A 144179-nucleotide genomic window follows, 5' to 3' on the forward strand; every position below is an offset into this window, starting at 1 on the left:
TCCACTAGGGTTGAGTCGAGGGAGGCTGTCCCTGTAGTTCGGCCATGTTAGGCAGTCTGCGGTCCGTTGGCGAACGATATGGACTTAGCTGTATGGAGCTCCTCATGTCATGGTAAAAAGAAAGGTATTAGAATGTTTCATTTTCTCGCGCAGAACGCTAATAGCGTCTCTTTTGCAATCTGTTTAGGCAGAGTATCTTCCGATGCGGTTTTAATTTTATTATTTTGCAGAATTATGTGGTAAACGTACTGGGCTTAATCGAGAGGCCATGTGTAGTATGGCAGAGTAACATCGGTTGCTCTTTTAAGTACAGGGTGTACATAAAGTCTGGGAACACTTTCAATTACTTTTTGCACAAGAACTAAACATTTCACAGATGTCATATATATTGCATTTTGAAGAGAAACTCTGAAAGTTTTTTTACAAACATTCGATATGCGAACCATGAGTGACCCGGCAGACGTCAATACAGTAATCGAATTCTTGCCATACCCGTCCCAGCATGGCATTGTTGGCTGCGGCAGTCGCTTCCCATATTCTCTCCCGGAGTTCTGGTACATCACTTCATAGAGGCGGTACATACACCAGATCTTTAATGTGTCCCACAGAATAAAGTCACATGGGGCGATATCTGCTGATTGGAGAGGCCATTTCATGAAACAACTGTCCCCTTCTGTAGCACGGCTGATCCATAGATGAGGCAGCTGCGTGTTCAGGTACCCACGAACTTCATGATGGAAATGGGGTGGAGCCCCATCCCGCTGAAAGATGAACAGAGAGTCCGATTGCATTTGAGGCATTACATTTGAGGCATTAGCCATTGCTGCAACATGTCCAAGCAGCAATATCCAGTGAGCGAAGAAGAAAAGGCCATAAAGTTTTTGACGTGACAAGCCACAAAAAACATTTACCTTTGGGGAATCAGGCTCAAATTCAGTGCATTCGTGTGAATGCTTTGTACCCTAGATTCGACAGCTATGCCTGTTCACTATCCAATTAGTGTGAAAAGTGACTTCGTTGCTACAAATTAAGTGATAAAAAATACCATCCCCATCCTCACTTAGTTGTTGCAACTGCGAACAAAACTCAAAATGCTTTTCTTTGTTGTCGTCATTTAGCTTCTGTACTGGCTCCAATTTGAATGGTTTCACAGACAGCTTTTGTTGCAGGAATTGCCACACCAGATTTGGGGCCATTTCGAGTTCGCAGGATGCACGACAAACCGCTTTCTTTGGACTCCTTATGAATGTGTCTCGTACGCGCTCCACATTCACTTCACTCATACTGGAACGTCCGCCTCTTTTGCCAGGCACAAGCAACCCGTCGTAACGAGTTTGTTGTGCTAGTGGTAAATGGCCTTCCTTGTTGGTGGTTTCTTACCGTACTTGGTTATAAACATCCGTTGAACAACTGTAGCACACTTGTTTTTGTCGAACTCCAACACACAGAAAGCTCGCTCCGCACTTGAACACGCCGTGTTTGCGACTAGCGCTGACTATCGTCAAATTAACAAACTAGGCTGTGGCGGTAGACATGAAAAAAACTTTCGGGGTTTCTCTTCAAAATGTCATATGTATGATATCTGTACCATGTTTGGTTCTTGTGCAATAGATAATTGAAAGTGTTCCCGGACTTTATGTACACCCTGTATTGTTATTTTGCGCAATTAGGTGATAAACGTAGTGGACTTAATCGTGAGGCCATGTGTAGTATGAATCATCGTTTCGCGCTCTCATTTCAGTTGCAGAGCCGTTTCTCAATGTTTCAGTCAGTGTACAAACTCACTCTATTGCCGGAACGGTATAAATGTTCACTAATTCAAACTTTTCATTGTATCCACTACTCACGCCATTTTTCGCGAACCTGCTTGGTTATGCTCAGACCTCAATCTAGTGTGATTTTGATTATGTGAATACGATTCCAACCGTGGCAATTGTGTGGGGTAATTTTATCGGATTCTTGGTGTTTCTTTGTGACTTGTGTGTGAACACATGTTCGGGCCATGCATCTTGAGTCAGCTTAGGTTTGCAAATCATGTCATTACGGTAGAAGCTCATTCAGTTCGATATCTTTCAGGAAACAACCGATCTGTGCGGAACTTTTACATAAGATGTGCCATTTCCTTTGTAAATTGCAATCAGCCATGTGGTTACGCCAGTGGCTATCTGGTAGATTAAAACTGTGTAATTACTGTCCCCCCCTCCTCTCCATGTATTATGCAGTGCAAAATTAAGTAAAAGAATATGAGTAAATTCAGTGACATATTGTGTGCGGGTTTTATTTAATACCATTGTGTTTCATTAAGAATGGTGTCTGACCACGTGCTCATACTTTCAGTGATACCTTTGATTAACATCCCCCCCACCTCACCCCGCGCTATGGCATTTTGTTATGATCTGGTTCCTCTACAAGTATATTAACAAAGATGTGTTTGTACTGATTTAAGTGCTATGGGGAATTTTTTCGCTTTAACGACTTTTTTCTGTTTAGTGTCCACAGTGTGTGCATGTTGCAAAATTATAGGGTCCTACGGATCCAGTTTCATGATTTTGTTCAGCTCACGAGTTTAATCCAATGTTAACCATTCTTGTTGTATTATTTCGTATAGGAAGTTAAATAATTTTTGGTGTGATTTCATTGTGAGTTCAGTTGACCAAGCGTTCCTGCCACTAGCGTCCATCCTGTATTTAGCAGTGATCAAGGAACCATCATTAATACTGTTATAGTCTATCTATATTCCAGTAAGCTCAAAGCTTAAAGTGTATTGTAATCCCCATGACAAATTTTGTTTCTTGTTACGATTATAGCGCTCCCCCTCTTCGCTCTGTTATAGCAGTATCACATCTGCAGCCGTATGAATACACTTCATTGTGTGCCTTAGTGCCGCTATCAAATTTACTGAGAGAATATTACGCAGATTTACGGAAACTGACGAACGACATTTAACCAGTTCCAAATTGTCCCACCAGTACTTTCGTATAAGGCTATGACCAGCTAAGAATTAAATAATACGTGCTTTCTGGCCATGGATAGCTGAGTTCGAAACAATGCTTAAATTGCTCAGTACCGTGCATAGGATGTGGTACACACCCTATATTGCATTAACTGCATGTGTGTGAATGTGAAGTGGCGTGCTTGTTGTATTCATGAATGTAATGTTCATATTCCACCTCCTCCCGCACCAGTAAATCATTTGTGAAGAAAGAAAGGAACCAAATGTAAATATTGTTGCTTGCACTGCCACCTTCTGTGGACTCAAATGTTGAGACAAATTGTTAATTTAGTGTTTTCTTGATGGGGTTTAAAATAAATCTGAAGTACAACTTTTTCCATTCCTGCTTCCCCTCAGCCAATCTAGAGAAAATAATTTCACCCAATAATTACCATTATTGCCATTAAATTAGGTAATCAAAGTTAGCATCCGAGGAAATGCAGTCTACGACAAGTTTAAAATAAAATGTGTCTGGCTCCCATACTGTGCGTATTTTTCCGTGGTCACTCGCCACTCTAAGGGATATTTGTTGTGTTCTTAATTAATTTCTATGACAATTTTATAGAGGGTTTACATTGATCCATACATTAAACAGATTATCAGCCTATTCAACAAAATGATTAAGGCCGAGTTGTCAACCAAGGCACTTAACGTGGAATAATATCAGGAGCATGCCTGTCAAAGAGCAAACATTCAGTATTCTTAAAATGAAGGAACAGATAGTATTATTTCAGAGCAAAATACAATTTTGTGTGCTTTTTTAGTGTTTACCTTGATAAAAGCCAAATCTCAGCTTGGTCAAGCTCTTTTCAAACCAAAATCTTGGTCTGACACTCACCTGTCATAACACACTCAGCGGGAGGGGTATAAATACTCTCAGCTAAGATGGTAGCATTAATCCTTCGGCGTCGTGCGTTCGAGAGACGCAGTCTCAGCTGAATGTGTGGCTGAGCTACTCAAACCTCAAAGTGATACGTCACAAACTGCGTGAGGCCACTGAAATACTAGCTGTCAGCTAGTCTTGACGACTGCGGGATTCGAACTGGATCTGCTGAGGTGGATAAAGTTGTCTAAACGTAAGGTGACAGCTCAGGGTTGAAAAACAGGCACGAATTAATACACCAAAATAAACAGTTCGTCTGTAAGGCGAGCAGTCTCGTTTCACTTGTCATTCTTCGTGTTTTAAGGTGGAATCAAGGTACTGAAAATTACTACCAGTGTTGACTACTAAAACATTTTTTCAAATCTGAAATTTCATAGGCGTAAATGAATCTGTACTGTGTGTGTATGATCAGTCAGTTTGACAGACTGAATGAAAGAGCAGGTGGATCAATTTCAACTTAATATAGCATGACAACTTACATCTGGTTTTATTAGAAATTGTATTTCCAGGAGCTCCAAACGATATATCTCGTTTTAACTAAAGACTGTATTCCCATTTGACAGGTGATTCTGTATCAATTACGGTAACATACAAATACGGTTTGGAGTTCCTAGTTTACTCATGCCGTATCACAAACTATGTAAACAGCATCTCAGATTAATATTTGTAGCGTCTTCCTGAAGCTATATGGGATGTCGCCTAATAAACAGACCATTTACTCGTTGAAATCAATCGTCGATATTTTTAATCAGAAAACACCCTGACATGATGTTTATTTTGGGGGAGAAGTATTAATGAGGTGAGCTGCAAAAGTATTCTTATTCTACATTACTTTCCTTTAAGAATCCCTGTGGAAAATGTTGGTTATTTCGTTAAGTAAATAAGGATGTCACAAAATTTTTCCACTTCACATTTCCAGCCCTTTCATTCAACTAACTCTTCTTTCAAGCAGGAACTAGTGCACTTGAACGTTATTAAATATCGCATCCAAATTTAATCTGCTACCTATCAGAGACAGCAAAGGACTTGGAAGAGCAGTTGAGCAGAATGGACAGTGTCTTGAAAGGAGGATATAAGATGAACATCAACAAAAGCAAAACGAGGATAATGGAATATAGTCGAATGAAGTCGGATGATGCTGAGGGAATTAGATTAGGAAATGAGACACTTAAAGTAGTAAAGGAGTTTTGCTATTTGGGGAGCAAAATAACTGATGATGGTCGAAGTAGAGAGGATATAAAATGTAGACTGGCAATGGCAAGGAAAGCGTTTCTGAAGAAGAGAAATTTGTTAACATCAAGTATAGATTTAAGTGTCAGGAAGTCGTTTCTGAAAGTTTTTGTATGGAGTGTAGCCATGTGTGGAAGTGAAACATGGACGATAAATAGTTTAGACAAGAAGAGAATAGACGCTTTCGAAATGTGGTCCTACAGAAGAATTCTGAAGATTAGATGGGTGGATCACATAACTAATGAGGAGGTATTGAATAGAATTGGGGAGAAGAGGAGTTTGTGGCGCAGCTTGACAAGAAGAAGGGACCAGTTGGCAGGACATGTTCTGAGGTATCAAGGGATCACAAATTTAGTATTGGAGGGCAGCGTGGAGGGTAAAAATCGTAGAGGGAGACCAAGAGATGAATACACTAAGCAGATTCAGAAGGATGTAGGTTGCAGTAAGTACTGGGAGATGAAGAAGCTTGCACAGGATAGAGTAGCATGGAGAGCTGCATCAAACCAGTCTCGGGACTGAAGACCACAACAACAACAACCTGTAAGTCGTCATCCAAATCACCATAAAATGTTAAACCCAAGTATAAAAGGTTCAGAACATTTCCTGTAAAACTAACTCATGAGACAGATGTTTCCTTTAGATGAAAATTAGCCAACTAAGTCTGGAATGTAGAATTTAAGCTCCAATGAAGAAATGTGGGCGCCTGTGGGATGCAGGGCAAAAAATAAATCTACAGTACTGATGTAGGAACGTGATCGAATGTTTACAGTGTAAAAGATACCAAAGAAAACAAAAATTAAAAATGTTATGTAGTTAGAGCTGAATCTGCTTTTTCTTTTAGGGCAAAAACTGAATTCTGATGCACAGCAATTTCAAGTCTTGAAAGGTATTGACATTATAATTCAAAAGACAAGGAAAGAGAAGTGAACATATTATTAGGCACGTTCTTGTACACTTCATCTTATGCAATATTCTCGTTCACATAGTGAATAAAAACTACTTGTTGTGATAGCTCAACGATTGTCCGTTGCAGAACACAGAAACTTCGAAAATATTTAAGTTTTAAGCTTTACAAGTATTTCTAGAGATATTTAACTGCACACCGTTTCTCTGAGTTTTTCTTTTATTAAAGCTTACGAACACTACACCAACATCGACACCTATATGTTGCATTCAGACCTGAAATCTTGTTTAAGCTTTGCCTTAACTCGTTCAATGAATCTGACAACCAGTCTATCAGAAATTTATGAACTTGCAGTATTAACATACACTACCGTCTTTTGGGGTCTAATGGATATATAACCAACGCAAACTGATGTCATTCATGTTTTATGCAAATATTCTTACTTACATCCAGGTGAAAGTTAAATGATTTATGTCTGTTTCGTTGCAGGTACTCTATACTGCCATCATGTGAGATAGAAAGCAACAGCAGACCCCTGTGCCATGTCTGAGAAAATTTATCTCTTGGGAGACTTCTCATTCCTACAGACATGACGCTGCTGTTCTTTTGTCAAGTAGATTTAAAATTATTTCATCGCACTGTAGGGAAGCAGCCTACTCACACCATATAGCATTCATACGCTTTCCATTGTGTGCCAGCCTAGTCCGCTGTAACTAGCTATGATGTCACGAATGTTGTGCAATACCTTAAAAGTAAAGTAAATGATCCGAAAAGTTAATAGCACGTCAGGCGTGATGCTGAAATGATAATTTGTTAAGTTTCAGTTTAGTAACTTTAACAGTTTTCGAAATTTGGACATTTTACGTAAAAATCATCGGCGCAACGGGAAGGAGCTAGAAACTTCAAAATTTATATTCGGATTCCTTTTTCATTGCAACTCAATGGAAACAGCATGCTGGATCTCCCAAAGTAATATTTTGGTTGAAATTCATGATTTTCTGTTTTTGTGTCCTAAAAGTAAGGAAGCAAGATAGATTAAATAAGTGATTGCTTAAAGCTAGGATGTTTAGATTTAGGTAGAATGGAGATACACTATAATAACAAAGATGTGAGCGGTTTACAAAAGGTAGCTATAAAACTATAGCTGTAGCGTCTCTCCAAAGGGCAAGTTTAGAGCTCAACTATTGCGTGCAGTACAACTAAAACAATTATCTCGCCAAAAGTATTTAAGCTAGCCTCATCAGAATTTTATTACAGATACTTACCTGTGTGCTGATTGCAAAATTAAATTGAGAGCTTCATTAACCTTCAGCGAATGAAGCAATTAATTATTTAGTATTTTGAAGTGGTGCTTTACTAACCCAGTGGCTGGTCAGGAAGGCAAATTTTGTCGGCTACGCCTTCGGTGGTGCGAGCTAGAGCCAGGCCCCAGTTCTCTTCTAGATTCGTATCAGCGTGCACTCCGTGTCGGAAGCCACGTCGCGTTTGTGCAGTTTGCAAGGAGCAGCCTTAGATGCTGTATTACGTAACTCAGTATGGATGTAACAATGAGTTCACATTGGGGTAAAGTGTTAATTGTGGAACGACTCCAGTGATTTACTCTCAGTCTGCGTATATCGTATTTTCACGTGTCGCCACAGGACAAACCTTCTATCATTACTAGTGTGGCGTTTGATGGGTATTAACATCAAATTTTGGAGAACATTCACTTTGAACATTTACATCAATAGCGATTATTGAACAGTTTTGTTATCTAGGGATAATAGGATCCGCTCAATAGATTCTGAGCAGCTCTGATAGTACAATAGCTGATAGTAGCATTTTTTGGTTAAATATTTTTTGAAACTTTACGCTTTGTAAATAAGTTATACACAACTGCAACCAGTCACTTTTTTGAATAATAATGCTTTATTCCATAAACCGGTTTTCAAACCTTTTCAGGTTCATCTCCAGATGGTTTCGGGAGGATCCAGAAAGTTACATCATTATTGGTAGTAGCATAATGCTTTGTGCTGGTTCTATGGCAGAAGGATGGGTCACACTTTAATGTATCGCCATGACTATAGCTTATCTGTCGATATGGATGTAAATTTAGTTTTTACTTACTGTGACAGTATAGGCGGCTTTTTTCGGATCTGCCTGCCTCCATTTTGATGTCCAGAACACTTTCACACGAACTATATTAGTTTACACTTTACCAGCATCCAGCGTGCGCTTTACAACTGTTGCTTGCAGCAAAGATCTTGACAGAAAGATATGGCATAACCTACTTTGTACAGAGATGTAATTTGTTGTTCTTTACAGATGTTAAAGTCGATATAAGGGCAAGTATTTTAATGGCGATAACATGAGAGCACGAGATAAAATAAATAAATTACTACAAGAACAAATTTCAGGTGATCTGATTTCTTATTTCTGCTTGTATACTACAGGCAGGTTTTTTAAAAATTTTATATATATATAAAATAGCAATTATCATGTTTGGCATTAACATGAATCCCAAGGAATCAATCATACAGGGTTATTGTATCTGCAGTGAGATGCAGCTGTCTGTATGACTAGGGCCTGTGTATTTAAATTAATAATACATCTTCAGATGAACTGTTGGCTTATTTTTGTTGTTACGTTAACATGATCTGGGGTATTATCAAGAGCAGATTCTGTATATTTTAGCTGAAGGTACATGTATAAGAGTTATAGTGATTGTAATGGACTAAAGCTGTTTGTAATGCTGTATATTTAATATTTAAAAAATCACAAACAAAAATTCTTTAACTGTTGACTTATTTTTATTCTAACATTAGAGATATTTAATTCTAACATTGGGATATTGGTAGAGGCAGCTTCTGTTTGTTCCAACTAGAATTAATATGTATAAAGTACTGATTTAGGTTAGCAACGGAGAGCTTTAACATTTAGAGATATGGTACAGGTCTTATTTGTGGTAGTATGCTACATTGACAGCGGTGTGGTTAGGATGTAAGGAGAGGAAGGGAGTGGGTCATTGGGAGTGGGGGGGAGGGGTTGGGGAGCTGGTGTGGGGTTTGTTGGGTGGTTACTTGTTTTGAACTAGTAGATCTTCAAAGTTCTGAAGGAAAAATTTGTTTCTCAGTTCAGTTTGATCATTGAGTAGGTAGTCAGGTGCTGTATTTGTGTAGATAAATAGTTCAATTTCTTCAAGAAGGTCCAGTATAGTGCCTTTGTTGGCAAAATGTAGTATTCGGAGATTCTGTTCTATGTTGTTTGCAGAATGATTGTGTTGGGCAAGATGTGAAGCAAAGCTGAACTTGTTCAGGTTGTTGAGACGGAGTGCATCAATGTGTTCTTCAAATCTTGTTGTGAAGCTTCTACCAGTTTGTCCAATGTAGAAGCTTGGACATGAGTTGCAAGTGAGCTTGTACACACCTGACTTTTGATACTGTAGTATAGTGGTTTTGGTGTTGTGTATGATTTTATTTTGTAATTTGTTGGTGGTGAAGAAACTTATTTTTATGTTGTACGTCTCGAAGAGGTTGGCAATTTGGTGAGAAATCTTCCCTAGGAAATCAGGCTACGAATGTGGTTTTCTTGTTTGTTTGTGGTTGTTCAGCAGTTGGTTGATTTAGTTTTGCTGTATGGATTAGTTCATCTATTATTGCAGGGTTGTACCCATTGGTGGAGGCAATTGATTTAATAATTTCTGTTTCTTTTTGTCTTTCACTTGTGTCCATTGGGATTTTAGCATGCGATTAACCATTGTTCTAAAGAATGCTTTTTGTTTTGGTCTGGATGGCAAGAGGTTTTGTGTATGGTAACATTGGTGGTTGTTGGCTTTCTGAAAATTTGAAATTTATGCTTCTGATTTTTATTTGAGATTGTTAGATCAAGATAGTCAATGCCTTCTGGTGTTTCATGTTCTACTGTGAATTGGATTTTATTGTGTATTTTATTAAGTTCTTTGGCTAGATTATCTATTTCTTCTGTTGCTCCATTGAACAGAATGAGTGTGTCATCAACATAGCGTTTGTAATAAAGCAGCTTATCTTTTAGTTGGGTTTGGGACCTGAAAAAATTATTTTCAAGGTTATTGATATATATGCCTGCTAGCAAGCCTGCAAGACTACTACCCATTGCCAGTCCATCTTCTTGAATGTCTCACGACAAACATCCAGACGACAGTCAGACCAGTTCCACACTTTTGCGAACACTTCTGGAATTTCTGCACCCATGCTGTTGCTACATGGCGTCGCAGGTGATTCAGAGTTGCTGGATAGGGAGTCTCGCAGGTGGAGCCTTTCACAAAACTCCACAAAAAATCATATTACATGAGATCAAAGGACCTTGAAGGCCAATGATGCAGTGGAAGTTCCCTGTGGCCTTTGTGGTCGATACGTCGCTGGGGCAGATCATTGTTCAGAAAAGCTCTCACATGCTAGTGCTAGTGGTGATCCAAAGTCTTGAAAAATAAAATTTCTTGTGTTTCTGTAGATGTCGTCTTATCCACAAAACAGGACGGACGTAAGTCTTTGATTGGGATACGATGCAGAACACATGAAGCTTCGAAGAGTCTCTCCAGTGTTGGTTTGTGGCATGTAGCTGCTTTTTTCTACATATTCGTAATTTGTGGCGACATCTTTCCACTAAAAACTGAACGTGAATGGAAATTGTCGTCCTCCATCTCTACCCCCAGAATGAATTCGTCAAACTGTACACATTGTTATCACCATCATGAAGGGCTTGTGGTAATTGAATCCTGCGCGGTGTGAAACAGAAACATCATCGCAAAAAGAACTTCAGACAGACACAAGAGAAATGGAAAACTCTGTATTGGCATGATGTCATAGACTTCTGTGGACTATGTACAAAACTAGTCCACACCAATAGCTGGGTGATCAGTGTGATGGATTTGCCCTCCTATGGGCCTGGGTTCGATTCCCGGCTGGGTCGGGGATTTTCTCAGCTCAGGAACTGGGTGTTGTGCTGTCTTCATCATCATTTCATCCCCATCCGGCGTGCAGGTCGCCCAATGTGGCGTCGAATGTAATAAGACCTACTCCAAGGCGGCTAGACCTGCCCTGCAAGGGGCCTCCTGGCCAATGACGCCAAACTCTCATTTCCATTTTTTTTGTTGTTATTGAAAAGTCTGTTGAATGCCATCTGCATCTTGGACACTCACACACAGGTGTGATATGTGGATTTCCCCTTACATAAACAACCTGCACCTAACTTGGAATTGTTGGTGACGTTATTGACTACTTTGAACTCTAGGAGGTGCATTGCCATTGGGGTGAGTATTGTAGCTCCAAGCACTTTTCAGACTTCAGCCTCTAGCCAGTTGTCTAACAGAAATGTAATACATTTTCTTATTCCATTTGCAAATAATGGCATTCACAGGTATTCACTTTTTATGTGATGCACTCTTTTTCTTTAACTACAAAAATTACTTCAGAAAACTGAGGTTTTCCCAACTGTGAAAACATGTTCCAAAGTACAACATGGCCATGTAACCAGAAACCAATATTTTACTGACATTTAAAAGTGTTGCAGTGGAGAAAATCTTGTCAGTATTGTACTTAAGCACCTATCTAATACATTATTATTCTACTGTACACCAGTAATCAGCAGGTGCAATCACATTAAGCAGAAGTATTATCACAAATCAGTCACAAATAAAATATGCTTTGAAATAGAAACTATAAGAAACTAAAACAAATTTCTATTTTCAAGACAGGTTATATCATTAAGATATTAAATAAACACTGTTCGTTTATGAGCGTCACATGTTCCATGAGGTGAAGGTAAACCCCCACCTCCCAATGAACCATGGACCTTGACTTTGGTGGGGAGGCTTGCGTGCCTCAGTGATACAGATAGCCGTACCATATGTGCAACCACAATGGAGGGGTCTCTGTTGAGAGGCCAGACAAACGTGTGGCTCCTGAAGAGAGGCAGCAGCCTTTTCAGTAGTTGCAGGGGCAACAGTCTGGCTGATAAACTGACTGATCTTGCCTTGTAACATGATCCAAAATGGCCTTGCTGTGCTGGTACTTCGTATGGCTGAAAGCAAGGGGAAACTACAGCCGTAATTTTTCCCGAGGGCATGAAGTTTTACTGTATGGTTAAATGATGATGGCGTCCTCTTGGGTAAAATATTCTGGAGGTAAAACAGTACTGCATTCGGATCTCCGGGGACTACACAGGAAAACGTCGTTATCACGAGAAAGAAAACTGGTGTTCTACATATACAACTGTTGAATGTCAGATCACTTAATTGGGCAGGCAGGTTAGAAAATTTAAAAAGGGAAATGGATAGGTTGAAGTTAGATATAGTGGGAATTAGTGAACTTCGGTATCAGGAGGAACATGACTTCCGGTCAGGTGAATACACAGTTATAAATAAAAAATCAAATAGGGGTACTGCAGGAGTAGGTATAATAATATATAAAAAAATAGGAGCGTGGGTAAGCTACTACAAACAGCACAGTGAACGCTTTACTGTAGCAGATATAGACACGAAGCCAATGCCTATCGCAGATGACGAAGAGATTGATGAAATGTATGATGAGATAAAAGAAATTATTCAGATAGTGAAGGGAGACGAAAATTTAATAGTCATGGGTGACTGGAATTCGATAATAGGAAAAGGAAGAGAAGGAAAAGTAGTAGATGAATATGGAATGGGGGTAAGGACTGAAAGTGGAAGCTGCCTGGTAGAATTTTGCACAGAGTGTAACTTAATCATAGCTAACACTTGGTTCAAGAGTCATGAAAGAAGGTTGTATACATGGAAGAGGCCTGGAGACACTGGAAGGTTTCAGATAGATTATATAATGCTAAGACAGAGATTTAGGAATCAGTTTTTAAACTATAAGTCTAAGACATTTCCAGGGGCAGATGTGTACTCTGATCACAATCTATTTGTTATGAACTGTAGATTAAAACTGACGAAACTGCAAAAAGGTGGGAATTTAAGGAGATGGAACATGGATAAACTTAAAGAACCAGAGATTGTAGAGAGTTTCAGAGAGAGAATTAGGGAACGACTGACAAGAACGGGGGAAAGAAATACAATAGAAGAAGAATGGGTAGCTTTGAGAGATGAAATAGTGAAGGCAGTACAGGATCAAGTAGGTAAAAATATGAGGGCTAGTAGAAATCCTTGGGTAACAGAAGATATATTCAATTTAATTGGTGAAAGGAGAAAATATAAAAACTGTAAGGATGTAGAGGCATATCACACATGGGGTAAGATAGGTACTGCCTACAGGAAAAGTAAAAAGACCTTTGGAGGAAAGAGAACCACTTGTATGAATATCAAGAGCTCAGATGGAAACCCAGTTCTAAGCTAAGAAGGGAAAGCAGAAAGGTGGAAGGAGTATATAGAGGGTCCATAGAAGGGCGATGTTGTAGAAATGGAAGAGGACGTAGATAAAGATGAAATGAGAGATAATGATACTGAGTGAAGAGTTTGACACAGCACTGAAAGACCTAAGTCGAAACAAGGCCCTGGGAGTAGACAACATTTCACCAGAAATACTGATAGCCTTTGGAGAGCCAACCCTGACAAAACTCTATCATCTGGTGATTAAGATGTATGAAACAGGCGAAATACCCTCAGACTTCAAGAAGAATATCATTATTCCAATCCGAAAGAAAGCACCTGTTGACAGATATGAAAATTACCAAACTATCAGTTCAAAAAGTAATGGCTGCAAAATACTAACACGAATTCTTTGCAGACGAATGGAAAAACTGGTAGATGCCGACCTCGGGGAAGATCAGATTGGATTCCGTAGAAATGTTGGAACACGTTAGGCAATACTGACTCTACGACTTATCTTAGAAGGTAGATTAAGGAGAGGCAAACCCACGTTTCTAGCATTTGTAGACTTCGAGAAAGCTTTTGACAATGTTTACTGGAATACTCTCTTTCAAATTCTGAAGGTGGCAGGCGTAAAATACAGGGACCGAAAGGCTATTTACAATTTTTACAGAAACCAGATGACAGTTATAAGAGTCGAGGGGCATCAAAGGGAAGCAGTGGTTGGGAAGGGAGTGAGACAGGGTTGTATCCTATCCCCTATGTTATTCAATCTGTATATTGAGCAAGTAGTAAAGGAGACAAAAGAAAAATTTGGAGTAGGAATTAAAACGCACGGAGAAGAAATAAAAACTTTGAGGTTTGCCAGCAACACTGTAATTCTGTCAGAGACAGCAAAGGACCTGGAAGAGCAATTGAACAGAATGGACAGTGTCTTGAAAGGAGGATATAAGATGAACATCAACGAAAGCAAGACGAGGATAATGGAACGTAGTAGAATTAAATCAGGTGATACTGAGGGATTTAGATTAGGAAATGAGACACTTGAAGTAGTAGATGAGTTTTGATATTTGGGGAGCAAAATACACTCCTGGAAAAGGAAAAAAGAACACATTGACACCGGTGTGTCAGACCCACCATACTTGCTACGGACACTGCGAGAGGGCTGTACAAGCAATGATCACACGCACGGCACAGCGGACACACCAGGAACCGCGGTGTTGGCCGTCGAATGGCGCTAGCTGCGCAGCATTTGTGCACCGCCGCCGTCAGTGTCAGCCAGTTTGCCATGGCATACGGAGCTCCATCGCAGTCTTTAACACTGGTAGCATGCCGCGACAGCGTGGACGTGAACCGTATGTGCAGTTGACGGACTTTGAGCGAGGGCGTATAGTGGGCATGCGGGAGGCCGGGTGGACGTACCGCCGAATTGCTCAACACGTGGGGCGTGAGGTCTCCACAGGACATCGATGTTGTCGCCAGTGGTCGGCGGAAGGTGCACGTGCCCGTCGACCTGGGACCAGACCGCAGCGACGCACGGATGCACGCCAAGACCGTAGGATCCTATGCAGTGCCGTAGGGGACCGCACCGCCACTTCCCAGCAAATTAGGGACACTGTTGCTTCTGGGGTATCAGCGAGGACCATTCGCAACCGTCTCCATGAAGCTGGGCTACGGTCCCGCACACCGTTAGGCCGTATTCCGCTCACGCCCCAACATCGTGTAGGCCGCCTCCAGTGGTGTCGCGACAGGCGTGAATGGAGGGACGAATGGAGACGTGTCGTCTTCAGCGATGAGAGTCGCTTCTGCCTTGGAGCCAATGATGGTCGTATGCGTGTTTGGCGCCGTGCAGGTGAGCGCCACAATCAGGACTGCATACGACCGAGGCACACAGGGCCAACACCCGGCATCATGGTGTGGGGAGCGATCTCCTACACTGGCCGTACACCACTGGTGATCGTCGAGGGGACACTGAATAGTGCACGGTACATCCAAACCGTCATTGAACCCATCGTTCTACCATTCCTAGACCGGCAAGGGAACTTGCTGTTCCAACAGGACAATGCACGTCCGCATGTATCCCGTGCCACCCAACGTGCTCTAGAAGGTGTAAGTCAACTACCCTGGCCAGCAAGATCTCCGGATCTGTCCCCCATTGAGCATGTTTGGGACTGGATGAAGCGTCGTCTCACGCGGTCTGCACGTCCAGCACGAACGCTGGTCCAACTGAGGCGCCAGGTGGAAATGGCATGGCAAGCCGTTCCACAGGACTACATCCAGCATCTCTACGATCGTCTCCATGGGAGAATAGCAGCCTGCATTGCTGCGAAAGGTGGATATACACTGTACTAGTGCCGACATTGTGCATGCTCTGTTGCCTGTGTCTATGTGCCTGTGGATCTGTCAGTGTGATCATGTGATGTATCTTACCCCAGGAATGTGTCAATAAAGTTTCCCCTTCCTGGGACAATGAATTCACGGTGTTCTTATTTCAATTTCCAGGAGTGTAACTGATGATGGTCGGAGTAGAGAGGATATAAAATGTAGACTGGCAATTTCAAGGAAAGCGTTTCTGAGGAAGATCGAGTATTGATTTCAGTATCAGGGAGTCGTTTCTGAAAGTATTTGTGTGGATATAGCCATGAATGGAAGTGAAATGTGGACGATAAATAGTTTAGACACATAGAGAATAGTTGCTTTCGAACTGTGGTGTTACAGACAATGCTGAAGATTCGATGGGTAGATCACGTAACTAATGAGGAAGTATCGAATAGAATTGGGGAGAATAGAAATTTGTGGCACAACTTGGCTAGAAGAGGGGTTCGGTTGGTAGGACATGTTCTGAGGTAGCAAGGGATCGCCAATTTAGTATTGGAGGGCAGCGTGGAGGGTAAAAATCGTAGAGGGATACCAAGAGATGAATACACTAAGCAGATTCAGAAGGATGTAGGTTGCAGTGGGTACTGGGAGATGAAGCAGCTTGCACAGGATAGAGTAGCATGGAGAGCTGCATCAAACCAGTATCAGGACTGAAGACCAGTAGAACAACAATAGCAACAGCACTTAAATGTGTAGAATGCGAAATATTTACATGCTGCACAAAACAACAACAAAGATTGTAGAAATGGCGGGAACTGCTTAAAGCTGTTGGTGATTCGTTCATGTGATTCTATGACCAGTCACTAGACTTGAGTACCGACCAGAAAACATCGTGTGTTCCTATGTACACTATCCTCCTCTGGATAAAACACTGTCTCCTACCCTTCATGAGAATGACGTACAGTTGTAACTGAACTGAACCTTTTGTAATGGAGAACCCAAACCACCTTTAGTTGTTGAGTAGTCGCCGTCTCGAGCGGATGCAGACTGGGCGAGGAACAATGGAGCGAGCTAGCTGCTCCAGGGAGACATCTAACGGCCGTCAAACGAACTGGCAACTCACAACTCGTAATAGGTAGACTTTTAGTCAAAATTTAGTCTTTAGGCTTTTGTTGAAGTATCTGTCTGGAGTATAGACTTGCATAGAAGTGAAACATGGGCAATAAAGAGTTCACACAACTAGAGAATGGAAGCATTTGAAATGTGATGTCATAGAATAATGTTGAAGATTAGCTAAGTAGATTGAATGAGTAATGAAGACTTGTTGAAATGGACTGGAGAAAGAAGAAATATGTGGCAAAATTGGACTAAAAGAAGGAGTCGGTTGACAGGACATATCTTAAGGTATCAATTTTGTGTTACAGGGAAATGTGGGGAAAAGAAGGGCTCAATTAATAGGACGTATCCTAAGGTATCAAGTAATCCTTAATTTTTTGTTTGAGAGAAACTTGGGGGGTAAAAATTGTAGGAGGCCACCAAAGTTTTGGTACAGTAAAGAGGTTAAAATGGATGTTACTATGGAGAGGTGAAGATGCTTGCGCAGGATATACAATAATGGTGTCGAGAGGGGCATCAAATCATTTTTCAGACTACTGTTTATAACAGCTCTTATGATCTTGTAGTTAATGGAATATTAAAACCAGATCTTCCATCTTTCCTTTTGGCAGGCTGCTTTGACGTAAGTATAGAGTCAAGCAACGTGTGAAATTTCATCATGACCTGCTCTCTGTAGGACAACAGCCACCTCCTCCTAGTTGGCTAAACACAAAGTAAGACATAGTGTCGTCGTGCCGATAGGGGAAGCAATGGATGGCAGTCCTTACATAACAATGTAACTATACCACCTTGACTGACTGTTACAGTAAGCGATAGGTTTACAGGGGTGCGAGGCGTGTCCTTTCTATGACTTACCTGCACTTTAGCAGCATAGTCAGCCTCAGCACTCTCTCGAACTGTAACCTACCTGACATTACCTGCAGAGCAGGTACTGGTACGTTGTTCGCCACCCTGTGAATTCTGTGTCTCTATCAGTTCATAAGGCTAATGTGGAGAACTGAGGGTCTGCCCGTACTATAGAAAGTAACAAAGTTCTGCTAAAATCTACGTATATTCTTGAGAAGCATTGGTCTCTACAAAATCTTCTTACAATTTTTTTCAAACGGCGTGACTTCTGTTTTGTGCGACTCAGAATCCACTATGATGGCAGCCGTGTAGCTATGCCCATCCGTGTGGTCCTTACGCCATTGGTGCAAGCTTCCATCCGGTTCAAGGTTGTAATAAATCTTGTCACAACAAGACTAGTCCTTGTTGCGTTCTCATGAGTACGATGCTCTTTCTGCCACACATGCCTTCCATACACAATAACAGGATCTTTTCCATAGGAATGATATGGAGCTACACAGTCCTGCTCCGTTTAGGTCCCACAGTTCAAATTGGTAACGATCGCTACGACAGGTTATCATCAGATGTTGGTTGACCATGAAAGAGAAGTTCAGCATTAGGAGCATGCACAAAAAGCTGACTTCCCAGCTCCAGCGTGTAACCTCCCCCTCACTTATCGACCTTAATGACAGTAAAAATTAAACTGCGTGTACCTAATGGAAATTTGGGAAAAGCAATCGTCACTGAAGTTAATCTGTCGGTAAAGAGGGAGGACAGGGTTACATCTAAATGAAAGGAAAAATGCAAATGAAACAGGTGAAAATTAATTTTGAAAAGGGGTAAAGTTAATAAAGAAAGTAACTGTGCAGTTGTTACATTAACAATTAACTGGCGTTAATTAGATATTTGAGATTTGGGGAAAATTACAGTCGCCAGTCCTATGGACAACTACTATAATAACGGAAAAAGAAAGGTTATTGCACATATAATTAGCACTAAAAGTGTGGCAACTGAAGGTTGACACGTGTTGTATGAAAACTGAATGTTTGTCAGAAGTAATAAATTTCGCTACAGTCTCACTTAATTTAGCAAGAGAATTAATAAAACCGGAAAATTGAAAGTTAATTTAGTGACTGAAATTAATAGTGAGCTTTATTTCTGAAGCACCACAAAATTCAATCAAATAAAATTAGTCTTGGGCTACCTCAACAATCCTTTCAAAAGCTACTAGAATCTACGCAATTTAGAAATAAGAGATTTAACCCTCAACTTGAATTAAATGATTCTGAACAATTAACAATAGTAAAATTTAGTACATACCAAGCTGAGCTGCAGTCACAGGAAAGCTAAAATATGGTAACAAAACTCGCACTCTTATTTTGTGCTTGTGTGATCTAAATATTGTAGCCAGCTATGAATACTTTAACTGAACTTTGAAATTAAAGCAGTGAGATCGAATGGTATTACTTTAATGCTGGCGTTTGAATTTCAACGACACTCGGGTTCATTCCGGAAAAGGAAGGGACCCTGCTTGGTAATACAATTGGGACAATGAGCAACAAAGGTTCATGCTAAGTTGCTGTAATTTTGTGAGTCAAATGGAACAATTTTAAAAACTGAAGTCTGCCATACAGTTCAAAAACTTCACGTGCTTCCGGTCTTCCTTGTTGGTTGATTGAAGGTTTGAAGTCGTCGGTCGAGGAGGTGGCGACAGTCGCTCATTGTCGGCTGTCGCTGTTGCAGAAGCTAGATGTTGGCGCGCCTTCTTCTCGACACTGTCACCAGGCGAAACGGGCTCTTGACGTGCGCCAGCTAATGCTTTCCGTCCGCGACACCGTGTTAGAAACTATCATAGCAAGTCGAGCGCAATTACATCCTGCCAAACCCTGAAAGCGCGGCAACTCGCGGGAGCGTCACTCAACACACCTGTTCCGCCGCCCTTCTCCAGCCACACTCTGCTCTGCCCGCGCTCCACGCGGCAGAGTTAACACTACCAGAGATCCTAAACACTTTTGTTCTCCACATGACCTATCGATGTGGTCGTACGACAGCATAGTTTTCTCTAGGCAAGACCCAGCGTAAAAATACAAATAATATTTACAAAACAAACCAATTATACATCGACATAAATGCATAAATGTATATATACAAATAGTACAACAATTACAATATATAAAGACACAGAAATGTGATATCTTCAGGTAACGAAATAAGGAAAAAATTTATAGTGCAGTAGATGGAAATAGGAGGATATGCATTTCCGGCATTACAAGAGGCATCTATGTTGTTGTGCAGAATGAGCTTTGGTAAGTGAACTATGTCCGTCTATGGCTCTGTCATCATCACAGTCCACATCAAACCTTTAATTCACTACTATAAAATCGGACAACCTATGCACAAGTGACTGTATACACTCTGGTTCTGTTTGAGCAAAATGCAAGGCTTATTTACGAGATTTAGGCTAACGACGGTGGCGCCCATCCGTCCTGTTCGCTGCCTGAGCTCCATGACTCTAAAAATGGCGCTCCTGCCGTCCTTCCCGTCCCTGTGTTGCTGTGACGTCAGCCACCATCTTTTTCGCAAAATTGAAATTGGATAAGTTTAATTCCGCCTTATTAACTCTCTAGCACTAGAATTACGAAACTGCTTTCATTTAATAGTTTACGTTGCTTCATGCTTTGTCCTAATTGTTTCGTGAAAGAACTTTATTTCTTTGGTTGAGGGCGCTAAAAGAACCAGTCCACCTCTCCCTATGTGGAGCAGTGTCCGCCTATAGATACTTAGTTTTTAGTCGCCTCTACTGTGGTCGTGTTCCTCCGCCTCCTCATTCATGCGAGTCACTGCGACCTCGCGCCAGCACCCGACTCGGTTCATTACAGAAACCTTCAGCACTGCCACCAAGCTACCTGCGCCGGCTTGCCTTGCATCAGATATCATACTCAACTGTGGTTCACTGCTCTTCGTTAAACTTGCTATAACTTCTGTTTCAATGCTGACAGAGCAGCCTTGTATGCTTGTGCAATAATCAGTTACCATTATTGATAGACATTACATTTAAAAAGTAGTATTAAACTAGAGCATAGGCATTTATGTTCATCCCTTAGCCACGTTTCAAGTGCAAACTTTACTGAAGCCGAACACGAACAACAAAAGAGAAGGTGAAAAATGTAGCAAGATGAGCATGCTGATGTGACCAGCAATATTGCAACACCAGTCTACATTCGCTAATAGTAACTGGGAACATTTAAGGCTGTTTGCTGAAAAAGAGACAACGTAAAAATCAAAACAGAGCATTTTTCCGCATGATACAATATAATTTATGACTAGTTACTATGAGGAGAATCTGACACAGCGCCTAAAAGACGTGAGTCGACACAAGGCATGTGGAGCGGATGACATTATCACAAATTAAAAATATCAGTGGAAGACCCAATCATGAAGAAACTGTTTCATCTGATATGCGGGAAACAGGCGAAACACCCCCAGATTTCGAGAAGAATGTAGTAATTCCAGTACCAAAGGCGACATTTGCTTATAGGTGCATAAGACAACCAACGTTTAATAAGTCATAATCGAAAATAATAACGCGAATTGTCTAGAGAAGAACGGAAAAGGAAAGAGCAGTTTCAATATCAAACACAAAGAGTAGGTTGGCATTGTTGGATAGAGGGCGTTGAGGGGTTGGTTGAGCCACCTAATCAGAAAGGGTGTTTCTCTCACATGCTGAACGGCATTGGAAAGTTGTATGTAAGTGTATGTGAGTTGAGTGTAGTTGACTGTAATGGATGTGTATAGTGTGATGTGTTTATGTTGTTTCCTGATGAGGTAAGGGAGAAGATTCTCATGTTCCTCATCGTTGGGGGCTTTGGATTACTGTTCTACAGGAAGGCAGACTTCAGCAGGAATTAATTAAAGTTTTACCTCTTGTCAGTTGTCATTGCTTTCTTCTTGGCTGGAAGCATTCTTTCAGGCACTGCTCTTTACTGGTGCTAAAACTTTCGGACTACAGAATATCATTTAAGTCGAGATTAACAAATAAAATTTTTATGCAAGCATCTTGTTTATTTGATGGATAAGTGATTCGTTGTTATTGTTGTGGTCTTCAGTCCTGAGAATGGTTTGATGCAGCTCTCGATGCTACTCTATCCTGTGCAAGCTTCTTCATCTCGTAGTACCTACTGCAACCTACATCCTTCTGAATCTGCTTGATGAGGAACGAGACTCTGAAAGCAGTACAAAAGTTTTTCTATTTGGGCAGATTTAAAAAGGATATAAAAAGCGCTCCATGATCACTACAAGTTGTATTACATTTTTATTGTGTGATTTGTTAGATTTCGTCCGATTACACTCACAGATGGAATGTGGGAATAATTATTACCATATTTAATATGTACAGAAGAATTAATACTTTCACCTAGTTTCATAATCACATTTTGATTTCTTTGAGATAATAACTAAAAGGTGATGCCTAACCATCACAATTGCATGTTTTCACTTTGCTGTGTAAGGAGAGCACTGAATGACAAATATTATTATGTAAGGATGTTTTTTAAGAACAAAGGTGAGCATGACTTAAGTACAAGAGTGCTACTAAATTAAACTGTTGATGGAATTTTATTGTCACTTGTGTACAGACATTGATACTGATAGCATATTGTAATAACACAATACTGAGCATAAAGTTTTATCAATATTTAAAAACTGTAGCAAATACATGTCTAATGGTGCTAGGGATACAGCTATCAATCACTGGTCCTGTCGATGATCCAGTCTACGTAGCTGGAGACACGTGTGTAGATTGTGGGATAGGGAGGCACTGCACATTCGTGGCCCCACGACACCAGCCCAACAATCTTTCCCTCGTAGAGCAGTGGACCCCCTGAGTCACCCTATGAAGATCATTGGATGGAGTTAGTTGTTGTATCCGTAGAAAGTCATCTCTTAAATAGCTGTATTCTGACCATTCTTGAAATAATACACCTTTTCTTTGTAGTAATCTTACAAATATTTGTTATCAATTGTAATTCATATATTTATTTATAAAATGTCAGTATTTTAATTATTATATTGGTTACAATCGACATTCTGAGTAATGTCATTTATGGAAACACTATATATAATTACATAAGTACAAGCAACTAGTATTAGTGCTTCGAATAACACACCGAACCTAACAATTGTTGAATGTAATTTGATCTTACTTCTGCAAAAATTCAGTTTTTCAATAAGATCTGTAATATTCTCTGTGACTGATTTTATTCTATTTCATATGCTTTAGTGTTTTCATCTACCACATTTGAAAGTTAAGCTGAAACTCTAACTTTCAAACAATTAGCCTATTAATTACTATCAGTAAGACCTACTGAGATGCGTTGCTACAATGAATGGAAGTGTATGATGAGTGAAAATGAAAGTATAGGTAATGAGTACTCATACATTGTAATATTTCTTCGGGTTTTTAACATATTCATATACATAGCTTATAAAAATTAAGATAGCTTCTGTCCTGGGAAACAGAGATAGACTAAAGGTACCAAATGAGACATGGAATTTAAATATTAAGTTTCTTTCTATAAGTGATTGATTACAAGATTTCTGGATAAGATTGGAACCTGACATGGAATTAAATGGTAATATGCGTTCTAGTATGTAATGTCCCCACATGAACCAAGGACCTTGCTGTTGGTGGGGAGGCTTGAGTACCTCAGCGATACAGATAGCCGTACCGTAGGTGCAACCACAATGCAGGAGTATCTGTTGAGAGGCCAGACAAACGTGTGGTTCCTGAAGAGGGGCAGCAGCTTTGCCATGGACAACAGTCTGGATGATTGACTGATCTGGCCATATAACATCAATCAAAACGAACTTGCTGTGCTGGTACTGCGAATGGCTGAAAGCAGGGGGAAACAACAATTGTAATTTTCGCGAGGGCATGCAGTTTTACTGTATGATTAAATGATGATGGCATCGTCTTGGGTAAGATATTCTGGAGGTAAAACAGTCCCCCATTCGGATCTCTGGGCGGGGATTGCTCAGGAGGACGTCGTTATCAGGAGAAGTAAAACTGGCGTTCTACGGATCAGAGCGTGGAATGTCAGATCCCTTAATGGGGTGGTAAGTTAGAAAATTTAAAAAAGGAAATGGATAGGTTACAGTAACATATAAAGGGAATTAGTTAAGTTTGGTGGTAGGAGGAACAAGCCTTCTGGTTAGGTGAATACAGAGTCATAAAATCAAAATACAAAATCAAAATTAAAAAGGCGCAGTGATTAGCTAGTTTCAACGTCTCTGGGATGGAAACGTATACCTAGCTGATCTAGTAAAGGATGAAGTTTTAATTCAATTCTTAATTAAAGTGACGTTCTACCACTATTTTGAAGAAATGTTGTTGACACTCGATTGCATAGAAGTGATTAATGAAGAGTGTCAAATGCAGGAAGGAAATCAAAATATGTAACACAACCAAAATCTGGCTCACAGCAGCGACAAAACTACAATAATAATAATCACAGAACATATAATCGGCAGTGTAGCTGAAATAGATGGGAAGACAAAATTCGTCGACTTGTTGAGGATCATTGTCTCTCAGCACATTCTCTATTAAAGAAATTGAAGAAAGCTGCAGAAGAACAACAAAACGATTTAGATCTCGTCGAGTCAAAATTATGCCAAGCTAATTGTTGCACCATCCAAATTAACCAAAGCAACAGATAGCAGTGACTGTGTACCAGATCTATGTAGTAAATGGCTAAACAGAATATAGCACAATCACATGTGCAAGCTGCTCTGTAAATCTCTGGAAAAAGTAGTATATAGTTATAGAGCGTGAAGCTTTATTAATTGACTGGGGATATCTGATATTAAATCTTCTGAAGTCAAAGAGAAAATGTAATCATTACTTTGTTTCCTTCTTGAGAATTAAAAGGATTGTGCATCCAAATTGTGCTGAAATGGAGTACATCAATTCTGGCAAGTTTCATGGATTACAACATGGAGAGAATATCAAATATGCCTATTTATTTGACACTTTCATTTCTTATTTCTAGTGGATCGCGATATTTATCTTTGGTATACTCTACGTGCATCTGCTATAAGCCGTTTCGATTAATCAATATAAATAATTGACTGGGGATATCTGATATTAAATCTTCTGAAGTCAAAGAGAAACTATGTAAGTAGGCTGTTTATGTTTTCTTATTGGCAACGTTACGTAGCGCTCAATATGAAAATCACTGGCTGTGCTGTGTGCAGTCTGTGGCTAGTTTGCATTGTTGTCTGCCATTGTAGTGTTGGGCAGCGGCAGCTGGATGTGAACAGCGCGTAGCGTTGCGCAGTTGGAGGTGAGCCGCCAGCAGTGGTGGATGTGAGGAGAGAGATGGCGGAGTTTTGAAATTTGTCATGAACTGCTATATTTATATATGATGATTTCAAGGTAAATACATTGTTTGTTCTCTATTAATATCTTTCATTTGCTAACTATCCCTATCAGTAGTTAGTGCCTTCCATAGTTTGAATCTTTTATTTAGCTGGCAGTAGTGGCGCTCGCTGTATTGCAGTAGCTTGAGCAGCGAAGATTTTTGTGAGGTAAGTGATTTGTGAAAGGTATAGTTTAATGTTAGTCAGGGCCATTCTTTAGTAGGGAATTTAGTAAGTCAGATTGCGTTGCGCTAACAAAATATTGTGTGTCAGTTTAAGCACAGTCATGTACAATTGTTCAAAGGGGACGTTTCATATGTCGACCCTTAGCCGAGGATACCTCACTGGAATCTTCTGATTTTTTCTTGTAGTTTGTGTATTTAGTGTAGCTTTTGTTTATTGCTAGCGCGTAATTATAGAAAGAATTTCCTTGGTAGTGTGGTTTTTCATTGTTGCACAGTAAAACAGTTGTGGCATGCATGTAGATTTGCACCAAGTATTTCGCAGCTGCGCTGGCAATTAAGTAGACATTATTTCCATTGCTATGTTATTTTATTTTGCTCTTCAAATTGCGCTTTTCTGTGTTATCGTGTGAAATATTGTGACAATTATGGCGTATGAAAAACGTAATACTAGGCTCCAAAGTAAACTGAGAAATGACAGTGAAGACGAAAGCAGTGTGTTAGCGCCGCAGAGTAATGAATTAACTAATGTTCAAAGTAGTAATTTGGTAATTGCGCATAGGGAAATGGAGCGGGCGGCAAACAATGGTGTAGACAGTGAAACAGGTAGTGAACAGGGAAGCGTTATCGATCGATTGGTCGGCAACAGCTCGCCTCAGGAATCGGGAATGACAGAACACAATATTGCAAATACTGCAGACTCAGGTTCTCACCGTTTTCTCAAATGAGTCAAGACACATTTTCCGCCTGGTCAAAATGTGAATGTTTCCGGTGCAAATTCACTGCCGAAAAGCACTGAGGAACATGTTTCAGACACCAATGCATTGTTATTACAATTAATACAGCAAATGGGACAAACACAGCAAAAGCTTCAAAAGTTAGACACAATGGAACAAAATCTTAAAAAGTTAGACTCATTGGAACAAACTCTTGAACAAACACGTGAAGATTTAACTACTGAGTTACATAACATTGAATCGAAATGTCAAAAAGTCTGTAATGATGTAAAAACACAAATTTGTGAGCATTTTCAACCTATTTTTTCGCGGCATGAAAATGCATTACAGAATCACGAAGCAGCCATAAAAAAACTGCAAACTATTGTTCATGAAAATCATGAGACCTTGAAAGCAAAATTTGACTCAGTTGCATTTATCGATTCGGTTGCGCAACTTGCAAAAACTCAGGAAAACTTAAAGGACACAGTAGATACTCTGAAACTTGGTTCAGAAAAACACACTGAGGAAATAAGTACACTATCGGAGAAAGTAGTCGAACTTTCGGATCAGTTCACTAATTTATCTACAAAGGTAGATGATGATCTGAATGACACAACACCTGTAGCCTTCAAGACACTGAAGAGTATGAACAAATTAGAAAATTCAAACAAAATCAAAATCAAATCAATACACAGTACAAAAGAGAAATCCGGGAAGTGCAAGATCAGTTGGCACAAGTAGTACAAGAATTACGTGTTTCAGAGGACACTCGCGCCCCAATACGGGAAGAGGGACATAGAAATACGGAACAGACACAAAATAACAACACAGGGCACTTCGGAAATTGTGAAAGAAGTTGGCAAGGTACGCCGAATTTTGAGATGGAACCGCCGAAACGACGTAACAATGAGCGACATGCGACTTGCCGACGTGATGATTTTGACTATAAGCTGTTCATTACTACACGTAAATTCAAAACATTTAAGAATTCTGGCAACGACATTCATCCACAAGCATGGCTCCATCAATTCTCTCATTGTTTTCCTCCCAACTGGTCGTTAGAACACAGATTAGAATTCATGTGTGGCTATTTAGAGAATGAACCAGCTGTAAGAATGCGATCGGTCATTCACGATTGCCACAGTGAAGGAGAATTTTACCATGCCTTCCTCTCAGCATATTGGTCTCAAGCCACACAAGACCGAGTAAAACATGGCATCATAATGATGAAACATTTCGAACAATCTGAATTCTCCAGTCTTGTCAAATATTTTGAAGACATGTTGCATAAGAATCAATATCTTTCAAACCCATACAGCCCTTCAGAACTCATCCGCATTTGCTTAATGAAATCGCCTGAACATTTAAGAAATATTATTTTGGCAGGACGTTGCAAAGACGACATTGAAGCTTTTCAGGGACTCTTACAAGAATTAGAAATTGACACAGACAGTCGCGGGATGTGAAACAGGAAAACAATCACTACAGGTTACATTCATCACAATTCCGTGACGACAGAAACAATAACTGGACACGACAAGTCTATTCTTACAACGCAAATCGTGACCAAAACAGACACCACCCATATGACAACCACTTGCAGAGTAATACTAGTTACAGAGAAAGATCGCATTTCCGTAGTAATGAATATGACAGAGATTACCATAGAAACAGACAATATGGGAACAAAAACAATTATTATCAAGGGAGACAGAATAACTTCAGACGCAACAGTTCAGCGCGCAGTTACTATTCCGGGAGAAATTCTCCACCACATGACCGACAGACAAGAAACTACAGGAACTATCGACATGACGACAGACGATATAATCATAACAACAGACCTGAATTTCATCAGAACTGGCGGGATTTAAACAGGGCTGGGCCCTCTGGGCAAGGTGAATTTGTAGAAGTTAGACCTCCAAATCCCAATAACGACGCCTGCCAACAAAGGAACAGACAATGACTCGCACTGTAGGCAGCTGCGTGTGCCGGCTGGCTCAGAGAAAAATAACATAGATGCTAACCTTGAGAAAAATTTTAGCACTCCTCACCGACGTATACCGCATGATAATTCCGTTCAAGTTGAAACTCTGCATGCTAGGAAGAGTAAAGGTTTACACCACATTTCACACGTGAAACAGTTTATTGAAAGATAATCTGCTTTTTAACTTTGTCTTTGCCATATAACTTTTCATTTTACATTGCTAGTAGGCTTTGTCAGACTTAGAACCTGTTAATATGCAACAATGTTTGAAGTTAAATATCCAGTCAAGAACCAAGAGAACTGATTTCAACAGAACTTATGAATGCATTGTTATAGTGAACAGACGACACAATGTTGTTATTTGTACATTGTTGCTTGTTAGTTGCACGATTACGTAATGACTATAAGGCTCACATACTTAGAACATTTACCAGTACTGCAAATGAGATTTTAAAGCAACATTTTGGTTTACTTGAAATTTGGTGTATCATGAGGTAAGTACATTGGCTTCTGCAGACTTAGCTTTCGGAGGACGATAACTACGACACTTCCACAGAGATTATCTTACAGCAAGACGCACATTTAGCGCTACAGGACACGTATTTGAGTGATTAATTTTGTACTTAAATCATTTATTTTTAAAGATATTTGAAGTACAATGATACAAAGGTTTTCCGTTATACATTTCATTCCATTGCTGTAATCTGTAACTTCTGATGGTATAATTACATTAATCCTCAGGGGGGTACACGCTTACTTAGTGTATCATGTGTTTGGCAAGCACAAGAAGCCCTAGCTAATATGGTATTTGCTTATACAAATTTACACATCGATACCATATTTCTCTAACACACAAATTACACAGCTATCTGATCATTTAACTGAGAGATAAACTTTTTTTTTACTACATCAGTGACAGATGTTTACGTAATTACACAGTTGGATAACTTCACACTTATGAAATTGTATTTTGTCTGTACTTTGTGAAATGCTAATATTTTTTGGAACCATTGTGATACTATGAGAGCGTTGAATGATATATTTGGTATGAGATCATGATTTTTAAAGTATGTTTGATGTAGACGACACTATTGAAATGAGCAGAGAATTATTTTTAGGTTTTGAAACTACTGCAGAAAGCTACGACGTTTTTGAGATTTGACTGAGGTGTTATGATGTTATTATTACGATGACGATGTGTATTATGCTGTTGAGGTATGTTTATGATCAATAAGCTGATGCTAAATGAGGAATTTGATTATGCTACATATTTATTATGATAAAATATTGAAGAAGTGTCGACGAATATGTATATGTGTAATAAGGTAAGGAATAATGAGTAGTGGTTAGGGACGCTGATTTGTGAAAAAGGTTGTTGGAAACCAAGAATCGTACTTTAAGAGTTATGAAATGTGTGTAAATGCATGAATGTATCACAATGCCGACGAAAACGTTTTGAACACTGTTATATTCATAAGATTTTGTATCTACACATTTGCAACGCAAATTCTCGACCTCTGAAATTTTTATATGAGACTGTCACTGTAGCGGAAACTGGTGTCGTAAATATTTCGGTAAGAAAGTTAAGTGACCACCTGCACGTAATGCGTCGTGGGCACCCAGCTGGGCGACAGTCGCCTTGAAAAAAGCCATTAGCGTGTGCCTTCCAGAGGCACAGGTGGAAAAAAAAAGGGAGGCCATTATCCTCGTTATTGACGTTCCTTTGTAGAAAGCATCGGAAAAACGACACGGTCGAACTTGATAACATATGATTACACTGTGGAGCTCTTAATTTATGATTTACTGAAATGCCTAATGAAATGACGAGAAATATTTTTATGTCTATACACCTGATTATGACTACTGTCTCTCTAGTTGAGAGATTTTTCTACTAACTTATGAAATGCCTAATGACTACTGAATGATGTTCTTATGCTTTACTTTGTACATAGTTGCTTATTTCATTTGATATCTAGTTTCTAGCTGCACTGCTGCATTGGTTAAAATAAAATTTTATAGATGTACTAATATAAATATTTTCTGTCTACAGATCGAGTAAAATAATAATTTTTTCAAAAAAATGAGGGAGCACAAAATGACATTTACCTTCACAGGAACTGCATTCATAATTTTCTTTTCAAGTACTTGGTAACTTTTGGTAGAATAACTTCTTGTGGCACACCACTTTAATTACTTAGACATTAAGATATGATTATACATTTCCCTTATCTGCATTGTTATCTTTAGTGTACTATTTTTTCTGCTTGAGCTATGTCATGTTTAGATATAAGCTGCTATTTGCCAGGCATAGTGCTACTGAACTTTAATTTGTGATTTTTTTGTTTGCTGCACATTGCCTCATATTAGTTGTAATGTTGAATTGCTTGGTAATTTAGATTTACTGTAGCTTGCTTTGCAATTTTCCATTTTTTTGGTCATTGCTGTTTGTGTTACTTATTTTGTGCTGCTGCATTGCCTCGTCCCTTAGTTAAGCATCTGAGCTCAGTAGATTTAAGTTAGCTTAAGAGGGGGTAGACTATATAAGAAACTAACTATTATAAATTTATAAGAAATAGGATACTGTACAGTGGAGAAAAACTATTATTGACAGAGGATGTGAACAAAATACAGAAGGCAGGCTTAGATAGGACTTTTTGGGAATAATGATGAACAAAGGGAGATCTCCATGCAAAATACTGCAGTAAAACAAACCCTGTCCTTTCCCTTTTGTGTTATCCCACTATATGTTTGGGTACCCTTGTGTATTTGTTTTCTTCCTGTCTCTGTGTAATTTCATAGAATTTTTTTCTTCTTTTAATATTAAGCTACATTCACTATGATGAGGAATACTGTTATCCTCGAATATAATTGGCATTAATAATATGTTATTTACTTTGTAAAGATGTTAGACATTATTACTTCTGTTCTGTTTAATGTTCATGTGTGAAGTTGATGTTTCAAAAGTTATTGTGATCTTTTATGTATGTACTCACGTCATAATTCCACTGACGTATATGTCTATTTCTATTCTTTTGTAACGCCTGTTTTACTACAAATGTTATCTGTATTGTTATGTTCTTTAATGATGTATTTTGTACCTTTGTAATTGTATTCGTATGTTATAAAATTGTAATTGACACCAGTTCATCATATTATTAACTTGTAAGTTACATTTCACTGCACACGTTTCTGTTGGTCATAGTATATGGACAATATGTGACAAGTAGGGACTGTTAGTGTTTGCACGTGTGTTGATAATTCAGCAAGGGACTGGATAACAGCATTGCTGGTTCTAAGAACAATTCCAAAACTTTGTGAGTGCACAAGTGGTGGTTATGGACTTGCTATATTATCCGCAAGACTCTTCAATGGTGATTGTGCACCTGTACAGTCACAACAGATGGCTGCTGGCCATCTCTACAAGGACTACAGTGGGTCTGTATCTTTGATGGCCCACCAATACCATTATTTCTGCAAGGACTGCACTGGGTCAGCACCTCTGATGATCCATCAATACCATTATTTCTACAAGGACTGCAGTGGGTCTGCACCTCTGGTGGCCCACCAATACTGTAATCTCTACCAGGACTACAGTGGGTCTGCTCTGTGATGACCTACCCACCAATATTCTTCAAAACTTCGACTGACTCTGCTGTGGGTTTGCTCTGTTGTGGCGCATTATCTGTCAGCATGTCAAGAGTCAGCACTGTCTTTCCGTTGGAAGGACAACGCTACTTCTTCAAGACTGCATGGAAATCCACTACTTCCGTGTGCATTTTCTTCTACTGCTCAGACTTTCAGGAAAACACTACTATTTTACCTAGATGAACGATCAGGACTGTCTTTATGGACTGTGAGAAAATTTGAGCTTTTGACCAACATTGTATCAATAAGTGTGTGCATTTGATTTCTTTGTTATTGTAATTATGAAAATTTTTTTTCAAATCTGTATTGGCCACTGCCCAATACAATTTGTAAAATTTTTTGTGGGGAGCATGGGGGCTATGTAAGTAGGCTGTTTATGTTTTCTCTATGTAAGTAGGCTGTTTATGTTTTCTTATTGGCAACGTTACGTAGCGCTCAATATGAAAATCACTGGCTGTGCTGTGTGCAGTCTGTGGCTAGTTTGCATTGTTGTCTGCCATTGTAGTGTTGGGCAGCGGCAGCTGGATGTGAACAGCGCGTAGCGTTGCGCAGTTGGAGGTGAGCCGCCAGCAGTGGTGGATGTGAGGAGAGAGATGGCGGAGTTTTAAAATTTGTCATGAACTGCTATATTTATATATGATGATATCAAGGTAAATACATTGTTTGTTCTCTATTAATATCTTTCATTTGCTAACTATCCCTATCAGTAGTTAGTGCCTTCCATAGTTTGAATCTTTTATTTAGCTAGCAGTAGTGGCGCTCGCTGTATTGCAGTAGTTCGAGTAACGAAGATTTTTGTGAGGTAAGTGATTTGTGAGACGTATAGGTTATTGTTAGTCAGAGCCATTCTTTTGTAGGGATTTTTGAAAGTCAGATTGCGTTGCGCTAAAAATATTGTGTGTCAGTTTAGTGTTGATCAGAATACGTAAAGAGAGTAATGTCTGAATACGTTCAGTTTTGCTCAGCTGTTTGAAAAGCAAATAACGTAAGATGTTTATCAGCACAGTAATTCAGTAATTTTTTTAAGGGGACGTTTCATATGTCGACCCTTAGCTGAGGATACCTCACTGGAATCTTCGTTTTTTTCTTGTAGTTTGTGTAATTAGTGTAGCTATTGTTCGTTGCCAGCATGTAATTATAGAGAAAATTTCCTTTGTAGTTGTAGTTTTTCATTGTTGTACAGTAAAACAGTTGTGGCATGCATGTAGATTTGCACCAAGTATTTCGCAGCTGCGCTTGCAATTAACTAGATTTTATTTTCAGTGCTATGTTAATGTGTTTTCTTATTTTGCTCTTCAAATTGTGCTTTTCTGTGTTATCGTGTGAAATATTGTGACAATAATGGCGTGTAAAAGACTTACACTAGGCTCCAAAATAGACTGAGAAATAATAGTGACGACGAGCGTAGCTTATCAGCACCACTGTGTAGTGAATTAACACACATTCAAGGTAGTAATTTGGTAATTGTGCATAGGGAAATGGAGTGGGCGGCAAATAATAGCGTAGACAGTGAAACAAATAGTGAACAGGGAAGCATTATCGATCGATTGGTCGGTCGGCAACAGCTCGCCTCAGGATTCCGAAATGACAGGACACAATCTTGCAAATACTGTAGATTCAGGTTTTGCGTCCTCGCCGTTTTCTCAAATAAGACAAGACACATTTTCTGCTTTTCAAAATGCGAATATTGCCGGTTCAAATGCACTGCCGAATAGCACTGAGGAACATGTTTCTGACACCAGCGCATTGTTATTACAATTAATGCAACAAATGGGACAAAAGCTTCAAAAGTTAGACACAATGGAATAAAATCTTCAAAAGTTAGACACAATGGAACAAAATCAGAGACAAACACAGCAAAAGTTGGACACAACGGAACAAAATCTTCAGAAGTTAGACACCACACTTGAACAAACACGTGAAGATTTAAGTACTGAGTTACATAACATCGGATCGAAATGTCAAAAAGTCTGTAATGACGTAAAAACACAAATTTGTGAGCATTTTCAACCTATTTTTTCGCGGCGTGAAAATGCATTACAGAATCACGAAGCAGCCATAAAAGAACTGCAAACTATTGTTCATGAAAATCACGAGACCTTGCGGGCTAAAATTGACTCAGTTGCATCTACCGATTCGGTTACGCTACTTGCAAAAACTCAGGAGAACTTAAAGGACACAGTAGATACTCTGAAAATTGGTTCAGAAAGGCACATGGAGGAAATTAGTTCATTATCAGAGAAAACAGTCGAACTTTCGGATCAGCTAAATAACTTATCTACGAAGGTAGATGATAATCTGAATGACACAAAACCGGTAGTCTTTAATGATACAGAAGAGTACGAACAAATTAGGGAATTCAAACAAAATCAGAATCAAATTAATACGCAACACCAAAGAGAAATCCGGGAAGTACAAGATCAGTTGACACAAGTAATACAAGAATTACATATTTCAGAGGACACTCGCGCTCCAATACAAGAGAGGGACATAGAAATAATAACACAGGGCACTTCGGAAGTTATGAAAGAAATTGGCAAGGTACATCGAATTTTGAGATGGAACCGCCGAAACGAAGTAACAATGACCAATATGCGACTCGCCGACATGATGATTTTGACTATAAGCTGTTTATTACTACACGTAAATTCAAATCATTTAAGAATTCCGGCAATGACATTCATCCACAAGCGTGGCTTGATCAATTCTCTCATTGTTTTCCTCCCAACTGGTCATTAGAGCACAGATTAGGATTTATGTGTGGCTATTTAGAGAATAAACCAGCTGTAAGAATGCGATCGGTCATTCACGATTGTTACAGTGAAGGAGAATTTTATCATGCCTTCCTCTCAGCATATTGGTCTCAAGCTACACAAGACCGAGTAAAACATAGCATCATAATGATGAAACATTTCGAACAATCTGAATTTTCCAGTCTTGTGAAATATTTTGAAGACATGTTGCGCAAGAATCAGTACCTGTCAAACCCATAAAGCCCCTCCGAACTCATCCGCATTTGCTTAATCAAATTGCCTGAACATTTACGACATATTATTTTGGCAGGACGTTGCTAAGACGACATTGAAGCTTTTCAGGGACTGTTACAAGAATTGGAAATTGACACTGACAATCGCGGGACGCGAAAACAAGAACACAACAATTACAGGTCACATACGTCACAATTCCGTGATGAAAGAAATAATAACTGGACATGACAAGGCTATTCTTACAATGTAAATCATGACCAAAACAGACACCACATGTAAGACAACTGTTGGCTGAGTTGTAATAATTACAGGGAAAGATCACCTCTCCGCAGTAATGACAATCACAGAGACAATCAGAGAAACAGACAATATGGGAACCAAAATAATTATTATCAAGGGAGACAGAATAACGTCAGACGCAACGGTCCACCGGGCAGTTACGATTCCGGGAGAAATTCTCCACCACAGGACCGACAAAAAAGGAACTATGTAAACTACCGACAAAACGACAGACCTGAATTTCATCAGAACTGGCGGGATTCAAACAGGGCAGGACTCTCTCGGCGAGGTCTCCTAATCCCAATAACGATGCACGCCAACAAAGAGATAGCAGACAATGACTCGCACCGCAGGCAACCACATGCACCGGCTGGCTCAGAGAAAAATAACATAGACGCTAACCTTGAGAAAAATTTTAACATTCCTTACTGACGTATACAACATGATAATTGCTTTGAAATTGAAACTCTGCGTACTAGGAAGAATAAAGGTTTACACCACATTTCACATGTAAAACCGTTTATTGAAAGATAATCTGCTTTTTAACTTAGTCTTTGCCATAAAAATTTTCACTTCACGCTACTAGTACACGTTGTCACACTTAGAAACTGTTATCATGCAACAACGTTTTGAAGTTAACTATCCAGTCTAGAACCTGGGGAACATATTTAGACAGTAATCACCACAGCATTGTGATAGTGAACAGAGGACACAGTGTTAACTGTGTACGTACATTCTTGCTTGTTAGTTGCACGATTACGTAACGACTATAAGGCTTACATACTTAGAACATATACTGCTAATGAGATTTTAATGCAACATTTGGTTTACTTGAAAAGACATTCCTTATTTGAAGTAGTTTCTGTGAGATTAAAGGTGACTTAGTATTTGGTTTCTTTGACAGCTACACGATTATACCATGGCGCTACTAATGTGTGACACAATTTACACTGTTGCTTTTGTGTTGTATCTGCTTTATATCTGCACAGTTTTTCTGAATTCTTCTGGAAAGTAAAACATGTTTTAGTAGTAACTTTTGTGGTATAGCTACAATGAGATAGCTTTTTTTTGTAGCACAACAATATGTTACAGTGTAGTACTTTCTTGATCACGGTAATGTACATAATAACTACGATATCTCTATGAATAGCATTTCACTTTTGTTTATGATAAGGTAAGTACATTGACTTCTGCAGAACTTAGATTTCGGAGGACGATAACTACGACACTTCCACAGAATTATCTTACAGCAAGACGCACATTTAGCGCTAAAGGACACTTATTTGAGTGATTAATTTCGTACTTAAAACATTTCTTTTTAAAGATTTTTGAATTACAATGATACAAAGGTTTTCTGTCAGACATTTCATTCCATTGCTGTAATCTGTAACACCTGAGGGTATAATTACATTAATCCTCAGGGGGGTACTCGCTTACTTTGTGTACCATGTGTGTAGCAAGCACAAGGAGCCCTAGCTACTATGGTATTTGCTTATACAACTTTACACATTGGTACCATACTTCTCTAACACATAAATTACACAGCTATCTGATCATTTAACTGAGAGAGACAAACATTTATTTTACTACATCAGTGACAGATGTTTACGTAATTTCACAGTTGGATAACTTCACACTTATGAAATTGTATTTTGTATGTACCTTGTGAACTGTTCATATATTTTTCGGAACCATTGTGTTACTATGAGAGCTTTGAATGATGTATTTGGTATGGGTTCATGATTTTTGAAATACGTTTGAGGTAGATGACTTTATTGAAGGTTTTGAAATTATTGCAGAAAGCTACGACGTTTTTGAGATTTGGCTGGGTTTTTTGATGTTATTATTACGATGACAATGTGCATTATGCTGTTGAGGTACGTTTATGATCAATAAGCTGATGCTATATGAGGAATTTATTATGATGAAATATTGAAGAAGTGTCGACGAATATGTATATGTGTAATAAGGTAAGGAATAATTAGTAGGGACTCAGAATTGTGAAAACGGATGTTGGAAACCAAGAATCGTACTTTAAGAGTTATGAAATGTGTGTACATGCGTGAATGTTTCACAATGCCAGCGAAAATTTTTTGGACTCTGTTATATTAATAGGATTTTGTTTCTACAAATTTGTAACGCAAATTCTTGACCTATGAAATTTTTTATATGAGACTGTCACTGTAGTGGAAACTGCTGTTGTAAATATTTCAGTAAGAAAGCCAAGTGACCTTGATGTAATGCGTTTTGAGCGGCCAGCTGTGCCAGCCACCTGGAGAAAAAGCCATTAGGTGAAAAAAAAGAGGCCATTAACCTCACTATTGACATTACTTTCCAGAAAGCATCGCAAATACGACACACTCATTACTTGGAAACATATGATTATATTTTGGAGCATGTACTTTGTGTTACTTACTGACATGCTAATAAACTGATGGGAAATATTCTTGTATCTGCACACCTGATTATGGCAAGTGTCTTTCTACGAGAGTTGAGAGAATTTCTACTAACTTATGAAATGCCACATGACTATTGAATGATATTTTTATGCTTTGCTTTACATAGTTGCTTATTTCATTTGATATCTGGTTTCCAGCTGTGTTGCAGCATTGGTTTTATAAAATAAAATTAAATGCATTTGCTAATGTGAACACTTTCTGTCAACAGATCTATTAAATAATAATTTTATGATCCACATTCTTCGAAAAAGGAGAACTTGGAAAGGAAAGAACAATAAGAAGGGACTAATAACAGTAACTGCATACATAATTTTCTTTTCAAGAACTTGGTAATTTTTTGTAGAATAAGTTTTTGTGGTGCACCACTTGAATTTCATAGACATTAAGATGTGAATAGACATTTCCCTTATCTGCATTGTTGTCTTTAGTGTACTATTTTTTCTGCTTGAGCTTTGTCATGTTTAGATGTAAGTTATAGCATTTGCTGCTGCTGTTTGCCAGGCATAGTGCTACTGAATTTCACTTTGTATTAATCTGTTAAGCCAGTTTTACTACTGATTTATTTTTCTTGTTTGCTGCACAGTGCCTTATATTAGTTGAAATATTGCAATTGCTTTGCTAATTTAGATGTACTACTGTTTGCTTTGCCAATTTGCATTTTTTTGTCATTGCTGTTTGTGTTAATTGTTTTGTACTGCTGCACTGCCTCGTCCCTTAGTTTATGCATCTGAGTTCAGTGGATTTAAGTTAGCTTAAGAGGGGGTAGGCTATATAAGAGAACGAGTTGTGATGAATTTGAAGAAATGCATTGAGAAGTTATATGAAAAAGATTTGGACCAAAATGAGTAGTGTACAATGAAGAATAATTATTTTTAAAGAGGATATGAACAAAACAGTAGTGTTTAGGGACAAGAGGTATAGATAGGACTTTTTGGGAAAAATGATGAACGAAGGGAGATCTCGAAGAAGTAAAGAAAGTTTTGCTTGCAAAATTCTGCAGTAAAACAAACCCTGTCCTTTCGTTTTGTGCTATTCCACTATGTGTCTGTGTACCCTTCTTTATTTGTGTTCTTCTTGTCTTTATGTGTTTATCTGATGAGAGTTATGTTGTAGAATTTTTCTAAAACTATGTTATTTACTTTGTAAAGATGTTTAGACATTATTTATTCTGTTTTCTTTTAATGATCATGTGTGAAATTAATGTTTCAAAACTATTCTCATTATTTTATTTATTTACTTATGTCATGATTCCTGTTACGCTGATGTATATGTTTATTTCTATTCTTTTCCGAAGCCTGTGTTACTACAAATGTTATCTGTATTATTATGTTTTAATGATGTTTTATGTATCTTTGTAATTGTATTCTCATGTTATAAAATTGTAATGGACACCAGTTCATCAAATTAAGTAACTTGTAAGCATTCATTTCAGTGCACACATTTTTGTTGGTCGTAGTATATGCACAATATGTAAAAAAAAAAGGGACTGTTAGTGTTTGCACGTGTGTTAATAATTCAGCAAAGGACTGATTAACAGCATTGCTGGTTCTAAGGACAATTCCAAAAACTTTGTGAGTGCTCAAGTGATGGTTTATGGACTTGCTATATTGTCCGCAAGACTCTTTGATGGTGAATGGGGACCTGCAATGTCGCAACAGATGGCTGCTGGCCTTCTCTACAAGGACTATAGTGGGTCTGCATCTTTGATGGCCCACCAATACCATTATTTCTACAAGGACTGCAGTGGGTCTGCACCTCTGGTGGCCCATCAATACCGTAATCTCTAACAGGACTACAGTGGTCTGCTATGTGATGATCTACCTACCAATATTCTTCAACTTCGACTGACTCTGGTGTGGGTTTGCTTTGTTGTGGCCCATTACTTGTCTGCATGTCAAGATACAGCACAGTCTTTCTGTTGGAAGGACTACACTACTTCTTCAAGACTACATGGAAATACACTACTTCTGTGTGCATTTTCTTTTACTACTCAGACTCTGAGAAAAACACTGCAGTTTTACATCTACATCTACATCTACATTTATACTCCGCAATCCACCCAACGGTGTATGGCGGAGGGCACTTTACGTGCGACTGTCATTACCTCCCTTTCCTGTTCCAGTCGCGTATGGTTCGCGGGAAGAATTACTGTCTGAAAGCCTCCGTGCGCGCTCTAATCTCTCTAATTTTACATTCGTGATCTCCTCGGGAGGTATAAGTAGGGGGAAGCAATATGTTCGATACCTCATCCAGAAACGCACCCTCTCGAAAACTGGCGAGCAAGCTACACCGCGATGCAGAGCGCCTCTCTTGCAGGGTCTGCCACTTGAGTTTATTAAACATCTCCGTAACGCTATCACGGTTACCAAATAACCCTGTGACGAAACGCGCCGCTCTTCTTTGGATCTTCCCTATCTCCTCCGTCAGACCGATCTGGTATGGATCCCACACTGATGAGCAATACTCAAGTATAGGTCGAACGAGTGTTTTGTAAGCCACCTCCTTTCTTGATGGACTACATTTTCTAAGCACTCTCCCAATGAATCTCAACCTGGTACCCGCCTTACCAACAATTAATTTTATATGATCATTCCACTTCAAATCGTTCCGCACGCGTACTCCCAGATATTTTACAGAAGTAACTGCTACCAGTGTTTGTTCCGCTATCATATAATCATACAATAAAGGATCCTTCTTACTGTGATGAATGATCAGGACTGTCTTTATGGACTGTGAGAAAATTTTAGCTTTTGACCAACAGTGTACCAATAAGTGTGTGCATCTGATTTCTTTGTTATTGTAATTATGAAATTTTTTTTTCAAATCTGTATTGGCCACTGCCCAAAACAATATGTAAATTTTTTTTGTGGGGAGCATGGGGGCTATGTAAGTAGGCTGTTTAGGTTTCTATGTTGGTAACGCCACGTAGCGCTCTCTATGAAAATCACTGACTGTGCTGTGTGCAGTCTGAGGCTGGTCGGGATTGTTGCAATATTCGCCATTTTAGTGTTGGGCAGTTGGGTGTTAACAGCGCATAGCATTGCGCAGTTGGAGGTGAGCCACCAGCAGCGGTGTATGTGGGGAGAGAAATGGCGGAGTTTTGAGAGCGGATGGTCTGGACGTGTGTCCATCAGAGACAGTAAATTTGTAAGACTGGATGTCACGAACTGCTATATATATAATGACTTTTGAATACTATTAAGTTAAATACATTGTTTGTTCTCTATCAAAATCTTCCATTTGCTAACTATGCCTATCAGTAGTTAGTGCCTTCATTAGTTTGAATCTTTTATATAGCTGGCAGTAGTGGCGCTCGCTGTATTGCAGTAGTTCGAGTAACGAAGATTTTTGTGAGGTAAGTGATTTGTGAAACGTATAGGTTAATGTTAGTCAGGGCCATTCTTTTGTAGGGATTTTTGAAAGTCAGATTGCGTTGCGCTAAAAATATTGTGTGTCAGTTTAGTGTTGATCAGAATAAGTAAAGAGAGTAATGATGTAACTCTTCAGGCTTTCCCAGCGATCTAATGACATCTTAGGTTGTCGGGTGTTCTGCCGGATATCAGCGTCGTACTTGCACGCTATTTCGGTCACGTAGCTCTCAACCTTCATCAGGTGCGACCTGAGACTGCTCCTCGAGTGGACCTGGTCCAGTATTTATGCCTATGGCCTTCCTCCTCCACCAACGGCTGCAGGCGCTTCCTCTGTGGTCGGCGCCCATTCCCTGCGACCTGCAGGACAGACAAATTGAGAGGGCACTCCAACCAGCCACTATACCACAGGTTCCTGAAGAAGACCAAGATGAAACAAAGAAGGTGGCATATCTGCCCTATGCTGCCTCTATTTCTGCCAGAATCAGTAGCATCCTCCGTAAACACAATATCAAGTGTGTTTTCTGTCCATCCAACTAGATCGGGGGACTGCTGGGGAGTGTCAAAGACGACCTGAGGTTACGAAAACCAGAGATTTACAATATACCTTGTCAATGTGGCATGCCCTACATTGGCCAGACGACAAGAACTGTGGAGATCAGGTGCAAAGAACATCAGAGGAACACTAGATTAAGACAGGTGACTAAGTCAGCCATTGCTGAACACTGTCTAGAACTAGATCATGCCATGAAGTATGAGGATACCAGGATTCTAGCACAAACACCCAGATTTTGGGACAATGTTATAAGAGAATCGATAGAAATTAAAATGGCTGACGATGTTATGAACCGTGACTCAGGGTACCAGCTAAGCAGAGCCTGGGATCCGGCTCTGGAATTTTTAAAGGAACTATGGGGCCAGCTGCAACACTACACAAACAGAAGAACCAGAGACATGGAGATGGAAAACGAGCCCCTGACGGACTGCCAGGCGCACCAGACCGAAGATGGAACACCCAGAAGTGGGACTGGTGGGCGCGGACCGCAGAGGGAACTCTAGAGCCCCAGTGGTCGAAAAACGGAGCGACAACGCTCCAACAGGTCGTGGTGAGCGGGCGCGGACCGCAGGGGGAACGCTTGGTACCCCAGACCGTAGATGAAACCCCCAGGAGCGGGTTTGGTGGGCGCGGACCGCAGAGGGAACACCTAGAACGGCAGCGGACTGAAAACGGAGCGGCAACGCTCCAGCAGGTCGCAGGGAATGGGCGCGGACCGCAGAGGAAGCGCCTGCAGCCGTTGGTGGAGGGGGAAGGCCATAGGCATAAATACTGCACCAGATCCACTCGAGGAGCAGTCTCAGGTCGCACCTGATGAAGGTTACGAGCTACGTGACCGAAATAGCGTGCAAGTACGACGCTGATATCCGGCAGAACACCCGACAACCCAAGATTTCAAAGAGAGTAATGTCTGAGTACGTTCAGTTTTGCTCAGCTGTCTGAAAAGCAAATAACATAAGATGTTTATCAGCACAGTAATTCAGTAATTTTTCTAAGGGGACGATTCACATTTTACATCACCAAAACTTTGTGGATCCCAACATCTCACAGTCTTCAGAACCTTCTGCTAAAAAAATGTAACTGTACTGAAGGCACTGGCCAGCGCCAGTTCCTTTACGAATATGGCCGGCGGTTCAGAGAAATTACCGAAGATATCGGCAAAGTAGTTAACGTATTGTCAAAATCGTCATCAGGAAATTACGAGACGTTTACGACGCCATGAAAGTTGCCTTGTGTTGTAAAATATATCATTTTGATCAACTAGGCTACACTGCAGTATTTGTTAGTCGTCTCTCGTATTTTCCCTTTTTCCTCTAAATCTGTTAAATGAATATCATGTTCCTTACCCCCTATTCAAGAACATCCGATCATGAAATCTACCTGGTAATACTGAAATAAATATAGTCTATCACCTGTTTATTCAGTATAGTTTTAAAACGACAATAGATCTAGACGTTGCTTATACTTGAAATGTTCGTTTTTCCTATTTCCTCGTAATAGAGCCAACAGTATTGTTGACTTCAACGCCAAAAAAATCTTCCTGAGACATTATTAGACGATGTATCTGTTTAACCAATGAAGCGCAGAAATCAAGAGTAAACCATTACTCAGAGGCAGTTGTTACTTCATATCGCTATTTCTCCTTCTATTTCCCGTTCCAAGTGAAGAAGAAATGACCGTGTGTCTCCGCATGTGCCCTTCTCCGATTTGTGTTTGTGGTCTTTATTCGAAGTATACGATAGATGCAAGAGAATGATTAATTGTACGTAGTATTTGTTCCTTAAACGTGCTGAACATCGTTCTCCAAAAGAAAGTCATCTGTTTTCCAAAGATGATAATGCAACACTCGTACTAACTTCATTGGCTCGCTACGAAGGTAGTAAGTAGTATGCTTCTCAACTACCTTTATTTCCTCCCTTAACGCGACCTGGCGAAGGTTTCAAATACTCTAGCAGTAGTGAAGAACAAGTTTTTGAGATTCCAGCACGAAGTGCCTACCATACCATTGTTCCAGAAGTCTACCAGTAAAGTCTAAATAAATTTAACATCCCAACATAATGATATTTATTTATAGATTGTTGAGGGAGACTACAAACCAACCACAAATACTTTTTAAACAGCTTAATTTTGTTGCCATCACTAGTTCCGGGTCATGACGACGATCTTCAGATAGCTGGAGTTGTTTTAGTACAGTGTCTGAATAGTCACCATCATATCACCTGCTCCTGTTCTTCATAAGCATTTTGTGTAGTTAGCACCATTGTATGTGCTGTGTGGATGTCTTATACAATAAATAAAATAGTAATGTACTTACAATTGAAACTACATAAATTAATTTATATATACTTACATTGTTCTAATGACCGATGTTATTTTTCGTTTATTATACTTACGTATTTTTGGGCAGACGCAAGAAATGTTCAAATGAGTACAACATGCACACACTACACAACCGACTACGGCACAGAAACATTTGAAAAGTATTCTTCATTCCCGATGCAACTTGGGACATCTGCTTTACATGTGGTGTTATTGTTTACAAGCAAAAGTTATCCTTCAAATAACATCATAGATTTCTTAATAAGCAATGATCTCAATCATATTTCACTAAAAATAGAATGTGTGTGAGAGATTTCACAAATTAGTGCAGGAAGTATACTTTATGCACACAAACAACACAATTTATTAGATAAGGCCTACAAAACAATTTTTGTTGTAGCATATATGTGAGCATGTAATTTCAGTATTTGCTTGAGTGCAGTATACCGCCTAAATGGGGCAACATGTCTGATCGTTTACATTTTTTATATTTCATTTATTTTTCAGTTGCAGTTGCATATTTTTCTTCTTTTTCTTTTCTTTTTTTTAAAAGTAGTTGGGTCAGCAACACATGATGTCCGTATCCGAATTACAATCAAAATATTCGACCATGAGAACAATGAAGATATGATAAACTTCAGACTGACATCATAAACAAGTAACTTTCGGTACAAATTTATCTAAGTTTTAACACAGTACATAAGAGAAAGTTTAAAAAATCGAAATATATTTTATTAAATATTGAGAGTCTCTGGCTAACGTGTTGATTTGGTTTACATCTGTGTACACTTTCTTCTGTGGCAGCAGTTGAGTTTTTAAGCAGTGCTAATACTACAGAATTCAAAGTCAGGACATGCTTGCTTGAAGTTCAACTGTTTGGTGATCTACGTTACGTTTAACTTGTGTGAATAGCTAAAGGAAAATCTGCAGGAACTATTTGTTAGCTAGGTCAGTTGTTGATTGAGAATATGTTGAAGTGAAGTGTGGGTGCGACTGCGTATTTCCAGATCTTTCTTTTCAAGAAAGTGGACTGTGTTAAAGAAACGACAATAAACTAATTTTTTGAGCATTTGTGGCTGCTCTCCCTCGACAGTTTTTAATTTAATAACATGTTGGAGGCCAACAAGATCCAGTATGACTAAAAGAACACCAGTATTTGTTTGTCTTAGTTCTACAACATGTAAAGTGCTCCAAAGCGAAGAACGTGCTCTTTTAACAATGGTGCCTGTTATTTGCTGGGTGATCTTATTTAAACGTTGTGACTAAAATTAACGGCATTCTCAGCCAGAAGTCAATAGTTACTGACAAAACGGTACATTGGCCTATGAGCTGTCTAACTTGTGCTCGTCACTCAAGCTGGCTTTTCGCCACGAACTCGCTCTGTACTTACGTGGCAGGAACCGTAGTTTAGGTCCTCGAAACGAGCAGCGCAGATCTGTGTAGGGTAGACAGGGTAGCCACGCTCATTCCACACTGCCTCGCACTCCTCTTGGTTTATTACTTGTATGTCCACTTTGCGCAGGCCATCTACACTCGGCCCCTGGTACTGTGAAAGTCAACAGTCTTTTATTATACTAGTGCTATGCCTGTACGTTCTACTTTTCAGAACATAGGAATTAAAGGAAAGAAATGTACACTCTAAGACAATAAATAAGTAAATAAATAAAGATTAAAAACGTCGAACCACAAAGGAATTATTCGAATGGGACGGTAATCTATAGATGTGATGTACATGTACATACAAACAAATGATTATAATTTTTAAAAGATGGACGATTTTTTTCAAGGGAAAGAGCTTCTCAAACAGAGCAAGTCAATAAAGCGTTGGTCCACCTACCACCCTAATGAGAGCAGTTATTCGGCTTGGCATTGACTGATAGTGTTCTTGGATGTCTCCCTAAGGAATAACGTGTCAGATTTTGTCCAATTGGCGCTTTAGATGGTCAATATCCAAAATCCGGAGCTGGTTGGAGGGCCCTGATCGTTATGCTCCAAACGTTCTCGATTGGAGTGAGATCTGGCGACCTTGCTGGTAGGATTTGGAAGGAACCAAGACAAGCAATAGAAACTCTCGCAGTTTGCGGTCGGGCATTATCTTGCTGAAATGTAAGCCAGGGAAACTTGTCATGAAGGGCAACAAAATAGGGTGTAGAATATCGTCGACACACCGCTATGGTGTAAGGGTGCCGCGAATGACAACAAAAGTGTCCTGCTGTTGAAAGAAATGGCGCACAAGACCATCACTCCTGGTTGGGCAGCGTCCTTCAACCAAGTCGGGATTCTGACAGTCTAAAGCGTCAGTTCGACAGAATTTGACACGGTCTCCCTTATGAGGACCTCAAACAAATTCTATCAGTCAGTGCCAAGTCGGGCAACTGCTTGCGGTAGGTGGACCAACGAGCTATTGACTTGCTCTTTATTTGAAGCCCTTTATCTTAAAAACATCATCCATTTTTTCTGAAATAATGATCGTTTGTTTGTGTGTACAAGTACATCACACCTATCGATTTCCGTCTTATTCGGATAAACCCTTCGTCTTGCGTCGTTTCTTATGTCTTACAGTGTATGATGTGAGTCATCTATAGTGAGATATCTATTAAAAGGATTCTAAATTTTAACACAATATAAAAACAATGAAGCACATAATTAACTATAGTTTAATTTAAAATAGTTACCATCTGACATTTAAAGTCTCACGTTGCAACGCTGTATCGACAAGTATTGTCTGAAGACATATACCACAGCTATCCATTCTCCATAGCGATAGAAAACAGCGTTGAGGTTACTATCACCAAAGAAATCACGGAAAAAATCTGTAATCGACGTATGGAATACTTGTGCACAGTGTCCCTAAGCATGCCAAATACCTGATCCTAATTTTAATTAGTATATTCCTGAAACAGAAGGAAATTCTCCCATCTGGAAATGATTTCAAACATATCACGTCAAATCTGTTGAACCCACTGAAATAGTGTTTATTTCGCTGTGGTGGTCCAGACTCCAACCGTGGAGGTTCCAGTTTCAGTCCCAGATAGGGGTGGGGATGTTTCTTCGTTCCAGTTGCTCCAGGACAGCCCCATGTCCACCCTCTATCAAGTGAGGTACGTGGATGTTTGCCAGGAGTTAAAGACTCGTCACCCCCCCCCCCCCCCCTCACCCTCACCCTCCTAGTGTCCAGCGAAGAAAGGCTGTATCCACCTACAGCAATGCTAATAGCTCAGTCACGAACTTGTGCCTCTGACTTTATGTCTTACAAAAATACTTCGCTCGACGACAAATCTTTCCGAAATTTCCTTTCGCCTACCGTTTACTATTTACGGGTCTATACACTACTGGCCATTAAAATTTCCACACCAACAAGAAATGCAGATGATAAATGGGTATTCATTGAACAAATATATTATACTAGAACTGACATCGGATTACATTTTCACGCAATGTGGGTGCATAGATACTGAGAAATCAGTACCCAGAATTACCATCTCTGGCCGTAATAACGGCCTTGATACGCCTGGACATTGAGTCAAACAGAGCTTGGATGGCGTATACAGGTGCAACTGCCCATGCAGCTTCAACACGATACCAGAGTTCATCAAGAGTAGTGACTGGCGTATTCTGACGAGCCAGTTGCTCGGTTACCATTGACCAGACGTTTTCAATTGGTGAGAGATCTGGAGAATGTGCTGGTCAGGGCAGCAGTCGGACATTTTCTGTACCCAGAAAGACCCGTACAGGACCTGCAATATGCGGTCGTGCATTACCCTGCTAAAATGTAGGGTTCCGCAGGGATCGAATAAAGGGTAGAGCCACGGGTCCTAACACATCTGAAATGTAACGTCCACTGTTCAAACTGCCGTCAATGCGAACAAGAGGTGACCGAGATATGTAACCAGTGGCCTCAGATGTTAAGTTGCATAGTGCTTAGAGCCATTTGAACAATTTTTGGGACATTAAAAGAGAAAGTGTATAAATCAAATCGACACACTTAAGATGAACGTAAAACTAACATTCGTCATTTCGCAGAGGGAACCGAACAGTGTGACGGACGATTTCCTAAGCAAGAGTCAGAAATGCTTGAACAACGAAAGAATTCATTTCAAACTTCTCCTTGCTTAATACGAGCGAGTAATTTACTTTTTTTAAGTCTTTGTGTTACGTATGTTAGAAATAACTTACACAACAAACCGTAATATATTTACTGTGGACGCAGCAGCCAGCAACGGTTGCACTCGCGATTGGTCACCGTCTAATCCAGGTATCTGCCTCATCACCTACTTCCCTGTCTCTCTCACTGCCGACTGTTCCCGCCAGGGGGCTGCTGCCTTCTTCGCTACTTCAACGTGATTCGTTCTGTCGAGTGTTTCCCTTCATGTTATTGCCTACTAGTTTGATTGTTCCACGTTGTCGTTTTCTGGTGCTTTCATTCGTTTGATTTGACGGCGTCTTGAAGCTGTACACATTTTCGAATTACACTACTGGCCATTAAAATTGCTACACCAAGAAGAAATGCAGATGATAAACGGGTATTCATTGGACAAATATATTATACTAGAACTGACATGTGATTACATTTTCACGTAATTTGGGTGCATGGATCCTGAGAAATCGGTAACCAGGACAACCACCTCTGGCCCTAATAGCGGCCTTCATACGCCTGGGCATTGAGTCAAACAGAGCCTGGATGGCGTGTACAGGTACAGCTGCCCATGCAGCTTCAACACGATACCACAGTTCATCAAGAGTAGTGACTGGCGTATTCTGACGAGCCAGTTGCTCGGCCACCATTGACCAAACGTTTTCAATTGGTGAGAGAGCTGGAGAATGTGCTGGCCAGGGCAGCAGTCGAACATTTTCTGTATCCAGAAAGGCCCGTACAGGACCTACAACAAGTGGTCATGAATTATGCTGCTAAAATGTAGGGTTTCGCAGGGATCGAATGAAGGGTAGAGCCACGGGTCGTAACACATCTGAAATGTAACGTCCACTGTTCAAAGTGCCGTCAATGCGAACAAGAGGTGACCGAAACGTGTAACCAATGGCACCCCATACCATCACGCCGCGTGATACGCCAGTATGGCGATGACAAATACACGCTTTCAACGTGCGTTCACCGCGATGTCGCCAAACACGGATGCGGCCATCATGATGCTGTAAACAGAACCTGGATTCAAACGAAAAAATGACGTTTTGCCATTCGTGCACCCAGGTTCCTCTTTGAGTACACCATCGCAGGCTCTCCTGTCTATGATCCAGCGTCAAGGGTAGCCGCAGCCATAGTCGCCTAGCTGATAGTCCATGCTGCTGCAAACGTCGTCGAACTGTTCGTGCAGATGGTTGTTGTCTTGCAAACGTCCCCCTCAAGCCGGACGAAGTGGCCGTGCGGTTAAAGGCGCTGCAGTCTGGAACTGCAATACCGCTACGGCCGCAGGTTCGAATCCTGCCTCGGGCATGGATGTTTGTGATGTCCTTAGGTTAGTTAGGTTTAACTAGTTCTAAGTTCTAGGGGACTAATGACCGCAGCAGTTGAGTCCCATAGTGCTCAGAACCATTTGCAAACGTCCCCATTTGTTGACTCAGGGGTTGAGACGTGGCTGCACGATCCGTTACAGCCATGCGTATAAGATGCCTGTCATCTCGACTGCTAGGCCTTTGGGATCCAGCACGGCGTTCCGTATTACCCTCCTGAACCCACCGATTTCATATTCTGCTAACAGTCATTGGATCTCGACCAACGCGAGCAGCAATGTCGCGATACGATAAACCTCAATCGCGATAGGCTACAATCCGACATTTATCAAAGTCGGAATCGTGATGGTACACATTTCTCCTCCTTACACGAGGCATCACATCAACGTTTCACCAGACAACGCCGGTCAACTGCTGTTTGTGTAGGAGAAATCGATTGGAAACTTTCCTCATGTCAGCACGTTGTAGGTGTCGCCACCGACGCCAACCTTGTGTGATTGCTCTGAAAACCTAATCATTTGCATATCACAATATCTTCTTCCTGTCGGTTAAATTTCACGTCTGTAGCACGTCATCTTCGTGGTGTAGCAATTTTAATGGCCAGTAGTGTATTTCATAAAACGGATGGTTTTTTCCAATTTTGTCACTCTTGAACTCTTCTACATATGAAGTTTAAAGTCAATTTATCCTATGAAAATGAAATTCGAATTACGATATTTATATGGAGTATAAATCTCTATGACGATTGTAAGTACGTCAAAAGTCTATTTTTAAATTTAATTAATGCCGGGATCTGTATTTTCCTTGAATTATGCGAATTTTCACTTGAGGAACGTGCTTACTTGAGAGTTGGGATGGCACAACGCTTTGCGCAGGCGAAGTGGCAATCATAGACTTATTAAAAATAACTAGACCGCTCACTGGTGCTGGTGTAGTCCTCCCATATTGAAGCCACCATACGTAGGGCAACGCTGTCTTTTCGCTTAGTAAATGATGTCAAATACATGATAAAGAGTTGTATACACAGCGAGTTAACGGATGCAAATAACGTTCCTAAGGACTTGGTGTCCCTGCTGTCAGAAAAAAGTGTGAAAATGAAGTGGCTAGTTCAAGTTATATTGGAGATTACATTTATTCAAGTCCAAGATAGTTAAATGAAAAATGCAATAGAATTGTGGAAAGTAAGGTACATAAAATTATAGCATACAAAAGTGAATAAAAGACTGAAAAATAATCGCAAAAAGGTGTAGATTATGTGCCAGGAGATATTAAACAAGAACCAAAAGTGATAAACGCAATGAATGATTAACGAATCTCATTATTTGCTAATTCATAAGCTTCATGCAACTAACTTGAATCGAAAACTTGACGCAGTTTCGCTCATACTTGTAAGAAACGAACCCTACATTCTTGAGTAGATGTTTATAACATCCTTTCTTTTGATGCATACCAAATACAGAAAACTACTGTCACTCAAGATAGACTTGATTACTCTGTCAGAACTGTGAAGTAAACATTTTATTTCGTTCTTCGGTTTCGGTCCTTTGTCTCTCATATCCTTCAAATCACAGGCCAGTATTCATATTTGTCCCTGGAAATGACGGTCTTCATTTCGTCAACTGTGTCGTCACAGCTCCGCTACGGCGTGGTATGGGGTTGGTGGCATCACGATGGGGAACCGACAGTGGCACCAGAGCTCTCACTGGTGCAATGTTGGCGGCAGCGGTCCTTCCCGCTCGCCGTCAAACGCCAACTAATTTGAGTAGGACTATAAAGTAACTGATGACAGGGAACTTGTAGTAGTACTGGGAAGTTCACCAGTGATTTGAAACACTTAACCTACACGCGGATGGAATCGGTTCAAGATTAATTCTGGCTGGCTCTGAGTACTATGGGACTTAACATCTGAGGTCATCAGTCCCATAGAACTTAGAACTACTTAAACCTAACTAACCTAAGATATCACACACATCCATGCCCGAGGCCGGATTCGAACCTACGACCCTGTCGGTCGCGCGGTTCCAGACTGAAGCGCCTAGAACCGCTCGGCCACACTTGCCGGGTTAGTTCTGGCCAACCGGTTTTACATTACAGAATGAATTTTCGCTCTGCAGGGGAGAGTGCGCTGATATGAATCTTACTGGCGGATTAAAACTGTTTTAAGTTCCACGTCAGCGCACACTCCGTTGTAGAGGGAAAGTTTCATTCTGGAAACGTCTCCCAGATTGTGGCTAAACCATGTCTCCTCAATATCCTTTTTTCCAGGAGTTCTAGTCCTGCAAGTTTCGCAGAAGAACTGTGAAGTTTGAAACATTGGAGACGAGGTTCTGGTTGAAACAAAACTGTGGAGATGCGTCGTGAGTCGTGATTGGGTAGCACAGTCGGTTGAGCACTTGACCGCGAAAGGCAAACGTCGCGAGTTCGAGTCTCGGTGCGTCATACAGTTTTAATTCGCCAGTAACTTTCGGTTTTACATTGTGTAGGTTTTCTAATCTTCCACAAGCTCCTCTCAGGAGACTGCAAGTAATTTCTTCTTCATCCTTCATGAAGTGCACCAAAAATTCTCTCCACAACCCTGTCTTTATGGTGCCCTCAGTAACAATCGTAGCCCACAGGAATATTCATTGCTGTATATATTTTCAGTACCTTCTTCCTGCGACAAACGTGTCAGAACAGTGAGCCAGCATGTGTTAGGGCCATCAGCATGATGTTGCAGGAAGCTTGACTATCGCTGATGTAACCATGCAATGGAAACGCCAAGTGAACCTATCGTTATTGTAGAATCAACAATAGTATTTGCTCCTGATGAGTTCAATTTCCTGCAGTGTGTGATTACTTGTCCATGATTTTAGCTCGATATCAGTTGCTTCCGAGCTGCCACCAGCTCTATTTTTCACTGCAAATAAGCTTCCAACGTTGAACTTCTCAATGCCTTTTATGGTTACGAGTACTTAAGAACGCCGTTTGTTTACTGAAGATAGATGCCTTGACAGCAACATTTGAACAGCTACCGCTTGTCTCTTTTTCCGTCACACTGGTTTCCAATCATTGGGCCATCATGATCTGGCCATTATGAGAATCGTGTCTTGATTTATCTTTAGTCTTACTTCCATTATTAACCTCATCGCTAGAATTGCCTCTCTTGTGCCTTTGCCTTTCCTAAAGCCAAACTGATCGTCTTGCACCATTTTACATTGTCGAACGCTTTTTCCAGGTCGACAGATCCTATGAACGTGTCTTGATTTATCTTTAGTCTTACTTCCATTATTAAGCGCAACGCTAGAATTGCCTCTCTTGTGCCTTTGCCTTTCCTAAAGCCAAACTGATTGTCATCGAGCCCATCCTCAATTTTCTTTTCCATTCTTCTGTATATTATTCTCGTCAGCTGTTAATCTGACTGTGCGATAATTCTCGCACTTGTCAGCTCTTGCCGTCTTCGGAATTGTGTGGATAATGTTTTCCCGAAAGTCAGATGGAATGTCGCCAGACTCATACGTTCTACACACTAACGTGAACAGCCGTTTTGTTGCCACTTACCCCAACGATTTTAGAAATTCTGATGGAATGTTATCCATACCTTATTTGATCTTAAGTCCTCCAAAGCTCTTTTAAATTCTGATGCAAATACCGGGTTCCCTATCTTTTCTAAATCGACGCCTGTTTCTTCTTCTTTCACATCAGACAAATCTTCCCTCTCATAGAGGCTTTCAATGTGTTCTTTCCACCTATCCGCTCTCTCGTCTGCATTTAACAGTGGAATTCTCGTTGCACTCTTAATGTTATCATCCTTGATTTAAATGTCACCGAAGGTTTTTTTGACTTTCCTGTATACTAAGTCAATCCTACCAACAAACATTTCTTTTTCGATTTTTTCACATTTTTCCTGCAGCCATTTCGTCTTAGCTTTCCTGTGCTTCCTATTTATTTCATTCCTCAGCGACTTGTATTTCTGTATTCCTGAGTCTCCCGGAACATTTTTGTACTTCCTCCTTTCACCGATTAATTGAAGGATATCTTCCGTTACCCATGAGCTATACCTTATTGCTGTATCTATAGCCTTAGAGAACTTCAAGCGTATCTCGTCATTCCTTAGTACTTCCGTATCCCACTTCTTTGCGTATTGATTCTTTCTAACTAATGTCTTAAACTTCAGTCTACTCTTCGTCACTACCATGTTGTGATCTGAGTCTATATCTGATCCTGGGTACGCCTTACAATCTAGTATCTGACTTCAGAATGTCTGTCTGACCATGATGTAATCTAACTGAAATCTTCCCGTGTCACTCGGCCTTTTCCAAGTATACCTTCTCCTCTTGTGATTCCTGACCAGAGTATTCGCTATTACTAGCTGAAGTTTATTACAGAACTCAATCTTTCTCCTCTCTCATTCCTTGTCCCAAGCCCACATTCTCCTGTAACCTTTTCTTCTACTCCTTCCCCTACGACTGCATTCCTGTCTCTCATGACTGTCAGATTTTCATCTCCTTTTACATCCTGTATTACTATTTCAGTATCCTCGTACACTTTCTCTGTCTCTTTATCTTCAGCTTGCGACGTCGGCATGTATACCTGAACTATCGTTGTCAGTGTTGTTTTGCTGTCGATTCTGATAAGAATAACCCTATCACTGAACTGTACACGGTAACACACTCTCTGCCCTACGTTCCTATTCATAATGAACCCTACTCCCGTTATAACATTTTCTGCTGCTGTTGATATGACCCTATACTCATCTGACCAGAAATCCTTGTCTTCTTTCCACTTCACTTCACTGACCCCTACTATATCTAGATTGATCCTTTACATTTCCCTTTTCATATTTTCTAGTTTCCCTACCACGTTCAAGCTTCTGACAGTCCAAGCCCTGACTCGTAGGATGTTATTACTTTGTTGATTATTCAATCTTTTTCTCATGTTAACCTCCTCCTTGGCATCCCCCTTCCAGAGGTCCGAATGGGGGACTATTCGGGAATCTTTTGTTAAAGGAGAGATCATCATGATACTTATTCAATTACAGGCCTCATGTCCTGTGGATACACGTTACGTGTCTTTAATGCAATGGTTTTCACAGCCTTCTGCATCCTCATGCCGTTGTTCTTTGTTGATTCTTCCGTGTTCAGGGGCAGTTTCCCCACCCCTAGGACAAGAGAGCCCTGAACCTCTGTCCGCTCCTCCGCCCTCTTTGACAAGGCCGGTGGCGGAATGGGAGTGACTTCTTATGCCGGAAGTCTTCGTCCGCCAATGCCATTGATGCCTTATGGCAAATTAAAACTGTGTCTTGGAGTGTGAACGTTGTTTGAAATAGCGCACAGCTCGCCAAACAAGCACGCAGCGAGATAAATGAACATCATATAGGTATAATATCATCTAGAATGTTGACTGAAACATAGATTTTTCTAATAAAAATATCAAATGGGTATGTAAGAGCCTAAAACAGGAACAGTAAAAGGAATAAGTGTTTTCCTACGTCAATAATAAGGGAAAAAGACAACAGCATCAAAAATCTGGAAGTAAAACGCTAACTAATGAGATATAATGTAGAAGTTTCGAGTCCGAAGTGGAAAAAAAAGGAATATGTTTCGTTGTTTGCAGATGACAAGCTGTGAAATGCATGATACATGTAAAACTACCAACATACATTACTGATAGTGTCGTGTAGTTATTTGAGCAACTGTATGACTATCTTACTTTCCAAATTAGCGTCCTCGGCCTAGTTTTCAGCGTAGCATAAGCGTACAACAATTATTGTGTTAACAGCCATTAGCTGTGTGTGAAGTAGTGCAAAATTCGACGCCTAGTTATTTGTACTTTATGTAAATAACTTTAAGACGAAATTCGTATAATCCCTCCTAGCGAAAATGTAATAATTCTCAGAAAGAAAAAGTAAATTAAAGCCTCTAAAGAATCCAGAGGAAGTGTTGAACGTGTGTGGGAAAGGAAATAAAAAAACTGATCAAACGGCGCTTTGCAAAGGACTTAATTTTTCTCCAATTTAACAAACTCAAGTGTGCAGCGATTCTTGTTGCTCAGAATATAACAGACGTCTCGAATAAGTAATTATACTTTTGTGGGGCGGCTGGTGGAATTTATGGTGTTATATTTAAATCAGAATGTTTTGTAATTGTAGAATAAAAATGTTTGGTTTGTAAGGTAGAAAAGATGCATTTCCTGGCCGATTAACCATATGTGGGGCAGTGGGTGGAATTAATTGTTATATATATGTTCCTACTAATTATGCTGTCTTTTGCCATTCTCAACACTGGCTCTCTAACTACAATGTTGGCAACCAGAAAGCGATTAGCAAAACGTGAAGCCTGTAATTAGAATTCCTAGTGCCCACTCCATCTGAGAAATACACTTATAGCTACAGCTTATAGCTCTGAGGAATTAGGAGATTGTCTGGGATTCATAATCAAAAACGATTCTCTAAAAATGTTCACTATATTCTGAAAGGCACAGACCAAAAAAAATCCACACAATCCAACTAACAGAGCAGTTCAGAGTCTAATGCGCTGATGCAACTATAACTGTTCAAATTAAATGTTTAAGTGATTGCTCGCCATAATTTGATGATAATGTTCATCAAACGCCACGCTAAATAATGGTAGAATGTCTGTCCCGCGGCGGCACGTGAAAATACGACATACGCAAACTGAAGATAGATCATTAAAGTTATCCCAGAATTAACACTTCACTCGAAAATGATTTCATGGTTACGCGTATCCCGAGTAACTTATTACGGCATCCGAGGCTGCTTATAGCAATGATACCGACGCGACGCAACTCCCGGCACATATGGTGTGCTAATCAGCGTCTGGAGAGAACTGGGGCCATTTTTCTTTTTCTCTCTAAAAAATAACAACATAAATTCCACCAGCCGCCCCACAAATGGTGCTAATTGGCCGGGAAAGAAACTGAGTAAAAGTGAAAGTGATTTTTAAATATTCGGATTCGGAAGTGAAATGCGACACACAACTGAGTAATAGAACAGTGAAAGTGTTACGTGTGCATGTGGACGACGCAATTGGATTAACAACACATCTGGATTGACGGAGCTGGCACTGAGTCTAGCGGCGCTGCCGGCATCGCGAGAAGCCAGTTTCGCCTCACCGCAGTCGTCCGCCGGAGCAACCGGAGCCGCGCCTGCAGTTGCGGGCCACGCAAACACACAACAGCCGTCGGAGTGTGTTCTGCAGTTCAACGCGCCGCTTCGCATCAGTAATCCTGGTACGCCACGCCGGCAACGCCATACGTCATGCAGAAGGAACTAAGTTAAGTGAAAAGCTGTTAAAAATTTTGCTAACCTGCACTAAAAGACTGGCGGAGATGGAACTGCCAGAAGAAACTGAGGTTAAACTTAAATCAGAACCTATGTCTGTTGGGGGAACTGTAAATCCAGACAACGGTTCAAATGTAAATCTGCATGAAAATAGTAATGTTAATGTGAAATATGAAGTATTGTCTCCTGACAGTAGTGGGAAAAGGGGCAATGATTCAATAATAGAGGCCCCTGTAGTAAAGCAGAAATCAGAAGTTGTTAATTTATTGGATGATAGTTTATCTGATGAGTTAAAAACGAAACAGTCATCAGAGGTGGTAGAGTTTAAAACGGATAAGTTAGATATGACTGATCATCAGATGTTTCATTTGGTTTTGATGATTCTGGTGTTGGAGTTAGTTTTTCGTCACCTGAGTGTGATAAAAAGCCAGCTAGTGAGCAACCCAAAGATACTGGGGCTATTGATTTAAATGTAATATTACAAGCAATAGCTGCCAGTAATGCAAAAATGTCAGCCAGTAATGCTAAAATGACAGCTGAATTAAAATCTGATATAATTGAGGTAAATAACAAGATTGTGGCCAGCCAAACTAATTTTAATAAACGATTGGAGGTAATGGACGATACCTTCAAGGCTGGTTGCAATAAGTTGAAAGAGGATCCGGACAGTTTGAATTATAAAATTGACTACAATCATGAGGACATTAAGAAAAAGGTTGCTCAACAATTTTCTGAAATGTATAAAACAGTAAAATCGAAGTTGCTGAGGTTCGTAGAGACTTCCAAATGGAAGATGCGAAGCTGGAGCACAAGTTAACAGAAAAGATCGAGGCGGAATCTGAACTGTGCTCAGATAGATTTAAAGATGTTAATATAAAAGTAAACATATGTCAAGCAGAAGTAGAGGCAATCAAAACTGATACTACTCATATTGTGCAAAAAGTAGATAATGTTGAAATGGAAGTAGAAAATATTAGTACTAACATTGCTAACATTGAGAGTAAAGTAGCTTCAGTAACTTCTGGTAATGGTAGTATGCAACAAATTGTAGCTGCAAACGCCGCTTTTATCGGGTGTCGGCAGTTCTTGCGGTTAGATCCAGATAAAAATATCTACCCGCTAGATTTCTGGAACGATTATGAAGATGTGATTCCACCAACTTGGTCTGAACGAGAGAAAATCTCATTTATTACAAGCCATTTAGCAGGTGACGCCATGCGTTGGTCAGCTGATGTTATGTTGAAGTGTAAAACATTAACATAATTTAAAACAGCTTTCATTAATGAGTATTGGTCCAGCAATAAGCAAAATGAAGTGTTGAGAGAATTTTGGAGTGGAAAACGCTTCAATGCAGGCAAGGAATCTATAAAAGAGTTTGCTAGGTCATGGATCTCACGTTTGTCACATTTGGCCGAAAAGCTAAAACCTGAAATGATTATACTAGGTCTTGAAGCCAAACTGCCATGGTATTGGCAAACTAGAATTATATCTGCCCCTAGAGACAATCTGGATCGTTTCATTGAACATTTGGAACGTGTAGAACGTGTTGCTACCAATGAGGAGCAAGCACGTAATAACAGAAATGCTAATAACACTAGTAGTAATTTTAAGAACGAGCAGAATGGCAATGTAAACATCAGAACAGTAGGTGTTCGCCATCCTAAGAGAGGTAGGAATTGGAGAAATAATTATCAGAACCAAAAATGGCATCCAAATGATAATAATTTTGTTCCGAACAAAATTATGCAGGTAAACAACTGTGCGGAAAGCAATGCTGTGCCAGTTAACTATGATGGAAATAAAGGAAACAGTAGTACGCCAAGGCAGGAAGACTAGTTCCCGTCTATGAGGACACTGACGCTCACCATGCGGTTACTTTTCCTAAGCCAGTAATTACAGTAATTGGTAAGACAGATCAGAATACTCAAACTGAACATGTGGATGAAGGGTCGGTAGCATCTAAGGATACAGCAGAAATATTAGATTACTCACAGTATTTGATAGATACCGTGTTAGAGACGATTTCTAAGTGGCAAGAGAAAGAGAAGGCGCAGCAGTGTAACGATAGGGAAGAGCTACAAAATATTGAATTGTCAGGTGAAGAAGCAGAAGAAATTCATGCTTATATTTACGATGAGGATGATGTGCTCTTATCTAAAGTGCCTGTGCAGGATGTTGATACTGTACTAATAGATTTAGGACAGGAGGTAAGTGAGAATGTAGAGGATAGCCTGTTGGGGGTCGATGAACCCGGTAGCTGTGACCAGTTGTCACTTGAGAAGGAACCCGACGATAATAATGAAAGTGGTTTAGCTGTAACTAGTGTCATGCCCGGTCTGGAGGCGCAGAATCGCTCAGACTACGGTAATTTTGGTCATGTTCAGCAAACTAAATGTAATGAAGTCGTGCGGTGTTTCGATTTAAAATTAATAGACCGACTGGAAAAGGCAGCTGAAAATGTGATTCAGGAAACCCCTACACACTTTGACCTAAATGTAATGAAGACAGATGTCGATCACTTTAGTTGGAGACAAATACAAAAGGAACTATTGGATGAGTTTGAGGAACCACCTGTACAACCTAGAATAAGCCACCCTATAATAATAGTGAATATGTTGGGTATCAATGTACGTTGTCTCTTAGACAGTGGAAGTGAAGTGAGTGCGATATCTCAGTCCTTCTTTGATGCATTACCTGGTAAAGACAAGCTTACAGTAATGAGGGTATCAGGACTGAGAATAATTGGTGCTACTGGCAAGGTGTCAAAAACGGTAAAGCAAGAAGCTTTACTGCCCTTTAATATTAATGGTAATTTAATTGATCATCCATGCTTAATTGTAAACAATCTCAGTATTGAGGTTTTAATTGGCATAGATTTCTTGTCAAAATATCAGAGTGTTGTTGACTTTGAAAGAAGCCAGTTAAAAATGGTCTTGCCAATAACTGGAGTGATTACGGTACCTTTTAGTGACAAACATGTAGTAACTAATGATGAAACTTGGGAGCTGTCTATACGAGTTCTGAAAAATAGGAGTTATTGGGACGAAGGTGTTAATCTTAGAAAATACCAAGGACCTTTCAGGATCATAGGAAAACCACATGCCAATGCATATAGGCTAGAGTACCCTAAAAGTAAAAAGCTATTAGGTCTCAGGAACATGACCGACCTAAAGAAGTTCATAGGTAGTGAATGAATTCTGGAGGGAGGAGGTTGTTCTGTAACCTCTACACAGTGTGGCAGCTGTGCAGTCCCAGCTGTGTCAGATCTTCTTTCCTTTTCAGGTCTTACTCTCTCTTCATCTTTTCTATCCACCTAAAATTTCGACCTCTTCTTTCCAACACATTAAATTTTCCGTTATGGTTATCAAGCCAATAATAAACTTATGAATTCTGTAAGGAGGTTGTTCTGTAACCTCTACACAGTGTGGCAGCTGTGCAGTCCCAGCTGTGTGAGATCTTCTTTCCATTTCAGGTCTCACTCATTCTTCATCTTTCCTATCTACCAAAATTTCGGCTCTTACTCTCAAATACTAAAATTTTCCGTTATGGTTATCAAGCCAATAATAAACTAATGAAGTCCGTAGGAAGGAGGTTGTTCTGTAACCTCTACACAGTGTGGCAGCTGTGCAGCCCCAGCTGTGTGAGATCTTCTTTCTCATTTCAGATCTCACTCAATCTTTATCTTTTCTATCCACCAAAATTTCGGCTCTTACTCTCAAATACTAAAATCTTCTGGTATGACTATCAAGCCAGCATTAAGCTAATGAATTTTGTAGGAGGAGGTTGTTCTGTAACCTCTACACAGTGTGGCAGCTGTGCAGTCCCAGCTGTGCGAGATCTTCTTTCCATTTCAGGTCTCACTCAATCTTCATCTTTCCTATCTACCAAAGTTTCGACTCCTTCTTTGCAATACAAAAATTTTCCGTCATGGCTATCAAGCCATGAGTTCTGTAACCATTCCATCCACCGATTAGTGAAAAAAATGCCTAATGTGACAAACCTAACAGTGACATAAACAACAGAGAAGTATGATGTAATTAAGATACAAAGGTATTTCAGTAACAAGTATGTATAGAACCCTGGTAATATTATGAGTACAAAGTTGTTGTTTTATTGGAAATGGTCCACCAACAGTGTTTTAAAAAGATATACAAATTCGTGTACAAGCAGGATCTGAAGTGGTAGTGAAACCTAGTGTATGCTGTAGAGCTAACTAATTAATAGTAAAAGAGATTGCTTAGTGTTATGAAAAATATGCAGTTAAGTTGTAAGAATGAACTCACCTTGTGTAGCAAGGAATGGCAGTGTAATAGAATTGAACAGTGTTTGTGGTTGAGACGTGAAGGACACGTCCTTGAAATATTTATAAGGTTGAAGCTGGCCGTTATTTGGTGTAGTGTGTGGCAGAACACACCTACACGTATTGAGGTTATGAGTTGGAGGCGTGAATGCGACCATAGGTACCCTTATGTTAGATGAGACAGAGCAGCTCATGGTGTCCTATAGGTTTAAGGAATTTAGCATTACGCTTGTCCATAATTACTTAATGCATTTTAGTGGTAGATCGAGAGAGACTACCTGTGGTTTCAGCGTCCGATCGAGTGGAAATGGATTGCCATGTGAGCAAACTGATCAGCTGCAATACACTATAGATATGAAATAAATGTGCTATCCTATGCTTTAAATTTTAATAGAGTGAGTGTTAAATAAGTACATACACTAGCAACATAATTGAGTAACATAATGGCAGATGTGAAACATTATTTATAGCTCAGCATAAATACACTTCGATGAAGTAAGTACATAATTGCAGATGTGGAACTGATACAGCAGCAGAGGACCAATAAGTGGATTTAGTAGTCAACTGAACGTAGTGTGTTTTGAACACTCAGAACTGTACTATTACCACAAGTTACTCACAGGTACAAAGAAGCTGAGAAGACAACTACTAATCAAATATACTCATACTATCTCTAAGAATAAGGTAATCAAAGATGAGTCAGCTAAGTGAATAAAATACAGATTTGTCAGGAATGCTGAGCATTGGTTCAGTGTTCCGGCCCAGAAATAATATATTGAAATTAAATAGGATTCATGATTGTATGCCTTGAGCATAAATTTTCTCTAGTACGTGACTAACGGCGTTTTGAGCCATTTGTTTACCGATTTTATGACAGTCAAGTAAACGTGAGAGTAAAATTGAAAAAAATTCTGTTAACTTTGTTCCAGCAAAATATTGAAGGATAAAATGTATATATCCCCATTTCATTGTGACCCACCCTTAGATATTAAGTGAACAGAGTCTGAGGCACTCTTTTTGTTTGTTCCACAGGACAAACCAGATAATGGCAGCCTGGTAGGTGCGTGAAGGCGTTAAGTGACTTGGGCACAACTCACAGTGACCCCTCCCCTTTCCCCATGTAATTTAGAGTGAACGTGAAGGACGCACACCATAGCAACTTCCCCTCCTCTACCCTTGTGAATGGAAGTGTAGAACGCCAGCCAAAGCGGCTACAACCACGTGTGTAAAATTGAAATTGTCATGATTTGTGAAATTTTCTTTCAGGTTTAGAAAAGACTGCTAAGATATAATTATCTGTTTGTGTATCATGAATAACTGTGTTATTTTCTTTGAATTTGTGTATGTAAAAATGTATTTAATGGATTTAAGATTTTTATAATTTTACATATTTTATGTGTTTGTCTGTCTAAGGCAATATGTATGCCAAAGTGTTTCATTGATTTTGCTTAAATTTTGAGGGATAATGTTGCTTAAGAGGCAGTGAACATGCCAGCAATTTAAATAATTGATGTAGGTAATCAGTTTTCTTTTAATATTTCTATATGTTTACGTTTCAATTTTAAATTTTCATGGGGAGTTAAGCTGTACTCTTGCTTCCCTTTTTGTAATTAATTTTTTTTTCGTTCATTAACATCAAAAAGAAAATTTAAGTAGAGGGTGATGTTGGGAAGCAGCCTACTCACGCCTTATAAAAATCTCATCAGTCTTTCCATTGTGTGCCAGTCAGTCCGTGTAACTAGCTCTGATGTCATAAATGTTGTCCGCCCCAGTAGCTGAGTGGTCAGCGTGACGGATTGCCGTCCTCTGGGCCCGGGTTCGATTCCCGGCTGGGTCGGAGATTTTCTCCGCTCAGGGACTGGGCGTTGTGTTGTGTTCATCATCATTTCATCCCCATCCGGCGTGCAGGTCGCCCAATGTGGCGCCGAATGTAATAAGACCTGCGATATGGCGGCCGGACCTGCCCCGCGAGGGGCCTCCCGGCCAATGACGCCAAACGCTCATCATCATCATCATCGTCATAAATGTTGGCAATACTTTAAAAATCAAGTAAATAACCTGAAACGTTTCTAGCATGTCAGGAGTAATACTAAATCAATATGTGTTGAATGTCAGTTCAATTACTTTAACCATTTTCGAAATTTGGGCGTTTTTCTGTAAAAATCATTGGCGCAACAGCAAAGAGCTAGAAACTTAAAAATTTATATTTAGATTCCTTTTTCATAATAATTTAGTAGAAACAGTATTTTGGATCTCACAAATTAAAATTTCAGTTGAAATTCATAACTTTCTGGTTTTGTCTTAGAAATTAAGGAAGCAAGATAGATTAAGTAGGGGAATAAATAAGGCTAGTATGTTTAAATTTAAGTAGAAGGGAGATCCGCTATAAGATGTGAGAAGTTACAATTGAATAACTATAAAACTATAGCGATAGCGTATCTCCAAAGGGCAAGTTCAGAGCTCGTCTACTGCGTGTAGTGTAATTAAATTAATTCTCTCGCCCAAAATATTTGACTTAGCCACGTCAGACTTTTATTATGATTACTTACCTGTGTACCGATTGCACATTTAAATTGAGAGCTTCATCGACCATCAGCGAAGGAAGCAATGATTTATTCAATAACTTACAGTGGGGCATTACTAGCCCAGCGGCTAGTCGGGAGAACGGAATTGATCAGGCGTTCCCTTAGCCGTCCGCACCGCGGCTTTATATATAAGAACGCTACGCGAGGAAGTAATGCGCTTGTGGTGGGGCCGTACGACCCGACAATCTTCCCTGCCCGTGGCCTCCCGGATGTCATCGACATAGCGGTCGTCAAGGGCATCCCTCATCAGATCACCGCCACGACGAGGACGGCACTGTCTTCTGATCATGTCCCAGTGATTTTTGATATCGACCTAGACGCCCTCCAACAGCCCAGGAGAGGCATCTCACTTGCTGGCATCGACTGGGACAGGTTTCAAGCAGTCGTGACGGACTCACTCGCCGCCGCGCCGCCCCCTGCGGAAGCTGGAGCGGACGCAGCACTTCTGCACTTCGCGGCCACCACGATCGACGCTGCCACTATAGCAACGCCGCCCCGACCTCGCACTCCGCCTGACTACTCCCGACAGCTGCCGCCGGACATCCTTGCGGCCATCACTGAGAAGAACCGGGTGTACCGGGAGTGGCAGAGGACAAGAACTGCCGACACCAAGCGCCTCCTCAACAGGATGCGTCGGGACATCCGGGCTGCCATTGACAACCATCGCAATCGCGACTGGAATAACAAGGGCGCCACCCTCTGTCTTGACGACGGCACGGCCTGGCAGACGACGAAGCGTTTCCTATGCCGCACGCAACGTATCCCTCCGCTGCTGGTCCATGGTCAGGCTGTCTGCGAACCAGCTGCGAAGGCTGATGCCCTCGCTGACGTCTTTGAGGCTGCGTTTATGCCGATAGAAGACCCGACCGACGCTGTCCACGACGACCTGGTTGCTGACCGGCTCCCACGCTACCTGGAGGCACGCGACGACGATGACGTCATTGAAGATACGACGGCGGAGGAGGTGTCGTCCATCCTGCGTGACCTGAACCCCAGGAAAGCTGCGGGCCCAGACGAAGTTTCCAACGCCCTACTCCAGAAGTTGCCGCCGGTGGCTGTCACTCATCTCGCCGACGTCTTTAATATAATCCTCCGGTCCTGCAGTTTTCCTCAGTCCTGGAAGCATGCAGAGATCGTGGCGATTCCGAAGATGGGGAAGGATCTGCGTCAGCCTGCGAACTACAGACCTATTAGTTTACTGCCGGCCGTCTCCAAGGTCTTTCAAAGGGTGTACACCAGGCGGCTGCAGCGCCACGTTGACGAGGAAGACCTCCTGCCCGAAGAGCAGTTCGGCTTTCGCAGCAACCACTCGTCAGTTCACCAACTCCTTCGGCTAGTGGAAGATGCGTTCGTCGCCCTCGAGCAGCGCGAGTTCTTCGGCGCGGTGTTCCTGGACGTGTCACTTGCTTTCGACAGTGTGTGGCACCGCGGCCTCTTATTCAAACTTTTTGAACTTGGGGTCCCGACGTCGAACGTCCGTCTCATCCGTTCCTATCTTGCCGATAGGACCTTCCATGTGCGGGCCGCACATGGCTTGTCCTCCGTCCGCCGCATCAACGCCGGTGTGCCGCAGGGCTCGGTCTTGGGGCCACTCCTGTACTCGCTGTACACTTCTGATGCGCCGAAGATCGACCGTGTGCGGCTCGCCCTGTACGCGGATGACACGGCTCTATATACGAGGAGCCTCAATGCCGCCGTCATGCGCCGACGTCTGCAGCTTGCCGTTGACACCCTGGCAGCCTGGGCCGTCAAGTGGCGTCTTCAATTCAATGGGGCCAAGACGCAGTTCCTGATCGTCACCAGGCGACTCGTTCCTGCAGGTCTCCAACCGCTCGCCGTCGGTGGCAGCCCTGTCCCGTGGCGTACAACGGCGCATTACCTCGGCGTCACCATCGACCGCCGACTCACGCGGGTTCCGCACATCCGCGAAGTGAACACCAAAGTGCGGAACAGGCTCCGGAACCTGTACCCGGTGCTGAACCCTGGCTCCCAACTTCCACCGCGGCTGGGCATCACTCTCTACAAGGCGCTGCTCCGCCCTGTACTCCAATACGCCGCCGTCGTCTGGGGGAACGCCGCCGAAACGAACCTGAAGAAGCTGGAGACACTGCAGAATCGCATCCCTCGGCTGGCCTTACACTTGCCTTACGATTTCCCCACCGCTTATCTTCACGACATCGCGGAAGTACCTCTGCTCCGTGACCTCTTCCAGGCGACCGCCCGCACCTTTTACGAACGTGCAGGCCGGTCACACAATGCCCAAATCCGGACGCTGGGCCGCAAACTGCCGCGCAGCGTCACCACCCGCTGGCCACATCTGCTCGCTGCATAGCTAGCGCTGCAGAACTGTGCTGAGGAGACACCCAAGAAGACAATCTATATGTGAAGACGCATTACATCAGCATGCATGGGAGGCAAAGCAATAACTGCTGCGAACTCCATCACACATCGGAGGTCAAGTTATTTCCGTGCAGATCCACGAGAGGCGAGGAAGTAAGGCGCCAGTTCTCTCCAGACGCTGATTAGCGCACCACCTGTGTCGGGAATTGCGTCGCGTCGGTATCATTGCTATAAGCAGCCTCGGATGCCGTAATAAGTTACTCGGGATACGCGTAACCATGAAATCATTTTCGAGTGAAGTGTTAATTCTGGGATGACTTTAATGATCTATCTTCAGTTTGCGTATGTCGTATTTTCACGTGCCGCCGCGGGACAAACAATCTACCATTATTTAGCGTGGCGTTTGATGAACATTATCATCAAATTATGGCGAGCATTCATTTAAACATTTAATTTGGACGGTTATAGTTGCATCAGCGCATTAGACTCTGAACTACTCTGTTAGTTGGATTGTGTGGATTCTTTTTGGTCTGTACCTTTCAGAATATAGTGAACATTTTAGAGAGAATGGTTTTTGATTATGAACCCCAGACAATCTCCTAATTCATCAGAGCTATAAGCTGTAGCTATAAGTGTATTTCTCAGATGGAGTGGGCACTAGGAATTCTAATTACCGGCTTCACGTTTTGCTAATCACTTTCTGGTTGCCAACATTGTAGTTAGAGAGCTAGTGTTGAGAATGGCAAAAGACAGCATAATTAGTAGGAACATTTATATAACAATTAATTCCACCCGCCGCCCCACATATGGTTAATCGGCCGGGAAATGCATCTTTTCTACATTACAAACCAAACATTTTTATTCCACAATAAATTCCACCAGCCGCCCCACACTTTGACAGTTTGTATATACATACAGGGTGATTATAATTAAAGTTAAACTGTCAAACCGCTGTAGAAATAAAACAACTGATCAGAATAACGCCGCCGGCCGCGGTGGTCTCGCGGTTCCAGGCGCGCAGTCCGGAACCGCGCGACTGCTACGGTCGCAGGTTCGAATCCTGCCTCGGGCATGGATGTGTGTGATGTCCTTAGGTTAGTTAGGTTTAAGTAGTTCTAAGTTCTAGGGGACTGATGACCACAGCTGTTAAGTCCCATAGTGCTCAGAGCCATTTGAACCAGAATAATGCCAATTGCAACGGAATATTATCGAAGAGGGGGCAAAACGTATGGAAGAAGAAAAATAAATAGTTACAGAATGTAGAAATAGATGGTGCAGTAAGCATCATAATTTGATAGTGCTCGACCACAAATGACAAATAAATCATACAACAATGTCTAAGGTGTACGTTTGCCGTTAAGCAAACTTTACTACTCAGTGTGCATGGGTGTACAGGTGTGATACGGTTACTTACTTAATCCCATCCACCACGGCGAGGTCATATCACATCGGATGGGAAAAGTCCGTTTTTAATTGTCCTGAGGCCAAAAACAGTATAAAAAGCATCACTCACATCGGTTTTTAATTGTCCTGAGGCCAAAAACCCAATAAGAAGCATCAATCAAAATCAAAACGGATTATTAATTTCCGTGTGACAGGCGCAAAACATGTTCAGTATTCTGTCCACCGTTTTCTGCAACAAGTTGAAATCGAGAACCAGCATGTTCCACAACTGATCGAAGTGTTTCTGGGTCACGTTAAGAATGTGTTGCGCAATGCGTTCCCTCAATGCAGCTAGGTTTGCAATCGGAACACTAAACACATGTTCCAGATAGCCCCACAGCCAGAAGTCACACGGATTAAGATCAGGTGATCGGGACGGCCGTGCTGTAGGGAAATGGAAGCTGATAATTCTAGTATTTCCGAAATGGCGCTTAAGCAGCTGCTTAACTGGATTTGCAATGTGCGGAGGTGCGCCATCTTGCATAAAAATGATCCCATCCACACATCCACGCTGTTGGAGAGCTGGAATGACGTGGTTGCGCAAAAGACTCTCATAGCTCTTACCAGTGACGCTACAGGTAACAGAACCGGAAGCATCTATCTCTTCGAAAAAATATGGCCCCATGATAAATGATACCGTAAACCCTCAACACACGGTGACCTTTGCAGGATGAAGAGGTACCGGTTGATTTGCGTGTGGATTTTGCGTTGCCCATATTCGACATTGCTATCAGATGGAAGTGGGCTTCGTCTGTCCACAAAATCTTCCACAGCCAATCATTGTCCACTTCAACGCCAGCAAGAAATTCTAAAGCGAAGGTCTCTCTTGCTGGCAGGTTTAAACAAGAAGCAATGTTGCACATGGGTAATTTTGATATATATATATATATCATACCGCTGTTCATATGTAAACATAAGTAGAATGCGGCACACTCTTCATTCCGTCAACCGTCGTCAGTTGAGTTGTTTGAGTAGAATGTACACCAACGAAGAGAAGGTAGAAATGCTACTCATCTATGGGGAATGTAAGTTAGCAGAACAGTAACTGCAACACTGTTTTCTTATGCACGGGTGCATTTAGTACAGTAGTTTAGTCCTTTTAAATACTGTTGTGTAGAACAAGCATACAGTAAAGGCTGTCCTTGCTACAAAGTGCATCGACATAACGTTTCTTTTGTTGTTGTTGGTGAAGGTAGGCGAAATGCTACGCAGGCTGCGGAACCGTACAGAGAGCGATATCCTGACAAGAACCCACCCTCCCGTTTGATGTTTTCTCGTCTTGTTGCAAGTTTGAATTCACGACAACGTAATCATCGTAGCACTCGCACAGACGAAGCTGCCAAAGTTACTGTTGTCGTTTCCGTTGCTATGAATCCACATGTGAGCACACGACAGCTTGAACACGAGACTGGAATTCCTAAAACCAGTGTACATCGTATTCTTACACGTCACCGGTTCCATCCTTACCATGTACACCTACATCAAGAATTGCATGGGAATGATTTCCAGAATCGTGTACAGTTCTGTCAGTGGGCACAGCAGCATATTCTCGCCAACCCGAACTTCTTCCCCAATGTCCTATTTACCGATGAATGTTCCTTCTCAACCAAAGGATAGGTAAATACAAGGAACATGCATTAGTGGTCCAGCGACAACCCACGGTGGCTTAGACAGGTGGAACATCAGCGTCAACGGAGAGTTAATGTCTGGTGTGGAATGCTCCGTACTACAATTATTGGCCCTTATTTCATCAACGGTAGTCTAAACGGCACAGCATATGCCAACTTTCTCAGACGAATTCTTCCTCCTCTTCTGGATGAAGTGCCGTTAAGAACCAGAATGCTTGTGTGGTATCAACACGATGGATGTCCAGCACATAATACCTTGCGTGCAAGTCGTGTTCTGAACCGAAGGTATCCTGCGAGATGGCTTGGTCGAGGAGGAACAGTTACTTGGCCTGCTGGGTCTTCTGATTTAAATCCTCTGGACTTTTTTCTTTGGTGATGCATTAAATATATTGTCTATCGCGATATTCCAACAACTCCAGAGGACATGGAGGAACGTATCGTGATTGCTTGTAATTCTCTTCAGCAGGCAATACTGGAAGCAGTAAATAATTCTTTCATTCAACGAGTGCACCAGTGTATCGGTGTCCAGGTTCACCACTTTGAGCACCTTTGAATGTTCTACTCCTGGGCAATGGTACATGAACACCGCACGAACATGCTGCCACGATCAGACCTATCTGCTATTCACGATACAGTACGGAATATATATTCTGGACAAACAGTCATTTACGGTATATATATATATATATATATATATATATATATATATATATATATATATATATATATATATATACATACCGTTAATGACTGTTTGTCCAGAATATATATTCCGTACTGTATCGTGAATAGCAGATAGGTCTGATCGTGGCAGCATGTTCGTGCGGTGTTCATAGAATACTAGTTGTTTAAATGTATTTAACTGATTTGCTAGAACTACGTAGTTTTTCTTCCAAAAGATTCCCGTTTAAATTCCCGAGCATCTCAGTTACACATTCATGTCATCTATACTGATCTGTTACGATTCTAGCAGTGCGTCTCCGAATTCACTCGATGTCCATGCTATGAAGCACTAGTCTCTAGCTTGGGTCGCTCTGGCATCTTGCACGATTTCTTCATAGATGCACTGCTCTCTCCAAGAATCCTTTCAACACGTCTCCTAATAGCCTTTTCTGTTATTGGTTTCTCGTGATCCTCCCATTTTATATTGCTTGTCAGGTTGAGCCATAAACGTTTAAATGATGTGACGAACTACAGATATTTATAACTGATCTTGTAATCGAACACCATTGGGATTTAACTTTCATTTATCTGCGTTTAATGAGAGCTATGATTCATCACATCAAGTGGTCATTCAGTTCCCGTCTCTCTGCGTTTTTCTACTATCGTCCAAAAACAGCAAAGTGATTGAGCCATCTAGTGTCACTGCTGACCCTGTCTAATTAGTCATTTCTGAATGCTGGAAATATTAACGGTTCTACTACGCTCCCTTGCAACACACTCATTTTCGTTGAACTTTCAGCGTCCAGAATACTCTGCTGGGTTCTACTAGTCGAGCATTTCTCGAACCAAAATCATATCTACGATATCGCAGTGATCTTTTGTTGCTCGTTAGTTGGGAAAGCGGTGCAATCTCAAACAACTTTCGTAGATACAGGAAGGCAGCTTCTGCTGTTAGCAGGAACAATACAGCTGTCTAAACTGCAGTGGGACTCCCTCAATGTGCGAATCTAAACATTGAAAGTATTGGCTTTTATGAGAAGCTGACTCAGACATTAGAAATTAGGCGAACAGTTCTTACCCAGAGATCTCCCCAGCCGATGATGGTGACGTTGGCTCCATCTGGAACCTGCTCCCCCTGTTCTGGCAACTGTATTGGCGCCACTGTGGTGCCATCAATTGAAAAAGGTGGCGAAACCTGCAGCGGAATGAACAAAATTTGTTGTTAAAAAGATTTTTTTTTTTTTGTAAACAAGCATAGCCAGTGGAAATGAAGCAGACGATGCTGAGGGAATTAGATTAGGAAACGAGATTCTAAAGTAGTAGACAAATTTTGCTATGTTTGAAAAATAATAACTGATGATGGCTGAAGTGGAGACGGTATAAAATGCAAAATGGCGATGGCAAGCAAAACGTTCCCGATGACGAGAAATTTCTTAACATTTAACATTAATTTATGAGTTTGGAATACTGTCCTGAAAGTATTTGTCTGCAGTGTTGCCGAGTGGAAGTGAAACGCCGGCCGGTGTGGCTGAGCGGTTCTAGGCGCTTCAGTCTGGAACCGAGCGACCGCTACGGTCGTAGGTTCGAATCCTGCGCCGGGCATGGATGTGTGTGATGTCCTTAGGTTAGTTAGGTTTAAGTAGTTCTAAGTTCTAGGGGACTGATGACCTCAGATGTTAAGTCCCATAGTGCTCAGAGCCATTTGAACCATTTTTTTTTTGGAAGTGAAACTTGGACGATAAACACTTTGTAACTATAAGGTTATACACGTAGATATTGTTATTATAATCTTTTCTCTCTTTCATTCCCTGTTTGCTGTAATGGCTATGCCTAAATGTGATTCGACAAATCTATGATGCCATCTGCTGGTCGTTCGCGTGACTAGTTGTAATAGGTGTTTTATGTTAAATTTTGTGCAAATTATCAATATTCAGATTTAGTTTAATGTTTACGTATACGGAATCACTTGTTATGGAAATATTATAACGACACAGGGGAGGCATTTAAGTTGAAATTCTTTGTAAACACCTATTTTTCGAGTGGCCAATACGACAGTGTAGCAATTTTGGAAGAAGTGTTTATTGCGTAGGAAGTAGCGCTGCACAAATTTGGCTGGCGAGAAAGGTGCGCGTATATGTATGTGGAGTGCTGAACATTTTAAGAGGATACTGTTTATGGAGGACAGGTCCGTACCATTACTCGACGATATGCAGCGAGATAAACCAAGTGTAGGTTTGCTCCCTGATGAAACTGGAGACGCTGTCAACATCTTTCTACGAGTCTGCATGTACAGTAACACGCTGAAGAACTGCTACATATAAATAGGCCCCTTAAAGATTTGTAAATTGACCAATGAGTAATTTAACACAATTTATAATTGATAACACAGTGCTCTAATACACTTTAACTGTGTTTTTGGTCGTGTGGAATATTATTTTCAGAATCAAAAGCTATTCCTCTGTCCTGAATTACGAGTATAGCCATGAGTCATGAGCCATTGTTGATTCTGTAGCTAAAAATCTGAAGAATTAATCAAAGATACGTTCCTATAATTATTGATTTAAAATTGTAGACTGAAGAATTTTGAATTGAACTTGGAAAATTGTATATGAAATTAATACACACATGAAAAAAGTTTTGCATCACTTCGGTTCCGAGAGTTCCGGAACCTGTACAGAAAATTGGAATAGAGATCAACATAAAAGTCATTTCCACCCTTTTTATTGCTCATGAAAACCACACATTGCGTATTGTACCACCACACAACGAGACCTTCACAGGTGGTCGTCCAGATTGCTGTACACACCGGTACCTTTAATACCCAGTAGCACGTCCTCTTGTATTGATGCATGCCGGTATTCGTCGTGGCATACTATCCACAAGTTTATGAAGGCAATATTGGTCCAGATTGTCCCACTCCTCAACGGCGATTCGGCGTAGATCGCTGAGTGGTTGGCGGGTCACGTCGTCCAAAAACAACCCTTTTCAATCCATTACAGTCTTGTTCGATAGGGTTCATGTATGGAGAACATGCTGGCCACTCAAGTCGAGCGATGTCGTTATCCTGAAGAAAGCCAGTCACAAGATGTGCACGATACTGCGCAAATTGTCGTCCATGAAAACGAATGCCTCGCCAATATGCTGCCGATATAGTTGCTCTATTGGTAGGAGGATGGCATTCACGTATCGTACAGTCGTTACGGCGCCTTCCATGACCACCAGCGATGTACGTCGGCCCCACGTAATGCCACCCCAAAACAGCAGGGAACCTCTACCTCGCTGCACTCGCTGGACAGTGTGTGTAAGGCGTTCAGCCTGACCGGGTTGCCTCCAAACACGTCTCCGACGATTGTCTGGTTGAAGGAACATGTCACACTCATCGGTGAAGAGAATGTAACGCCAATCCTGAGCGGTCTATTCGGCATGCTGTTGGGCCCATCTGTACCGCGCTGCATGTTGTCCTGGTTGCAAAGTGGACCACAACAACAACAACAACAATTAATTTTGAAGGTTTACTTATTAAGAAGATGTCGTATTATAGGGAAATATGTCGAAAGTCATAACATTTGCTAGTTAATTGCAAATACCTACTGTGAGGTTTTCGCAGTGTTGATAATGACGGTGTATTCCGCGTGGCCATGTTCATTATATACAGAGAATTAATTTAAATTAGCGATTATCGTAAGGGTACACATTACGTGTTTAAAGCTGTAAAAAGTAGCATATACATCGATGTGCTGGCTTTAACAGCAATATTAGGATCTGTTCCAAACTTACGATTCTGCGCGAACAATCAAAGTGTGCAGGAAGTTGTATCTCCGATGACTGCCGATTCAGATCCGTGCGCATAAATGATTGCTTGTACGACTTTAATAACTTAATAAGTAAAATCATCTCGAGGTGTATCCTTGGACAAATAATCATTACGTTTGCACACAGTAATAATTTCATCGTGTGTAGTAATTATTAACACATTGTGTCACACGCTACGACCTGACTTCAGCCTGCCACTTAAATTATGTGGTGTATGTTTCAAGATGCCTATACTGGTATCAGGTTTGTGCAGTTAACTACTGTTGAAAGTTAACTGATGCCCGAATTCCACTCCAAGTAAATTAGTAGAAGAAGTGGCTACCGACTGAGCTCCACTTCTACCTACTGTACAGGAGGTGTTGGGTAGCTAACAGTATATCATTATTTGCAGTGGACCGCAAGGAGCGACGTTGTCTGTCAAAATGGTCATTTATGCCTATCAACACATGAAGTAACGCCGTTTACTACACAAAATGAGCGTAAGGTGAGCAATGAGAGAAGCGTTCAATGATTGGCGAAAGTAAGACTTTGTCAACCGAGCTGAGTAAAAACCCAAGGAGATTTTGGTCGTATGTAAAATCAGTAAGTGGACCGAAATCATTTATTCATTCTCTCAGCGCCCACACCGGCACCGAAACGGAAGATAACAGTCAGAAGGACGAAATACAGAATTTGGTCTTCCGAACTTGTTTCACCGCGGAAGATCGTAACACTGTCCCTCCTTTCAATAGTCGTGCGAACGTCGAAATGGCAGATATTGAGATAACCGATCGAGAAATTGAAAAGCAGCTACAATCGCTTAGTAGTGGAAAGGCTTCAAGACCAGATGAGATACCTATAAGATTCTATATTATGCGAAAGAACTTGCTCCCCTCCTAGCAGTAATTTATCGTAGATCACTTGAGCAACGAAAGGTACCTCAAGACTGGGAAAAAGCGCAGGTCATTCTCGTTTTTAAGAAAGGCCGTAAGACAGATCCACACAATTATAGACTTATATCGTTGACGCCAATCTGTTGTAGAATTATGGAACATACACTCCTGGAAATTGAAATATGAACACCGTGAATTCATTGTCCCAGGAAGGGGAAACTTTATTGACACATTCCTGGGGTCAGATACATCACATGATCACACTGACAGAACCACAGGCACATAGACACAGGCAACAGAGCATGCACAATGTCGGCACTAGTACAGTGTATATCCATCTTTCGCAGCAATGCAGGCTGCTATTCTCCCATGGAGACGATCGTAGAGATGCTGGATGTAGTCCTGTGGAACGGCTTGCCATGCCATTTCCACCTGGCGCCTCAGTTGGACCAGCGTTCGTGCTGGACGTGCAGACCGCGTGAGACGACGCTTCATCCAGTCCCAAACATGCTCAATGGGGGACAGATCCGGAGATCTTGCTGGCCAGGGTAGTTGACTTACACCTTCTAGAGCACGTTGGGTGGCACGGGATACATGCGGACGTGCATTGTCCTATTGGAACAGCAAGTTCCCTTGCCGGTCTAGGAATGGTAGAACGATGGGTTCGATGACGGTTTGGATGTACCGTGCACTATTCAGTGTCCCCTCGACGATCACCAGTGGTGTACGGCCAGTGTAGGAGATCGCTCCCCACACCATGATGCCGGGTGTTGGCCCTGTGTGCCTCGGTCGTATGCAGTCCTGATTGTGGCGCTCACCTGCACGGCGCCAAACACGCATACGACCATCATTGGCACCAAGGCAGAAGCGACTCTCATCGCTGAAGACGACACGTCTCCATTGGTCCCTCCATTCACACCTGTCGCGACACCACTGGAGGCGGGCTGCACGATGTTGGGGCGTGAGCGGAAGACGGCCTATCGGTGTGCGGGACCGTAGCCCAGCTTCATGGAGACGGTTGCGAATAGTCCTCGCCGATACCCCAGGAGCAACAGTGTCCCTAATTTGCTGGGAAGTGGCGGTGCGGTCCCCTACGGCACTGCGTAGGATCCTACGGTCTTGGCGTGCATCCGTGCGTCGCTGCGGTCCGGTCCCAGGTCGACGGGCACGTGCACCTTCCGCCGACCACTGGCGACAACATCGATGTACTGTGGAGACCTCACGCCCCACGTGTTGAGCAATTCGGCGGTACGTCCACCCGGCCTCCCGCATGCCCACTATACGGCCTCGCTCAAAGTCCGTCAACTGCACATACGGTTCACGTCCACGCTGCCGCGGTATGCTACCAGTGTTAAAGACTGCGATGGAGCTCCGTATGCCACGGCAAACTGGCTGACACTGACGGCGGCGGTGCACAAATGCTGCGCAACTAGCGCCATTCGACGGCCAACACCGCGGTTCCTGGTGTGTCCGCTGTGCCGTGCGTGTGATCATTACTTGTACAGCCCTCTCGCAGTGTCCGGAGCAAGTATGGTGGGTCTGACACACCGGTGTCATTGTGTTCTTTTTTCCATTTCCAGGAGCGTATTTTATGCTCCAGAATTATGACGTTCTTGGGAAATGAACAGCTCCTCTATAAAGCTCAACATCGATAGAAACTCAGCTCGCTCTGTTCCTGCATGAGATCCACAGCGCAGTGGACAAAGGCGCTCAGGCTGATGCCGTGTTCCTTGATTTCAGTAAGGCATTTGACACCGTCCGGTATTGCCATTTAATGAAAAAAGTACGAGCTTACGGAGTATCGGACTAGACCTGCGATTGGATTCAAGACTTTCTTGCAGATAGTATTCAACAAGTCGCTCTTAACGGAACTAAACCGACAGATGTAAAGGTAATATCCGGAGTACCACAGGGAAGCGTGATAGGACCGTTGCTGTTCACAATATATAAATAAATGATCTAGTAGAAAGCGTCGGATGCTCTTTAAGGCTATTCGCAGATGATGCAGTTGTCTATACCAAAGTAGCAACGCCAGAAGACAGTAAGAATTTGCAGAACAACGTGCAGAGAATTGATGAGTGGTGCAGGCTCTGGCAGTTGACCCTGAACGTAAATAAATGTAACATGTTGCGCATACATAGGAAAAGAAATCCACTACTGTACAGCTACACTAATGGTGACAAACAGCTGTAGACAGCTGTAAAATATCCAGGCGTAACTAACCAGAGCGACCTTAAGTGGAATGACCATATAAAACAGATAGTGGGAAAAGCAGACACAAGACTCAAGATTCATTGGAAGAATTTTAAGGAAATGTAACTCATCCACGAAAGAAGTAGCTTATAAGGCGCTTGTTCGCCCGATTCTTGAATATTGCTTATCTGGGATCCCTACCAGGTAGAACTCATAGAGGAGATTGAGAAGATCCAACGAAGAGCGGCGCGTTTCGTCATGGGATAATTTAGCTGGCGAGAGAGCGTTACGGAGATGTTAAACAAACTCCACTGGCAGACATTACAAGAGAGACGTTGTGCATCACGGAGAGATTTACTATTGAAATTTCGGGACAGCACTTTTCAGGAGGAATCAGACAACATATTACTTTCCCCCACATACACCTCGCGTATTGACCACGAGGAAAAAATTCGAGAAATTAGAGCCAATACAGAGGTTTACCAACAATCATTCTTCCCACGTACTATTCGTGAGGGGAACAGGGTTGGAGGGATCAGACAGTGGTACCGAAAGTACCCTCTGCCACACATCATTAGGTGGCTCGCGGAGTATGATGTAGATGTAGATGTAGAAATATATAAATGTCCTTCCGTCACAGTTGAAGGGAGTCGCTCGACTTGAACATATTTTGTGAACAGTGTATGAATGTCGAGTTCTGAACTCCTGATCTTAGTTTTTGGAAGGAAATTTTAGTAATAATGATGTTATTGCTATCACTATCAATATTTTCGTGTGCTTTCAGCTCTGTTCCTGGACGTCTCTTACATCTTCCAGATTTCTTCACTGTCCTTCTGTCGGTTGTCTCCAGTGGAGGGTCAGCAACTCCTTATAAGTTTCTATCCTTCACCGTCTCATTTGCATAGAGAATCTTCCAATCTGTTTAGTTTGGATGTTGTCTGATATTTTAAACTATCTCGACATGAATCCATTACAAAGTACAGGATGTATCAAAACGATTCATCCGATTTGGCATGCCTATATTTCTGAATAAACATATACAATGAATTTTGTTTGTTGATGATCCGGAAACTGAAAAAGACTTTTTCATACCTTTTCATAGGTGTTCAATATACGTCTCTTGAGATGCCCGGTATGTGGCAATGCGATATCCAAATTGTTCCCATACTGTAGCGAGCATGTCTTGAATTATAATTTGCCAGCTACTGTTATGCCACGTCTTAGTTGATTCACTGTTGATGGTAACCGAAACAGAGAGTCCTTTGTAAACCATCACAAGAAATAGTCACATACAGTCAGGTTTATCTTGGAGGCCAGTAATCTAAGGCTGAATTATTTGGTCCAGTGCGACCGATACGTCGTTCAGTAATTCTTTGATTTAAGAATTCCCACATTCCCAGATGCCATCGGAGCGGGAACTATGTAAAACTTCAGAGTTTGATTTTTCCACAGTACGTTGTTCACGTATATATCTCAAATAATATAATAGTTATGATTTTTTTAAATGGGATGATTCTTTTTGAAGCACCCGGTATTTGGGAAACTCACCCTGACTACGGCGATGTCGTTGACCCAGGCATCACTAGGGTCGTAATCCGGATGAGGACTAAGGCCTGCCACCGTATGTCTAGTTCCCCCTTCCGTGAGGCTGTTGGTACCAGCTACCACCTCGTACACGTCGGCACTGCACCCAAAAGAAACAAAGAATGCGTCACATTTTTGCCGAAGGGAAGTAGTTGTAACTTATTACCGATAGAAAGAGCTATTATAAGGTGAACAAGCTTAGAGAGATGTATCATTGGGTTATATAATGCACAGGACTTCATGGAAGTATTATACACAAACAGAAACTAAAACTAAAGCTGCCCTTAACTCGAATGCTCATTTGTCAGGTGACTCTGCATTTCTTGCAAAGACACCCATTTTTTTTTTTTGCTCTTTTGTAGTGCACATACGAGAAATATAAGTCACTAGGGGAAAACAGAACAGTTAAATGAGCCATAAGCACATAGTACCACAAGGTTCTTGCCTTTCAGCTTCTATGTCGACTCTGCACATCTGCAATAGCTTCGTAAAGATCTGCAAAAATCAAGCCTTGCATGCGTGCAAACCATTCTTGTTGATGAAAAGAGCTCGCATTTCAAGCTGGGTTGCAGTGTTAAAATATCGCGAAATTTCACAGAGTGTCGTACTGCCGGCCGCGGTGCTCTAGCGGTTCTAGGCGCGCAGTCCGGAACCGCGCGGCTGCTACGGCCGCAGGTTCGAATCCTGCCTCGGGCATGGATGTGTGTGATGTCCTTAGGTTAGTTAGGTTTAAGTAGTTCTAAGTTCTAGGGGGCTGATGACCACAGATGTTAAGTCCCACAGTGCTCAGAGCCATTTTTTAGAGTGTCGTACTGATCACCTTTCAGCGAAGTGTCTAGATATTGCTGTTGTTGTGGTCTTCAGTCCTGAGACTGGTTTGATGCAGCTCTCCATGCTACACTATCCTGTGCAAGTTTCTTCATCTCCCAGTACCTACTGCAGCCTACATCCTTCTGAATCTGCTTAGTGTATTCATCTCTTGGTCTCCCTCTACGATTTTTACCCTCCACGCTGCCCTCCAATACTAAATTTGTGATCCCTCGATGTCTTAGAACATGTCCTACCAACCGATCCCTTATTCTAGTGAAGTTGTGCCACAAGCTCCTCTTCTCCCCAATTCTATTCAATACCTCCTCATTAGTTATGTGATCTACCCATCTAATCTTCAGCATTCTTCTGTAGCACCACATTTCGAAAGCTTGTATTCTCTTCTTGTCTAAACTTTTTTTCGTCCACGTTTCACTTCCAGACATGGCTACACTCCATAAAAATACTTTCAGAAACGACTTCCTGACATTTAAATCTATACTCGTTGTTAACAATTTTTCTTCTTCAGAAATGCTTTCCTTGCCATTGCCAGTCTACATTTTATATCCTCTCTACTTCGACCATCAGTTATTTTGCTCCCCAAATAGCAAAACTCCTTTACTACTTTAAGTGTCTCATTTTCTAATCTAATTCCCTCAGCATCACCTGATTTAATTCGACTACATTCCTTTATCCTCGTTTTGCTTTTGTTGATGTTCATCTTATACCCTCCTTTCAAGACACTGTCCATTCCGTTCAACTGCTCTTCCAAGTCCTTTGCTGTCTCTGACAGAATTACAATGTCATCGGCGAACCTCAAAGTTTTTATTTCTTCTCCGTGGATTTTAATACCTACTCCGAACTTTTCCTTTGTTTCCTTTATTGCTTGCTCAATATACAGATTGAATAACATCGGGGATAGGCTACAACCCTGTCTCACTCCCTTCCCAACCACTGCTTCCCTTTCATGTCCCTCGTCTCGTATGACTGCAATCTGCTTTCTGTACAAATTGTAAAAGACTTTCGCTCCCTGTATTTTACCCCCGCCAACTTCAGAATTTGAAAGAGAGTGTTCCAATCAACATTGTTAAAAGCTATCTCTAAGTCCACAAATGCTAGAAATGTAGATTTGCCTTTCCTTAATCTTTCTTCTAAGATAAGTCGTAGGGTCAGTATTGCCTCACGTGTTCCAACGTTTCTACCGAATCCAAACTGATCTTCCCCGAGGTCGGCTTCTATCAGCTTTTCCATTCGTCTGTAAAGAATTCGCGTTAGTATTTTGCAGCTGTGACTTATTAAACTGATAGTTCGGTAATTCTCACATCTACCAACACCTGCTTTCTTTGGGATTGGAATTATTATATTCTTCTTGAGGTCTGAGGGTATTTCGCCTGTCTCATACATCTTGCTCACCAGATGGTAGAGTTTTGTCAGGACTGGCTCTCCCAAGGCTGTCAGTAGTTCTAATGGAATGTTGCCTACTCCGGGGGCCTTGTTTCGACTCAGGTCATTCAGTGCTTTGTCAAACTCTTCACGCAGTATCATATCTCCCATTTCATCTTCATCTACATCCTCTTCCATTTCCATAATATTGTCCTCAAGTACATCGCCCTTGTATAGACCCTCTATATACTCCTTCCACCTTTCTGCTTCCCTTCTTTGCTTAGAACTGGGTTTCCATCAAAGCTCTTCATATTCATGCAAGTGGTTCTCCTTTCTCCAAAGGTCTCTTTAATTTTCCTGTAGGCAGTATCTATCTTACCCCTAGTGAGATAAGCCTCTACATCCTTACATTTGTCCTCTAGCCATGCCTGCTTAGCCATTTTGCACTTCCTGTCGATCTCATTTTTGAGGCGTTTGTATTCCTTTTTGCCTGCTTCACTTACTGCATTTTTATATTTTCTCCTTTCATCAATTAAATTCAATGTTTCTTCTGTTACCCAAGGGTTTCTACGAGCCCTCGTCTTTTTACCTATTTGATCCTCTGCTGCCTTCACTATTGCATCCCTCAAAGCTACCCATTCTTCTTCTACTGTATTTCTTTCTCCCATTCCTGTCAATTGTTCGCTTATGCTCTCCCTGAAACTCTGTACAACCTCTGGTTCTTTCAGTTTATCCAGGTCCCACCTCCTTAAATTCCCACCTTTTTGCAGTTTCTTCAGTTTTAATCTACAGCTCATAACCAATAGATTGTGGTCAGAGTCCACATCTGCCCCTGGAAATGTCTTACAATTTAAAACCTGGTTCCTAAATCTCTGTCTTACCATTATATATTGTATCTGACACCTTTTAGTATCTCCAGGATTCTTCCATGTATACAACCTTCTTTCATGATTCTTGAACCAAGCGTTAGCTATGATTAAGTTATGCTCTGCACAAAATTTTACCAGGTGGCTTCCTCTTTCATTTCTTAGCCGCAATCCATATTCACCTACTATGTTTCCTTCTCTCCCTTTTCCTACTCCCGAATTCCAGTCACCCATAACTATTAAATTTTCGTCTCCCTTCACTACCTGAATAATTTCTTTTATCTCATCGTACATTTCATCAATTTCTTCGCAATCTGCGGAGCTAGTTGGCATATAAACTTGTACTACAGTAGTAGGCGTGGGCTCCGTGTCTATCTTGGCCACAATAATGCATTCACTATGCTGTTTGTAGTAGCTTACCCGTACTCCTATTTTTTTATTCATTATTAAACCTACTCCTGCATTACCCCTATTTGATTTTGTATTTATAACCCTGTATTCACTTGACCAAAAGTCTTGTTCCTCCTGCCACCGAACTTCACTAATTCCCACCATATCTAACTTTAACCTATCCATTTCCCTTTTTAAATTTTCTAACCTACCTGGTCGATTAAGGGATCTGACATTCCACGCTCCGATCCGTAGAACGCCAGTTTTCTTTCTCCTGATAATGACGTCCTCTTGAGTAGTCCCCACCCGGAGATCCGAATGGGGGACTATTTTACCTCCGGAATATTTTACCCAAGAGGAGGACATCATCATTTAATCATACAGTAAAGCTGCATGCCCCTGGGAAAAATTACGGCTATAGTTTCCCCTTACGTTCAGCCGTTCGCAGTACCAGAACAGCAAGGCCATTTTGGTTAGTGTTACAAGGCCAGATATTGCTGATGTCGAATAATACGCTAGTGCTGTGCCCCCTCCACCTGGCTGTGGGCTATTGGAGACTGTGCGGCAGATGGACAGGGTGACGTTGCAGTGGTGGGGGTAACGGTGCATCAAGGACTGCATTTGAATCAATGGGCATTTCGGGTAGATCTGAGTGTCTTCTCATCTCCGGAATGTTTTACCCAAGAGGAGGACATCATCATTTAATCATACAGTACAGGATTTGATGCAAAATAAGTTGAAATCCTTCTTCCCTGTTCTCAAAATTCTTGTGAATCCTTCTTAATGTTGCGCTGCAACTAATTTACCTGGAACGCCACCAGGGCTGATGCAAGAGCCTCATGCAAGTGAGGCATACCCGGTCGGCAGGCGACCACATCAGGAGCGACCAGCTGATACACAATTAGTGTCACCAAGCGTCGAGCAGTTACCGGACAGCCCTGCCCAGCAAAGGGACCAATTGTAACATCATCAGTGCAGCAGAGGGACAGAGCCGCTCTGATGTGGGTGACCTGATTGTTTCACATTCAAGTCATGGCTCTTAGTGGCTCTGTTGTGGCATACATGACGACAGTCGATGTCTTGGACAAACAAGAATGGTCCAATCCCATATCAATATTATTTCTAGACAGAAGTACGCAGGCTGATAACCACCAGCTCCGAGGGAGGACATATGCCGACTCTGTGTGGACCCTCTAGCCACCCTGCTGCTAGTTAGGCTCTGTTATTGTTCGTGCTGAGTCCAATGCTGGTCACACAGTGTCCTGCAACTGGTGGGCCACCTGCGGTCCTGCTTCAGTCGCTGCCAGCTTCCTACTCTCGATGTCTGCAGTTCGAGCTTGGGAGCGTGCAGCCCTCAGAAGCCTCGCCTGTGGGGGCGGACTCCTTCCTATCTACCTTTGCTTGCAAGGGCAGGCACTACTGCTGAGAACAGCCTCCTAGACGCTGGATGCACTGTTTGATTCTTCACACCTCTGTGTGCCCTGCTCGCACTTGCGCGGCTGCCTCTGGGTTGTGCAGTCACCATCATTCTTGCCGAGTTGCGTCTGTGGCCACTTCACCGACCGAGAAACGTTATCTTCAGCCAGAGAAAACAAGCTGCTCGCGGATAACGGTGTACAATTTATGCTTGGCTTCGCTGACGTAACTTTGAAAGTAATGTCAAAGAATGTGAACTCTAGAACACCTGACACAAAATGTAAAACTATCACACATATAGACTTAACTAGTGTTACGTTTCATGGGACCGCATGTGATTACCTTTGGAGGCGGAACAGTGAATCGTTATTTTGAATTTACTTTCGCATTGGCGTCTTAAAGGCATGTGCTAGTCTTGAGCTCACCTGCTTTCTGCTGATTTTCCCAGATACGATGTGCCTGTACAAAAATGTGCTGCCTTCTTACAAGACATTAATTTTGTACCATGTATACCATGTTAAGAAAATGTGTTCAAGTGCGTATATGTCATCCCACCCAGTGCACAGCAAAATGATGTCAATGGTCTAAGAAATAGGTGTGTCTCTCGTAACTGTATATATACCTACATCTAATATTTTTTACCTTATGCCCTGTTATCTGCATGTTTGCTTTTAGCATTGTACTCGAATTTGGCATGAAATAATGTGTCATCCTGCACAGTACACATAGTCTAAGATGTAAGTGCATATCTGGTAATTTTATGTCAGCTTGCATCTGTGTTTTTAAAATTTTTCAATTATTTACTTGATGTCTTACTATTTGTGCAGTCTTACTTTCAGCATTGTACTCGATAATGGCGTGAAAGCCGAAATCTAGACTGTACACAGGAAATGCACAGAAATATACAGTAAAATGACGGAGTACTCATTTAAAAACTATAAACTGGTCGTGATTAAGCATTAAAAATCATTCTCATCAAGTTGGACTCGGAATCAGTGACTTTACCGAAACCAATCAGTTCTGTATCAAACTGATTCGTCTAACAGATTCTGTTGGGATTTGTACTGGTATTGTCGGTTACACGTATGCAAACAGAATTGCAGTGATTTACTCAATACGTCGCTACATTGTTGCAAAATTGTAACAAGGTACTCAGTTGGCAGTAAAATCCTGGTTTCAAAACCTTATAATTGTGTAGTAGAATACTCTGCTACCTAGGTAGCAAAATAACCCATGACGGACGGAACTGGGAGGACATAAAAAGGTATAACAGCACTGGCAAAAAGGGCATTCCTTGCCAAGAGAAGTCTACTAGTATCAGACGTAGACCTTAATCTGAGGAACAATAATCTGAGAATGTATGTTTGGAACATAGCATTGTATGATAGTGAAACATCGACCGTGGGAAAACCGTTCAGGAAGAGAATCGAAGCATTTGAGATGTGCTAGGGAAGAAAGTTGAAAATTAGGTGGACTGGTAAGGTATGGAATGAGGACGTTCTTACGCAGAATCATCGAGGAAAGAAATATATGGAAAACACTTTCAAAAGGAAGGTACAAGCTGGTAGGAGATTTGTTAAGACATCAGAGAATAACTTCCATGGTACTAGAGGAAGCTGCCGAGGATAAAAACTGTGAAGAAAGACAGAGATTGTAATACATTCAGCAAATAATTAAGGGCGTAGGTTGCAAGTGCTACTCTGAGATGAAGAGGTTTGCGCAGGAGAGGAAATTGTGGAGAGGCCATATCGAACCAGTCAGAAGACTGATGACTAAAAAAAAAAAAAAAGTGGAATACTACACCTCTAACAAATTACAGTTATGTCGCTGTGTGTTGCATGGACACTACTAAGTAATGGTAAACGTAACATTAAAAAAAAATATTCAGTGTCAACCTCTTGCTTTAAGATTGAAGTCATTACTGCTTCTAAAAACAAAGGAATCAGTGGCATGGGGACAACATTGACCGGAAATGTTCGCTACCAGGAGACCGTTTGCAGCTATTAATAGACTTCATGTTCCCAAAGATGTCACTGGGCCACAGTTGTTCACGATTGGTGTGAAGGACATTCTGAACAGTTCGAACGAATGATCTGACCACCCACATTGCTCGAAATGAATCCCATCGAACATTTACGGAAAATAATCGAGAGGTCCCCCCCTCCCCCCTCATGAACCATGGACCTTGCCGTTGGTGGGGAGGCTTGCGTGCCTCAGCGATACAGATAGCCGTACCGTAGGTGCAACCACAACGGAGGGGTATCTGTTGAGAGGCCAGACAAACGTGTGGTTCCTGAAGAGGGGCAGCACCCTTTTCAGTAGTTGCAGGGGCAACAGTCTGGATGATTGACTGATCTGGCCTTGTAACACTAATCAAAACAGCCTTGCTGTGCTAGTACTGCGAATGGCTGAAAGCAAGGGCAAACTACAGCCGTAATTTTTCCCAAGGGCACGCAGCTTTACTGTATGGTTAAATGATGATGGCGTCCTCTTGGATAAAATATTCCGGAGGTAAAATAGTCCCCCATTCGGATCTCCGGGCGTGGACTACTCAAGAGGACGTCGTTATCAGGAGAAAGAAAACTGGCATTCTACGGATCGGAGCGTGGAATGTCAGATCCCTTAATCGGGCAGGTAGGTTAGAAAATTTAAAAAGGGAAATGGATAGGTTAAAGTTAGATGCAGTGGGAATTAGCGAAGTTCGGTGGCAGGAGGAACAAGACTTTTGGTCAGGTGAATACAGGGTTATAAATACAAAAGCAAATAGGGGTAATGCAGGAGTAGGTTGAATAATGAATAAAAAAATAGGAGTGCAGGTAAGCTACTAAAAACAGTATAGTGAACACTTTATTGTGGCCAAGATAGACACGAAGGCCACGCCTACTACAGTAGTACAAGTTTATGTGCCAACTAGCTCCGCAGATTGCGAAGAGATTGAAGAAATATATGATGAGATAAAAGAAATTATTCAGATAGTGAAGGGAGACGAAAATTTAATAGTCATGGGTGACTGGAATTAGATAGTAGGAAAAGAAAGGGAAGGAAAGGTAGTAGGTGAATATGGATTGGGTATAAGAAATGAAAGAGGAAGCCGCCTGGCAGAATTTTGCACAGAGCAGGTCTTAATCATAGCTAACACTCGGTTCAAGAATCATTAAAGAAGGTTGTATACATGGGAGAAGCCTGGAGATACTAGAAGACATCAGATTGATTATATAATGGTAAGACAGAGATTTAGGAATGAGGTTTTAAATTGTAAGACATTTCCAGGGGCAGATGTGGACTCTGACCACAATCTATTGGTTATGGTTCAAATGGCTCTGAGCACTATGGGACTTAACTTCTGAGGTCATCCGTCCCCTAGAACTTAGAACTACGTAAACCTAACTAACCTAAGGACATCACACACATCCATGCCCGAGGCAGGATTCGAACCTGCGACCGTAGCGGTCGCGCGGCTGCAGACTGTAGCGCCTAGAACCTCGGCCGGCTTATTGGTTATGAACTGTAGATTAAAACTGAAGAAACTCCAAAAAAGTGGGAATTTATGGAGGTGGGACTTGAATAAACTGACTAAACAGAGGTTGTACAAAGATTCAGGGAGAGCATAAGGGAACAATTGACAGGAATGGGGGAAAGAAATACAGAAGAAGGAGAATGGGTAGCTCTGAGGGATGACGTAGTGGAGGCAGCAGAGGATCAAGTAGGTAAAAAGACGAGGGCTAGTAGAAATCCTTGGGTAACAGAAGAATTATTGAATTTAATTGATGAAAGGAGAAAATATAAAAATGCAGTAAATGAAGCAGACATAAAGGAATACAGACATCTAAAAAATGAGATCGACAGGAAGTGAAAAATGGCTAAGCAGGGATGGCTAGAGGACAAATGTAAGGATGTAGAGGCTTATCTCATTAGGGATAAGATAGATACTGCCTACAGGAAAATTAAAGATACCTTTGAAGAAAAGAGAACCACTTGTATGAATATCAAGAACTCAGATGGAAACCCAGCTTTAAGCAAAGAAGGGAAAGCAGAAAGGTGGAAGGAGTATACAGAGGGTCTATACAAGGGCGATGTACTTGCGGACAATATTATGGAAATGGAAGAGGATGTAGATAAAGATCAAATGGGAGATATGATACTGCGTGAAGAGTTTGATAGAGCACTGAAAGACCAAAGTTGAAACAAGGCCCTGGGGGTAGACAACATTCCATTAGAACTACTGACGGCCTTGGGAGAGCCAGTCCTGACAAAACTCTATCATCTGGTGAGCAAAAAGTATGAGACAGGCGAAATTTCCTCAGACTTCAACAAGAATATCCCAAAGAAAGCAGGTGTCGACAGATGTGAAAATTACCGAACTATCAGTTTAATAAGTCACGGCTGCAAAGTACTATCGCGAATTCTTTACAGGCGAATGGAAAAACTAGTAGAAGCCAACCTCGGGGAAGATCAGTTTGGATTCCGTAGAAACACTGGAACACGTGAGGCAATACTGACCCTACGACTTATCTTAGAAGAAAGATTAAGGAAAGGCAAACCTACGTTTCTAGAATTTGTAGACTTAGAGAAAGCTTTTGACAATGTTGACTGGAATACTCTCTTTCAAATTCTAAAGGTGGCAGGGGTAAAATACAGGGAGCGAAAGGCTATTTACAATTTGTACAGCAACCAGATGGCAGTTACAAGAGTCGAGGGACATGAAAGGGAAGCAGTGGATGGGAAGGGAGTGAGACAGGGTTGTAGCCTATCCTAGATGTTATTCAATCTGTATATTGAGCAAGCAGTAAAGGAAACAAAAGAAAAATTCGGAGTAAGTATTAATATCCATGGAAAAGAAACAAAAACTTTGAGGTAATTCTGTTAGAGACAGCAAAGGACTTGGAAGAGCAGTTGAACGGAATGGACAGTGTCTTGAAAGGATATAAGATGAACATCAACAAAAGCAAAACGAGGTTAATGGAATGCAGTCGAAGTAAGTCAGGCGATGTTGAGGGAATTAGATTAGGAAATGAGACACTTAAAGTAATAAAGGAGTTTTGCCATTTGGGAAGCAAAATAGCTGATGATGGTCGAAGTAGAGAGAATATAAAATGTAGGCTGGCAATGGCAAGGAAAGCGTTTCTGAAGAAGAGAAATTTGTTAACATCGAGTATAGATTTAGTGCCAGGAAGTATTTTCTAAAAGTATTTGTATGGATGTGAAACTTGGACGATAAACAGTGTAAAAAAAGAAGAGAATAGAAGCTTTCGAAACGTGGTGCTACAGAAAGAACGCTGAAGATTAGATGGGTATATCACGTAACTAATGAGGAGGTTCTGAAGAGAATTGGGGGGAAGAAATTTGTGTCACAAGTTGACTAGAAGAAGGGATCGGTTGGTAGGACATGTTCTGAGGCATTAAGAGATCACCAATTTAGTACTGGAGGACAGCGTGGAGGGTAAAAATCGTAGAGGGAAACCAAGAGATGAATAAACTAAGCAGATTCAGAAGGATGTAGGTTGCAGTAGGTACTGGGAGATGAAGCAGCTTGCACAGGATATAGTAGCAAGGAGAGCTGCATCAAACCAGTCAGGACTGAAGAACACAACAACAACAGCAACAATCGAGAGGTCAGTTCATGCCCAAAACCCTGCACTGGGAACACTTTTACAATTATGGAGAGCTACAGGGGCAACATGGCTCAATATTTCTGCAGGAAATTTCCAATGACATGTTGAGACTAAGTCGCGACGAGTTCCTGAATTATGCCGTGCAAAAGGTGACCCGACACAATGTTAGGAGGTATCCTATGACTGGTCACCTCAGTGTATGTGTCCATAATAATTGCTCATTTAGTTTATTGCTACAGTTGTTGCAACAACAACTGTACCGAGTTTAGATCACTTCCTTAACCTGATCAATAGTAGAGCTCTTAGCTATAAACGTGTACTGTATATGTTAGAAGGAGAACGAGTTGTAGTATATAGCACAGTTGATACAAAACTGCATGTATTACACAGCTAAATATTTCTATGTGAGCTCTGATTTCACTTTAAGTATCTCTGTATCACGCTGCTATCTCGCAGTACTATACTGAACGAAGTGTATGCTCTCTGTGCACATCTAGAAGTGAACCGGTCATCTCGGCTCGTCAGAAACGCAGCTGTCTGCGTGTGTGTACAGTTTCGTCAGCCAGGTGCGTCTCGCAAGACGGTGTCAGGTACGTGCAGGGTCTCTTGGCGCCGAGGCCTGCTCGCGGTCGCTTTATGGTTTCAAAAACGTTAAATACGTCTCTGTTAATGTTACAGACACACACACACACACACACACACACATATATATGGTGCAAGCTCTTTACGCTGGCTGCGTTTTTTTAAGGAATAAATAAAAAGCTGTAGTGTGCTAATACATGTCAGCTATTAATCTTATTACCTGAGACATACTGAGTCTAGTCTTTGTCTAAAATGATGATACAGGCTGAAGCAATAAATTAGAACTTGTACCAGCAATGGGATTAGGATCAGGATCTTCTGCTTACTATCCAGATGCCCTAACCACTGCACCACACTGGCAATGAAGTTACCGGAGCTGCAGAGATTTTCCTAGTCACAGAAACATTAACTGTATACGATTGATACATCACCTACACCTAAGGTACAGGTAGATTAATCCCATTCGCCCATTGCTAAGGTGCTGTCCCAGTATTGGAGAGGTTCTGCAGTACTGATGTCTGATGTGCGTTTAGAAGGGGAACAGCAATGGGCTGAGGCATGAATTCGAATTTGTATTGGGGGGGGGGGGGGGGAAGGTGGGAGACGTACTAGTGTAATCCATGCAGCTGCACACTCTGCGGTGCCAGTGTACTGCAATGGTTGGTGGATCTAAGCAGTAAGCAGAAGACGTGGGTTCGGATCAGACAGCTGGTTCAAATTTTAGTTCATTGCTTCAGCCTACATCATTATCGTAAATGTCAGCTATTGCACTTTTTTTTGTTCTGTTCAAAAGTTTTAAGATTCTTGCTTTCACGTGGGAGAATTTCGGGTAAGCTGGTGTGGTAGGGGGAGGGGCTGAGCAGTGGCTACGGGCTCCTTGGTACACGGTAGGTGTATGGGATCGCTCGAGGTGACCATAGCACTCCTGCCCTCCAGGGAGGTTTGGAGTGCGTGGACAGCTACTGGAGGCGCCAGTAGCTGTGGTGGTGGGGATGGCGGGATGCGGTGGAGGCAGTGTGATACTTGTTTAAAGTAACGATAGAGTTGTACTCGACCTATCCTATTACATGTAGCAGTAATTGCTAAGTCTCGTATTTGCAATAATCTACATGTGTCTTTGGAAACAAATCTCAAAGTTATAAAGTTTGAAAGTAGTACAACAAAACACATCTTTAATTGTTTTAAGACGCCAACTGTCCAAAAAATTTTAGATTTTCCCACCGTTTTACACCAGGTTATGTTCACTGTGGCAATAAAACGCTACAATAATACGGGATGTTTCAAAATTCTCTCTGCAGTGCCGTATGATTGTTAACCGCGCGTGCCGTATGCTGCAGTGAATATACCGAAATGAAACCCAGTGAAATACAAGTTATTAATTTATTGAATATTCATTTTTACTTACAAATTTTCACATTAAATGTTGAAAGTGTCCCTCCTGTTGTTGAATACACAATTCAATTCGTCTAATCATATTTCCAAACACAAGCTGTAACATTCCTTCTGTAACAGAAGTAGTGAAAGTGGATATTGCAGTTTTCACTTCAACGATGGATTATGGACGGTTTTTATAGACAGTTGCTTTCGCTGCAACCCAGAAGAAAAAAACCAGGTGGTGTTAGGTCATGTGGTCGTGGAGACCAAAGTCTCTGTGATATTACGCGATCACCAAAAACTTCAGCAAGCAGCGACATTGAAACGCGAGCTGTATGCGCGATTGCACCATCTTGTCGAAAATAACCGTTCAGTATTTCACTTAACACAAGATCTCCTATGAATATCACTGCAGTAACGTTGTGCGTTTATTGTTTCGTTGAAAAATATGGGACCCACAATCCGACGTCTAGAAATTGCAATCGAAACTCCCATTTATACAGAATGAAGTGGTTCCTCATGAATACACGATGGATCTGCGGTACTGCACATACTAGAATTTTGCGAGTTCATGTACCCGGATAAATGAAACCACGCCTCATCAGTGAAAAACTTTTCATTAAGAATATCGCTTCCATTTTGTTGGACGAAATTTTTGAACCATTGACAATAGTGCAGTCTCTTGCCATGGTCAGTATTTTTCAGTTCTTGCACGACTGTCACTTTGTATGGGAAAAGTTCTAACCCTAACACCGATTTTCTGGGCTAGTTTTCTTACTGACTTCTTCTGACTCATGGACATTTTATCAGAAACATCGAATAGTTTATCCTCAGACAAAACACTAGGACGACCACTTCTCGGTGCATCTGTCACTGAACCCGTACTTAGAAATTTGTAAATCAAATGTCGCACAGTATCGCGATGTGGGAGTGTTGTCTCCGGGAAAACTGAGTTAAATGTTTGACGAACTGAAACTGTGTGTTTACCGCCAGCTCTGAACACTTGTTCGAATAAAAACACACGTTCTTCAATGGTTAGCATTTTAACAGTGACAAAAACGAAACAAACGAACAAAGGAACTAAACTTGAACGTTCGCGTCTACACGTAACGACACACGGCAACGACGGTGGCTGAGATAAACGAAACAGTGGAATGTTGGGAGAATCCACTTCCCTTCAAGTAACCCAGGCAGGCATACAATTATACGGCACGAGCTGCTAACAATCATACGGCACTGCGGAGAGACTTTTTGAACACCTCGCAGTTTTGACAAGCAAAGTATTAGGCATTTTTTGAATTTCCCGTAATTTTCCATACTAGGCGATAAGTAATAGTGGTAAGGACACCAGCGGAGTGCTAATTGCGTAACAATTTATAGCAAAATAAGCACAGCGCCTGCGATGCCTTGTGTGTGAGTTGTAGCTTGGTTTTTAAAGTGTTGCTTTTATGTACGACACATGGCTATTGCTGTAAAACATTTTGTTTTAAAAACAAGTATATTTAGTTATTGTCACCACCAATATAATCCGCTCGTCTATCCCTGTAAAGTTCCATGTGGATTTTTCATTGATGTAAGCAGTGCTGGAAGGCTTCCCATGGGAGCTCCTTGGCGATTCGTGCTGCTTTACCTTTCATTGATTCAACAGGCTGAAACCTTGTTCCTTTTAATGCAAATTTGACTTGTAGAATACGCAAAAGTCATATGGCGCTCGGTCAGGCGAACAAGGTGGTTGGTCCAACACTGCGGTCCTGTACTTCGCTAGAAACCTCTTAACAGACAATGCGGTATGAGTCGGGGCACTGTCTAGATGCAGAGCCCATAGTTCTTTTCTTATTTTCTTACAGAGTTGAGCAAGAGCCGCAAAGTAGTAATCTTGGTTAATAGTTTGACCTTCAGGAACCCAGTGAAGACAAACAATTCTATGAATATCGAAAAAAAATCATTATCGCCTCAAATCCTGGTTTGCTCACTGGAGCTTTTTTCGTTCTCGGTGAAGTTGGGCGCTTCCAGCGCACGGGTTGACGATTAGATTCTGGATCATAAGTGAAAAAGCAAAATTCGTCACATGTTACCACCACGCTTTCCAGGAAATTAGGATCATTTTCGGTGACATTAAAAGTGTCAGTACAAACGTTTTCGCGAGTTTCGTTTTGTTCGATCGTGACAATTTTCGGAACCAATTTCGCACACACTTTTCTCACTGGTTATGTAAAAGTTGACTTACACATTCTTCGTCAATTCCTAACGTTGCAGCGATCGATTGAATCCTCAATCGACGGTCGTACCAAATCAGATTACCTACATTTTCGATATTTCCATCCGTTTTTGATGTTGAAGGGCGTCCCGGGCGTGAATCATCCGCAACGTCTTGTCGCCCCTTTCGCTTGAACGACACAGAAACTCGTGTACTTGATAAGTAGTTTGCGTCATACTCTTCTTCTAGTAAATGATAGGTTTCAGTAGCAGCTTTTCCAAGTTTCACGTGAAGCTTCACGGTAATTCGTTGCTCTATTACACACTTATTATTTTTCCGGGAATACAAAATAACCACACCGATATGTTTACAGACACCAGAGGTATCGCATTCGACTGACAAGGCGGTTTCTGAATGCAAAAACACTGCATGTTGTTAAATTCCACCAATATAGGGAGAAATGATAATTGCGATAAAATAAATCATAGCTTGCATGCTAACATTCAAGTATTCACTTTTTTCATGTCTTATTAGAGAGTGAAATGGCAGAGAGATGGTCTCAAAGTGGTGTTATGCAACCCCGGCTAAATGCTTTAAGTGTGAATTGCAGAGTAAGCATGTACACACAGATAATTTGGTTCTAATTTATAAAACGACCTTTTAGCAACGAAACATCTACATGATGATGACTCTGAGGTACTGGAAGACGAAAGTAAAGCATTTCTTAGTTATGTAAATGTCACACAGATCAGGTCCAGCAGCCTGCTAAAATAACAATAATGCTGGGAAACAGAAAACGTGGTGCCAGTAACATCATGACGCTTTCCGGAACTATGGCATCAATTCGTAAATTTAACTGCACCTGCTGCTTCGCTCGTGTAGATTGTATGCCCTGCGGATGTTTCTTTTTGTTTTTATTTAATCGAATTTTTATGTTGTTCACAAACTGCAACACCTTTTAATCCTTTCACGATAATTACCGCTATATAAGCATGGTCTTTTCCGAATGTACTTCTGACCAAAAAGCCATTCTGGCAGCAGGAGTCCAGAGTTTTTGTTATTCATGTCTTTTGCGTTCTTGTGGGTCCATAGCAACTTTCATCTGCTAATAAATATTTCTTTATATATAACGGAGAAGTGAAAACCCATTTTCATGAATTTAGTTTTAAAATTATTTTAATTGAACGAAATATTTCGTAAAAATTTCCATGCCCTATTGCACTCTCTAGGGAGTTGAATTTCCAGAAATACTGAAACACATAGTTTATTTCTAACCGAGAAGTCAAATATCGGTTGTCATAAATGCAGTCTTGGGAGAGCCAGCCCTGACAAAACTCTACCATCTGGTGAGCAAGCTGTATGAGACAGGCGAAATACCCTCAGACTTCAAGAAGAAAATAATAATTGAATCCCAAAGAAAGCAGGTGTTGACAGATGTGAAAATTACCGAAATATCAGTTAAATAAGTCACAGCTGCAAAATACTAACGCGAATTCTTTACAGGCGAATGGTAAAACTGGTAGAAGACGACCTCGGGGAAGATCAATTTGGATTCCGTAGAAATGTTGGAAGACGTGCGGCAGTACTGCCCCTACGACTTATCTTAGAAGAAAGATTAAGGAAAGACAAACCTCCGCGTCTAGCATTTGTAGACTTAGAGAAAACTTTTGACAATATTGACTGGAATACTCTCTTTCAAATTCTGAAGGTGGCAGGGGTAAAATACAGGGAGCGAAAGGCTATTTACAATTTGTACAGAAACCAGATGACGGTTATAAGAGACGAGGGGCATGAAAGGGAAGCAGAGGTAGGGAAGGGAATGAGACAGGGTTGTAGCCTATCCCCAATGTTATTCAATCTATATATTGAGCAAGGAGTGAAGGAAACAAAAGAAAAATTTGGAGTAGGAATTATAATCCATGGAGAAGAAATAAAAACTTTGAGGTTCACCGATGACGTTGTAATACTGTCAGAGACAGCAAAAGACCTGGAAGAGCAGTTGAGCGGTATGGACAGTATCTTGAAAAGAGGATATAAAATGAACATCAACAAAAGCAAATCGAGTATAATGGAATGTAGTCGAATTAAATCAGGTGATGCTGAGGGAATTAGATTAGGAAATGAGATACTTAAAGTAGTAAATGAGTTTTGCCATTTGGGGAGCAAAATAACTGATAATGGTCGAAGTAGAGAGGATATAAAATGTAGACTGGCAATGGCAAGGAAAGCTTTTCTGAAGAAGAGAAATTTGTTAACATCGAGTACAAATTTCAGTGTCAGAAAGTGTCTTCTGAAAGTATTTGTATGGAGTGTTGCCTTGTATGGAAGTGAAACATGGACGATAAATAGTTCAGAGAAGAAGAGAATAGAAGCTTTCGAAATGTGATGCTGTGGAAGAATGCCGAAGATTAGTGGGTAGATCACGTAACTAATGAGGAGGTAGTAAAGAGAATTGGGGAGAATAGAAATTTGTGGCACAACTTGACTAGAGGAAGGGTTCGGTTGGTAGGAAATGTTCTGAGGCATCAAGGGATCACCAATTTAGTATTTTAGGGCAGCGTGGAGGGTGAAAATCGTAGAGGGAGACCAAGAGATGAATACACTAAGCGGATTCAGAAGGATGTCGGTTGCAGTAGGTACTGGGAGATGAAGGAGCTTGCACAGGATAGAGTAGCATCAAACCAGTCTCTGAAGTGAAGACAACAACAACACAGATGCAGCCTTAAAAATCTTTTAGTAGTTCTTTAGTAATTATTTATTTTTTGCCACCCCCCTCCCCCCCCCCCCCCCCCAGTAGTGGTTGAATTTCCAAAAATGTTGAAACAAGGTATTTTTTTATTTTCTTACTGAGAAACCAAATACCAGTTTTCGGAGTTCTAGCTTCAAAATTCCCTTAATAGCGATATACTTTGGTAAAACCTTCCATTCTCTGTCCTTTTCGGTTTGGGATGGGTGATGATGAGTCAGTGACTCAGTGTGATCATAATTCACCCCCTTACGTCTTCAATTTCCGAAAAACACTGAAAAACGTTTTTTTTGTTTGTAACCGAGAAGTCAAATGCCAACGTTCATAAATGTAGCTTTAAAAATACTTTAGTCGTTGTTTAATAAAGATACCTTTTCAAAAAAATCTTTCAGCCTCTATTTCATCCCCATAGGATTAAATTTCCAAAAATGCTGAAACACGTATTTCCTTATTTCTGACAGAAAAAGCGGAGATAATTTTCATAGGTCTACCTTCAAATTTACCTTAATATCGACTTTTTCAAAGAAAAACTTTATTTCTTATTTTACCTCCTTAGGGTTGGAATTTCGAAAAGCCCCTTTTTAAACGACGCCTACAGTATAGTATTCACACCTACTGCAAATTTGAAGTTTCTATCCTTAGAGGTTTGGGCTGGGTGATGTAGACTCAGTCAGTCAATTAGTCAGGCCATCGCCTTTTATATATAGAGCTACTCACACTTCGATGCAATGGGCTGCAGTGAGTGCCCACTGCTCGTTCACGATGGAAGCACCACACATGTGACTTCCACTCCTCTGCAGCGACACCTGAAACACAAAGCGTTGCCGCCTCTGAGTTGTTTCAAACACCCGAAAAAGCGACGAACAGATAACATCTGTATCCGCAAGCCATGTTACAGTGTGTGGCGCAGAGAACGTCCTCTATAAACATGAGTTCCCCACTTCTCTGTTCCATTCACAAATGGTGCGTGGGAGGAACGACTGTCTATAAACAACCGTATGAACTCTGATTTCTCTAATTTTTGCCCCGCGGTCACTTCGTGAGTCGCATCTGGGAGAAATGTATCCTCTCGGAATTTCAGCAGTAAATCTCTCCATGCAGTTTCTGCAACTGGAAGTTATTGTGCATCCCTGTGACACTTTTTAACTTACTAAACGATCATACGACGAAACCTACCCAATTTCGATGTATCTTCTCTATCCTATTACCAGGTTTGCCAACAGTCATATATTGTAACGGATTTCAAACATTTGACGGTTGAAAAATTATTCCACATGGACCTTGTTTGGGAAGCTAATCTCTCGTATGCATTGTTTTATTCGCGTATCTGTGCCATTTACGCTTTAAACAAAGTGAATCGTAAAACGTTTCGTTTACATTTGCTTGTTCGTTCCTTGCACAGGAACACAGTGGATGGAATTGAAGACGCCGATGAATCAGTGTCCAGTTTATATCTAAACCTAAAAAATGTTTTCAGTCATTTGACCTTTCCTCTGCCAATCTGACTTCATATTCATGAGATAAAGCCAATGTGAACTTTGATACTAGAATGAATCTTTATTACACATTGTTGCTAAATGATGATAACGGAAAACTAAAAGCTATTTACAAGCTCACATGATCCATAACTGCTATAAACATGCTTATGATATCTTTATGTAGACATAGAAAACATTATTTCGAAAACTAATCGTTATTTTTAATGCTCAGAGAAACGGAGGGGTGAACTGATTTTGCGTTTGATGTTGAATTACAGTACTCCAAATTATTAAGAAATATATCAAGAACATGATTTCTATCGGGAAATTGTTAAATTATTGTGACGCACTTTTAAGTTACTGTATTTTACAAGTTAGAGGCACCCAACTTGGTTTAAAAATTGTTTTAAAACTCATGAGTCTTTAGAATAAGTCATTCTCAAGATCTCTCTTCTTCTCTCTCAGTAATACTTATTAATTCTGAAATTAGAGGAATATAACTTAATAATTACAGAAACATTGGAAGCTATGTGGAGTAACTTAAAGGAAATAACTCTTAGTAGATTTAAAGATACTACTGCAAATATGCAAGGAAAACTACTACTTGAAAACATTTTCCTGAGAAACAGAGGAGAACTATGGGTAATCTCATGAGTTTTTATGAAACTGGTTTGAACGATATGGAAAAAAAATCATTTGTTTCCAGGGATGGCAACGTTTTTGCATTTGTATGTATACTGAAAGTGACTCATGGAAGCACTGACTTTTCCATGTCTATTGAAGCAGGTAAACTTTTTAGCTTTGTAAAAATTTTAATTTTGATGATCTTCATGAAGAATGGTCTAAATGTAAGTCCAGTCTGAGTAAAATTTGTGATCTGAACTTTGAAAACGTAGAAATGAAATGGGTTTGTGTTTTTACAAGTTTCCAACGCTAGAGCTGCCAAATATCTATGTGTTATTTTGAAATATAGTTAAAGTGCTCACGAATTTTTTAGAACTGTTAAAATGACCAGAAAGTGTTGACTAAATCGAAAAAAAATGAGTAAAACCAGCTGATTGGGGTAAAATTTTTTAATTATCAGTGGTGTCCCTTATCAGTGTACTGTAGTAGTTGGGAAGGCCATTTATTGAATCAACCCTTTAAGGACCCCATACTGCTGGGTAATATCCCAGAAACGGTTGAACAAGTGTTGTAACCCGTTTCTATCTAGGGTGAATCACAGTTCTTAAATATTCTCCAACTGAGTCTAAGCCTGGCATCAGATTTTCTTGCAGTTTCATTTATGCTGTTCCTCAAATTTAGGTCGCTCCAGATGGTTACTCCTCGGTTGTAATGTATCCAGTGGTTTGTTGGCATAGGGTAATCGAACAGTAACGGGTCTCTTCGCCTATTTATACACAGTACGTCACATTTATTTACGTTTAGCGTCAGTAAATAGTCCCAGTGGTGACTGTCAATCCTCTGGTGTTATTACTGTGCTCTAGAAATCAAAACTTCTGTGAACAACTTCATGTTGGTTCCACTGGTTAGCATTACATCGTTTACGTATACTGTAAACAGTAACGGACGTATAACACATCACTAGAGTAAACCGAATTACTTTCATATTTAATTACCTGACATTATCAAAAAGAGAGCAATCTCCATATCGAGCTAAAAAAGCTTCCAAAATAAAACTTTTATAGCCCAGCTCGCAGTTGATACTTATCCTGATTGCTAGCTTCAGCAAAGTTATATTGCCATCTTCAGATCAATGGATACGTGAACTGCAACACCATATGTGTGGCACCTTGCCATCTGGTCATTGAAAGCATGGAGGTGAACTCACAGAGAAGACACTCCCACGCAACACTAAGTACACTAAAATAAAAGCCATAACCGTATAAGCAAAGCACAGAGTGTAAGTAGGCTGTTTCTGTTTTCTTATTGGTAACGCCATGTAGCGTTCTGTATGAAAATCACTGGCTGTGCTGTGTGCAGTCTGTGGCTAGTTTGCATTGCTGTCTGCCATTGTAGTGTTGGACTGTTGGCTGTTAACAGCGCGTAGCGTTGCGCAGTTGGAGGTGAGCCGCCAGCAGTGGTGGATGTGGGGAGAGAAATGGCGGAGTTTTGATATTTGTAAGACTGGATGTCATGAACTGCTATGTATATTATGATTTTTCAACACTATTAAGGTAAATACAGTCCAGGAAATGGAAAAAAGAACACATTGACACCGGTGTGTCAGACCCACCATACTTGCTCCGGACACTGCGAGAGGGCTGTACAAGCAATGATCACACGCACGGCACAGCGGACACACCAGGAACCGCGGTGTTGGCCGTCGAATGGCGCTAGCTGCGCAGCATTTGTGCACCGCCGCCGTCAGTGTCAGCCAGTTTGCCGTGGCATACGGAGCTCAATCGCAGTCTTTAACACTGGTAGCATGCCGCGACAGCGTGGACGTGAACCGTATGTGCAGTTGACGGACTTTGAGCGAGGGCGTATAGTGGGCATGCGGGAGGCCGGGTGGACGTACCGCCGAATTGCTCAACACGTGGGGCGTGAGGTCTCCACAGTACATCGATGTTGTCGCCAGTAGTCGGCGGAAGGTGCACGTGCCCGTCGACCTGGGATCGGACCGCAGCGACGCACGGATGCACGCAAAGACCGTAGGATCCTACGCAGTGCCGTAGGGGACCGCACCGCCACTTCCCAGCAAATTAGGGACACTGTTGCTCCTGGGGTATCGGCGAGGACCATTCGCAACCGTCTCCATGAAGCTGGGCTACGGTCCCGCACACCGTTAGGCCGTCTTCCGCTCACGCCCCAACATCGTGCAGCCCGCCTCTAGTGGTGTCGCGACAGGCGTGAATGGAGGGACGAATGGAGACGTGTCGTCTTCAGCGATGAGAGTCGCTTCTGCCTTGGTGCCAATGATGGTCGTATGCGTGTTTGGCGCCGTGCAGGTGAGCGCCACAATCAGGACTGCCTACGACCGAGGCACACAGGGCCAACACCCGGCATCATGGTGTGGGGAGCGATCTCCTACACTGGCCGTACACCACTGGTGATCGTCGAGGGGACACTGAATAGTGCACGGTACATCCAAACCGTCATCGAACCCATCGTTCTACCATTCCTAGACCGGCAAGGGAACTTGCTGTTCCAACAGGACAATGCACGTTCGCATGTATCCCGTGCCACCCAACGTGCTCTAGAAGGTGTAAGTCAACTACCCTGGCCAGCAAGATCTCCGGATCTGTCCCCCATTGAGCATGTTTGGGACTGGATGAAGCGTCGTCTCACGCGGTCTGCACGTCCAGCACGAACGCTGGTCCAACTGAGGCGCCAGGTGGAAATGGCATGGCAAGCCGTTCCACAGGACTACATCCAGCATCTCTACGATCGTCTCCATGGGAGAATAGCAGCCTGCATTGCTGCGAGAGGTGGATATACACTGTACTAGTGCCGACATTGTGCATGCTCTGTTGCCTGTGTCTATGTGCCTGTGGTTCTGTCAGTGTGATCATGTGATGTATCCGACCCCAGGAATGTGTCAATAAAGTTTCCTCTTCCTGGGACAATGAATTCACGGTGTTCTTTTTTCCATTTCCAGGAGTGTACATTGTTTGTTCTCTATCAAAATTTTTCATTTCCTAACTATGCATATCCGCAGTTAGTGCCTTCGGTAGTTTGAATCTTTTATTTAGCTGGCAGTAGTGGCGCTCGCTGTATTGCTGTAGCTTGAGTAACGAAGATTTTTGTAAGGTAAGTGATTTGTGAAAGGTATAGATTAATGTTAGTCAGGGCCATTCTTTTGTAGGGATTACTGAAAGTCAGATTGCGTTGCGCTAAAAAAATATTGTGTCAGTTTAAGCACAGTCATGTATAATTTTTCTAAGGGGACGTTTCATATGTCGACCCTTAGCCGAGGATACCTCACTGGAATCTTCTGATTTTTTTCTTGTAGTTTGTGTAATTAGTGTAGCTATTGTTTATTGCTAGCGCGTTATTGTAGAGAGAATCTCCTTTGTAGTTGCAGTCTTTCATTGTTGTTGTGGCATGCATGTAGATTTGCACCAAGTATTTCGCAGCTGCGCTTGCAATTAACTAGATATTATTTTCAGTGCTATGTTAATGTGTTTTCTTATTTTTGCTCTTCAAATCAAAGTTATCGTGTGAAATATTGTGACAATAATGGCGTGTGAAAAACGTGATACTAGGCTCCAAAGTTAACTGAGAAATGACAGTGAAGACAAAAGCAGTGTGTTAGCGCCACCGAGTAATGAATTGTTCAAAGTAGTAATTTAGTAATTGTGCATAGGGAAATGGAGCGGGCTGCAAATAATGGTGTAGACAGTGAAACAATTAGTGAACAGGGAAGCATTATCGATCGATCGGTCGGCAACAGCTTGCCTCAGGAATCCGAAATGACAGGACACAATCTTGCAAATACTGTAGATTCAGGTTTTGCGTCCTCGCCGTTTTCTCAAATAAGTCAAGACACATTTTCTGCTTTTCAAAATGCGAATATTGCCGGTTCAAATGCATTGCCGAAAAGCATAGAGGAACAGATTCCAGACACTAATACATTATTATTGCAATTAATGCAGCAAATGAAACAAAACCAGAGGCAAACACAGCAACAGTTAGACACGATGGAACAAAATCAGAGACAAACACAGCAACAGCTTCAAAAGTTAGACTCATTGGAACAAACTCTTGAACAAACACGTGAAGATTTAACTACTGAGTTACATAACATTGAATCGAAATGTCAAAAAGCCTGTAATGACGTAAAAACACAAATTTGTGAGCATTTTCAACCTATTTTTTCGCGGCATGAAAATGCATTACAGAATCACGAAGCAGCCATAAAAGAACTGCAAATTATTGTTCATGAAAATCATGAGACCTTGCAAGCTAAAATTGACTCAGTTACATCTACCGATACGGTTACGCAACTTGCAAAAACTCAGGAAAACTTAAAGGACACAGTAGATACGATTTCAACACAAATGGACACCCTGAAACTTGGTTCAGAAAAACACACAGAGGAAATAATTTCACTATCGGATAAAGTAGCTGAACTTACAGATCAGTTCACTAACTTATCTACAAAGGTAGATGATGATCTGAATGACACAAGACCTGTAGCCTTCACTGACACTGAAGGGTATGAACAAATTAGAAAATTCAAACAAAATCAAAATCAAATCAATACACAGTACAAAAGAGAAATCCGGGAAGTACAAAATCAGTTGGCACAAGTAATACAAGAATTACATATTTCAGAGGACACTTGTGCTCCAGTGCGGGAAGAGGGACATAGAAATACGGAGCAACCACAAAATAATAACACAGGAAACTTCCGAAATTATGAAAGAAATTGGCAAGGCGCCTTGAATTTTGAGATGAAACCGCCGAAACGAAGTAACAATGAGCGATGTGCGACTCGCCGACACGATGATTTTGACTGTAAGCTGTTCATTACTACACGTAAATTCAAAACATTTAAGAATTCTGACAACGACATTCATCCACAAGCATGCCTTCATCAATTCTCTCATTGTTTTCCTCCCAACTGGTCATTGGAGCACAGGTTAGAATTTATGTGTGGCTATTTAGAGAATGAACCAACTGTAAGAATGCGATCGGTCATTCACGATTGCCACAGTGAAGGAGAATTTTATCATGCCTTCATCTCAGCATATTGGTCTCAAGCTACACAAGACCGAGTGAAACATAGCATCATAGTGATGAAACGTTTTGAACAATCTGAATTTTCCAGTCTTATGAAATATTTTGAAGACATGTTGCATAAGAATCAGTATCTTTCAGACCCATACAGCCCCTCAGAACTCATCTGCATTTGCTTAATCAAATTGCCTGAACATTTACGACATATTATTTTAGCAGGACGTTGCAAAGACGACATTGAAGCTTTTCAGGGACTGTTACAAGAACTGGAAACTGACACTGACAATCGCGGAACGCGAAAACAGGAGCACAACAATTACAGGTCACATCTGTCACAATTCCGCGATGACAGAAATAATACTCGACAAGGTTATTCTTACAATGTAAATCGTGACCAAAACAGACAGCACCCGTATGACAACCACTGGGAGAGTAATAATAGTTACAGAGAAAGATCGCATTTCCGTAGTAATGAATATGACAGAGATTACCATAGAAACAGACAATATGGGAACAAAAACAATTATTATCAAGGGAGACAGAATAACTTCAGACGCAACAGTTCAGCGCGCAGTTACAATTCCGCTAGAAATTCTCCACCACATGACCGACAAACAAGAAACTATGTAAACTACCGACAAAACGACAGACCTGAATTCCATCACAACTGGCGGGATTCAAATAGAGCAGGGCACTCTCGACAATGTGAATTTGTAGAAGTTAAGTCTCCTAATCCCAATAACAACGCACACCAACAAAGAGACAGACAATGTCTCGCACCGCAGGCAGCCACGTACGCAGGCTGGCTCAGGGAAAAATTACATAGATGCTAACCTTGAGAAAAATTTTAGCATTCTTTACCGGTGTACCATATACCACATGATAATTCCACTGAAGCTGAAACTCTGCGTACTAGGAAGAGTAAAGGTTTACACCACATTTCACATGTAAAACCGTTTATTGAAAGATAATCTGCTTTTTAACTTTGCCTTTGCCATAAAACTTTTCACTTCACATTTCTAGTATGGATTGTCAGACTTAGAAACTGTTATCATGCAACAATGTTTGAAGTTAAATATCCAATCAAGAACCAAGAGAACTTATTTAAAAAGAAATTAAAACGAATGCATTGTTATAGTGAACAGACATCACAGTGTTATTGTGTGTGTACATTCTTGCTTGTTAGTTGCATGATTACGTAATGACTATAAGGCTTACATACTTAGAACATATACTGGTACTGCTAATGAGATTTTAATGCAACATTTTGGTTTACTTGAAAATACATTCTGGATTTAAAGTACTTTCAGTGAGATACCAGATGACACAGTGGTTAGTTTATGTGACAGCTACACGATTTTATCACGACGCTACTAATGAGTGACAATTTACAATGTTGCTTTTGCGGTGTTTCTGTTTTATATCTGCACAGTTTTTCTGAATTATTCTGGAAAGTAAAACATGTTTTAGTAGTAACTTTTGTGGTATAGCTACAATGAGACAGCCTTATCCGTAGCACAACAACATGTTACAGCACAGTACTTTCTTCATCACGGCAATAAGTGTAATAACTAAGATATCTATACGCAAAGCATTCCATTTTTGTTTATCATGAGGTAAGCTCATTGGCTTCTGCAGAACGTAGCTTTCGGAGGACAATAACTATGACACTTCCACAGAGATTATGTTGCAACAAGACGCACAGTTTAGCGCTACAGTACACGTATTTGAGTGATTAATTTTACACTTAAAATATTTATTTTTCAAGATTTTTGAATTACAAAGGCTTTCCACGATACATTTCATTCCATTGCTGTAATCTGTAACACCTGAGGGTATAATTACATTAATCCTCAGGGGGTACACGCCTACTTTGTGTACCATGTGTTTGGCAAGCACAAGGAGCCCTAGCTAATATGGTATTTGCTTATACAACTTTACACATCGGTGCCATATTTCTCTAACACATAAATTACACAGCTATCTGATTATTTAACAGAGAAACAAACATTTCTTTACTACATCAGTGACACATGTTTACGCAATTACACAGTTGGGTAACTTCACATTTATGAAATTGTATTTTGTCTGTACTTTGTGAACTGTTCATATTTTTTCGGAAACCATTGTGATACTATGAGGGCGTTGAATGATGTATTTGGTAAGGGAGCATGATTTTAAAGTATGTTTGAGATCGATGACACTTTTGTCGTGAGCAGATAATTTATTTTAGGTTTTGAAATTATTGGAGAAAGCTACGACGATTTTGAGAGTTGACTGAGGTGTTACGATGTTATTATTACGATGACTATGTGTATTATGCTGTTGCGGTATGTTTATGATCAATATGCTGATGCTATATGAGTGATTTGATTATGCTACGTATCTGTTATGATGAAATATTGAACAAGTGTCGACGAATATGTATATGTGTAATAAGGTAAGGAATAATGAGTAGTGGTTAGGGACTCTGGTTTGTGAAAAAGGTTGTTGGAAACCAAGAATCGTACTTTAAGAGTTATGAAATGTATTTAAATGCGTGAATGTATTACAATGCCGACGAAAGTTTTTTGGACACTGTTATATTTATAGGATTTTGTTTCTGCAGATTTGCAACGCAAATTCTCGAACTGTGAAATTTTTGTATGAGACTGTCACTGTAGTGCAAACTGGTGACATAAATATTTCGGTAAGAAAGCCAAGTGACCTTGACGTATTGCATCTTGAGCGGCCAGCTTTGTCAGACGCCTGGAGAAAAAGCCATTAGTGTGTGCCTTTTCAGAGGTACAGGTAAAAAAAAAGGGAGGCCATTATCCTCGCTATTGACATTTCTTTGTAGAAAGCATCGCAAATACGACACACTCAAACTTGAAAACATATGATTACACTGTGGAGCTCTTAATTTATGATATTTACTGAAATGCCTAATGAAATGATGAGAAGCATTTTACATTTATTGTCTTTCTAGTTGAGAGATTCTTTTGGCTTTGGAGACACCATTTGCCTAGTGAATGACGTTTCATGCATTGCTCTATATAGGCTATATATACACTCCTGGAAATGGAAAAAAGAACACATTGACACCGGTGTGTCAGACCCACCATACTTGTTTCGGACACTGCGAGAGGGCTGTACAAGCAATGATCACACGCACGGCACAGCGGACACACCAGGAACCGCGGTGTTGGCCGTCGAATGGCGCTAGCTGCGCAGCATTTGTGCACCGCCGCCGTCAGTGTCAGCCAGTTTGCCGTGGCATACGGAGCTCCATCGCAGTCTTTAACACTGGTAGCATGCCGCGACAGTGTGGACGTGAACCGTATGTGCAGTTGACGGACTTTGAGCGAGGGCATATAGTGGGCATGCGGGAGGCCGGGTGGACGTACCGCCGAATTGCTCAACACGTGGGGCGTGAGGTCTCCACAGTACATCGATGTTGTCGCCAGTGGTCGGCGGAAGGTGCACGTGCCCGTCGACCTGGGACCAGACCGCAGCGACGCACGGATGCACGCCAAGACCGTAGGATCCTACGCAGTGCCGTAGGGGACCGCACCGCCACTTCCCAGCAAATTAGGGACACTGTTGCTCCTGGGGTATCGGCGAGGACCATTCGCACCCGTCTCCATGAAGCTGGGCTACGGTCCCGCACACCGTTAGGCCGTCTTCCGCTCACGCCCCAACATCGTGCAGCCTGCCTCCAGTGGTGTCGCGACAGGCGTGAATGGAGGGACGAATGGAGACGTGTCGTCTTCAGCGATGAGAGTCGCTTCTGCCTTGGTGCCAATGATGGTCGTATGCGTGTTTGGCGCCGTGCAGGTGAGCGCCACAATCAGGACTGCCTACGACCGAGGCACACAGGGCCAACACCCGGCATCATGGTGTGGGGAGCGATCTCCTACACTGGCCGTACACCACTGGTGATCGTCGAGGGGACACTGAATAGTGCACGGTACATCCAAACCGTCATCGAACCCATCGTTCTACCATTCCTAGACCGGCAAGGGAACTTGCTGTTCCAACAGGACAATGCACGTCCGCATGTATCCCGTGCCACCCAACGTGCTCTAGAAGGTGTAAGTCAACTACCCTGGCCAGCAAGATCTCCGGATCTGTCCCCCATTGAGCATGTTTGGGACTGGATGAAGCGTCGTCTCACGCGGTCTGCACGTCCAGCACGAACGCTGGTCCAACTGAGGCGCCAGGTGGAAATAGCATGGCAAGCCGTTCCACAGGACTACATCCAGCATCTCTACGATCGTCTCCATGGGAGAATAGCAGCCTGCATTGCTGCGAAAGGTGGATATACACTGTACTAGTGCCGACATTGTGCATGCTCTGTTGCCTGTGTCTATGTGCCTGTGGTTCTGTCAGTGTGATCATGTGATGTATCTGACCCCAGGAAGGTGTCAATAAAGTTTCCCCTTCCTGGGACAATGAATTCACGGTGTTCTTATTTCAATTTCCAGGAGTGTATTTGCTCATTTCGTTTAATATTTAGTTTCTAGCTGCACTGCAGCATTGGTCATTATAAAATTTAATAGATGTACTAATATCACTATTTTCTGTCTACAGACCCAGGAAAGAATACATTTATGATCTACTTTCTTAGAAAAGAGAGCACAAATAGACATTGCCCTTCACAGGAACTGCATAAATAATTTTTAGACGATTTGGTAACTTGTCTGCTACAGTAACTTATCGTGATGCATCACTCTAGTATTAAGATGTGACATAGGTATTAGACACGGCCATCTTTAGTGTAATACTTTTTCTGATTGAGCTTTGTCATGTTTAGATATAAGTTATTGCATTTGCTGCTGCTGTTTGCCAGGCATAGTGCTACTAAATTTCACTTTGTATTACTCTGTTAAGCTAGTTTTACTACTGATTTATTTTTATTGTTGCTGCACATTGGCTCATATTACTTGTAATGTTGCATTGCTTGGTAATTTAGATTTACTGCAGCTTGCTTTGACAATTTCCATTTTTTTCATTGCTGTTTGTCTTAATTGTTTTATGCTGCTGCATCTAAGCGTCTGAGCTTAGTAGATTTAAGTTAGCTTAAGAGGGGGTAGACTATATAAGAGAATGAGTTGCGATGAATTGGAAGAAATGAAGTGAGAAGTATAGAAAGCAGGTATAGATGGGACTTTTTGGAAATAATGAAGAACGAAGGGAGATCTCCGAGAAGTAAAGAAAGTTTTTTTTGCAAAATACTGCAGTAAAACAAACCCTGTCCTTTCCTTGTGTTATCCCACTATGTGTTTGTGTACCCTTGGGTATATGCGTTCTTCCTGTCTTTATGTGTTTATCTGATGAGAGTTATGTTGTATAATTTTTCTGATAGTATGTTATTTACTTTGTAAAGATGTTTAGACATTATTTGTTCTGTTTTGTTTTAATGCTCATGTGTGAATTGATGTTTCAAAAGTTATTCTCATCTTTTATGTATTTACTTATGTCATAATTCCTGTAACACTGATGTATATGTTTATTTCGATTCTTTTGTAAAGCCCCTATTACTACAAATGTTATCTGTATTGTTATGTTCTTTAATGATGTATTCTGTATCTTTGTAATTGTATTCTTATGTTATAAAATTGTAATGGACACCAGTTCATCAGATTAAGTAACTTGTTAGTTACATTTCACTGCACACGTTTCTGTTGGTCATAGTATATGGACAATATGTGACAAGTAGGGACTGATAGTGTTTGCGCGTGTGTTAATAATTCAGCAAGGGACTGGATAACAGCATTGCTGGTTCAAAGGACAATTCCAGAAACTTTGTGAGTTCACAAATGGTGGTTATGGACTTGCTATATTATCTGCAAGACTCTTCAATGGTGATTGTGCACCTGCACAGTCACAACAGATGGCTGCTGGTCATCTCTACAAGGACTACAGTGGGTCTGCATCTTTGATGACCCACCAATACCATTATTTCTACAAGGACTACAGTGGGTCTGCATCTTTGATGACCCACCAATACCATTATTTCTACAAGGACTGCAGTGGGTCTGCACCTCTGATGGCTCACCAATACCGTAATCTCTACCAGGACTACAGTGGGTCTGCTCTGTGATGACCTACCTACCAATATTCTTCAAAACGTCGAATGACTCTGCTGTGGGTTTACTCTGTTGTGGCCCATTACCTGTCAGCATGTCAAGAGTCAGCACTGTCTTTTTGTTGGAAGGACAACACTACTTCTTCAAGTCTGCATGCAAATCCACTACTTCCGTGTGCATTGTCTTTTACTGCTCAGACTTTGAGAAAAGAAACGGCAGTTTTACTGTGATGAATGATCAGGACTGTCTTTATGGACTGTGAGAAAATTTTAGCATTTGACCAACATTGTATCAATAAGTGTGTGCATTTGATTTCTTTGTTACTGTAATTGTGAAAAAAATTTTAACAAACATGTATTGGCCAGTGCCCAAAACAATTTGTAAAATTTTTTGTGGGGAGCATGGGGGCTATGTAAGTAAGCTGTTTCTGTTTTCTTATTGGTAACGCCACGTAGCGCTCTGTATGAAAATCACTGGCTGTGCTGTGTGCAGTCTGTGGCTAGTTTGCATTGTTGTCTGCCATTGTAGTGTTGGGCTGTTGGCTGTTAACAGCGCGTAGCGTTGCGCAGTTGGAGGTGAGCCGCCAGCAGTGGTGGATGTGGGGAGAGAAATGGCGGAGTTTTGAAATTTGTAGGACTGGATGTCATGAACTGCTATGTACATTATGATATCTCAACACTATTAAGGTAAATACATTGTTTGTTCTCTATCAAAATTTTTCATTTGCTAACTATGCATATCAGTAGTTAGTGCCTTTGGTAGTTTGAATCTTTTATTTAGCTGGCAGTAGTGGCGCTCGCTGTATTGCTGTAGCTTGAGTAACGAAGATTTTTGTGAGGTAAGTGATTTGTGAAACGTATAGGTTAATGTTAGTCAGGGCCATTCTTTTGTAGGGATTACTTAAAGTCAGATTGCGTTGCGCTAAAAAAATATTGTGTGTCAGTTTAAGCACAGTCATGTATAATTTTTCTAAGGGGACGTTTCAAGAGGTGTCAAATACATCAGGTAGAACACATCCACTGCTGTCAGATGCGTGTATGTTGATAACCTACAGCTCTGGACGTCGTTTGCGGCTATTCGTTCACCTCGTTAACTCCGCTGTCCTTGAGAAGAAGAACCACCTGTTTCCTCCAGCAGTCACTGTGTCACAACAGGTGTGACTGAACAAAATTGTGTTCTGCCTATGTCGAAAAGGATAGATAAATTTTAGTTGGTTATTTATTTTCCCATCACTTCTCATTTTCTGCCACTTCAGCGTTCGATCAGTTACCATACTGAAGAACCGTATTACCATCTTCAGCAGTGAAACAATATCGGCAGACCAAATTCAGTATTTGCGTCTTCTCTCTGTCATATTCCGTTTCAGTAGCAGAATGGTCATGGAGCGGGTGAGTATAGGATTTCGATCCGCTTGCTGATTTTACTTATGATCAAAATTTCTTACCATTTTATATTTGATCAGCTGACATTTTTTTTTTTTTTCGAATTCACTGAATGCCTCTTGCACTGCTGTCCTTACGCTCATTGTGACTTCATTCAAACGCTGTTTGCCAACTGTACTTTTCGTTTAAGTCTGACTTGAAGCGTAAACTATAGAACCACTATATATCTTTTGTTTCCCGTGCATATTACGTTGGCATGTACTTGTCTAAGACGAATTGTACAATGCTTCTGAATTGAATCCATTTTTGCTACATATCTTCATCCTCACAATGAGTGCTGAAAATTTGACTAAGAGCACTCGGGTAATCTGCTGCTTGCTCCCTACTAATCTTGTCAACCAAAAATATTGTTCTGCCTTTCTTGACATTTCTTATAACACATATAGTAACTGATGCTATCACAGCCTTATGATCACTGATGCCCTCCTTTACGTTAAAGGATTCGAAAAGCTGTCTTGACGTATCTTTTCTCTACCTGCTCGAAGTTATTTTCGGACAAGAGATTTTGAACAATCTCAGAAAAATCTCTTTCTCTGGCACCAGTTTTAGTCACATGATTCTGCATTTTTGCAATTGGCTCCTGAAGCCGGCCTTCCCTCGACCTTCCATGAAGCGTAAAGCGTGCTTCTGGTTTGTTTGTATGACTGGGGTTTGCATTTGTTTCCTCCTGCTATAAAGAAATTTGGAATGGAAGGAAGGCAACATCTTAAATTCGTTGGTGGCTCAAAGCGTAATCCTCTCGAATAACACTAATGGCGTTCCTGCATTTAACGTAACACGAAATTTAAAGGAATGAATACTGATTCTCATTTCAAGTGGTGTGAACATACAAAAGTAATTGTAAACAGAATGCTATGAGCATGTTATGCCCCCACAGTCCTGTCATCAGCGTGTATCAGCCATAGTTCTTTAATAAGATGCTAATCATATACAGGGTGTTACAAAAAGGTACGGCCAAAATTTCAGGAAACATTCCTCACACACAAAGAAAGAAAATATGTTATGTGGACATGTGTCCGGAAACGCTTACTTTCCATGTTAGAGCACATTTTATTACTTCTCTTCAAATCACATTAATCATGGAATGGAAACACATAGCAACAGAACGTACCAGCGTGACTTCAAACACTTTGTTACAGGAAATGTTCAAAATGTCCTCCGTTAGCGAGGATACATGCATCCACTCTCCGTCGCATGGAATCCCTGATGCGCTGATGCAGCCCTGGAGAATGGCGTATTGTATCGCAGCCGTCCACAATACGAGCACGAAGAGTCTCTACATTTGGTACCGGGGTTGCGTAAACAAGAGCTTTCAAATGCCCCCATAAATGAAAGTCAAGAGGGTTGAGGTCAGGAGGGCGTGGAGGCCATGGAATTGGTCCGCCTCTACCAATCCATCGGTCACCGAATCTGTTGTTGAGAAGCGTACGAACACTTCGACTGAAATGAGCAGGAGCTCCATCGTGCATGAACCACATGTTGTGTCGTACTTGTAAAGGCACATGTTCTAGCAGCACAGGTAGAGTATCCCGTATGAAATCATGATAACGTGCTCCATTGAGCGTAGGTGGAAGAACATGGGGCCCAATCAAGACATCACCAACAATGCCTGCCCAAACGTTCACAGAAAATCTGTGATGATGACGTGATTGCACAATTGCGTGCGGATTCTCGTCAGCCCACACATGTTGATTGTGAAAATTTACAATTTGATCACGTTGGAATGAAGCCTCATCCGTAAAGAGAACATTTGCACTGAAATGAGGATTGACACATTGTTGGATGAACCATTCGCAGAAGTGTACCCGTGGAGGACAATCAGCTGCTGATAGTGCCTGCACACACTGTACATGGTACGGAAACAACTGGTTCTCCCGTAGCACTCTCCATACAGTGACGTGGTCAACGTTACCTTGTACAGCAGCAACTTCTCTGACGCTGACATTAGGGTTATCGTCAACTGCACGAAGAATTGCCTCGTCCATTGCAGGTGTCCTCGTCGTTCTAGGTCTTCCCCAGTCGCGAGTCATAGGCTGGAATGTTCCGTGTTCCCTAAGACGCCGATCAATTGCTTCGAACGTCTTCCTGTCGGGACACCTTCCTTCTGGAAATCTGTCTCGATACAAAGGTACCGCGCCACGGCTGTTGCCCCGGGCTAATCCATACATCAAATGGGCATCTGCCAACTCCACATTTGTAAACATTGCATTGACTGCAAAACCACGTTCGTGATGAACACTAACCTATTGATGCTATGTACTGATGTGCTTGATGCTAATACTGTAGAGCAATGTTTCGCATGTCAACACAAGCACCGAAGTCAACATTACCTTCCTTCAATTGGGCCAACTGGCGGTGAATCGAGGAAGTACAGCACATACTGACGAAACTAAAATGAGCTCTAACATGGAAATTAAGCGTTTCCGGACACATGTCCTCATAACATATTTTCTTTATTTGTGTGTGAGGAATGTTTCCTGAAAGTTTGGCCGTACCTTTTTGTAACACCCTGTATACACTCAGTTCTTAGGTATGGAATTCTTTCCTGTGAAACAAACGCACAAAATATGAACACAGTTTCGAAACTACGGAAAGGCGCCATAAGAATAATAACCAGAAATGGTAGTCGAGCTCGTAGAGATCTAGAACGAGATTTTCACTTTACAGTGTAGTAGCCCGCATCTCGTGGTCGTGCGGTAGCGTTCTCGCTTCCCACGCCCGGGTTCCCGGCTTCGATTCCTGGCGGGGTCAGGGATTTTCTCTGCCTCGTGATGGCTGGGTGTTGTGTGCTGTCCTTAGGTTAGTTAGGTTTAAGTAGTTCTAAGTTCTAGGGGACTGATGACCATAGATGTTAAGTCCCATAGTGCTCAGAGCCATTTGAACCAGTGGAGTGTGCGCTGACATGAAATTCCTTGACAGAGTAAAACAGTGTTCAGAACCGAGACTCGATTCGGGACCTTTACCTTTCGCAGGCCAGTGCTCTTCCAAGCTGTGAGGACGGGGTGTGAGTCATGCTTGGGCAGCTCAGATGGTAGAGCACTTGCCCACCAAGAAAGAATAAACAAATAAACACAAAATTCAAAATAGCATTATCCACCAAGGAATAAAAATGTACGATAAATAGCCTACGGATATTAAAACGACTACTAGAACAAACTTATTTTAAAAGGCCGTTAAAACATACCCATTAAGTATCATGTTCTATACATTGATGTATTACTCAGATAACATTAAGCATACATTTGATAAAAATGTAACACAACAATTTCACATAACACTTTCTGACCATTTTTTCCTTATTTTTTTATTTTCTACAAAAAATTACTCCTAAAGCTATGCAATGTGTAATATTGACTTCTTACCCTCTTTTTGAGCTCAACATCTAACTCGTTTTAGAGGAATGCTGTCACAGTTATCGAGGATAGGAATTGGGAAGCTGCCGCACGCAACATGGAAAACAAATATTGTCCATATGGTCCTGACATCTGCTGACTGTGTGTGTGAGTGTGTATGTGTGTGTGTGTGTGTGGGGGGGGGGGGTGCGAATGTGTGTGTGTGTGTGTGTGTGTGTGTGTGTGTGTGTGTGTGTGCGTGTGTGTAGGTGGGTGGGTGGGTGTGCGTGTGTGTCTGCGCGTCTGTGTGTGTATTGTGAAATAATGTGTGTGCAGTATGTATGATGAGCAGTCACTGGAACTGAGGAATGAATGAACAGTGCAGCATAAGCCTTTTACATTATTAAATAACTTCTTGGTAAAACAGTATTGTGCACTAGGGATAAACCAAATGGGGTAGCCATTGTTTTAACAGACTAGCCTTGCGTTCTCCAATCCGACCATCCTGATTTGAAATTACTTAATGGAAATGCTGGAAGGGTTCATACTATATGTCCCATCCTTGTCATACTAGACCCGTTAAGTATGTAAATGACTATATATATAAATTCTAATAATTTCGTCGTTCTTCATTTCTAATACTCAAACATACCCGGTATCCTTGTAAAAGTGATCTACAGATAAATAAATCTCCATCAATAGTTCCAAACAGCCCTTGGGGGACGAAAAGAAAAATAATTGTTATTTTATATTTTTTTTGAAAAATGTCGAAAAAGTGAATATTTTGGTGGACCACTTAACAACAGAATCAGGGACTGATTACACTATTATAATAACAAACGTTGAGCATTAAATACCTGAATAAGTGCAGCATATTGATATATTTGAGATCTTTCGGAAGAAACATTATCGTTTCTATGCATTTTTATAGTCGCGATGTAGTCATACCCGGAACAACACTAAGGGACCAGAAGATTTATAGACTTTAAAAGAAATGCAACACTACACAATTAAAAAAAAGAGTTGGTTCAAATGGTTCAAATGGCTCTGAGCACTATGAGACTTAACAGCTGTGGTTATCAGTCCCCTAGAACTTAGAACTACTTAAACCTAACTAACCTAAGGACATCACACACATCCATGCCCGAGGCAGGATTCGAACCTGCGACCGTAGCAGTCGCACGGTTCCGGACTGCGCGCCTAGAACCGCGAGACCACCGCGGCCGGCAAAAAAGAGTTGGTTCAGAAATAATAGGAAAACGATGATGTTCCTTCTGCCTCATGCTGCGTTCGGCCCATCCACGTGATCGTAATTTCTGGTGATGAACTAACACAAAATAATTATCATTCAAGTAAATAAGGAGATGGAAATCATCAAGGTTAATTTACTAAAATAAGCACACTTATCTTTAACACACTTTTTTTTACTGCTATGTACCTTTTCATATTAAATTACAATAGATGACCATTGTGGTTAAATACTTTATACATAACAGTCAAAATGTCCTCTTGATGCTGTCTGTTCGTAATCAATTACAAGAAACTACATGTTTTCTGATTGGAAAAATAACAATTAGCATATTCACTCAATATTTTGACATGAAATATAAAATACCGTTGCGGAACGGAGTAAGTCCACGTCCGCCTTTCATGGAATACAAACAGTAAAAGATGAGGCACCCAATGCCTCATTTGTCTTGAAACAACAGAATTCTTTTTTATATCATTAATCGATACATGTACATAGAGATTTACAGGCACCGCGCAAGAACGGCAAAGATAAAGAATAATAGATTCTGTCGCTGCTATGCGATGGTTCATTTCTTTTCAATTGTTCGATAACTTTAGGCCATCAGGCGTGTACTATTGAGCATATATTAATGTTTGTTAGGCGAAAATTACTAATATTACTAGCCTCCATGAGATTCTGCCAAGTAGATGATACACTCTCGACACTCTAACAGTGAATCACTCTACACAATTTCTCAATTCCTCGCCTATTTATTCCACACTTCTAACTCTCCCCAGGATGCACACAGCTGCCAGACCTATAAGAAAAACGTCTAGAAGTAACAGAAACTCTCTCTGAGTCCCTACACAGTATGCAAGAAACTTCTATTAGAAGGTAAAATCCCAGGCCTTTGAATTCACTCTTATCAAGTTTCGACCGTCTTGGATACCGATCTTTGTCAATGATTTCTATGTTTTTGCTGCATATATTCAGTTTCCATTGTCAGATTATATCAACAATGCGACCGATATTGAAGTTGCTAAAAGGTTTTGGTAAAAGATGTATAGATACAGGTACCTGGAGTATTTCTTTCTGAGTGAAGGAGAGATTCGACAGTGGATGGCGTGTAACTGGGGAGCTGTATGGTAGCAAAGTAATTAGCAATAGCGAAGATTTATTTTGCAATAATCGGCACCATATGGACTTGCTACTTTTAGCGCTCGTGTTTTACACTGTCAAGCAGATTGCTGGTTTTTAGGTATCAGTACTCACCTGATAAGGGAACTCCCCAGGTGCCGCTTCGACGCCATTCACAATGCGTCCCTGTAGTGCCGACACCTTCTGCTGCACTGTGCCACCTGCAATGAGACGTACATTTGCCATATGCAGTTCATAGAATGAACGTTTGGGCACTACTGATAATCAGAGGCCCGTGGTCATTACTAAGAAGGAATATTTATTCTGTATTATATGAACTTCCAATTTTGCCCTGATAACTACACTACAGAGACAAAGAAACGGTTACACCTGCCTAATATCGTGTAGGGCCACCGCGAGCACACAGAAGTGAAGCAACACGACGTGTCATGGACTCGACTAATGTCTGAAGTAGTGCTGGAGGGAATTGACATCATGAATCCTGCAGGGCTTTCCATAAATCCGTAAGAGTACAAGGGGGTGGAGATCTCTTCTCAACAGCACATTGCAAGGCATCCCAGATATGCTGATTAACGTTCATGTTTGGGGAGTTTGCTGCTCATCGGAAGTGTTTAAACTCAGGAGAGTGTTCGTGGAGCCACTCTGCGGCTTCCCTGCCATACTGGCACAAAAATCAAGCCACACAATGATGTGTGTGTATGTGAGCTAGCACCACCGGGGGTCGTCTTGTCATCAGATACCAATGCCAAGCACTGAGTGCACATTGCCGACATTGTCCAAATGTACAGGCAAGCCGTGCACGGTCGACATGGTACACCACCACTGAGAGGCTCTCTGCCGTACTGCCTGCCCCTGAGCCACGCTGTTTGCTGCCGATCAGGTGCGCGACCCATCAGCTGTCTAGTATCATACAGCCCTTGCCCTGGGTTTACTGCCACGTTGTAACCTGCAGCCTTGCGGCCCGCCTGCAGCTGGTCCACCTGAGGGCCCTGGCTTCGACCCTTTGACGTGTCTACCTCACCGCCAGTGTTACTAGCTGTCTTCCAGTCCATTCCGTCTTCACATGGGTGCCATGCGAGTCTGACCCCAGCTGCGACCTTGACCGCCGTGTCACATAGCGCCACGTGCTGTCTCATCAACATACAACTAATTACTTTGCATTACTACAATTGATCCAGCAACAGGAACCTGCACTAGGGCGAATCTATTATACTTGGGCCGAACGTCCCTACGAACATGCCTGCACAGGCCTGACTCAAGCCAGACGTGTTAGACGCAGCCTTCATCAAGGGCATCACATGCACACTCAAGCTTACGGTTGAAAACTATCTGGACTCGGACCACATGCCTGTAATACTTCACATGTAAGAAACACTACGGGACACAGAAGCATGCAGGGTACTGAACTACAAGTGCACGAATTGGACCCTGTTCAAGGAAACGCTTGATAGTCGTATTCCGGACACTCACATGCAACAAATTGATGAGGAGGTGGAAGGTCTCACTACTACAGTCCAAGACGCAATGTCTGACGCCATTCCACATACAACACCACAACAACACTCAACGGCCCTTCCCCAGGAAGTCCTAGGCCTTATCTTAATGAGGAACTACCTCAGGAGATACTGGCACCGTACCAGGTGACTGTTCTATAAACTACACGTCTGCAGACTCCAGGGACTAATTCAGGAGAAAATACAAACATTTAGAAACGAGCAATGGGGGCAGAAACTCGCAGGGCTAGATACCACACGTGCTGGCGTATGGAAGCTAGCCAGACATTTCGCCATTACATTCCGACTCTACAAGCACCAGACAGTCCTTCGTACTCCGCGAAGGAGGAGGCAGAGCTTATGGTCACAAAACTTCCAGCATCCTTCATGTCGAATCTGGCCCCTTCAGACCAAGTATACACGCTTAAAACGGACCAGAAGGTTACACAACTTGTAGCTCAGCCCACGCACGACGAAATCAGATGTACTAGCACAAATGAGATTACTTGGGCTATCAAGCATACCAATGCTAGGAAAGCCCCTGGTCCCGATGGCATTCGAAACCGTGTCCTCCAGGAGTTCACAGACAGAGCCGTAGAATACCTTGCACACATAACGAATGTCATCTTACAACACCGGCACTTCCCTGACTTTTGGAAGGTGGCCGAAGTTCTGATGTTTAGGAAGCTAGGGAAAGACCACCCCCACCCGCAAAATTACCGACCCATCAGTCTGCTGAGCTCGCTCAGAAAGATTGTTGAGAAGATAATACTAAAACCCATCAATAGGCACTGCATCGCCAGTGACACCCTAAGACCGGAGCAGTTCGGCTTTAGGAATCACCACTCAACAACACAACAACTCCTCCGCTAGTTGAACATATAACACGCGTCCACAACACGAACAAAGGCACAGGGTCCGAGATCCTGGACATCGGCAAAGCTTTCGGCCGCCTCTGGCATAACAGCCTCATACAAACTAATCTTCGTTGATCCATTGTGGGCCATGGGACAACGGCTGGCATGTATTTCTTGATGCAATAATTTACCAACAGCCGTATGTATTGTAGAAATTTATTATATGAACTTCTTATGTGCTACCAGTTTCGGCATTACATTGATGCCATCTTCAGGCCCCACACATCATAGTCGTAAAATCGCTATACACGGAAGGAGCCATATAACTGGATCCGTGAATCAAATCCTTATGCAGCAGCCTGGCCACCAAGAGCTGTTGCAGAACGATTTGATTCACGGATCCAGTTATATGGCTCCTTCCGTGTATAGCGATTTTACGACTATGACGTGTGGGGCCTGAAGATGGCATCAATGTAATGCCGAAACTGGTAGCACATAAGAAGTTCATAAAATAAATTTCTACAATACATACGGCTGTTGGTAAATTATTGCATCAAGAAAATTATTGCATAAAGTCATACAAACTAAGCGATGCTGGTTTCCACGGCGGACTCGTATGTCTCATACACTCATACCTCACGAACGGATGTGTCAACACTGACGTGCAGGGCAAACAATCGACATAACATGGTATCCAAGCTGGAGTACCCCAGGGAAGCATTCTGGGGCTCATCGTGTTCAGCCTCTACATTAATGATCTTCCAGTAACACAAAACACGACGTTAGCCATCTACGCGGATGACACAGCCATCCTTGCGCAAGATTGGAAACCGTCGAACATTAATTGGTTCAAATGGCTTTGAGCACTATGCGACTTAACTTCTGAGGTCATCAGTCGCCTAGAACTAAGAACTAATTAAACCTAACTAACTTAAGGACATCATAGACATTCATGCCCGAGGCAGGATTCGAACCTGCGACCGGAGCGGTCGCTCGGCTCCAGACTGTAGCGCCTAGAACATTAATTCATGAATACAGACGGCACTCAGAACTGCCGAGCCTTGGCTGGAATGATGGCGTATTAAAGTAAACGTCGCCAAGTGCGAAGCAGTTCTGTTTACACGCAGACCGAAACTACAGCGCAAACATCAACACAGTAGACAGATAACGCTACATACATGCCCAATACGTTTCCGAGAGAAAGTCAGATACCTTGGTGTCTGGCTGGACCGGAAACTTACATGGGGGGACCACATCAAGTACGTTGCCAACAGAGCGCACGCGAGGCTCAAACAGCTCTACCCAATGCTCAACAGGGAAAGCACACTGAATAGGAGGGTGTCGAGGTCCATATACACGACGCTGATTACACCTCTGATGACGTACGCAGCTCCCGTGTGAGGATCTGCAGCTCCTAGACGTCTGTGGCACCTGCAGATCATACAGAACAAAGTGCTACACACCATTAGCTACGCTCTACGTTAGACTCGCACCGTGGATCTTCACAATGAATACCGCCTTGAAACCGTCAAGGAAGTATTCAAAACGTTCGTCACACGACTATACAGGAACTCGAGACAGACTTACACAAACATCTCAGTACCCACACCCTGCGAGACCTCACTTAGTGATAACTAACCCTTTATGCAGAGATGGCAGTAGACCTTTTGTGTTGGTCATCTTGCCGGCGTGGGCGTGGAGGGGCTCCACCCTATAGTAGGAAAGTTACCAACAGGAGATATCTACAATAAGCAGTTCTTTTGGTTCATAATTTTATGACATTATCATCAATTGTGGTTTTTAGTTATGGTTAAGTTGTGGACTACAAGACAAATGCAGTAGAGTTAAGATAGACAGGAACAAACGAGTACTTAACTTTATTTTTTTTGTGAAAGTTACTGAATGGACTAGGCTTAAACTTTGAAAAAACGCAGTTCACACTGTTTTGTGCAGTCAAAAATATCCCATCTCCAATTAACGTAGTTATCACCAAGATATTATAAACGAGGTAGAAAACTGTAAGTTCTTAGATGTGCATATTGATAAAAAGATTGGACTGGAAGACCTGTATTGTACACTTACTAAAACGTACAGGTTCTATGAGACTGCAGATTTTCTCGGCGTATTTCAGCTATGAAATCTTCACGGGTTATCAGCCGAGTTGCGTCATCTTCTAGTCGCAACGTTTCAATGGACTGCGTATCCATCATCTTCAGGCGAAGTATAGGTTCGGCTACTATTACCCTACTAATGAGTGCCAGAGTTGGGGATACTGAAGTCAGTAAGTTAATATATGTTGCTGATTTCCAGCATTCTTGAAGGCATGATCTCAGAAACTTTATGGTTTACCAAATTATGCAATAAATTACAGAGAACCATCGAAGTAGCAATAATAATTTTCTTTATTACTTGGTGACTAGTTTCGAGCCTTAGAGCATTACCAAATCATCCCAAAAATCAGAAACCAAACAGTAAGTACTTTGTACATTACAAAACAGTGCCACAGTACAAAGATAACTAATGACAATTAGTACATACAATCAAGCTATGCAGTAACATAAGTGTATATTACGACAACCACATGGCTGTTCATTCTATTTGAACACATCTTGTAATGCAGTGCAGACCTGAACTTCATTCACCTAAGTGAGACACTGAGGTGTGGGAGGTTTTACGGAGACTAGGACAGAGGGCACTTATCGTCTAGCAGCAACTTTTTTTCAAATATATTTTTCTCTTCTTTCAGTTTTCTGCAAAGTGATTAACCCCACATGTGGTAACAAACCTTACAAGATACATATTTCAAATTCAAACAAAAATCTCTATCAGAAGATATTTAAGTTACAATTTGCAACGGAAGCAAATAGGTGTCTATGTATCATCATGCCGGTGCCATGCTCAGCAAATCGATGACACACATTCTGAACGGCTCGCCGTCACTGGTACGAAAACAAATTTTCAGAACACCAATGAATAGATCCACTGACAAATTTTTATAGGCGATTTAGTACGATATGGCAATATAAGAAACTCTAAAATTAAAAGACTACACATTCTTTATAAAACGATTACATAAAGTCGGACATAAAACAATGATAAAACCACACAGTCAAGTATAATCGAAATTTGCTATCAATAATCCATGTAAGTTGGAGAATAACAAATATATTCACAAGTACAATACTAGACAAAAAATAATGAATCTAACTTCCGGCACAGAAAGGAATGAAATAGCAAGCTGTAAAATTATTTGACAATCTTTCCACTGAAATAAAGTGTCTGACAAATTGCAGAAGCGTTTTCAAAAGTAGATTACAGAGGCTTTTCCATAATAACTTCTTTTATGCCGTAGATGAATTCTTGGGTAGAGATATAAATTACTATAAACAGCCAGCAAGCTGCCATATAAATACTATTTTTTATTTAGTTGTATGTAATTGTTATACATTTGTTCTGTTTATGTTTTCCACTTCATAACCTTTACCCGTGAGTCTGATGTATGGAACAAGTAACGAACTAACTCCGGACGGCAGCGAATGTTGAGCAGAATCTCTACATCTATACATATCACAGATTAAAAAACCTCACGGGGTTTTTCCGTCTATATATGAATGCTAATCTCAGGAACTGCTGTAGGGATTTTATAGGGTTTTCACTAATAGATAGACGGATCACAAAGAAGGTTTCTGTACTTCATCAGTCCAAAAAGTTTCGAGTTAATATTAATGAAAGAAATGAACGTTAAGATTGTGGTTTTCATGCTTCACGTGTTCTACATAGTCTCCCCCTAACTCCGTTAATACAACCATGTGAAGCTGTCAGAGTCCTCCTTTGGGATGTTATTCAACTCTCACATCACAGCGGTTCGAATGCATGATATGTCCACAGAGTTGCCCCTTCATGTGATTTTCTGCACTTTGTGTCAAGTTAGTATTTAGAACAACAAGCCTCGTCAACCACGATCATTTTTTCCAGAAAAGATTCGCCCAATATTGCCGCGGCACGTGCCCGCACGTTGTTGTTTTTCTTCTGGACTTAAGGTGTACGGGACACACTTTGCAGATATTTTTGCGTCTTCAAAACATACTGGAAAACGTGTTGAACACTTGATTTAGAGATGTTGCCCTATTCCGGTTTGTGACACAGTACGTCCGCACGCCCACTACTTAACACTGCCTGCTCGTACCTGACTAGTCCAATGCACATCTCCTGTTAATTCATCTGCCACCGTACTTACTGCACCGACATCTCTGACACGCCAGGAATGAAATCAGTCTCGGGACTTCTTGGACGGTCAATATACACAATTTATTAACACAATGCCAGAGAATTCGGCCTGCTAGCGGTAAAATTAAGAGAGGATTGAAACTTCCTGGCAGATTAAAACTGGGTGCCGGACCGAGACTCGAACTCGGGACCTTTGCCTTTCGCGGGCAAGTGCTCTACCAACTGAGCTAATCAAGCACGGCTCACGTCCCGTCCTCACAGCTTTACATCTGCCAGTACCTCGTCTCCTACCTTCCAAACTTTATAGAAGCTCTCCTGCGGACCTTGCAGCAACTGTCAAAACAGCCCCTCAAACAGTTGCTGACAGTTGTCCAAGAAGCACGCATGCCCGTGATAATCGTTACGAGACCAATTAGAAGTGATGCAGTATTTTGTAATACGATGGTTACTCGATTCAAGCAAGCCTGAAGATAATGTAATGTATCGTCGAAACTGTTAGCCTAAAAATAACACCTAAATAACGGCCATTGGTTTTGTTTTATTGGATATTGACCAGCTGTAGTACCATACTCCAGACAGAAGATGGAGTTACATTCAGACACATTAAGAATTGGTCGCAGAGTGTAGGTAAACAATATGTAAACAGATGCGGTTCTCACCTGGGGCGCACCGCACGGACGCTGCTAGGAGCAACAGAAGCAACGCTTTCTGCGGCATGGTGTCCTTAATGCCGCTACAACACAGACTCACATCACTTTTTCATAACGATAACCATCACAGATAGATATCAGCCGATATTGCCTCCATTAACGGTCTTATCACTGTTAAGTGATCGTTACAAGCACGTGACAGAATTCTCGAGCGATAAAGCTAACAAGAAAGAAATAAGACCAGCGTTTAGTGTCCCGCCGACATCGATGTCATTAGAGACAGATTGTTTTAAGGATGAAGCAGGAAATTGGCCGTGACCTCTCAAAGGAGCCGTTCCGTTATTTGCCTGGAGCAGTTTAGGGAAATCAAGGCAAATCTAAATTTGGATGGTCCGACGCGGGTTTGAACAGTCATACTCCCCAAAGCGAGTCCAACATGGTAACCACTGCACTACCTCACTCGATAATCAATCTAAAGTCTAATTAATGTTCTAGTTGCCCAGTTTTGAAGGGGTCATAATGAAGTAAGATATCAACGTCCATGAGTCGAAAACCGGGTTGAGCAATTGTGACTTACCAGATTCACCCAACAGTTCCGTAGACAACCAACGATTTCCATCTCCAACTTTTGCAGAAATGTATTGTACCATTCCTGTAGTACTTCCATGTGTTCACGGTGGTAATCGATAGACGATGCAGTACACGACTTTCGAAAAGTGGTAGTTGACGGGAAGTAACGAAAAATGTGAGATCAATCAGTTGAGTGCTAAAGGGAATGCGTTACATTTCGGTTACACCACCAGTCGTACAAATCTAAAGACTGTTAATTCGGCTAAATACCTCTGGATTACAATGATGAACAACGTAAACTGAAATGATCACAAAGATAAAACTATGGGGAAAGCGAACCAAAGACTGCATTTTCTTTTGTGACAGACCGCTTAGAAGATACAACAGGTCTATTAAAGGGACTGTCTACACTACGCTTGTCCTTCCTGTGCTAGATTGTAGACTATTTCTATGCGGTATAGAATCCTTACCAAATAGGAATGACGGAGGCCTTCGAAAAAGTTCAAAGAAGGGCAGCTCTTTTTGTATCATCGCTAAACAGGCGGGGGGGGGGGGGGGGGGAGTATCATGAGCATGATAAACAACTTGGGATGGCAGTCATTAAAACAAAGGCGTTTCTGATTGTGACGAGTTTTTTCATGAGATTTCAATCACCAACTTTCTACTCTGAATGTAAAAATATTTTTTTGTTGCCACCCTACGTATGGAGAAATGATGACGTTAATAAAATAAGAGAAATCAGAGCTCTTATAGAAATGTTTAAGTGTTAATTTTTCCCACGCGCTGTTAGAGAGTGGATCGGTGGAGAAATAGTCTGAATGTGGTTTGAAGAACCCTCTTCCAGGCACGTAGGTGTGAGTTGCAGGGCAGTAGTGTAGATATAGATGTGGAAGCCACTGTTGTTGTTTAACAAATGAGTAAACAGTTACAAAAGATTTTAGATAACATAAACAACGCTGCTAAAACAATAATTTCTTCACAACAACACAAATCATTAACTCGACATGAGAATCCCAGCTCCATCATTTTCCATGTCTATTTGGTAATATTTATATAATTTAATGTATGTAAAACCATCATTTGCTAGCCTATGCCGGCCGGAGTGGCCGAGCGGTTCTAGGAGCTAAAGTCTGGAACCGCGCGACCGCTACGGTCGCAGGTTCGAATCCTGCCTCGGGGATGGATGTGTGTGATGTCCTTAGGTTAGTTAGGTTTAAGTAGTTCTAACTTCTAGGCGACTGATGACCTCAGAAGCTAAGTCCCTTAGTGCTCAGAGCATTTGAGCCATTTTTTGCTAGCCTATGCCTGCAGCGCCGACGTGTGTAAAGATGTTATTTTGACTACTGTAACTGCGGCTTCGGATGTTACGAATACAGTTAATGAAGCTAATTGTTACTGCTAAATTTAGGGTGAATATTCTAAGGTGAGATTGCAAATAAGCCAATCGTATTTAATGTATACTGTGAAATGAATAAATGTTATATTATTTCCAATTTTCACGAATGTTGGTCAGATTGAAAACAATGTATTGACTAGCGCAGCGGTCATCTGACCAAGGTTTTAAAAAAGCAAGCAAGACAATGCTTAGGATCTTTTGTCGGTATGTGGTTGGTTTCCTAAGCTGTTTCGAAGACACTGTGTGGCGAGAGAGTCGCTTGGACTTTAGTTGTTATTTCGGACATGAAATATTTCGATGACCACGAGTTGAGGAAATAGAATATTTTCGGAACTCAAATGGTGTTAGACTGAGAACCTCAAAGCAGGTTTCAGTGAGTTAATATTTTAAAACAGTGCGTAATTTGTTGTTATTTGAATACTATTAGGATGTTGTGAACTATAGAAGATTTGTTGCACTGCGTAATTTTATTAGTGGAATAAACTTGAATGGTTTTTAGTTGTGTATACAAAGTCAATGAAGATTATATTTCTCGTTGAATACTAACGAGACTTCACGCTGTTGAACTTTGTGGTTTTTGGTTATAGGATTTCGTAACTTAGTTGCAAGACTCCAAGCTCTCATTCCGCACTTATTCCTTTGTTGAATACTCCGATTGCATTAGGAATCTACAATTCTGACAAGATGATCCAGCTTAATAAGTAATGTCCTTATTGATACGTACAATGCATCACTGCGGCAGGGAATGTTTCCAGACAGATTGAAATGTGCACTGTTAAATTTCTTCGTAAGAAAGATGGCCAAGCAACTTCAACAACTATTGTCCAGTGTCCCTACTGAGATCTTTTTCCAAAATACTCGACAAAGTATTGTACTCAAAAGAAGTAATGTACTCACGCTTAAGTGGAAACAATTTAGTTACTATATTACAGTTTGGATTCCAGAAGGGCTGCTCGACTGAGAATGCTATTTATATATTCACTCATTAAGTAGTACAAGCCTTTAATGATAAAATATCACCAGTTGGTATTTTTCGCGATCTTCCAAAGCTTTTGATTCTGTAGAATGTAGATCATGTTACTCTCTTAGAAAAACTCAAGCTGTTTGAAACCGATATCTTTACTCACAGCGACATACTCAAAATACAGAATGCAAACGATTGTGTCGAATAATTCAAACAATGTTGGAAGGTTAGAAAATTTTAGTGGCTGAAGATAAATCACAAATGAAGCCCTGCAGGATTCAGTTTTGGGTGTTTTTCTTCCTTATGTATGTGAATGACTAATTTTAAACCATCGTTTCTAGCTCACAGTATTGTCTTATGCGACTATCTCATACTGCTTACCCTTTAGTTTTCCCTATTTATTTATTATTTGTTTATTCTCTTGTTCACTAATATCTGTCCTAATGAATGGGCTTCATGATTGCTGTACTTCGATCAGGGCTTAAAGGTAACAGTGTGTGACCGACCCCATTTGATTAACCGACCCATTGTGATATTTACAGTCGAGCACATATTCTCATTCAATTTTGTAGCAGCTGATTCATCTCGAAAGAAGATCAATAATATTGTTCATGCGACCAGTATATATGTAGATGTACCATCGCAACTGATTTATCTCGTCTGAGGTAAACTGTTATTGCCATATCTAACAGCGTTTCACAAGCTTTTCCCGAAACAAAATTGCGAGACTGTTAGCAAATTACGTGTACTGAGATGTGCCATTAGTCTCCTATGAATTGCTCTCTCGAAAACGTTTGTAAACACTGCTAGCAAATAAATTAGCTATAATTGTCTACATTACCTGTTTAATCCGTTTAATACAGTGATTTCATTAACGAGTATTTCAATCTGTCACGAAACTACTCGCACTTTAAATACGCACTGCACAGGTGACTAAGTGCAGAACTAATACATGTTGCACTAATCTTCATAATCCTACATGAAATTTCATCATAACTAGGGCGTCTTTACTCTTTAACGCTGTCATGATTTATCCAGTTTCACCCATGCTTGTTTCCTGTAGCTGCATGTGATATAGTTGTCTCGGATACCTATTCCAATAAAATTCTAATTTAAGGTAGGGACACACACGTCCGGGCCGTGTCAGGGCCGAGAGTCGGACGAGTGACGGCCGTGCTCCGGTCCGTTCCTGCAGGGGCCACACATGACCGGGGCACGTCCGTGTCTCTGTTGTTCCTTGTAGTGACTCGGACGCGGTGAGCTGTGTTTCTGTTTGTGAAAGCTGTAAAACATGTTCACTAATTTTCGTAATAGTGAATTAGGACTTATAGCACTTGCTTTAGACGAAGAGGAAAACGAACGAAGGCAAACAAGAAGAAGAAAATTATGGATCCACAGTGCCTGGTAAACAAGACCAGTACAGGGAGAGTTTCGAACACTATTTTCTCACCTCGTAGATGATGAGACTAAGTTTTATGAATATTTTAGGATGACGCAGTACACCTTCCGTGAACTTTTAAAGAAACTAGAACCAAGGCTGAGAAAAAATGACACGTTCTGGAGAGTATCAGTTTCACCCAAAGAACGACTGGCTGTTTTTTTACGGTAGGTTAAAGAAAAGTACACAGAACACAAATAAATAAGAAGTTTTAAGGACAGCATTTTTATTTTATTACTTTAGTAATTGAAAGATAAATACATAAATTAGTAAATAATACAGTTAAATTTCTACTACCCTAAGAAAAACAAATGAGGACTATTCAGTGAATTAGTTTCTGAAGCTGATGAGGATGCAGGGGAACTTGGAGGATGATGGCTTTGGTTATTTATATACGAATTGTGCGAATCCCTTTGCAGGTCCAAAAGCTGCTGTGTAGGTTCTGTTGACTCGTTTCCCACAGGTGAAGGATATGGTGTTGAAACAGATTTTGCTGAGGAATTGGAGGATGATGGAGTGAATTGATGGACTGATACGTCATTCATGAGTTGCTTCAGTTCAAAGTCTTGTACAATTGAAAAAATCCTACTTTTAGCTTGATGAAACAGTAGTGGATGCAATGATTTTAGGGCTGGTGCTATACCAGCCAAGAAAGCATCAACTGCGTTTTGTATATCTCTCTGTTTTTCAGCTTTTTTTTCTGCCAAAATGTAAGCCATGAGCTGGCTTGATGCAGATTCTTGTGGTTTAACCTCACGCTGAAATTTTCGTTTCAGTGGTGATTTCATAAACGTGTTGTTCTTTGAAGTGACGGACGAATGAGCTGAGGGCGTCTGGGAATGCCGAGTGCGCTCTATCAAATTCTCTGTTTCACTATCCTGGGTTTTAATGATCCATTCTTCATCTGCAATGTCTTCTTGTGTAGACACTTTTTCGTTTTCAACAATCGACTGCTCCTCTTGGGAATCTGTATTTGATTCTTGTTTATGCTCATTATTGTCTTGCGTGTAAGGAACATTGGAAACTGTTTCTCGTTCTACCATGTAAGGTAGCAGGAACGTTAAGAGATCTTCATACTTGTATTTATGTTGATGAACAGCAGCTTGTCCTGAAACAGTTTTCCTTTTCTGCAAGGTCTTCCTTAGTTGGTCACGAACAGATGCCCATTTTTTTTTTTTTTTTTGCATTCCTCTATTCCACCTGTAGCAAAAATATTTTAAATCGCGTATTTATATTACGATGTTTAAAATGCTGCAAATATTTTATAGATTATACAGTATTTCTCATCTTATACATTCAATTTTTTTCAGGTTCCTTGCTACAGGAGATTCCTTTAAAACTATTTCCTTCAGCTACAGGTTGGGAAAATCCACAGTTGCACCTATCGTCCATGACACCTCTAGAACAGTTATCGATTTATTGTTAGAAGAGGTGATGCCTGTGCCGAATGAAGAAAAATGGAATGCTATAGCTGAGGAGTTTTGGACAAAATGGCAGTTTCCAAACTGCATTGGATCTTTAGATGGAAAGCACGTAACAATACAGGCTCCAAACAACTCAGGAAGTCTCTATTGGAATTACAAAAAAACATATTCCATTGTGCTTCTTGCTCTGGTTGACCCATGTTATAATTTTATTGCAATAGACGTGGGAGCGTACGGAAAAAACTCTGATGGAGGCATTCTAGTAAATTCAAACCTTGGAAAGTCATTGGAAAACAATACGCTTAGCGTCCCAAAGAGTAAAACTTTACCCGGAACTGATGTTGAACTTCCAATGGTAATTGTAGGCGATGAAGCTTTCCCTCTCAAAACATACTTGATGCGACCATATCCTGGCAGGAACTTAACAAATGACAAGGCTATATTTAATTATCGTTTGAGTCGGGCAAGAAGAATATCCGAAAATGCATTCGGTATATTGCAACAGAAATTTCGAATATTTAGAAGAATCCTTCAGGGAGATCCTAATAACCTTACAATGATTGTGACGGCTGCGTGTGTACTGTACAACTTTATTCGAAAAATGGAAGGTTATAGGGTGCCCGAACAGAGGATGGATCAAACGGAAACTGCTGAGGGATCCGGAAGTTCATCAAATCTTCGAAACCTACCTCGAATTCGTGGGAGATCAACAGATGCTGCATTTGCTGTACGAGAACAACTCAAAAAATTCCTGAACTCTCCACAAGGGACTGTGGAATGGCAAGAACATGTCGCCTTGGCGATATAACGATGACATAAACCAAACATCTGTTTGTAAAATAAAAAGTAAATAAATATCTTTCGGGTATTAAAACTTGTATAGTTTTTATCTTACCTTTGGCTTGTAGATCTGTTGCAATTGTCTTCCAAACTCTGTCTTTGTACTCGATATTCCTGTAATTTTCACTTCCCTGATGGTAAAGAACAGGAAACTTACGAACTTCCTCTATTAGTCGTTCCACATCCATGTTTTGTACACAGAACAGTTTTGCGCAGTTGCACAGCTCACAAGACAACCCCACCGTCAGGCCGTGTCCGTCACGTGAAAATTTAAACACGGCGAATCCCGCCCGGCCCGGCCCCGGCCCGTTGACGTTCCCCGTGCACGGCCCGGTCAAGTGGGGCCCGCTGCATTTGTTTTAATGTTGTATTTCGTAGTCCGGGTGACGGCCGATACTCGGACGTGTCTCGGCACGGACACGGTCCTGACATGTGTGTCCCGACCTTTAACATGCTAACTGCTGACAAGAAGTGGTTATTAAACATTTTGCACAATTCTGGTGGATCACTGCCAGTCTCATTTTCACCCACATTCTGTTCAGATATCTCTCTTACAATTCATCAAATATACATATGAAAAAAAGTTTTGCATCACCACAGTTCCCAGAACTCCTGAAGATAGACGTTGACTATGGATATTGTATAACAGACACAGTCCCTTTGACTGTTCAGAGATGTCATTAAACCCGCCCAAAGATGTAAACAACCATGCATGAGCAGCGCCTATTAGACGGAGGGCGACCGACAGCCGATCAGCTCCAGTCATTCCACCAGGAAGGAGGTACACGCCTCATGTTGTCAGTAGTTCAACGATGCCTAGACGGTCAATACTGCGGTTCGATCGCGTACGCATTGTTACTTTGTGGCAGGAAGGGATCTCAACAAGGGAAGTTTCCAGGTGTCTTGGAGTGAACCAAAGCAATGCTGTTTGGACATAGAGGAGATACAGAGAGACAGGAACTGTCAATGACATGGCTCGCCCATGCCCCCAAGGGGTACTTCTGCAGTGGATGACAGCTACCTACGCATTATGGCTCGGAGGAACCCTGACAGCAGCGCCACCACGTTGAAAAATGCTTTTCGTGCAGCCACAGGACGACTCAAACTGTGCGCAATAGACTGCATGATGCACAACTACACCCCTGACGCCCATTGCGAGGTCCATCTTTGCAACCACGACATCATGCAGCGCGGTACAAATGGGCCCAACAACATTCCGAATGGACCGCTCAAGACTGGCATCACGTTCTCTTCACCGATGAGTGTCGCGTATACCTTCTACCAGACAATCGTCAGAGACGTGTTTGGAGGCACTGCGGTCAGGCTGAAGGCTTAAACGCATTGTCCAGCGAGTGCAGCAAGGTGGAGGTTCCCTGCTGTTTTGAGGTAGCATTATGTGGGGCCAACATACGCCGCTGGATAGTATAGTATACCACGACGAATATAGGCATGCATCAATGCAAGAGGACGTTCTACTGGGTATTAGAGGTACCGGTATGTACAGCAATCTGGACCACCACCTCCGAAGGTCTCACTGTATGGTGGTGCGACATGCAATATGTGGTTTTCATGAGCAGTAAAAATGACGGAAATGATGTTTATGTTGATCTGTATTCCAATTTTCTGTACAGGTTCCGGAACTCTCGGAAACGAGGCGATGCAAAACGTTTTTTGATGTGTTTAGTTTTAATTCTGTTCTGAGAGCTTTCTATTCTTTAGATGTAATGCATTGTTCTAGCTTGCTTGATGACGTTCTTCAGCAGCTTACAGCATTGTCTGTTGCAAAATTCTGTTACTGGGCTCTGACTGCCCTTCATGTTATGATACAGCTTGCATTTCCTTCTACATGATATATTAATTCCATTGGGTGTACAGATTGATTACATCTTAGTTCTATATATCTGCCTGCAAATAAAGCAAATAAAGTGGTAAACGTTTGAAGAGGTGTGCTATATTTGTCATTCATCGGGTTACAACGTGAGATGAGAATATATGTTACACCCATTTAAGAAAAGATTTTCTTATATAAGTTTATAGATATACTTCAATTTATAGTGAAATGAATTAAATATGTAATACAATTTATTGCCTCTTGGTAACAAAACACAGCTCTGTCTTCTAGTAAAGGGTTCACTATCGAAACAGAAGAATATTAACTTTGGAATGAAAAATTTATAATGTTAGAGGCTTCAAAGCTCTTTTGACAACAGCTTTGGGATTTTTAATGCTGATTCATGCATTGATGTCAACTAGATTTGTAATGTATGCGACGTCACAAATCAGTTTACGTTTTCCATCATAATATGATTTTACAATCTTTTAAGCTAATAAACTCGTCTGTGATGTGCAACATACGTTGCCGCTTATGTGACATTTATTCACAAATACGAGTATGTTACAGTTGTGATTGTTGGGCTCACTGTTTCAACGATATTACGAATCAGAAATTTCACAGTAGAAATCTCTCTACAGCAAAACTTGAAGACGTGATATATCGCCGTTCCACAAGTGAGCCATCTTTATGCGGAGATAGAATTTAAGGAGATGGGACCTGGATAAACTGACTAAACCAGCGGTTGTACACAGTTTCAGGGAGAGCATAAGGGAACAATTGACAGGAATGGGGGAAAGAAATACAGTAGAAGAAGAATGGGTAGCTCTGAGGGATGAAGTAATGCAGGCGGCAGAGGATAAAGTAGGTAAAAAGACAAGGGCTAGTGAAAATCCTTGGGTAACAGATGAAATACTGAATTTAATTGATGAAAGGAGAAAATATAAAACGCAGTAAATGAAGCAGTCAAAAAGGAATACAATTGTCTCAAAAATTAGATTGACAGGAAGTGCAAAATGGCTAAGCAGGGATGGCTAGAGGACAAATGTAAGGATGTAGAGGCTTATCTCGCTGGGGGTAAGATAGATACTGCCTACAGGAAAATTAAAGAGACCTTTGGAGAAAAGAGAGCCACTTGTATGAATATCAAGAGCTCAGATGGAAACCCAGTTCTAAGCAAAGAAGGAAAAGCAGAAAGGTGGAAGGATTATATAGATCGTCTATACAAGGGCGATGTACTTGAGGACAATATTATGGAAATTGAAGAGGATGTAGATGAAGATGAAATGGGAGACACGATACTGCGTGAAGAGTTTGACAGAGCACTGAAAGACCTGAGTCGTAACAAGGCCCCGCGAGTAGACAACATTCCATTGGAATTACTGACGGCCTTGGGAGAGCCAGTCCTGACAAAACTCTACCATCTGGTGAGCAAGATGTATGAGAAAGGTGAAATACCCTCACACTTCAAGAAGAATATAATAATTCCAATCCCAAAGAAAGCAGGCGTTGACAGATGTGAAAATTACCGAACTATCAGTTTAATAAGTAATAGATGCAAAATACTAACGCGAATTCTTTACAGACGAATGGAAAAACTAGTAGAAGCCGACCTCGGGGAAGATAAGTTTGGATTTCGCAGAAATGTTGGAAGACGTGAGGCAATACTAACCCTACGACTTATCTTAAAAAATAGATTACGGAAGGGCAAATCTATGTTTCTAGCATTTGTAGACTTACAGAAAGCTTTCGACAATGTTGACTGGATTACTCTCTTTCAAATTCTAAAGATGGCAGGGGTAACATACAGGGAGCGCAAGGCTGTTTACAATTTGTACAGAAACCAGACGGCAGTTAGAAGAGTCGAGGGGCATGAAAGGGAAGCAGCGGTTGGCAAGGGAGTGAGACAGGGTTGTAGCCTGCCCCCGATGTTATTCAATCTGTATATTGAGCAAGCAGTAAAGGAAACAAAAGAAAAATTCGGAGTAGGTATTAAAATCCATGGAGAAGAAAAAAAATGTTGAGGTTCGCCGATGACATTGTAATTGTGTCAGAGACAGCAAAGGACTTGCAGGGCAGTTGAACGGAATGGAGAGTGTCTTGAAAGGAGGATATAAGATAAACATCAACAAAAGCAAAACGAGGATAATGGAATGTAGTCGAATTAAGTCGGGTGATGCTGAGGGAATTAGATTAGGAAATGAGACATTTAAAGTAGTAAAGGATTTTTGCTATTTGGGTAGCAAAATAACTGATGGTAGTCGAAATAGAGAGGTTATAAAATGTAGACTGGCAATGGCAAGGAAAGCGTCTCTGAAGAAGAGAAATTTGTTAACATCTATTATAGATTTAAGTGTCAGGAAGTCGTTTCTTAAAGTATTTGTATGGAGTGTAGCCATGTATGGAAGTGAAACATGGACGATAAATAGTTTGGACAAGAAGAGAATAGAAGCTTTTGAAATGTGGTGCTACAGATGAATGCTGAAGATTAGATGGGTAGATCACATAACTAATGAGGAGGTATTGAACAGAATTGGGGAGAAGAGGAGTTTGTGGCACAACTTGACTAGAAGAAGGGACCGGTTGGTAGGACATGTTCTGAGGCATCAAGAGATCACAAATTTAGCATTAGAGGGCAGCGTGGTGGTTAAAAATCGTAGAGGGAGACCAAGAGATGAATATACTAAGAAGATTCAGAAGGATGTAGGTTGCAGTAAGTACTGGGAGATGAAGAAGCTTGCACAGGATAGAGTACCATGGAGAGCTGCATCAAACCAGCCTCAGGACTGAAGACCACAACAACAACAACAGCTACCTTCCAATGTAAATATCACTGAACTACGCATATTGTTGAAATCTTACGCAAACCAACATTAAAATTAAATACTGCCTGCCCAAGAAATAAATAACTATATTCCAAATCAAGATAAGTACTGGTACAAAAGTGAGGAAAAAAAATTAATTTTTATGCAATTGTTTTTACAATTCAAAAACATTACAATTTGGAGATTATCGTACACTATCAGAAAACACTTAATTTATTATAGTGTTATGAGAGAAACAGATTATGGCAGAAAGGGGAGGGTGGGGCGAGAGGGTGGGACGGGGGGGGGGGGGGGGTGGGAATGCAGGGTGCAGTTGGCTCGGACGATTGAACGAAGTCAAACAACTCGCTGAAAAATGTTTTGGAAATGTAAGAACTGTAGAATGTGCTGTCATTACATACTGTTTTTGCTCTCCAAAAACCCTCCCCATCTTTCAGTATCTGGTCTGGCTTTCATTATTTAGTACGGCGCAGGTGACCAGATGGGCGATATTTTGCCATTTGGCTAGTAATGATAGAATTTTGAGCACATTTTTTAAAGAAATGGAACTCTCGGCGTTTGTGCGATGTTTTTGTTGATCAACTAGATTTTTGGGGATGGAGGTAAATCCTAGTGCACCCAGAATGAATTTTTCACTCTGGAGCCGAATATGCGTTGATATGAAACTTTCTGGTAGATTAAAACTGTGTGGTGGACTGAGACTCGAATTCGGAACCTTTGCTTTTCGCGGGAAAGTGCTCTACCGACTGAGCTACGCAGGTACGACTCGGAGCTTTGCTTTCGTCAGTACCTCGTCTCGTACCTTCCAAACTTCACAGAAGCTCTCCTGCTTAGTCGTTAGAGCACTTGGCCTTGAAAGGCAAAGGCCCCGACTTCGAGTCTCTGTTCGGCACACAGATTTAATCTTCCATAAAGTTTCAAATCCTATCGTATTTTTATGCACTGATTTTAATTTAATGTTATTTTCAGTTATGTTTCCCGCTCCACTGGCTTGTGAACTACTAAAATATTGCAATCCCAAAGTTTTACCAGTCTCCAATGACGACTCAAGTGCTAAGGTTAAACTGCTAAAGAAAGGTAATGACGCTATTGTAGTAGCGCGTGCTTACCATAACGCCAGTTACGGACGATGTGAGCTGTGTCAGAAGGAGCGCTGTGTTCTTGGAACACAGCATTACCGTTGGGAAACAAACAACCTTGTTCTATGGGATTGCCCCGATCTGTCAAAACGGTGTTGGTAGTAATGCGATCTTCCAGAGTAACCATAGGTCCCAGGGAATGCCACGATGTGTCCGCCCAAATCATCAGTGAACCACTGCCAGGTTTCATTCTCGTTACATATTCTCGACCGACAATGGAAACAATGAGAAACAAGGCTCATCGAACGACATTTTTCTATTGCTCCACAGTCCAGGTTTTATGGCTTTGGCACTACGTTCTCCTGTTATAAGTATTCGCATTACTGATGAATGGCTTGGAATTCCATCTCATCCTGCAAATCCATGATTTTAAAGCTAATCTAGTGTTGTTTTGGTGCTTACAGTTTCCGCGAGCGCTTCATTCACTTAAGCAGTGACTTTGGAGCTATCGTTCTCTTCCTATTCGTCACAGTTCTCGTGCAAGCGCGATTTTCCTAATTTATAATCTTACGAGAATGTGCTAGAAAGTATATAAAATTAATATACCATCTGAAAATAAAAAGTTCTGTGAAGGCTTAAAGGTAAAATATGAGTATATGACCACTGTTCTGGTAATTAAAAGCTTTACAAAATAACCGGCCTTGTCTTTACTCATACAAATAAAAATGGTTTTTATCAACTATTCCTACGATCTTCTGCAATTTATCCGATTTTTTTCCCATATGTGCGTCCACCAGAGATGTCACGATAACGAGAGAACATGTAAATATGATATGACACGACCAGTGCAAAATTTCTTGATAGAATGGTAGTACACTATTTTCTTGTGTAAAATGGAGCAATAGCTGTAGACACAGTACTATTGATGAGAAGAAGGTAGTGTATATGCACTAGGCAGTTCACTGTAGTGTGGTATTGTCGCTAATTGAAGTAATAGACTAGTAGGTTGAGCGAACCTCTACTGTATCTGTGAGTTCTGCGAAGAGCAGCGCGCTTCGTTACAGGATCATTTAGTCACTGACATTCACCATGGATCCTTTGAGTTGGTCCTCATGTGACAAGGCATATGACGATGATTTTTCCTGTCGTTATCTGTACCATATTCATTATTAATAATTTGGATATCGTAAATAGGTAATACCCTTCCATCCGTTGTTGAAACTAAAATTTATAACTATTTTCTATGATTTCGTGACAATACAATTACGTTTTCTGCTGTATTGGAATGTTGATCATCCATACATACTCTTTTGCCTCAAGTCTATGGTGTTCAATTATACAAACTACTCTTCTGTAGCCAAACAAGAACACATCCCAACTGGCACTTTTAACATTCAATAAGTAAATTGCGATTTAATATGAGGGATAAACAAGTTTTCTTGTTTGCTCTCTGAGCAGTCTCAAGTTGTGAATCATGCATAATATTCATAGGTATTTTTTCTTACAGTGTTTGATGGTGAGAATTATCAGTTTAATCCTATCTCTATTAGTCTAATGTATGTTTCTTTTTTGCAGTCTTGATAATGGCCCACTTCGTGATGACATTTGTCAATTTATGTCAACCTAATGTATGACAGTCATTTTTTAAAAATTGATTTCAACTAAAGAAGATAAGGATGTTAAGTGTTTTTGATAGCCTAATTTAGCAGATCTATGAGTTTCTCAGGAGCTAAGTTTCCTTACTGTGCTTACATTATAAGAGTATAAAAATATTACTAACTTGTATTTTCACATGGCAAAAATACCCATGGTTCAAATGGCTCTGAGCGCTATGGGGCGTAACATCTGAGGTCATAAGTTCCCTATAACTTAGTACTACTTAAACCTAACTAACTTAAGGACATCACACACATCCATGCCCGAGGCAGGATTCGAGCCTGCGACCGTAGCGGTCTCGCGGTTCCCGACTGAAGCGCCTAGAACCGCTCGGCCACATCGGCCGGCAAAAATACCCATTCTTTTTCCAAGACACGCTGTGATGTAATGGGACTGTCGTAACCCATTTAATGTTATTTCAGTCATTATGTTTCTCCGTTTATAAACCTCGAAGATAACGTTTTCATGGCGCCTGGCTGAGCAGCAACTAAGAAACTTGGGAAAATAAACCACTAGAGCATCTTAATTTCATTTCTTTATCAGCTACCTCTTTCCTCTTTATGCCATCTCTTGACTAATTCTGCAGGGTACTCACATTGATTTGTATCTCCACACCTCCACCTACCTTCATCCTACACATTGTGAGGTTGAGCCATGTTCACTATTTCACTGGGTCAAAGCGAATGAGAAAAATAAGAAAGGCGTCGTTGGTGTATGCTAGCAAAGTATCAAACAAAATCGGCAGATTCTTAGCTCAAAATAATATTAAAAGCGTTTTCCGTGCACCTCCGAACGCATGCAATATTAGGTACAGTGAAAGATGACTTGGGGCTCCGCAGTACAGATGTTTACCGCTTTCCCTGAAAATGGAGTGAGGTTTACATCGGGCAGACTGTGCGGACAGTTGAAGAAAGGTGGCAGTAGCAGAGGAGACACACGGAACTAGAGCAACCAACATAATGTGTGGCTGAGAAACACTGCATAAATACAGGGGATTCAATGAAATATGAACAAGTGAAAGTGCTAAGACAGACCTCGTCGTTTGAGATTGTGATGTAAAGGAGGCTGTTGAAATAAGAGTGTCTGGCGGCGTGATGAACAGAACCAGTGGCTTCACTCTCAGTGCTCAGCCAGCTGAAGTCACAAAGTCGTTTTAGAGCTACTTTATAAGGCAAATGCAGTTGCAGAAGCAATGAGGTGGTGGGGTATCGGAGTTGTACCCAGCATCCGGCGCTCGCGTGTCCCCACCTCAGATCCCTTTAAGCCACTCCACCTGACCTGGCGTATGGGCAGGTTGTGAGAAAAGGAGTGGAAAGGCGCGCTTTTGGAAGACTCTCATAATACAGGTATCACCTGTAGATAACAGGCAAGGTACGGTGTCGAAATATCGTGTTTCATAAACAATTGCACCCCTTTGTGTAGGATATCCCTCCCAAATGTCGTCAGGCGAATGTTCTCAAATGTTTTGGCAGATATTTGCAGTTTATTTTTTGCAGTCTAGACATATATTAAGAAAAACTGTTGGAAGGAATAGAACATGTTTCTAGAAGTGCCATAGGTAAGGTAAAATTCGTCGTCTCTTGAACTATTTCTTACCAAGCTTTGACAGTATTAGACATCAGTCTCTGCTAACGGTTGTAACCTCCCCACAAAAATAAGAATTAAATGAACCATGAACCAAGTGTAACCTCCCACGGAAATAATAATTAAATGAATTTTTAAATATTGTTACTTCTGAACAAAATTAGGTTCCCATTTATTATCTCCGTGCAGAAATGCATTCACATTTAATGTACCCACAAAATTCTTTTCTCATTTAATGTTAAGTTCGAGCCAGAAAATTTCCTAACCCCAAAAATAATAAAAAAATTCAGTAACCTGGTAAATTTTATGACGACAGCAGCGCTGCGCCACGGCCCTGTACTCTGAATAAAAAGCAAAAATTCTTACCTCAATAAAAACTGCGAATATATCTGCTCTTACCTAAAAAATTTTCGGCACAGCTCCGTGCAATGCTGGCCTATGCTTTGTGACTCGTGAAAGGAATTATCGTGCATTGAAAAAAAAATCTTTAAATTGAAATGAATGCTTCTTTTTTTTTAAAATTACTTTATATTATAAAAATTATTATTGGGGCACTTTTTTAAAGAAATTGGATGACAGTTAACATACATTACTAGATATGCGCAAGGCTGCTTCTTTACCTTCTACAATAGTACTCATCCTCCAGAGTCCCGACCACAGCAGACTGCACACAAGCGCAGACACGTGCCGACTCCCGCACACTACCGCCGACTCACGCAGACTACTGTCGACTAGCGACAAGCAACAACTAACTACATACTGCTCTCTGGTCAGAGACTCTCCTATGCCTTGCCTATTGCAGGCAGCGCATATAGCGCATACCTCTTACATAACCCTCCACTGGGGGGGGGGGGGGGCAAAAATTTGGCAGCGATGGTGAGTCAATTGGACTTGCCATGAGCAACAAATTTTTCTTAATTAACTAAGTTTACAATCACAGAATATATACATATAAGTGCAGAACATGAAATAAAATATAGTGCACATGCACTGAGTACAGAACATATCAAGCAATGACAAAATGTATACGCAATGAGTACAAGACATATTAACAAATGACAAAAGTGTATACGCACTGTAGTACAGAACATATCAGGAAATCACAAAATGTATACGCAATGAGTACAAATCATATTAACAAATGACATAAAGTGCACACGCACTGTAGTACAGAACATATCAGGAAATCACAAAATGTATACGCAATGAATACAAATCATATTAACAAATGACATAAAGTGCACACGCACTGTAGTACAGAACATATCAGGAAATCACAAAATGTATACGCAATGAATACAAATCATATTAACAAATGACATAAAGTGCACACGCACTGTAGTACAGAACATATCAGGAAATCACAAAATGTATACGCAATGAGTACAAATCATATCAACAATTGACATAAAGTGCACACACACTGTAGTTTTTTTTTACTATTTTACAAGAACTAGGATAGGAAAGGGAAGGATTGCATCATGGTTGTAGCACATTAGGTTGCACGCAGCTGCACTGAAAGTCCATATCTTTCTACAGAAGCACAACACCAAGTTCTTTTCCCTGAAGTATTAATCAGTGTAGCCAAGACACTGAAATGTCGTATTAATATTCCATGTTATCATTTCGGTAGTACATTAGGTACACCAAACAGTGGACAGCATGTCGTGTCAACACCACGTTCTTGTAAGGTACACCAACGTAGAATTAGTGCAAGAAAACAAATACAGTGCTCCATGATCATGAGGATAGACAGGACAAACGGATATTGCAGTAATTTCTGGTAATCAGGTCACAAGGTGAAGGACTTTAAGTCTTATGCCAGTCATCATTGATAATTACACTAGTCTACCAACTGATTTGAGTAATTCGTGGCACTTATCGCCCAGTTACTGAACATTTCTGTACCATGTATGAAGTATTACAGAATAATGTTCATAAGTCATTTGTTTACAGAGAACATAGGCACTCATTGACCAGTTACAAACCATCAGAAGTCATCATTCAAAACAGGAGCTAATGAGTGTAGCATCAGCTACTGGTAATCATATATATATCATGAAAGTGACATAATATAAATTTAAATTATAAGAAACAGTGGCATTCATTGGTCAGCAAGTATTGAATATTACAAAACATTTTTCATCATTCAAGTGACATATAACATATTTAAAAATAATTATTGGCACTCATTGACCAGTTACAAAACATCAGAAGTCATCCTTCAAAACAGGAGTTAAAGAGTGTAGCATCAAGCTACTGGTATTCATATATATATAGCATGAAAGTGACATAATATAAATTTAAAATATAAGAAACAGTGGCATTCATTGGTCAGCAAGTATTGAATATTACAAAACATTTTTCACCATTCAAGTGACATACGACATATTTAAAATAATTATTGGCACTCATTGGCCAGTTACAAACCATCAGAAGTCATCAGTCAAAACAGGAGCTAATGAGTGTAGAGCATGGATGCATTATTACAAAATATCATTCACTATTACTCAGAACTCATCATTCAAGTGACATATGACATATTTAAAAATGTAACACTTTGTAACTATTACTCAAAGTCTGTGATTAGAAAACATCGTTCAGTATTCCTCATAACTCTTTTAAATTGGTATCATTATTTGGGACTGGTAATACATATTTTTTGTGCTAGCAATGGATTGTGTTGGGATCGATAATTAATTGCTGGGCATAACAATATTTGCTTTTGACTTATTGCTGCAAATGAGGATAGGTAACGTCATTTGCCATGAGTCAGCTGTAGCAAGGTTATGCAACAAATAGAGTATATGTGATCACATTCATGAAATGGGTAAAAAAAATGCAAGTTTAATGACCAACTGTTTATAGCACATTAATTTCATGAATAGCTTCTCCTGCAAAATACAAAATGGATTATTAAGCTGAAAGAAGAAACGCATATTATGCTGAAAAGTAGTGAACTTCGAATTAACAGGTAATGAAATGTGTATTAAATATATATGTTCTCTAGCTGTCCTTTCCAAAACCTTCAGTCATCATACCATGCGACATAAGACATACTGTCAAAACGAACTGCAACAAACTTAAATAACTACATAGCATTTCTTAACTAACAGTAAATATATAAACTTCATCTGCAAAGAAAAACTTCATTATCATTACTATCATCACCTGCAAAGAAAAACTTCATTATCCATATCACCATAACTCCATTATTATCGTCACCTGTAAAGAAAAACTTCATTATCCATAGTAACATATTCTTCATCTCTATTCATCATCATTCATTATCATCTGCAAAAAAAGTCACTTCATTATTCATTATACAACTATTCATAGTATAGAGTTCCTTATTTCTAGCATATTTCATCACTAAAACTAAGATGCGTAGTTCTGTCTGACAGCCTGCATCAATTGCCTCGTATTCTGAAAGAAAAAATTAGTTAAGACCGCTATCATACGATGTGTATAGAAAATGCTTGTTAATGCTTGTTAATTCTGATCCATTTACTCTTCGCGACGAGGTATTGCATCTTCTTCCGTTCATTGCGAAGGTGAAATTCCCATTTCATAGCAATCCACTGTGGTTTGTTTAATTTATTTCTTTGATACGTTATTTCTTTCTGAAAATGATGAATAATGATTAATGTCTTGCATTTAAATCATATACTCATTAAATAAAAGCTGGTTTCTAGTGATATAATTAAGCATACAGCATAGCATGACAGAAAACGTATTATGTCAAAAACATAGACAGTGTGCAGGTGCAAAAATGTACACAGAGTATCACAATGTAGCAGCAAAAAAATGTAAAATAGTCACAATGCTGAGTAATCATACGGCAAAATATCAAAGTCAATTGGTATTTGTCATATCTTAAATATTTCATAGTGCATACAAACAAAACAGTAAAACAATCATACATACATGAAAAATGTGCACGGTCTGATGTGTAACGACAAGAAAAGCGACCTGCTAACCTTACCTTGCTGGGCACTTGCCAAGAAAAAATATGATAATCATCAGTAAGTAATCACATAAATATAATTGCATAAGTGGTCATAAAATGTGTAAGTTCATCTGGAAAAATGTACATGGTCAGAGGTGTAACGACAAGAAGAGCGACCTGCTAACCTCACCTTGCCGGGCACTTGCCAAGAAAAAATACGATAATCATAAGTAAGTGTTCATGTGAATATAATTGCATAAGTGGTCATAAAAAAATCAGGAAATGGCATTACAGTGTGATAAATCATGAAGTATGTTCATTCAATAAAGGGTTTGATGTTGGAGACATGGTGATTGCCTTTGCTTTCTGGTTCTCAGAGTTTCGACGTGTACTACATTGGGGTGAGGAATGCCGCGAATTCGATATGGACCTGCATATAGAAGCTCAAATTTACTACATCTACTTTTTCCTCTATTAGATAAATAATGTGTGCGTACTAATATCTTCTGTCCAATGTGAAAGTCACGGCGTGTACAAACCAGTTTTTGCTGTCTTCTCTGGCGCTCTGCAGCACGTTTGATGTTGTTCAGCGCAATATCAATTATTTCATGGTGTCGTAGTCGAAGAGATGTAGGAAAGGTTACTAATTCTTTAATTTTGTTAGGTGGTTCAACATTTTTCAGTATAACAGACGGAGATAGCATAGTAGATTCATTTGGTATGGAATTAATTACATCCTGGAATGAGAGTATGTGTATGTCCCAATCAATATGTCTTTTATGGCAGTATATTCTACATAGTTTACCAATTTCTTTCATTAATCGTTCATAAGGGTTCGAAGAAGCATGGTACCTGGATATATAGATCGGAGAAATGTTTCTAGCTCGTAACATACGTGTCCATATAGCAGATCGAAACTGTGATCAATTGTCGGAAATTACTTTCAATACATACCCTACATGAAATAGAAAATGTTTTACAAATGCTTTCGAAACAGTTTTAGCAGTAGCTTTGCGTAACGGAGTGAAGGTAACAAATTTTGAAGTGAGTTCAACAGCGACAAAGATGTATCAAAAACCTCTATTAGTTCTGGGAATCGGACCAAAAATGTCTACAGCGGCCATGTGTCTCAATTTCACAGGTACAATGGGATGTAATGGAGGAATATATGAAGTCGTATCTGACTTAGCTCTCTGGCAGATTTTACATGACGCTAAAACTTGTCGAATACATTTCTCCATGTTGGTAAAATAACAGTTCTGTCTCAGTATAAGAAAACATTTTCTGGCTCCGTAATGTGCGTAACTTAAATGAGTATACCAGATTAATTTGTTAACTAGTTTCGAAACAGTTTTAGCAGTAGCTTTGCGTAACGGAGTGAAGGTAAAAAATTTTGAAGTGAGTTCAACAGCGACAAAGATGTAGCAAAAACCTCTATTAGTTCTGGGAATCGGACCAAAAATGTCTACAGCGGCCATGTGTCTCAATTTAACAGGTACAATGGGATGTAATGGAGGAACATATGAAGTCGTATCTGACTTAGCTCTCTGGCAGATTTTACATGACGCTAAAACTTGTCGAATACGTTTCTCCATGTTGGTAAAATAACAGTTCTGCCTCAGTATAAGAAAACATTTTCTGGCTCCGTAATGTGCGTAACTTAAATGAGTATACCAGATTAATTTGTTAACAAGTTCGTCAGGAACGCATAATAACCAATTGTTGCTGTCAGGGTGAGAGCGGCGAAACAGAATGTTATTGCGTACAGTGTAATGGTTTCCAATGGTAACATTATTCCTATCCTGCCAAAGGTGTTTAATTTCTTTCCACACGTTGTCTTTACTCTGCTCTTGTGCTATGTCTTGTAATGACGACGAAATGAAATTCTCAAATGCAACTTGTTGATGTACATGACGCTGAAATTTGTTTTGCAGAAGTTGGTTGCGATGTCTTGCTGATTGTTGCTGAGAGAAC

The 144179-nt window shown here is 41.1% G+C and overlaps 1 protein-coding gene across 1 annotated transcript; it reads right to left on the reverse strand.

Moving 5' to 3' along the window:
* Positions 1-22311: 22311 nt before the first annotated feature.
* On the reverse strand, positions 22312-116474 carry LOC126456289 (mite allergen Der f 3-like). The gene is made up of 7 exons (XM_050092044.1): positions 116135-116474; positions 115537-115622; positions 95743-95831; positions 77617-77752; positions 70269-70385; positions 44877-45032; positions 22312-22458 (listed from the first exon to the last, which is right to left on the reverse strand). Exons 1-7 carry the CDS (start codon positions 116472-116474, stop codon positions 22312-22314), a joined length of 1071 nt encoding a protein of 356 aa, XP_049948001.1.
* Positions 116475-144179: the final 27705 nt, after the last annotated feature.

This window comes from Schistocerca serialis, chromosome 1 (assembly GCF_023864345.2).
Source record: "Schistocerca serialis cubense isolate TAMUIC-IGC-003099 chromosome 1, iqSchSeri2.2, whole genome shotgun sequence".
NCBI lineage: Eukaryota > Metazoa > Arthropoda > Insecta > Orthoptera > Acrididae > Schistocerca > Schistocerca serialis.

Bases quoted from the DNA above. Each gene is read 5' to 3' on its own strand.
- LOC126456289 (XM_050092044.1), bottom strand. From the start codon at position 116,474: ATGGACTGGAAGACAGCTAGTAACACTGGCGGTGAGGTAGACACGTCA. The intron at 77,753-95,742 runs GTGAGTAGCTCT...TTTTGGGTGCAG, and splicing joins GCAGCCCATTGCATCGAAGT to TGCCGACGTGTACGAGGTGG. The intron at 45,033-70,268 runs GTAAGAACTGTT...TGACTTTCACAG, and splicing joins TCGGCTGGGGAGATCTCTGG to TACCAGGGGCCGAGTGTAGA.